Source organism: Haliotis asinina, chromosome 5, assembly GCF_037392515.1.
Source record: "Haliotis asinina isolate JCU_RB_2024 chromosome 5, JCU_Hal_asi_v2, whole genome shotgun sequence".
Lineage (NCBI taxonomy): Eukaryota > Metazoa > Mollusca > Gastropoda > Lepetellida > Haliotidae > Haliotis > Haliotis asinina.
Window position 1 is genome coordinate 26,988,680 of NC_090284.1, and position 144,179 is coordinate 27,132,858.

Here is a 144,179-nt window from a genome sequence, read left to right on the forward strand (position 1 = left end):
CGTGCAGTTCATGTCACAAACATAAAAATGAGCGATAAATGGTGACGAAAATGTGTTCAGTCTTGAATGTGTCATTAGTGTACCAAAGTATATTTGGTATATTCTCAGAGCGGCCCCTCTGTCTATTACGTATCAGGCAAATCCAGGGGCCACTAGGGGACAACTCGTTAAGAAGGTGTGAAGGTCGGGGCCCAGCGTGGGACAACTTGTTATTAGTTCTCAAAACAAAGAGTTAATCTGCTGCTGTAAGTAGAAGGCTGTGGTAGTAATAATGCTACTGTAAGTAGAAGGCTGTAGTAGTAATAATGCTACTGTAAGTAGAAAGCTGTAGCAGTAATAATGCTACTGTAAGTAGAAGGCTGTAGAAGTAATAATGCTACTGTAAGTAGAAAGCTGTAGCAGTAATAATGCTACTGTAAGTAGAAGGCTGTAGCAGTAATGATGCTACTGTAAGTAGAAGGCTGTAGCAGTAATAATGCTACTGTAAATAGAAGGCTGTAGCAGTAATAATGCTACTGTAAGTAGAAGGCTGTAGTAGTAATAATGCTACTGTAAGTAGAAGGCTGTAGTAGTAATAGTGCTACTGTAAGTAGAAGGCTGTAGCAGTAATAATGCTGCTGTAAGTAGAAGGCTGTAGCCAGTAATAATGCTGCTGTAAGTAGAAGGCTGCAGCAGTAATAATGCTACTGTAAGTAGAAGGCCGTAGTAGTAATAATGCTACTGTAAGTAGAAGGCTGTAGTAGTAATAATGTTACTGTAAGTAGAAGGCCGTAGTAGTAGTAATGCTACTGTAAGTAGAAGGCTGTAGTAGTAATAATGCTACTGTAAGTAGAAGGCTGTAGCAGTAATAATGCTACTGTAAATCGAAGGCTGTAGCAGTAATAATGCTACTGTAAGTAGAAGGCTGTAGCAGTAATAATGTTACTGTAAGTAGAAGGCCGTAGTAGTAGTAATGCTACTGTAAGTAGAAGGCTGTAGTAGTAATAATGCTACTGTAAGTAGAAGGCTGTAGTAGTAATAATGCTACTGTAAGTAGAAGGCTGTAGCAGTAATAATGCTGCTGTAAGTAGAAGGCTGTAGCCAGTAATAATGCTGCTGTAAGTAGAAGGCTGCAGCAGTAATAATGCTACTGTAAGTAGAAGGCCGTAGTAGTAATAATGCTACTGTAAGTAGAAGGCTGTAGTAGTAATAATCTGTGTCTGTTAGTGCTGTAGTGAACACTGTCAAGACACAGCTGCTTGAAATAGAAGGTGGTAAGGTGATGAAGGTTTAAATAACAAACATGTTTATTGGCATCTTGCCAAGCTCTGTCCTCTCTCTCAACGCAGCGTAACCAAAATGCTGCGGTCACTATCTCAGGTAGCCATAGTCATCCATTCCAGGTCTTTACGGTATTTTCTTATGAACATGTAAAGAAAATTAATTTGTTTGTGGTTGTACAAACAGTAGGGGGAAACACGTGCAAAGTATCTGAGTCAGCTGAGATTATCCTTCAAAACATCATATGTACATTTAACAATCACCTTATCATTAAGAGCAACCAAAACTTTACAAAGTTATAATTTCCAGACAGCATAATGTCGCCTTTGGTTGGAGTTCCAAATATTTGACACCGAAATCCTGTCAGTTTAAGCTCAAAGGAAATAACCCTTGTGTTTTACCATGATGCCTCAATCATAGTCACAATGAAGTATAGGTTGCCATGTGTCTTCCAATATGATTGTCAGTGAAATACTAATATTTACTAAATGAAATTTTAAAGGAGCCTTTCTTCAATCAGTGACTTATAGCCATATGTGGCAAGACTCAATTTGTAATATCAACTGCGTTTTTTGACTAACGGTTTTATTTGCTAATTAATTTTAACTGTTGCATGTCTCCTCTGAATTGGTGAGCTTGGATTATGTTATTACATTCTCTACTCTCGATTACTCCCTCTATAATCCCAACCCAGGCTGTTACATTATACCCATAGGTACGTACAGAATTCTGCGTTGACGTTTTCTAGAGGTTTTAGCATGTAGAAGATTTGTCCTATGGAAACAGGACACTCAATACCAATTTCACAAAAGCTAGGGAGATCAAACATGCCAGCATGGCGAGGTCACCAGAGCCAACGTCATGTTAATCAACCGTCTGAAGAAACACAGCCAAATAGAAAATGCCTAGTATTTTAACGGCAGAGTGCATTGCATGACCACAGAAGGAAGGAAGTTCAAGTTCTGCCCCAACAATTCAGTGGAATCAGTCATCAAACATTATACTTTGTGCACGAAAAAAACTTGGTTAAACCAGAACCTCATCAAGTTCTCAAAGTAACTTCATCTTTTGTTTGAAAAGAGGCAATTCTGAAGCAGAATCAGTCACTGTGCAAATGTACAAATGAACATTTGAACTTTCATGCAAGGATAAGCCCGATTGAGGTAATAGGAAGGAATAAAATCCCTCAAGTACTTGCATGCGAATTATTCCCCTTTGTCGTGAATAACAGCCGAATTCAAACAACACGAATATTCTTCGATTTATTTATTCATGACGAAAATATATTTTGCCCACATTGCAACAGGCTGACCAATAGAAAAATGTACAGGAACAAAAGTCAGCGGTATTTCAAGCCGTCTGTTTACACCCAGAATCCACATTAAGTACACTGATGCGCAAGCCACGTTGTTTGTGTGAAAACACAATGCGGTAACAAATATAAATTCGTGCATGAATACTCAAAACCGTTTTTGTACTTGGATGGCCCTGTTTGGCTGGGCATGCAGGTGTGAAAGGACTTTCACAAACTGGGACTCTGAAACGCACATAGATGACCAATAAGGGTGGGGACACTTCCCACTAAATGATCAACACGATGTGTTGAGAATATATGTAACTTGAAATTTGATTATATTGTGACTTATTGCCCATGAATTACCCAGTGTCATCTGTATTCAACTTGAGGTGATAGAGAGCACCATTAAATCCCTGAAGCACGTGCTTCCGAACTGCTTCCCTTTATCTTAAATGACTGTCTTAATAATACAACAAAAACTCTTCTCCTCTGTTAATTCATGTTGGAAAGTTTCTCTGTTCTATGAAGTAATATAGTGACTTACAATTGCTAAGTCGGATTCCATATGATAAGTTGTAATATGTATATTTATATGTAGTTTGTGTACTCTCCCCCTTGGTCCATTGTGTGATGCAACTGGGTGGCTTTCAGGTAGCCATTTCATTTGTATCTCCTTTCATTTACTATTTGCTCCCAGCTTCCGTCTTTTCGTTCTTTCCCACACTTATACTCGGCGTCTGTACGCCGCATCTTTTTTTTAAATCCAGTCTGCACACATGATATCTGTACACAGCAGTGTAAATGAAACAATGTATGACAATGGATAACTGTATTATTTTGTCAATGGTTGCTAGAGACCTCAAATCAGATACAAACTAAAGAGGTGTTATATTTGATTTCCTCAGATCTAAACGATGTTCAACTACCTTTCTCGAAGAAACTTACAGCGGTACACTTAACGAACTTGAATTGACAGCAGAAAGGGGCTGTTGGAGCTATTTGGCGCCTGGAACAACCAATAGTTAGGGCGTTGCGATACTTATAAAAATAATTTTGAGTGTGATATCCATGATATCATTCGGTATGAAAACGGTCTATATATATAATACTTGATGTGACAGTTGAAAACATTCGATTCTCAATTACAAATATCTACGGCCCGAATACTGACATTACCGGCTTTTTAAAATCTTTAGTTAGGGTTTATGCTAGGGATACCTATAATTATAAACACAGAAATCACCCCCTGTCCAATAAAGCAATACAGGAAATGAAAGAATGTTTAGAGTTAGCTGATCCATGGAGGATACGCCAGCCTGATAAAATGCAATATACATGGTGCAAAACAAATCCCTTTGAACAAAACAGATTTGACTATTTCTCAATTTCAGAAGATGATATGTCCGTGACCAAATTTTCATTAATAGGTATTGGTTTTAAATGAGATCATTCATGTATGTCATTAGAACTCTCTCTTCAGCCTATCGGGATAGGTCCTGGATATTGGAAATTCAATAATGACACGAACTGTATAAAAAAGATAGAATGTCCAAACCATTCTCTACAAATGCTCAAAAGCTCTTAAAAATGAGAATTAGAAGTGAAACAATTTCTTTCTCAATCACAACTACAACAGAACGAAAAAAATGTAACAACTATGAGTTAAATTATCAGAATCTAAATGAACATGAACTAAATATCTTAAATGAGCACAAAACTGAATTAGAAAGTATTAGAACCGAGAAAATACATAGTATTATTTTCAGAAGCAAAGAAAATGGTTCGAGGAAGGAGAGAAAAACAGTGAATATTTTCTTAACCTTGAAAAATGACACTTGAACAAGAAATGTGCTCTGCTTTCCGCTCATAATCGCTACATGATAAAAACTAATTTTCATTTCATTTCGCACAGAATATATAATTTGATGTGGCAAATTGTGTGTTGTATATTTTTGTGTTAGTGAAACAGACGTGGACAACTTTAAAGTTTACGTATGGCGTCATTACAGCAAAGGCTGAACGGATGGGGAGATAACATTGTTCATGCACCATGAGACTATTAAGAGAGGTCACATGCAGGCAGTACAATAATATTCCAATTATGTACTGTCAAAATATGTTACAGTACTGATGCGCGAGTTGAACAGACCAAAGAAATTACAAGTTGGTTTGTGAGGTTTGCAAGGGCAAAGGGGCAACTGTGAAATCCCTCGAAACATGCACTCACAGGATATGCGAACACCACAGATCAGACGTAACTGATAAGAGCGAGGCCAATGACACACCCTAGGGTGTGTGATACTACTTTCCTTGTCAGGCTGTTTGGTGAAAATAACAATGATTTTCCATATCCCTGTCTTTTATGACGAAATGTGTTCGAATTAATTGGCAATGATCATGCGACACAATTAGCAAACAGTCATGTCTACCCATTTCTATGGACATTTTGTCTTCATTACTTTCCACAATATTATGCATACTGAAGCAATCAAAAGTACCCACAAATCCCAGTACATATAATTTGAATTTGTTGTCATTTCTGACGTTTTACTGATGTGTTTCTACCTATTAACAAAAGCATCAATCAGAAGAGCATGGCTCCTTTTAAGGGCGATAGCTTTTGCACCACCATAGTCATCATGCGAAAAACAAGACTCACCTGTGACATTAAAAAAAAACAACCACGTACACTGTTAAAAAAATATATGACTGAGTGTCAAATTTCAGCTTTCCTGAGAATACAATAGCGTGTGTTCGAAAGGTGCGTTAAATGAGTCAAGTACAAATACTGCTGTGACCGAGTTTGAGTTCTGCTTGCGAGCACAAGTATAAATAATGATTTGTTATAGTATTTCGAGGTATAAAGTTAAACATAAACGCGCAACAATGCGACAACCCATATTTTCTAACAGGCAAAACATTTATAGCTAAGTAAACATGTAAATCTGAGGGGAAGCAATAACTGCTTACAGTTACTTACATTGTGTGGTCTTACGAGAATGAGACAGGGCCAAAACAGCTAATCCCGCCTGGTGATATGCAGGGAATGAAAACCTGTAACACGCGTGCGAGTATCTCGTTACTGAAAGGTAGTGGTGAATGTGTCTGTACCGACAAACTGTGACCTGAATTAGCTAACGATCTGGTATTGATTATGCATTGCAAAACGTTGTTGTATCATCCGATTAAAGTTTAGGCAGACCTAAACATGTTCTAAAGATTCCAACTCGTGTATCGTAATCATTGCAATCTAGTCGTTTGGCATTTAAGACTATTGGTGATGTCTGGTCATGTCACGTTTACACTGTTAGGCTTACTTCGTCGATTCAGCTTCAAGGCTATTGGGCTTATCTCGTTGCTTGGATGGACAGTTATGGTGGGGTGGGTGCTTATTTCAGCACACTCTGAATGACAGTGACTATAGGCGGGTGTCGGAGCTAGGAAACACACCCATCAGGCAGCTGCATAGTCTTTTGATTTCATTGACTAAGGTTCACTACTCCCAAATACATTAAAGAGGCACGCAAACAGTGATATTAAAAAACTGTGCATTATATAGTGATTATCAAGTTAAAATCCATTCACTCTGGAGTCACAAACAATAAGTGAACTTTCAGTGATATGTGGCACAGTGGGTTTCAGCGTCATATGTTACCTACCTAGATCACAATGCATACTTCGATCCCGGCTATATAAAGTACTGGTACTTTACCCAGCGTGTCGATAGGTTGGATTGGTTTCCCCCAGGGATAAGCACGCTTCATTGCAGCTTTACGTACCTTAGAAATACCCGCCGACAGTAAATCTAGAGTTCATTCCGAAGACGCAAGGTGGTCGTAACTTTGTCTTTCAAGGTTGTAAGTTCACATTTCAGAAGAGACGCAACACCAGTATGCACTGGAGACGATGCAAGACAGGCTGCTCCGCAACCATAAACACTGCCAATGATCTTATTACGACATATCGAAACACCCACAACCATCCGGCAAACCATGCGGCAAACCATAGCAAGATAAGAGAGGACAAATTCCTTGCCAATTTGAAGCATATGGTCAAGTCTGATACCAGACTCACGCCTGCCCTGTCATGAGACGGTCTTCAGCGTAAGTGTCAAGTTTTACATCTATTGCATGTGCTTATGTGCATGGATAGGGATACTGATAAGAATACAGCGCTTCAATCTTTTCAGGTAAATAATTAAATTTACTCATCAACCTTCTTATGATAGATTTATATTTCTATAACTTATGACCACATAGAGAATAGCTGTATTTGATGTAATCGGTATATATTTACATATATTTTAATTACTACACATATGCAATAGTCAATATCATGTATTACTATTATTTTAGGTCTATTTTCTGATGCACTGACATTCTACAGTGGCGAGGGCAGCATCTACAGATCAGGAGCCAAAGAACTGCCACTTCATCAGACGTCAACATTCCTGACAACTGCACCCACACCTTGTCCAGTGAAAACTTGATCCTCAATGTTTATTCCACTTCAGACAGGTTATCTTGAGAAATGAGAATTAATGTCATATGTATCTATTGCCTGTATGGTACGTATGATACTGTGTTGAAGAATATAAGTTAATTTCACTTTGTATCACTGCTTTATAACTGCTTTATGACAAGACTGGTGACAAGTTTATTTGCATTTGAGATCACATGGCCCATATAGATGCATATGCGTGCAATAGATGCATGTAAAAGACAATACAAGTCTAATTCTCGGACGATGATCTTCGTCGGGCTTGGAATGGAGTCAAATGTGTACTGGGGACAAATGAGAAGCATGCTGACATAAACGTCTCGGACCCTCGACAGTTTGCTAACAACTTGAGTAGTTGCTAACAACTTAAATACGTTCTACACTCGATTTGATACAGTGGACTTCCGTGATGAAAGAGACAATGTTCAAAATATGTTATCCGATGACCGTATGATTGAGTTAACTCCTTTTGATGTCCTCAATTCATTTTCTAAACTAAATACTCACAAAGCAACTGGTCCGGATAATTTTTGTGGTAAAATTTTAAAAGAATGCCGTGAACAATTATCCCAAATTTTCGAAACAATTTTTCAAATTTCTGTCAACAACCATTCTATCGCGAGCATCTGGAAACTTCAAATATTATCCCAGTACCTGAAATCTCCACGCCCACCGTTGATAACGACTTCCGTCCAGTTGCTTTGATGCCTATACCAATGAAAAGTTTGGAAAGAATAATTTTTGCTCCTGCAAGAAAAAAAAACACCTTCCCACCCTCTTCAGTTTGCCTACAGGGCTGGGCGAGATGTCGAGGACGCTACCATCACTTTATTAAACAACATTTACAAACATCTAGAGCTTTCCCAAGTTTACGAAGTTTGTTTGCATACTTTTCTTCAGCTTTTAATACCATCCAGTCTCATATTTCAGTCAACCCATGTGTTATAAAATGGATAGAATCTTTTCTTGTAAATAGACCCCAGTTTGTAACTGTTAATAACACCCACACAACAACAACATTCGTTTCCACTGGTGCCCCGCATGGTTGTGTCCTTTCCCCGGTTTTATTTATTTTATATAGAAATGACTGTATCTGTAGCTTTTCACAATGTTTAACTGTAAAGTTTGCAGATGACGTCGCACTCGCTGGATTCATAAGGCACTCGGAGAATGACTATCGCTCCGAAATCACAAAATTTCTTGATTGGTGTAACCTCAACTTCCTTAAATAAAATGTTAAGAAAACAAAAGAGATGATTACTGATTTTTGGAAAAGTAAAAGTGAATTACTGACAATTGCCATCGATAACGAAATCATAGATAGAGTTAAGGAATATAAGTATCTTGGCACAGTGATAGATTCTAAGCTCACCTGGAACAGCAATACTGACTACATATACAACAAAGGGCTAAAGCGGCTATACTTTTCCGTCGCCTTTGTTATTTTAGGATTGACACAACCATATTGTCATTGTTCTATAAGTCTTTTACTCGAAGTATTTTAGTTTTCAATGTACATTGCTGGTATGGGGGCCTGTGTGTTCAAAATCGATGTAAACTTTCCACAATTGTTAACACAGCAAGCAAAATGTCTGGACTCAAAATGCAAGATATCGGCACTATTTAAAAGCAGCAAATTGGAAAGAAAGCACGTAAAATTATAAATGACAGCACACATGTCCTATCTCCGGAATTTCAACTTCTTCCTTCTGGCCGTCGACTGCGTACGCCGATATTCAGAACAAACAGGGCTCGAAAGTCATCCCAGCAAGCATCTTATCTTTACTGGGCGTTTATAATGGGCGTTGTTGCTAGCTGTTTTAGTACTACTTGACATATGAATGGGTGTTTTGTGTCCTTATGTATGTGCATCTCTTGTAGTGTATGTGTTTCTCTTGTTTTGTATATGTTTCTCTTGTATTGTATGTGTTTTCTATTTTAATCGTGCAAAACGGGTCATTATCAAGCCCGTTGTTAGGTGACGTCATAAGTAGCTCAGCTGCTGAAGTTCAATCACCTACGGCTCGTTTGAACAAGGGTTCATTTTTGACGATATATCTGGCTTTGTTCGACTCAAAATTTTACAGAGACACGGTAATACTTGCAATGTTTACATTCCCACAATGCAATCGTGGAATGTCGCATGACTAGTCAGCTTCAGCTGAATGTACTGATCTAAACTGTCGTTGGTAGTAGAAATGAGACGGTCATATTGCCTTATATGGTTTAAGAGGATCACAGATGTAATTAAAATGATCTAGAGAAGATATGTAAACTGAACATAAACGTCACCAAAGTGTTCAACATTTGTTTTTCTAGTAACGTTTGTCTTCACATAGGGGGCCGACACGTCAAAAGAACAGCGCGTCAGTCAGCGTCAGTGCGAGGATTCATAATTTAGGTCACAGACACCGTCGTTTGTTTTCTACCATAGATTAATCGAAATAAGGCTTAGAAATTATCAAATACGGCATCTTTGAAATCTGCAGAAATACAGTTCCTTCTACCACCATGTATAGAGTAATAAAGCATACTTTCGCCTTGAAATATTACATCGTTAAAGTACTCGGACGCCCACTGTATAATAGTTTAGGGCGAAAGTGTGCTGTATTACACTATACATGGTGGCTTAAGTATGAACACTTTATCTACGCAATGCACCACGATATGTATATCACACTCTCAATAATTCCTTTACCTAAAACAGTTCTAATACATACCCCTTAAAAATTACAGCTCATACACTACAAAAGATATATAAATACATAATGTTCAACAATTTAACATTGTATAAACAATTCTCTGCAAGCCTCATTATGAGGACATAACAAAAGGAAATGGAATTCATCATCCACAGATCCTAAATTATACTTCGAGCACAAGAGTTGGTTATGCTCTTTCATAAGTTTAAAACGTAGTAACTGAACATTTAATTTATGCGATGCACGATGCACAGCATACTCTTCGAAGATCCTTTGACTGGAACAGCTCTAATACGTACTTCCCAACTCCCAAAGGTGTTTAAAATACACCATAGTTATTCAAAAAGGATGATATTGAAATCTTGGAATGCCAGTTTTGATTCTCAATGTCTTTGCATCTCTGTGTAAACATAGAAAGAAAAACCTTAACATTACCACATTCTTGGCTATTCCAAACATAAGCAAATCCAGTTTCAAAGGGTAACTTATATAACGAACATGTGAAACCTTGTTCATTGAACTGTTTCAACATTTCGTAACAGATATCTCCTACAATCCATATGAAGTAATCTACACCAATGGCTACTAAAACGACTGTAGTTGTGCACACATAAGTAACTTCCCCATACATCTCATAAAATGGCATTACTGGAAGTGCGTCTAGAAACACAGAGACATCTCTTGAAAAAGTCACTCTTTATCATTTCTATCGATGACCTAAAAGTATATCCCCCACATCTCCGAAAAATATAATAAGACAGGCATATTTTTTCGAGTCAAAAATATCTCATGCGATATGAAAAGGTAACGTTGAAAACGATTTCAATAACCTATGAACTGGAAAGCTTGCTTTTCTAGCTTGAATGGCTAAACTTTCCCAGGAGCGTTCAACAGAGATATACCACGGCTCTGAGACATTGCCCTTCTCAAATAAAGCAACTATCACGCCAGTATTCCAACTGTCATGGAAAGCACCACTGTCAAGAACTTCATTAAACAAAATTTCAAAATATGGAATTGATATTAATGCCTTTTTAATAACTCGCGGTGGAATGATTACACAATGCCATTTAGAAAGTGGTCAAATGCAACATATGTCATATTTGGGATCCCGGTGGAATACCATCCATACCTCTTGATTTACAGTTTTTCAATGCATTTATAGCTCTAACAATCTCCCTTTCACTGTTACAGTCGGATAAAACATCCGAGTTGTTGTATCTTTCACATTCTAGAACATCATGATTAGTAATAAAATTGCTAACAATATCGTCAAACGCGGATTGATGGTTTACATGTACTGGATTCAACAAAGTGTTAAAATATTCATATCAGCTGTAATGGGTGAATCTTTATCTCTCACACATAACAAGAATTTAAGTTTATGCCTAAACATTTTACAATCCTTTTCTAAAACAGCTGATCTTCTCTCCTTAACATCACGCTCTTTATACTGCTGCTTCTTAGCATTACAAACATTTCGGAACTTCTTTCTCTTTTCATGATACATTTTTAGATTTTGTTCTGATTTACAATTTCTAAGTAAATTTAGACTCATATACTGCCCTGATTTCAATAAATTACATTCTTTGTCAAACCAGACACGTTGTTTTAACGACCTGTTATGTATACTAGAAGGAATTACTTTCAGATAAGCACCCGCAAAATGCAGAACAACTTCTCAATATCATTATTTACATGTATTGCTTGTATGTTAAGTATGGTACTGTGTTGAAGAATATAGGCTATATTTCACTTTGTGTCGCTATTTCATGTATGTTGCTTATGGTGCTGCGTTGAAGATTTACTTAACGTTGTATCACTACTGCTTGTATCTGAGTATGATATTGTGTTGAAGAAGACATTTTATTAACTTTGTATCAATATGTATGAAGAATAAACAGACAGAAAATACTGATACGGTTCTCCAGCAATCCCTCTGTGTGGTTGTATAACACGCCTGAGTGCTTCGGTAATTATGATCTGAAGGTGCCTGCACAGTTAGTGAGGAGACCCCAAACACATGTTACACAAAGGATAGGCAAATAATCAGAGATACATCTCTGTTCATAATTGTGTCATAATCATAATCATAATCATAATAATTCAACCGGTGTCATCACGGTGTTTCAGTACAATACTTTGCAGCTGATTGATTTTTCAGGCCATCCGAAAATTAAGGTGTTTGTCTGGAATTTATGTTTTACGATTGTAGGATGACTGCGTACTTCCGGTGTACTGATTGATAACGTTATTTAAATTTACGGATACCATATAATAGCAATTCATGCTTGTATGTCGAGGTTTGTTCGATATCGATATTTGATAGTAAAAGGTACGCCAAGGTAAGATATGAAACATTTTAATCAGAATGTAATAGTTAAAATTACCTTTCCCAGTAGCCAAGTCCGCAGAATGAACAGAAGTTAATTTGGACTCATTACAATACACACGTAATATCACGGTAAGTATCGTTATCATAAACATCATTTTTTATACAGTGGGATAATCTTATTCTAGATGTGTTACAGTTGAGAGTTCACGTGCTATATCAATACCCAGGGATTTGCCTCACTCTTAGTGGTGTGATCGATTTCTCTCTTTCTCTGGTAATACGTGTTTATAGATCAGCCATACTGTCACACAGAGAACATTCACCATCAAGAAATGTCAGTTAGCCAGTGACATTATCATCAAAAGCACCAGTGTTGTCACACCAATGGGATTTAGTATATCAACATAACAGGCAAGTCAATTCTCTGGCATTCACTTTCTAAAAGCGGTTTTGTGCCATCACTCACGCTCTCAGTCTGCAACAGCTGCATTGACCTTGCTGGTGATCTCATTCTATTTGCACAAACGATGGAAGTATCTCTCTGAATGAACGCATTCAAGCTTTGATTGATTAACAACAGATGGGTGGTTGTCGGCGGTCAGTAAATAATCGAGTCTGGATCAACAGCATGAGCATCGATCTACACATTAGTGCTACTAGCACAGAATCAAACCCATCGAAACTTTGGGTACAGTGTACTTATTAGACAATGGAGGAATATATAGTCTTCTGTTTTTCAACATTTCCCTATCTTATGGTTGAATATGGTCTTTGTAACATCAGATTTTTGTTTATAATAATTTTGTTCTTTGTTACACACTTGTCCGCAATGACAAGGTTCTGGTGTTACAAGTACACTCTGTAGCTGCAAACATCACTGATTACACTGCATCCAACGTAACTGAGGATCTCACCATCCATGGATGATTCCTCTTCCGTCTGGCTCACAGTCACTGCATTATTTCCTCTTCCGTCTGTCTCACAATCACTGCGTTATTTCCTGTTTCATCGGTCTCACAATCACTGCATTTTTACCTCTTCCGTCTGTCTCACAATCACTGCCTTGTTTCCTCTTCCGCCTGTCTCGCAATCACTGCATTATTTCCTGTTCCGTCTGTCTCACAATCACTGCATTATTTCCTGTTCCGTTGGTCTCACAGTCACTGCATTTTTTCCTTCACTGCATTGTCTCACAATCACTGCATTATTTCCTCTTTCGTCGGTTTCACAATCACTGCATTATTACCTCTTCCGTCTGTCTCGCAATCACTGCCTTGTTTCCTCTTCCGTCTGCCTCACAATCACTGCATTATTTCCTGTTCCGTTGGTCTCACAGTCACTGCATTTTTTCCTTCACTGCATTGTCTCACAATCACTGCATTATTTCCTCTTTCGTCGGTTTCACAATCACTGCATTATTACCTCTTCCGTCTGTCTCGCAATCACTGCCTTGGTTCCTCTTCCGTCTGCCTCACAATCACTGCATTATTTCCTGTTCCGTTGGTCTCACAGTCACTGCATTTTTTCCTTCACTGCATTGTCTCACAATCACTGCATTATTTCCTCTTTCGTCGGTTTCACAATCACTGCCTTGTTACCTCTCCCGCTTGTCTCGCAATCACTGCATTATTTCCTGTTCCGTCTGTCTCACAATCACTGCATTATTTCCTGTTCCGTTGGTCTCACAGTCACTGCATTTTTTCCTTCACTGCATTGTCTCACAATCACTGCATTATTTCCTCTTTCGTCGGTTTCACAATCACTGCATTATTTCCTCTTTCGTCGGTTTCACAATCACTGCCTTGTTTCCTCTTCCGCCTGTCTCGCAATCACTGCATTATTTCCTGTTCCGTCTGTCTCACAATCACTGCATTATTTCCTCTTTCGTCGGTCTCACAGTCACTGCATTATTACCTCTTCCGTCTGTCTCACAATCACTGCCTTGTTTCCTCTTCCGCCTGTCTCACAATCACTGCATTATTTCCTGTTCCTTCTGTCTCACAGTCACTACGTTATTTCCTGTTTGATCGGTCTCACAATCACTGCATTATTTCCTCTTTCGTCGGTCTCACAATCACTGCCTTGTTTCCTGTTTCGTCTATCTCACAATCACTGCATTGTTTCCTGTTTCGTCTGTCTCACAATCACTGCCTTGTTTCCTTTCCGTCTGTCTCACAGTCACTGCATTGTTTCCTCTTTCGTCTATCTCACAATCACTGCATTGTTTCCTTTCCGTCTGTTTCACAATCACTGCCTTGTTTCCTGTTTCGTCTATCTCACAATCACTGCCTTGTTTCCTCTTCCGCCTGTCTCACAGTCACTGCATTATTTCCTGTTCCTTCTGTCTCACAGTCACTACGTTATTTCCTGTTTGATCGGTCTCACAATCACTGCATTATTTCCTCTTTCGTCGGTCTCACAATCACTGCCTTGTTTCCTGTTTCGTCTATCTCACAATCACTGCATTGTATCCTGTTTCGTCTGTCTCACAATCACTGCCTTGTTTCCTTTCCGTCTGTCTCACAGTCACTGCATTGTTTCCTCTTTCGTCTATCTCACAATCACTGCATTGTTTCCTTTCCGTCTGTTTCACAATCACTGCCTTGTTTCCTGTTTCGTCTATCTCACAATCACTGCATTATTACCTCTTCCGTCTGTCTCACAGTCACTGCATTGTTTCCTGTTCCGTCTGTCTCACAATCACTGCCTTGTTTCCTCTTCCGCCTGTCTCACAGTCACTGCATTATTTCCTGTTCCTTCTGTCTCACAGTCACTACGTTATTTCCTGTTTTATCGGTCTCACAATCACTGCATTATTTCCTCTTTCGTCGGTCTCACAATCACCGCATTGTTTCCTTTCCGCCTGTCTCACAATCACTGCATTGTTTCCTGTTCCGTCTGTCTCACAGTCACTGCACTATTCCCCATTCTGCCCAGGTCATTTTTCACAATAAGTCCTAAATGAAGCAAGTCTAGATTTCCCTAAAGTTCTGAGTATGATATCAACTACAATAAAAACCTCACTCACGGGTTACAGAGTAAACACATCCATGGCTAGCTCACCATCTTTACCTGTGTTCGGGATTCCTTGTCAATATTAACTTTTCAAACCTATTTGCAAAGGAGTTCGAGTTGTAGACCTAAATCAGTTTTGGGTCCCAGGTGAAAAAAGAAATGGCCGGATAACTGCAGGCTGCATTTGACAAGGATGGGTCCCTGTGTTTCACACTCTGCTTGTGGAAATCGGGATAGGAATATTTCACATACGCGATATGGAAACCTGATCACAGTAACTCACATGACTGTAAATATTAACTTACATGTTTGTTAGGACTCATAAGCACACACTAGAATGTACCTCTGTACACTCCACTCTTTGTGTTTCTCTATTGTTTCAATGTATCATTTGAGGCTTCAATTTCTACTAACCTTTCTTGTCTGTACCACCATGGAAAAGGGAGGAAGGCTGCCTACAAGGCCGTGCACAGCGTGCTGGTGGTAGGTACTTCTGTTATCATTATCCAGTAAATGTCTACTAAAATGTAAATTGTGTCAGAGTTATCAAATTAAGAGAACCTATCCCTTAAGTACATACCAGAGAGATTGCGGTCTGAATACCATACTTTCTCAAATAAAGGCTGGGCCTGAATTAAACAAGCGGTGTGTGAAGCATGAGGTTAGTGAGGTTGGGAGCTTGTCCTGTGTATAAGGCCTGGCAGGCAGTCTACAACCTTCAATAGGCAAATCTATTATCTGTCTTTGAATCACTGTGTTAACAAGTGCTCTTTATGAACTTTATTTAGCAAACATTCTTGTACATTCTTGACATTCTTGGTCAGGCTGCCAGGCATCCTAACCTATTCACTCTCTCATGACACCAATATAACCCTCTATTTTGCCTGTCACTGCACCATGACAGTTTTAACACTCAGTGTTTGTACAGAAACACTGGTTACGTCTTCAAGTATGAGACAGTAATAACGACAGTTCTAGCGTGTGAAACTTTTTTTTATTGAAATAAACATTCATTATAAATCAACAAAATGTAATTAAATACATCTATCAACATATTAGTAAAATACATAGAGTAACAAAGTAATTAAAATTCATGCATTTACACTCAAGGAATAGAGGTAAAAAATATAGGTGGAAGTTGAAAACCCTTCAAGGCCACAAGCACATCTGTGTAAACTTTCCGTAATGACAGACATAATTCAGCCTTAATCTTATGAAAATAAAAATATAATTTCAAAAGCGATTTCAGAAATTTAGATAGCCTATAACACATAAGCTGCAGCATATCAAAGGACAGATATTCAGTAAAATTCCTGAGAAGTGTAACTGCAAGATCCCGATATCATAATGTTATGTTCTATACCAGACACAACTTTTCCCTCGATGAGAGGCTGGTCACAAGACCCCAATACTGATGTGCATATGCAAACTAATGATGCATTTTCACAAACTGATGGATTCATACAGTTTAGCCCTGCACTCTATGAAGTATCATACACAGCTGCATGGATGAAAGCTCAGTTTTCCAAAGGAACAAGGTTGAGAACATTACAGAACTGGAGCCAACTAATATTAGTTGCAAGATGCAATGAAGGCACATGTTGGTATTACAGCTGGGAAGGTGTTGATGGACATACATATATACTACTGGATCCTTGCTGGCTGCTTGTGTATGTTTGAGATCACCTTGACACACAGGAGAAAAATGGACACTCAGCCTCGTCTCTGTTCATCTCTAGCATAATTCAGCGATGTTTAATATTAGTGTATATAGTGTCAAATACAAGTGGACACTACACTGTGAATAAAACTGTAAAGAGCACACCTTACATCAACCAACGTGATTATATTGTCTCAGGTTGTTTAACATGGGTTCATTTGTTAAGCGTACCAGCTCTATGATCATAAGTGGATCTGTGGGCTTATCAACAATAGTTTGTGTCAGATGCAGAAACTAAAGCAATGTGTAAAACTGCTGAAACTTTCATGAGTAGCTCCGGAACTTTCATAGTTCTCATATACAATGTTATACACATAAATAGGTTTGAGTATGACCCGCCATCTTTTGGGCCGAAAATACATATTTCTGTTGTGCGCGTTGAAAAAATCCACGAGTGGACCATTTGGAATGCCTAAGAAAATACATCGATTCTGTTGATCAATGTCTTTATACAACAAATTCTTATCAGAATACCAAAGTAAAAAATTAATGATATATTAATGACATTACGGAACTTGAAGAATTTCATTTGCATTTCTTTCTCTTATTTTGATTTTTGTTGTTACATAATTATCTGTTACTTATAATCTCAAAACAGAAAGGAATCAAGTATGATTGTGTACCACACCTTTTTCATGCAATGTACTAACACATCTACAGAAAAGACAGAAGTGATCACATGTTCATAGAGCCTTGACTTGAAATGAGCTGGATGTTCCCGAGAACGCTGTTATTGTTCCAAGGATGCTCTTGTGATCTCCAAAATGTTTGATGCGGTATGTTCCTGGCTCCTGATTGGCTGGAATATCCCAACTTATCTCAGCTGCACTTTCACCCAGGATGTAATTTGTGTGATGCCAGTAAAACCTGAAACCAGAGAAACATCATGCTGAATCATCAGAATCTAGGGGCGAGCAGTAGAGCACATCAGCTGCAATGCCACAAGCACAGATCAACACATTATTAGGGTACTATTGTGAAATATTTGTTTTACCAATATTGTAATAGCAGTCTATATCTGATTGGAGCTGATACCAGGTGGTACAGAACAGACCCTGTGTAGTGCAGTGTTCTGATATCAGGTAGTACTCTTGACCTTGTGTACTTACACCAGATAGTACAGATTAGACCTTATATACTGACAACAGGTGGTACAGCTTAGACCTTATAAACTGACACCAGGTGGTACAGTGTAGGCGCTGTGTAGTACAGTGTAGTGACACCAGGTGGTAAAGCCTACATTTTGTGTACTGAACCTGTGTAGTGCTGTGTGCTGACATCAGGTGGTTCAGCCGAGACCTTGTGTAGTGCAGTGTAGTCCTGACACCAGGTGGTACAGCCTAGACCTTGTGTAGTGCTGTCTCCTGACACCAGGTGGTGACATGTAACACTCTTTCTCCTGTGTCTATTGTGTAGCTGGTGCACTAAACAGGGTCTAGGATATGCCGCCCGGTGTCACTAGACAGCACTAAACAGGGTCTAGGCTGTACCACCTGCAACCATATGTACTACTTTGTCTTTAACAAGAAGACTGATTTTGCACCTACAGTATGACTCAGCAAACAATATCACTAGGACTGGTCTCAAGGATCAGTTGGTCACCTGGTGTGTCGGCTGGAATCGGTGAATACAACATCCCATTCTGTTGCTGACAGCTGTTTCTCCACGGTCAGGAAAGTCTCATCTCTCTGAAAGGCAAATACATAGTTACTCTCTCACCCCGGAGGCATGTTTTGTTACAATTCAAGTGTAGATTATTATGTAAAGTTATCAGCATAGCATTTCTCTTTGCAGGTCACTTATTTTAAATTTTATACTTGTCACTTTCAACAGAATGGATGTTTGTTTGTAGCACATAGGGATTATGAAATCTGCAACAAGTATGAATTAAGTCGAGGTTAACTTGAAAGTGCAACATAAGAGTAAATTCTGAAAAAATTATATGTTATTTCTGAATGAATTCATTAGTTGATCACTGATAAGAAAAGGGTGATAATGTTTTACCTTTAGACCATTTCTTGGATCACCACTTACGAAGGATGCTCTCACTGTTGAGTTCTGTCAAAGACATATTCAGCACAGGTTGTACAAGCTAAGAATTTTACATGACAAAACATTAGTAAAATCTCATAGAGTTGACTTGAAGATTTATACACGACTATCAAGTAATAATTCTATGATCTTTCAACAAAATAAATGCACAGAAATAATTCCAACTGTTTACTTGTTCTACCAAACCAATGTTAGGCAAACCTGTAGAGGTTTCCAATTTTTTTTAAGAGAATCATCCTTGGGGTACATATATGCATTTTCTGCTACTGAAAATGTCATGTACAGTTGTATGAATGTTTAAATAAAATATTGTACAATAAACAAAAAAGTCTTTTCTGTTCATTATACAGCCCTTCACCACATGGCGTCATCCGTGTGCCACGCATGCACAGCCAACCAGGTAAGCATCCAAGCCTGTATCATCATTCCTTCTGCTGAATTGGCCCTACCCCAAGGATGATTCTCTTGGAAGAATTGCAAACATCTACAGGTTTGTCTAATTCTTCTTCATAGAGACCGTTCTTGAGGTACATATATGCATTAACTCAGACTCCACTCCAAAATACCAGAGGCTAGGGAGGAGGGAATTCTTATACAGTACGTAATAAAATATCGAGCATAACTGTAAAAAATTAACTTACTCAATAACACCCACCTGTGACCTGACCCAAAACTTCCACAAGAGGCATTATGGGAGGGAAACCACAGGGAGCAATGTACTGACAGCCGACCTCAGAAGTAATGCAAACATAAAACCCCGCCCACATAGTGAATCAAATAGAGAGCACCGGAAGGGGAATACCAAACTCACAAACGACATAGTAACTCTTATGAGAATTGAAAGTCGTGGGAAATAGCCTCAGTTAGAGTTGTGACAATACGCCCATGCCACGATACGATACGCATCACGATACTGGTAGTCCAATACATACGATACGATACCTATCACAATATTTTGTCCTTGCATACAGAAAAATAAAAGTACTGGAAATAATGTGCTCTTATGTTATCATTTCAGGGAAGGTATTCTTCTCCCCCCAAAAATAAAACACGTCATCATGAAAGACATTTTATTAAAAATGTTTAGCATGTGTCAGTAAAGTAGTGTTTTCCCAAAAAATGGAACAGCAGGGATCAACATTGGCACAACTGGCTTTTTTTGGCACAGATAACAAAATAAATTTGTGAAAATTATATCAGTCGGAGCATGTCCATGGCAATATTTTCCACGAAAATCTAAATAGAAGGGGAGATGGTGTTTTCGTAGACTGCTAAGTATGTAAGTATCTTGTTGAATTGATACACGACAATCGTATCGATGTATCGTATCATGCAGCTCTTGAATCGTGATAACTTGATTATCGATTAATCGTCACAACTCTAGCCTCAGTGGATATGGCACTTACATAAACAATTAACAACAGCATCAACTGTCCAGATAACCAAGACTCACTCACTCAGGGTGGCAGGACACTGTCCACTGGATCGAACAGATCGACCAAAGCTTGCTCGATCAGAGGAATGTGTATTGAGCTGACAGTGCCTGATGAAAGTGCTTGGCCTGCTCCAAATAGTGGCAGAGCAAATCTCTTCAATGGGTAGTGCCAATGCAAAAGCCTTTGAAGAGGCTACTGCCTTGACTGAGTGAGCCTTCAACCCCTCAGGGGGAGGCTTGCCCTTAGCCTGATACGCAGCTCAAATGACCGAAACTAGCCAGTGAGATATTGACTGTTTAGACGCCGGCAACCAGGCCTCCCTCCACTGTAACAGCAGAACAGATGAGTAGCCGCATGGATCCCTTGTATTCATTTGATATAGACCTAGAGGGTCTTGCTGACATCCAGTGGGTGAGTACTTGTTGCAGAGGTCCCCAGTGTAGAAAGCTGGGTAAGAGTAAGAAGTTCGATAGGAGCTGTCACATGGAAAGTGTGAAAGATCTTCGGACGGTTAGTATCCGCGAGGCAAATACTGACACGGTCGGGATGGAACACAGTCAGCGCTGGTACATAGCATGTAAATCGCCAACCTTTCACCCAGAGGTTACCGTCACCTGAAATATGGCCTTCCAAGTGGAAATAGCCGATAGACGTGACAAAGAATGACCGAACAGCCAATCAAGCACATCTGACAAATCTCAAGGTGGGCTGGTAAGCCTGACCGCAGGGAGAACCCGATCCATGCCAGCCAAGAAGTGTTGTACAAGAGGGTGCTGCCTCAGAGGAGCACTACCGATAGAGGTGTGAAAAGTGGAAATAGCGGTCAAGTATCCGAGAATGGTCGTAGCCGCCAAACCTTCTTCCAACTGACACAGCTAATAGCAGAGCAGTATTATTTGGTTTTGTTTTTTTTCAAACAAAAGCATGTACTCAAACACATACAAAAGTTCCAAAAGCACGCAACATGACATAATTGGTAACATAATGCAATATTTCAACACATGGCACGCTAACTTCCTGCCATGGAATAGCAATATGTGCGTAACCCACAGGAACTACAGCGTAAAAAAAATACAAGTAAGTCACATAAAATGAGATGCAACCAAGTGCAAATGCAATATAACGTTCTCTAAGATCGAATAAAATCACACATACAGTATTGGAAGACTCAGACATTCGACAAATGAAGTTAATAAGCTAAGCACTACTGAATGTCTGAACTGTGTGAGTGACAGCAGAAGGAATGATGATATATAGATGCTTACCTATGGGTGACTCCATGTGGTGAGTGGCCATATAATGAACAAAATTGACTTTTTGTTTATTGTACAATATTTTCATAAAACACTGATACAACTGTCATGACATTTTCAGTAGCAGAAAATGCATATATGTACCCCAAGGGCGATCTCTATGAAGAAGAATCAATGTGCCGATTATCAGGAAGACAGACAACTCTTAATCAAACATATTGATGCAGTTGATATGAAAGCTTCCTAGTCATTGGTTTGATGTGTATCAACAGCCAAGCAGATTGTGTATTTCTTGATAAATAATAACAACAGTAAACACTTTTGAGGATTTTGAGAAGCAAAAGAACACAATTCATCCAATTCATTGAACCAAATATGATTATTCTTTTTGCTATTTATTCCTGTATTCATTATTTCAAGAATATTTTAATGTAACAATTATCTCAAGTCCTCTAATGTATCACAGAGTCACACAGAGTAACAATTATCTTGAGTCCTCCAATGTATCACAGAGCCACACAGAGTAACAATTATCTTGAGTCCTCTAATGTATCACAGAGCCACACAGAGTAACAATTACCTCAAGTCCTCTAATGTATCACGGAGCCACAGTGTAACAATTATCTCAAGTCCTCTAATGTATCACAGAGCCACACAGAGTAACAATTATCTCAAGTCCTCTAATGTATCACAGAGCCACACAGAGTAACAATTATCTCGAGTCCTCTAATGTATCACAGAGCCACACAGAGTAACAATTATCTCCAGTCCTCTAATGTATCACAGAGCCACACAGTGCAACACTGTGATTTAGACAAAGAAAACATTGAAACTATAGGTGGAGAAATAGCTTCTGCACGTTCACATAAACATGACATGGGATAGACAATGATTCCATGCATTACTCCTTTCACAAAATCCCAGATTGTTTCCCTTGAGCACTAAAACAAATTCCTTTTATTTCCCACCTGCATCAACACATTAAAAAAATATTGCACATAAACATAATTGGTGTGGCCTAATGGATTTTGTTTAGGTGAAAAACATGTTAGTCAAGTGATAAACAGTTAATGCCAAATGATACAAGTGACTGAGAACATACCAGCATGTTCACCCACCTGACTGTACTCCGGCTGAACGTCAACAACCACATCACCATATGTCTTGCCAATTGGGGCACTGTCAAAGATGACTGGCGGCAGGAAGGACAGTTGACGGTTGAGCAGATTTTGAGGGGTTGGGCCAGGTGGGGAGGGTGTGCCCTGAATGGAAGATTCATGCTAAGAGTGAAACATTCATCATCATAAACACTTCACTCTGACAGTGTTTTAAGGATTTGCCAACATACATTACCATGTTGAGTGTTCGAGGTAAAGATGGTGTATCCATGAATATACACAGTTTAATTGAATGCTACACTGTAATGCTTTAGTTGCACTGAACCATGTATCCATTATCACCTTAGTTCATAACAATAGTAATTCACGATTATGCATCAAGTGTACCTGTCTAAGTTCATGATTCTATACTCTCCCCATTCTAATCACAGTTTTTAGTCCTAGTGTTTCAGGACTACATGACTCCTACAAACCCTTGTTATCTTTGCTCATACATATTCACACCGAAGACACAGGTTTAATTCAACACATGGGAACAATGTGTGAAGTACAATTCCCACCATCACATAGCTGGAATATTGCTTAAAGCAGCGTAAAACCAAAATCAGTGATTAGTTTGACAGTTCTAGTTTTTCATGATTACACGTCAAGTCCCAGTTCATATACTGAGTCAAAAAAGAAACTTCACATTCTTTCTTCAGGGCACTATAAAAGAACAAGACATGGTAAGATGGTTAAATTGTTATTATTTGATTGCTGAGATCTGTGTGATGTACTCGATACACTGACAGTACCACAATCAGTTCCATCAGGCTATGCTGCCATTCCAAAACATGGGTATACAGAATGTCAAGTCACAAGAACAAACATTCAAAATTTCTCAGTTCAATATTTTGTATGGCCGCCTCCCGCATTCACCACTGCCAAACACCGTCTCCTTGTCGACTACCTGATGCTAGTGAACATGTGGTTGGGGATTCTGCGCCATTGCTCTTGCAAGGCAGGGCCAAGTTCCTGCAAATTCTGACGTTGGTTCCTAAGACCACGAAGCCTTCTCCCAAGTGCATACTGGATTATGGTCAGGGGACCTCAATGGTCAGTCCATGATGTTGATTCCAGCGTTTTGAAGGAAATTTTGTGTCAACATCATGGTATGTGGCCGAGCATTATCAACTGCTGGAACTGTAGATCTGGGCCATGAGCCGCCATGAAAGGAATGAGTTCAGGGGTGAGCACCTGGTCACAGTAAGCAGCAGCTGTGAGGTTTCCACGGATGACCAGTGTAGCCTGATGGAACTGATTGTGGTACTGTCAGTGTATCGAGTACATCACACAGATCTCAGCAATCAAATAATAAGAATTTAACCATCTTACCATGTCTTGTTCTTTTATAGTGCCCTGAAGAAAGAATATGACGTTTCTTTTTATATGTACTGGGATATATGAACTGGGACTTGATGTGTAATCATGAAAAACTAGAACTGTCAAATTAATGAGTGACTACACGTGCAAAACCTGATTTGGCCCCAACGTCAATTGCACAACAAATGGATGGGTTTGAGAGGGTTTTGCTAACATTCATCTAGATTCGAAAGATAGGGATCCCATTTCGGATACATAGGTGTATCATCAGGGAAAAATTATTCATTACTCTTAAAAATTACATTTTGTGAAGTTTCTTTTTCGACTCAGTATAGTCGTTCATAGCTGGGAGTTTGTGTTGATACATCAAGTCTTCCCTCCTTATATACCAGTATCATTTATTCATGATCATACATAAAGTGTATCTTTCTCATCCTAGTTTATATCAGTTATTCATTTACATTACCAACTTCAAGTGAACTAAAATGGCAGTTGTTTGGTGCTGGTACTTAGTCCCAGTAACACTTACAGACCCAAGGCTCTTCAGACCTGCCAGGTAAGGATGGTAACACACACAACTCTCTGTATGCAACAAGAAGACATCTTGTGTTGAAAACAGAAACTCACTTTGGCCATATCTTGTGCTAGTCCAACAAAGCTCTGTATGTATGCCTGAAGAGTGTTGGGTCCGAATATAGTTGATGCTCCCTCGTAGCGTTGGATCTGCAACACAGGATGTCAACAGAGTCACACTCACTTGTGTCATGCTACTCTGATTAAGCAGCACTTGTCCTGACTCAACTATAGCCTGTCAACACAACTCTTGGGACACCACATTTGTCAAATATCGTCCCGACCACATGCCATTAACGTATATCCCCTTTCAGAAAAAAAAGTTTTAACTTTGTTGGTTATTTGGGGAAACGTTACTTTAGTATCTATCATTACAATTTCTGTTTGTTTTGGTGTCAAGACATGGGGTGTTGTTGCAGTAAACGTAACAGCCTATGGGTTAGGACCCTGGTTCATCAGTACAAGTGACTTGGAAGGACAGAGTTATTCTTATGGTAATTTCCTCATAGAAAACCAAACTATCTCAGTACAAAAACTTACACTGCAAACAGATTCCTTTTGGTTGTATCACAAATAACAAAAAATTGGGAAATCACACAAAATGGGAATTGATGTAGTAGTGTTATGTACATTAGTTTTTCAGACTTATATACTCTCTTGATTGCTCTGATGTATTTTGACTAATGTTGCATCATTATCAGTTGAGTACCTGCCTCACCTTTAAATGTAATGAAATTATTGAAAAAGTTACACCAGTTTAGTTGATGTCATGACTTGTTTTATGTATTTAGCAAACTAGAGAAAGACAACATTGGTTTGTTTGCATATATCTCACTCTAAAAAAAATCTTGTATACATGGTGTACTACGCTAAATGTGTCAAATTCTAATGTGAATTGTTTTAACAAATAAACACTATCAAAGGATAAAAGTAACTGTTAGTTGTCATCTTCGTATGATATGAAGCTGAACAAGGCAATATGAAGCTGACAAAATTAGTTTGGTAAAAAAAATATAGAAAGAAAATATTTCAGCAGCAGAATAGGATTACTGTGTTTACTGTTCTTTTTTCTTTCTTCTTTCTGACTGTCTGCATATTCTTATCTGTATCATTGTTTTCATCATAGCTAAGAGAAGATGTGAGAAATGTTGACAATAAAGTTGTCCAAGTGCCATGCAGCATGGAAAATTTACAATGCACTCAATTTTGGGAAAGTCTTCATCAGAACTTGTGCTTTGCTTGAGGTGATAGAGGATGGCAACAAGAAACAGGAAATTCACACTCAAATGGCCTTTGTCCACGATATTGGTTCCACCTCCTGATAGAATACACTGCCTATGCATGTATGCAAATACAAGTTACATCCCAGAAACAGGCCCATCACCTATGAGGTTTCATGTGATCTCGCGTGAACAGTTTGTTGACATGTGATCATCCAGCAGCAAAATATGTATAGTATTCCCAGAAATTATTGAGAATCATGTTGCGTCATGTAACTCATTACGTTTATTAACTTCTGGCGTTTTACTTACATAAACATGTTAAAACATCATCCTTTTAAAGTCTCAGTCTTGTTTTAGTACTTTGTTAGACCTCCTCGCTCAGCAATGCATGCCTGAATACACCTAGGCACACTACCCATCAAAGTTTGTAGGTAATCGTGTGACAGGGTATCCCAATATTGGACCACCTCGGCCTTCATATCTTCAATATTTCTCAGTCCCTTTTGGTTTATTCTGTCCTTCATGACTCCCAACACATTCTCAATTGGGTTTAGGTCTGGGCTGTAACTGGGCCAGTCTAAAACTTGAACATTTTCGACCGACAACCACTGTTTTGTGTAGCGCGCAGTGTGTTTTGGGTCATTATCATGCTGGAAAATCCTATCATCTTCATACAATGTTTGTGCTGTCGTAAGAAGGTGACCATTTAGAATGTCAACGTATCTTTCTATTGTCAAGTTTCCCGTGAAAACACACAATGGCGTCACTCCGCGAGCCGATATGCCACCCCACATGTGAAACTTCGGGCTATGTTTTGGTCGCTGGTAGATAGGTTTGACAGTATCTTTGGTCCAAATTTTCACACAATTAGGGAAAAGCCAACAGAACTTTCATCCGAAAAGAAAACATTATCCCAATCTTGATTTTCATGAGCCCGACACCAGTTTAAACGTTTTTCCTTTTGTGCATCTTTCATCAACGGCGAGGGAATTTGTCACCCAATTAAGTCTCTGTAATTCCTGCCTAACTGTTTCATTGCATACCTGAGGACTTCCTCTGCTAATCATTTCATTTCTGATGTTCTCAACACTTTTCAATTTGCCCCTACTCACAATCTGCCCAAGTCTTCGCCGATCCACAACACTGAATTTCCTAGGCCGACCTGCCCCTGCTTTGTGCTCTATCCCGGTTCCTGTTTGAATATTCTTAAAAGTTCTGTATACTGTAGACAGAGGAATACCATGTCTACAAGCTAACACTTTAGCATCAGCCTCACCCCTTTCAAAATCACCTAGAATGAGCTTTCTTTTCTCTCTTGCTGTAAATTCTGCCATGTCAACACAGGAAGCCGTCTGCTCAGACAAGGGAGATAACTCTTGACGTAATGAGCTGTCTTCTAAGCCTTCAAGAGTTGTCTCCCTTATTTAGTATGCTTAGTGCATAGTGAAAGCCCTTTTTCCAATCTTAGCATCATTAGAAAAAAAAACAAAGATTTTCTCAATAATTTCTGGGAACACTGTATATGCATCCTTTTTCCTTTCAAGTACAATTCTGTCTGAGCGTGAATAGACACAATATGACAGTTATTGTTATGAATAATGCAAGTTATAAATATTGGAGGGGCACATGAGACACTTAGGAGATAAAGCTCCTGTGTTTATAACTGTGTAGTTTCTGTTAGTTCAACTGTACACTAGATACCCCTGTCGCCTCTGATTCCAAACTGGAGTCATGGACATGTCAATGGAATATCAATCCTAAAAAGATTTGTAAGAATGTTATGAATAATATTTTTAAAAACACTTTTCATGATGCTTTACTTCACGTTTATTATTGTTTGTTTCAATGAGGAAATTACTGAATATATGGGAAAAAGTCCTATAATCATTATCATTAGTATGAAAAAGATATACTCTCTTTCATCATCATCATCATCATCATCTCATCATCAACGCAGAAAGAGTTATGGCCCTTGATTTCATAATCATCGTCAAAACACCTAGTATCACACCATATTTCAGAAGCCTGTAAATATTGTTTGTACTATTGACCTGGCATCTATTTAGAGGCTGGGCTTCTATTCTTTCCTACATAATTTAGCTATTATAAATGGATAGATATGGGGGCTATTCAAAGGATTCAGTACAGAAAAGACAACCTCTTTTTTAACAATCATCATCAAAGTCAAAGTAGAATACATTTTAGAAGGACACAGTGCATTATTTCATTACATAAACTTGTATGCCTGTGAACTCAATGCCTCAAGAAATATGGGCACTCTATCCTTCATCAAGCTCACCAATCACTGACTTTCAAGGCAGCATCCGTCTAACCCTAAATTGTATTTATTAATTGAATTTGAAAACTAAAAATGCATTTGACAAAACTGCCAACCTGATATTCCTCAAACGTAGTTACGTAATCAGAATAGGTGTTGCACAGTCCAGCGATGACGGGCACTGTGTCTTGAGGGAAGCCACTGGAAACCAGAGCCTGAAGGAGAAGGTACAAAATGAAGCATGATGCTGATCCTAAAGTCTCAGTCAGTCGAATCTCAATGTCAAGTCTCAAATCTCAATGTCAAGTCTCAGTGAGTCAAATCTCAATGTCAAGTCTCAGTGAGTCAAATCTCAATGTCAAGTCTCAGTGAGTCAAATCTCAATGTCAATGTCAAGTCTCAGTGAGTCAAATCTTAATGTCAAGTCTCAGTGAGTCAAATCTTAATGTCAAGTCTCAGTGTGTCGAATCTCTCAGTGCACAAGTATTAACAACCGAGAACAATGTCAACATAGGTCATTGCCTAACCTTCTTGACCTTCCTCATCATCTTCTGTCTCTACCAGCAACTGAATATAATGTTGAGCTAATACATTCTGCATTCTGGTTGAAGGGTTTGTCCCAATTAAGATTTTGTACTGGAGCCTTCTGGCGTATTCTGTGACCCGTAATGTCCCAAACAAGCTGTGGCACCTCCACACTATCATTGAACCCCACTATCCACTACCAACTATCAAAGATTGGTACTTGCTCCAGCACCATACAGTGGTGCACGCCAACATGCCAGTCTGAAGACTTACCTCTGCGACAGCATCTCTTGTCCTACGCCCTGCCATTGTACTGAAAGACACAAGCAACACACCACATTTATCAACATCTACCACACACAGCAAACTTGTATTAATCATGCATATTAAACAATTGAGACAAATTGCTTTGCATTTAGCAGGGTACATTGTTCTGCAATGTAACAGTAAAGATGCAATAAGACTTCTAAAACTGTGAGTGAGGTTAGTTTTATGCCATTTTTTTGGCAATATTCCAGCAATATCACAGTGAGGAGCACCAGAATTGTACCCATTTGGGAAAATGACCCCGGTCTTTGTAGTGATGAGCAAATGCTTTAACCACTAGGCTACCCAACTGCTCCCCAACACGTAAAGACATGAATATAAGATATCATCATGAAAGTATAGTTTGCCATAAATAACATGCATTACACTTCACAAACTGAATCTTATATCACAAACTGAACCACATTTCACAAACCTCAATCACTTGTTACAAATCTGATATACATTACACGTCACAAACCTAAATCACCCATCACTAACGGAATCCTTTTTAGCTAACAGAACCATCTGTCACCAAGTGAATCACCCATCACTAACCGAATCCCTTTTTGCTAACAGAACTGTCTGTCACCAAGCGAATCATCTAACACTAACTGAACCACTTGTTGATAACAGAACCACTTGTCACCATCCGTATCACCTGTAACTAGCTGAAGCACAAGTCACTAACTGAATCATATGACCCAAACCTAATCAGGTGTTACAAACCTGAATTCTGCTGGTACACCAATGATCACAAGCTGGCCAACTCGAAGCATCTGAATGTCAACAATTGCTGGTTGCCACGGATATGGCCGATTCATCTGTTGCAGCATTTGACACATAAAAGACATATGTCACACAAAATATTCAACTAATATATACTTGCAAATCATAAATCGATGATAATGACAAGACCACAATAATAACTGTAATATTTCATATCTCTTGCTTACTTCAAACACATGGCAAAATTTCTGAATCATTGTACCAGTTGACAGAAAACATATTTGTACAACTATATATTTGCACCAATGGCAGCATGAAAATATAACTGTAACTGTTGACACTTCCTGGCATTCAAGGCACTGTATGAGCTCACCTCGCCTGTATCAAACAGAATTGGTTTCGGGGCATGGCAAGCAGTTTGTTCTGGAGAAGGCTTTTTGATGAAATTTCGTACAAAGTCCCAGAAGGGGTTAGGTGATATTGTACCTGCAAACATATTAAAACAGATAAACAGGTATTACAACATGTTCCTATTTACATTTTACAAAGCAAATTTTTGAGCTACCAATATCTGAGATGAAATGCTGATGGAGGAACATACAGACAGCATCATTCTTTTGAACAGCATCAACTTTCTTGATAAATACTTATTTGTAGTCTTTTCCAAAATGCAAAATGACGGATAAAAATCTGAAACAAAATGAAAGTACACTGCAAAAAAATAATACTGTGCTCTAGGCATTTTGAAAGGTTAATTCATTCATTCAGTGGCAGGCTGTTAGTGAGGAAGCATGCAGACAACAATCTCTTAGAAACTAACAGTCCATCTTCATTTCTTTAGCTTGATTATGCAAGTGTGGCTCACCCTGTTTAAAGTCAAACATTCCAGGTCCATCAGTGGTCCCTGCTGCAAAACTGTACCCCATTGCTGGCTTGCAGGTCTTCACCTGGTGCAGTAGGGGTGAATAATGTCACAGATGTATTCTGGGATGAGTGAGTGTGTCACTCATAATTTATCATTTTATAGCAACAGGGTTAAGAGGATGCATAGCACTGCATCCTGTGTGCAATGAATGTACATCACTAAAAGTAATAAATGTCATGGAAATCAAGTAATCCATGCCAGAGGTCAACAACTTGGACCTACCATCTTGAATTACTTTTGTTTGGAAAACCTGACCCAGATAGTACCTGATCAACCTGATACTCACAATAGTACCATTGACTTCCACAGCTACATCTGTCATGTCAACATATGAGTGCCGAAAATCTACAGGGCCTGAAAGCATGGTGGTTGCAGTGTGGTACAGCTCCTGGACAAACACATCATCTGTATCATTTATCAGTCACAGTCATGTCAGAGAATCACTATCTCATTCAGATATCTTACTTTAAACCAAACAAAACAGCCCTGCAATTTGGAAGGCTCAACAAAATCTTTCAGCTGGACAGAACATCAATTGCAAAACATATACCAGTACTACTGGATAAATCATGATATCCAACGCAACAGAATCTCAATATCTTGCTCTGTTCGATTGTAAATAGGGCTGTAACAACTGACTGCATATCCAAAATTCAATGACATCAATACTACATCAATACTGTTGTACATACCTGGTGCCATCAGTTGACCCACTATAACTTACACACAGATTTACATACTTGTCCAACCTGCTTTTCACCTTAATATACATGATGTAGGTGATGTTGTACAAGTAGATGTGATGTAAGTTTATTAAAATGAGTGTAGCAAAGCACATACATCACTTCTTTTTTGGACAGACAGATGAGAACAAACAACATCTTCATCGAGGTGATTCACTACTGCCTTACATGAGTCATGGCATCATTGAAATTAATATAACATAAACATTTATATATAATATCACTTCTACATGTATAGCATGTTATGAGAGTGTATTTTCCGTGATTTGAGTTCTTATTAATTATTATTGCAGTAGTTGTATTTGGGTCACAATATTTAAGGTTTTAGTGTTAGTTGTTATTAATTATTATTGCAGTAGTTGTGATTGGGTCACAATATTTAAGGTTTTAGTGTTAGTTGTTATTAATTATTATTGCAGTAGTTGTGTTTGGGTCACAATATTTAAGGTTTTAGTGTTAGTTGTTATTAATTATTATTGCAGTAGTTGTGTTTGGGTCACAATATTTAAGGTTTTAGTGTTAGTTGTTATCAATTATTATTGCAGTAGTTGTGATTGGGTCACAATATTTAAGGTTTTAGTGTTAGTTGTTATTAATTATCATTGCAGTAGTTGTGATTGGGTCACAATATTTAAGGTTTTAGTGTTAGTTGTTATTAATTATTATTGCAGTAGTTGTGATTGGGTCACAATATTTAAGGTTTTAGTGTTAGTTGTTATTAATTATCATTGCAGTAGTTGTGTTTGGGTCACAATATTTAAGGTTTTAGTGTTAGTTGTTATTAGTTATCATTGCAGTAGTTGTGATTGGGTCACAATATTTAAGGTTTTAGTGTTAGTTGTTATTAATTATCATTGCAGTAGTTGTGTTTGGGTCACAATATTTAAGGTTTTAGTGTTAGTTGTTATTAATTATTATTGCAGTAGTTGTGATTGGGTCACAATATTTAAGGTTTTAGTGTTAGTTGTTATTAATTATCATTGCAGTAGTTGTGTTTGGGTCACAATATTTAAGGTTTTAGCGTTAGTTGTTATTAATTATTATTGCAGTAGTTGTGATTGGGTCACAATATTTAAGGTTTTAGTGTTAGTTGTTATTAATTATCATTGCAGTAGTTGTGATTGGGTCACAATATTTAAGGTTTTAGTGTTAGTTGTTATTAATTATTATTGCAGTAGTTGTGATTGGGTCACAATATTTAAGGTTTAAGTGTTAGTTGTTATTAATTATCATTGCAGTAGTTGTGATTGGGTCACAATATTTAAGGTTTTAGTGTTAGTTGTTATTAATTATCATTGCAGTAGTTGTGATTGGGTCACAATATTTAAGGTTTTAGTGTTAGTTGTTATTAATTATCATTGCAGTAGTTGTGTTTGGGTCACAATATTTAAGGTTTTAGTGTTAGTTGTTATTAATTATCATTGCAGTAGTTGTAATTGGGTCACAATATTTAAGGTTTCAGTGTTAGTTGTTATTAATTATCATTGCAGTAGTTGTAATTGGGTCACAATATTTAAGGTTTCAGTGTTAGTTGTTATTAATTATCATTGCAGTAGTTGTGATTGGGTCACAATATTTAAGGGTTTAGTGTTAGTTGTTATTAATTATCATTGCAGTAGTTGTGATTGGGTCACAATATTTAAGGGTTTAGTGTTAGTTGTTATTAATTATCATTGCAGTAGTTGTGATTGGGTCACAATATTTAAGGTTTTAGTGTTAGTTGTTATTAATTATCATTGCAGTAGTTGTGATTGGGTCACAATATTTAAGGTTTTAGTGTTAGTTGTTATTATTTATCATTGCAGTAGTTGTGATTGGGTCACAATATTTAAGGTTTTAGTGTTAGTTGTTATTAATTATCATTGCAGTAGTTGTGATTGGGTCACAATATTTAAGGTTTTAGTGTTAGTTGTTATTAATTATCATTGCAGTAGTTGTGATTGGGTCACAATATTTAAGGTTTTAGTGTTAGTTGTTATTAATTATCATTGCAGTAGTTGTGTTTGGGTCACAATATTTAAGGTTTTAGTGTTAGTTGTTATTAATTATTATTGCAGTAGTTGTGATTGGGTCACAATATTTAAGGTTTTAGTGTTAGTTGTTATTAATTATCATTGCAGTAGTTGTGATTGGGTCACAATATTTAAGGTTTTAGTGTTAGTTTTTATTAATTATTATTGCAGTAGTTGTGATTGGGTCACAATATTTAAGGTTTAAGTGTTAGTTGTTATTAATTATCATTGCAGTAGTTGTGATTGGGTCACAATATTTAAGGTTTTAGTGTTAGTTGTTATTAATTATCATTGCAGTAGTTGTGATTGGGTCACAATATTTAAGGTTTTAGTGTTAGTTGTTATTAATTATCATTGCAGTAGTTGTGATTGGGTCACAATATTTAAGGGTTTAGTGTTAGTTGTTATTAATTATCATTGCAGTAGTTGTGTTTGGGTCACAATATTTAAGGGTTTAGTGTTAGTTGTTATTAATTATCATTGCAGTAGTTGTGATTGGGTCACAATATTTAAGGTTTTAGTGTTAGTTGTTATTAATTATCATTGCAGTAGTTGTGATTGGGTCACAATATTTAAGGGTTTAGTGTTAGTTGTTATTAATTATCATTGCAGTAGTTGTGATTGGGTCACAATATTTAAGGTTTTAGTGTTAGTTGTTATTAATTATCATTGCAGTAGTTGTGATTGGGTCACAATATTTAAGGTTTTAGTGTTAGTTGTTATTATTTATCATTGCAGTAGTTGTGATTGGGTCACAATATTTAAGGTTTTAGTGTTAGTTGTTATTAATTATCATTGCAGTAGTTGTGATTGGGTCACAATATTTAAGGTTTTAGTGTTAGTTGTTATTAATTATCATTGCAGTAGTTGTGATTGGGTCACAATATTTAAGGTTTTAGTGTTAGTTGTTATTAATTATCATTGCAGTAGTTGTGATTGGGTCAAAATATTTAAGGTTTTAGTGTTAGTTGTTATTAGTTATCATTGCAGTAGTTGTGATTGGGTCACAATATTTAAGGTTTTAGTGTTAGTTGTTATTAGTTATCATTGCAGTAGTTGTGATTGGGTCACAATATTTAAGGTTTTAGTGTTAGTTGTTATTAATTATCATTGCAGTAGTTGTGATTGGGTCACAATATTTAAGGTTTTAGTGTTAGTTGTTATTAATTATCATTGCAGTAGTTGTGATTGGGTCACAATATTTAAGGTTTTAGTGTTAGTTGTTATTAATTATCATTGCAGTAGTTGTGATTGGGTCACAATATTTAAGGTTTTAGTGTTAGTTGTTATTAATTATCATTGCAGTAGTTGTGATTGGGTCACAATATTTAAGGTTTTAGTGTTAGTTGTTATTAATTATCATTGCAGTAGTTGTGATTGGGTCACAATATTTAAGGTTTTAGTGTTAGTTGTTATTAATTATCATTGCAGTAGTTGTGATTGGGTCACAATATTTAAGGTTTTAGTGTTAGTTGTTATTAATTATCATTGCAGTAGTTGTGATTGGGTCACAATATTTAAGGTTTTAGTGTTAGTTGTTATTAATTATCATTGCAGTAGTTGTGATTGGGTCACAATATTTAAGGTTTTAGTGTTAGTTGTTATTAATTATCATTGCAGTAGTTGTGATTGGGTCACAATATTTAAGGTTTTAGTGTTAGTTGTTATTAATTATCATTGCAGTAGTTGTGATTGGGTCACAATATTTAAGGTTTTAGTGTTAGTTGTTATTAATTATCATTGCAGTAGTTGTGATTGGGTCACAATATTTAAGGTTTTAGTGTTAGTTGTTATTAATTATCATTGCAGTAGTTGTGATTGGGTCACAATATTTAAGGTTTTAGTGTTAGTTGTTATTAATTATCATTGCAGTAGTTGTGTTTGGGTCACAATATTTAAGGGTTTAGTGTTAGTTGTTATTAATTATCATTGCAGTAGTTGTGATTGGGTCACAATATTTAAGGTTTTAGTGTTAGTTGTTATTAATTATCATTGCAGTAGTTGTGATTGGGTCACAATATTTAAGGTTTTAGTGTTAGTTGTTATTAATTATCATTGCAGTAGTTGTGATTGGGTCACAATATTTAAGGTTTTAGTGTTAGTTGTTATTAATTATCATTGCAGTAGTTGTGTTTGGGTCACAATATTTAAGGTTTTAGTGTTAGTTGTTATTAATTATCATTGCAGTAGTTGTGATTGGGTCACAATATTTAAGGTTTTAGTGTTAGTTGTTATTAATTATCATTGCAGTAGTTGTGTTTGGGTCACAATATTTAAGGTTTTAGTGTTAGTTGTTATTAATTATCATTGCAGTAGTTGTAATTGGGTCACAATATTTAAGGTTTTAGTGTTAGTTGTTATTAATTATCATTGCAGTAGTTGTGTTTGGGTCACAATATTTAAGGTTTTAGTGTTAGTTGTTATTAATTATCATTGCAGTAGTTGTGATTGGGTCACAATATTTAAGGTTTTAGTGTTAGTTGTTATGGGTCACATTTCCTACAGAGAATTATTTAAGCGTCACGCCTCTCAGGCAGTACTGTGGAGGTATCTGCACTGGCTTTCTATTTGCTGACTTCCCAGAGACTATTCTAGAGCAGTTCACATTAAAGGCAATAGTCGTATGTGCTCGAATTTCAGGAAATGACTGAATGTACATATAAATGCTAGTTGCCGTGTTATTGATGGACACGGACACAGACTCAGACACATTCACTGGAGCAGCACCATCAATCTCCGCCAATGCTTGATCTACAAAAACTGCTGCCTGGTTGCTCGCTGTGTTACATTCTGCATAACTGTTTCTCACTCTCGCACTAAGACTTTGGTGAGTTTGCTTTATATTTTGTGACCCACTGCCTCAGATTTTGTCTCATTTGTATTGTATTTGAAATTGGTATTGTGAAATTGACTTGTGACTTTGTGTAACTTGCTCGCTTTGCTTAATAATACAACATTTTAATATTTTAGACTTGTCTTTGTTCTGTTTTGCTGGTTCACTGGGGATTTCTTACTACTTTTGTCACGGCAAATTCTTAACCGTAATAAGCAATACACATACATCACCTCTACCTGTACAGCAATACACTTACATCACTTCTACCTGTACAGCAATACACTTACATCACATCTACCTGTACAGCAATACACTTACATCACATCTACCTGTACAGCAATACACTTACATCACTTCTACCTGTACAGTAATACACATACATCACATCTACCTGTATAGCAATACACTTACATCACATCTACCTGTACAGTAATACACTTACATCACTTCTACCTGTACAGCAATACACTTGGATCACTTCTACCAGTACTGTAATACACTTACATCACATCTACCTGTACAGCAAAACACTTACATCACATCTACCTGTACAGTAATACACTTACATCACTTCTACCTGTACAGCAATACACTTACACCACTTCTACCTGTACAGCAATACACTTACATCACATCTACCTGTACAGTAATACACTTACATCACTTCTACCTGTATAGCAATACACTTACATCACTTCTACCTGTATAGCAATACACTTACATCACATCTACCTGTACAGTAATACACTTACATCACTTCTACCTGTACAGTAATACACATACATCACATCTACCTGTATAGCAATACACTTACATCACTTCTACCTGTATAGCAATACACTTACATCACTTCTACCTGTACAGTAATACACTTACATCACTTCTACCTGTACAGCAAAACACTTACACCACTTCTACCTGTACAGCAATACACTTACATCACATCTACCTGTACAGTAATACACTTACATCACTTCTACCTGTACAGCAATACACTTGCATCACTTCTACCAGTACTGTAATACACTTACATCACATCTACCTGTACAGCAAAACACTTACATCACTTCTACCTGTACAGTAATACACTTACATCACTTCTACCTGTACAGTAATACACTTACATCACTTCTACCTGTACAGCAATACACTTACATCACCTCTACCTGTACAGCAATACACTTACATCACATCTACCTGTACAGTAATACACTTACATCACTTTTACCTGTATAGCAATACACTTACATCACTTCTACCTGTATAGCAATACACTTACATCACATCTACCTGTACAGTAATACACTTACATCACTTCTACCAGTACAGTAATACACATACATCACATCTACCTGTATAGCAATACACTTACACCACTTCTACCTGTATAGCAATACACTTACATCACATCTACCTGTACAGTAATACACTTACATCACTTTTACCTGTATAGCAATACACTTACATCACTTCTACCTGTACAGCAATACACTTACATCACTTCTACCTGTACAGTAATACACTTACATCACTTCTACCTGTACAGCAAAACACTTACACCACTTCTACCTGTACAGCAATGCACTTACATCACTTCTACCTGTACAGTAATACACTTACATCACATCTACCTGTACAGTAATACACTTACATCACATCTACCTGTACAGTAATACACTTACATCACATCTACCTGTACAGCAATACACTTACATCACATCTACCTGTACAGTAATACACTTACATCACTTCTACCTGTACAGCAATACACTTGGATCACTTCTACCAGTACTGTAATACACTTACATCACATCTACCTGTACAGCAAAACACTTACATCACTTCTACCTGTACAGTAATACACTTACATCACCTCTACCAGTACAGTAATACACTTACATCACATCTACCTGTACAGCAAAACACTTACATCACTTCTACCTGTACAGTAATACACTTACATCACTTCTACCTGTACAGCAATACACTTACATCACTTCTACCAGTACAGTAATACACTTACATCACATCTACCTGTACAGCAAAACACTCTCTCAACAGAATTCCATGAGTGTTTGCAAAACTGACATAAAACCAGTCACCCCTCATAGTCTACACAGTCATGTGTCATTCCTAAAAACATGCTGAACCCACCATGGCTTTGTTGTACTGATTCTCTCCAATGATCTTGGTGCTTTCGAACATATCCCGGCCAGGACCTGCTGCAACACACAGCTCATTCTGTGGGGGATATAGTGAGAACATTAATTATACTGAGACTAGCTGGGGATATACACATTCCATGGCTTGTAAATGACAGTTACTGGTTCAGCCTAGTTCTACACTGTGTTGGGCAATATTTCAGCAACATCACAAGGGTAACAAGTGAGTGTGTATGTGAGTTTAGTTTTACATTGAGTTGAGCTACATTCCATAGACAATACAGTGACCAACAGCATGAGCATTGAACAACAGCATGCAACAGCATGAGCTGTGCTACTGGGAACTAATGACATGTAAATCAAGTCAGCTAGCCTGACCAACCGATCCTTTTAATTGTCTCTTACGACAAGCATGGGTTACTGAGGATCAATCCTAACTCAGATCCTTGTGGGTTCCATTTGGGTTCCATATTACACATTTGAAAACTGGAAAAAGAGTGTTTGGCATAAGAGGTTTTAACCACAAGATTACCCCCGTGTGCTACAAATGTCCTATTTTACAAGTAACTCCTGCAGAGGTAGGTGAGGTGAAATGGGGTTCCACATCTTACGGAAGAATGTTTCACTCATCTGATGATGTGTAAGAGAGTGTATGTGTGGATGCTTGTACTAACCCATACTTCAGCTAGTTTGTAGTACTTGCTCACAGGGAAGCCAGGCTGCAGTTAAGCATGAATATCCCACAGAAGACACATTATACAGACTCTGAGTGGACCAGTCGTACCCATTAATGCCAAGCGCCAGGATGGGACCAACAAGTACCATATTTTAATGTCTTTTTGGTATGAGTGAGTGAGTTTAGTTTTATGCTGAACTCAGCAATATAAATGTAAATAATCAAGTCTTAACCAGACAATCCAGTGATCAACAGCTTGAGCATCGATCTGCACAAATGGGAACTAATGAAAACCAAGTCAGGGAGTCTGACCACCCGATCCTGTTAGCTGCCTCTTACAACAGGCATAGTTGCCTTTTGGGGCAAGCATGGGTTGCTGAAGACCTATTCTACCCCAAATCTTCATGGGTCCTTTCGCTATGAAGTGGCTGGGGATTGAACCACTTCTGTGATTGAATACTCTAACCACTATACCATGGAGGTGGTAATTACTGAGGAAGTCTATATACCTTGCCATGGCAGGTGCTTGTCAGTATATCACATGGAAGACCACTGTCCATACAGTGGGGGCCTTTAGTGTTAGGGGACACATCTCCTTCATTGCTCTGAGCAAATGCAGCAACGAACGCTCCCTGGAATCATAAACAATATGTGAAAAGGTTCAAAATAGAATTGAAAGAAAGTGTATTCCTTTTATCATCCTCATTAATCATTTAATGCATCATTCTTAACAGACAGACATCAGAAAGATAATGTATGCTGTGTTAAAGGGCCATAACTCTGTCCTGACCTTCCCTGGTTGTGCTCCTTGGTTCATGGTTTCCTCTGCCAGCTGTGCGGCGTAGCCCTTGTTGTCCCCACTGATCAGACCGTTGCTGTTGTTCATACTTGTAGCATGCACAGCAAACCAGCTAAACAGAACCAACATTTCAAGGCAAACAGACAACAATCATATTCATAAGCTCTTCAGTTATCCTTGAATTGCATGAACGGAAGGTGAAATAAGTTAACTGACCTGAGCATACCAATGTCCTGGCCATCAGCATCAAGCATCTTCAGAACAATCATGTTCTTGTCAACATTGTCGTTGTACCTGCAGTGGTGGGGAGGAAATCAGCTTATTCACATATACACAGTTCATTTCTGTGTAAAGACCCATGAAGATATGATTAGAATTGATCTTCAGTAACCCATGCTTGTCATAACCGGTGAATAATGGTGTTGGGTGGTCAGACTTGCTGCCTTGGTTGACACATGTCATCGTATCCAAATTGTGTAGATCGATGATCATACTGTTGAGCATGGATTATTTACAGGATGCCTCAATGTATCTGGAATATTGATGAGTGCTGCAAAAGACTAAACTCACTCATTCATGCTGTGTAACATTATCTTGGGATACCAGACATTCACCTGCCAGTGTACTAGTTGACTGGTTGGCTTGTAGCTATGTCTGACATGGCAGTTAATGTCAACAACATGCTTACAACTGAACTGTACATGGCAGTAAATGTCGGTAGTGTGTACAACTGAATAGCACATGTCAGTTAATGTCCACAGCATGTTTACAACTGAATTGTACATGGCAGTTAATGTCCACAGCGTGTTTACAGCTGAATTGTACATGGCAGTTAATGTCAACAGAGTGTTTATGACTGAATTCTACATGGCAGTTAATGTCCACAGCGTGTTTACAGCTGAATTGTACATGGCAGTTAATGTCAACAGAGTGTTTATGACTGAATTCTACATGGCAGTTAATGTCCACAGCATGTTTACAACTGAATTGTACATGGCAGTTAATGTCAACAGAGTGTTTATGACTGAATTCTACATGGCAGTTAATGTCCACAGCATGTTTACAACTGAATTGTACATGGCAGTTAATGTCAACAGAGTGTTTATGACTGAATTCTACATGGCAGTTAATGTCCACAGCATGTTTACAACTGAATTGTACATGGCAGTTAATGTCAACAGAGTGTTTATGACTGAATTGTACATAGCAGTTAATGTCCACAGTGTGTTTACAGCTGAATTGTACATGGCAGTTAATGTCAACAGAGTGTTTATGACTGAATTGTACATGGCAGTTAATGTCCACAGCATGTTTACAACTGAATTGTACATGGCAGTTAATGTCAACAGAGTGTTTATGACTGAATTCTACATGGCAGTTAATGTCCAAAGCGTGTTTACAACTGAATTGTACATGGCAGTTAATGTCAACAGAGCGTTTATGACTGAATTCTACATGGCAGTTAATGTCAGTGGAGTGCCAGAACCTGAATTCTACATGGAGGTTAATGTCCACAGCGTGTTTGTACCTCAATTGTACATGGCTTTTAATGTTTGCAGAGTGATTGCATATTTAACAAATAAGCAAATGCCTGGAGTCTGCATTGAGAGAGTATTTCTGTCTCACCTATTTCTCTCTGCTTCTGGGTTGTTGGCATATGCAGTGGGGCTGCGGTTGATGTTGGACTCCAGTAGTTCCCCAGAGTTGATGAAGATGTTGCCAGGACGAACGGTGTTGTGGGCCATGCGAATACTCTGCAGCATTAAGTCAAAAGCATTGAGTGGTGCAGCATAGGCTGAGCAAACCCAGTTCTTTATTCATCCCATGATGCATCTGTCTGTGGTGTGATGACATGCAATCAACCAGGTCACCGAGTCAACCCATGATGCATCTGTCTGTGGTGTGATGACATGCAATCACCAGGTCACCGAGTCAACCCATGATGCATCTGTCTGTGGTATGATGACATGCAATCAACCAGGTCACCGAGTCAACCCATGATGCATCTGTCTGTGGTATGATGACATGCAATCAACCATGTCACCACGTCAAGCCATGATGCATCTGTCTGTGGTTCGATGACATGCAATCAACCAGGTCACCACGTCAACCCATGAAGGTGCTGTTTTCTATGGAGACTGTGTGTCAGAAAAGGTCTCCAGTGCTATACAATGTCATATGTATGAGAACTGGGGACACATGGGATCCATAGGATAAATTTTTATATGCTCTCTCAAGAGATAAAGAGATTCAACACAAATCTACCACATTTTCATCCATAAGCTGGTTCACTCAAACCAATAAATGTTCACCCTAATCAGGAAGTGTTGTTCCATCTTGCAGGAAAACACTCTGTTTCATTCAATTATTTCAAGTAAGGAGAAACAATTGTGAAATTTTTGTAATTAGAAAAGCAAAATTGTTAGAACTTATGTTTTGCTGCTTGAATTGACTCACTATTTTTCTGTAGGTGTTCCCTTGGATGACTGAAAACTGCATATATAAACGTTCTAGACACTTGAACATTCACAAGCCTAGCTGAAATACTTACATCAACAATGCCGTCGATCATAGCTGTGAAGGACTGGTTGACAAATCCAAGGGAGGTAATCTCAAACAGCAGGTATTGATGATACCCTCCTGGTCCAGAATGTGTGTGTGTGCCACTGATGCACAGGTTCCTTTCTGTGTACAAGCTCCCAAACTCAATTTGCAGCCTCTTTACTACCTGTGCACCAGTAGATGTTATATATCAGTGTATGAAACTCCTACAAAAAGACAGGAAGCCCATAGGGCTAATAACTAAAATATGTTGCCGGCCCTGTTAACATGTAACGAGCCCTGTATTAAATATAGGAAATTGAGATATGGTGTTAAAAGAAAGTAGTTAATGAATTACTTCTTGAGGTAAACTTAAGCATGTGCAAGAGCAAATTTAATAAAACCACGACTTGGAGGTCACTGTGAATTCATTTAGTGTTACTGCTATCAGAAAAGAATGACATTATTCATTGAATACGTAAGAAATGTAAGAAAATTGTCAGATTTCTCTACCAAAGGCAAAGTCGTCGTTAATTGTTTACGAATTCAAATAAATCAACTGTGTGTTTTTATTATCATAAATAATAACCCATTGTGGCTACCATAGCTACCAAAATTTACGTATGATATTTGCTATCACAGCTGAAACAACACTCAAAATTACCTAAATATAAAGCTTTGCAATCTTCCGGAGTGAAACAAATGGCTTGCTACGTGCCTGTAGACATCATATTTTCATGTAACATGATTAAATATCAAGGTTAAAAACAGAGAAATAGGATCAAATAGAGTAACTATACCATCCAAGCATCATATTTTCATGTAACATGATTAAATATTGAGGTTAAAAACACAGAAATAGGATCAAATGGAGTAACTATACCATCCAAGCATCCGAAAAAAACTACACTGCTGGGATATTTTGTTACGATCAGACAAGGAATACCATGGATATTTTTAAATAATGGTATATGATGGGCATCCGGCCTCCTGACTCTTATGGGTGAAGAAACTCTGCTAATATGGACAGGAGCCCAGTTCCTTTGTCCGTCACGGTCGAAGGAGCGGGCGCTGACCAATTTGCAGTTTGGTTCCGTAATTAGACAGTTGGCGAGAAACATTATTCGCTCTGCATCAGTGCCCCTTTAAATCACTTGAATATCATCTTCTCTTGCTGATGACCACCTCCTGAGACCATGAAATTGGATTGAGGACTGGATCTTAAATGCTCAGTTTTGAAATGAATGCAGTGAACATTGAAGGAAATTAAGAAACTTAAAAATATCCAAACTAGGACAAAATACTATTTGAACCAGCACTCGTCAAACACATAGAGGACTTTTTCTTTAAACTATGACTAGCACATGAAGACAATATAAATATACAACTAATTTTCCATGAATTCTAATCTCAGTCATAATTTGACAAATAAACAAAAGAGTCCACTGCAGGAAATCATTTTAATATTATTAATACACATTTGTTAACGCACACTTGATTTCCCAAAATTCAATCTTTTTGACAGTCTTTTCTATATTGCTTCTTACATTCATTCTCAACCTGAAAAATCTGTCATGATATACTTTAGATTAAAAACAAGTGTGTGTAATGTTAGCTTCTGGAATGTGAAGGACAGATTATTTGATGGTTTACACCAACACCTTGCCCAAACAGATACAGAGGGGTAAGTATTTCATATTTGTAACATGTTACATCTTCCATGTACAAAAATGTTTCGCCAAAATTTCAATGTAGCTAAAGAAAATACATTAACCTTTCAACCAACAAGTTCCTACTTCTACTAATTCTAAAACAAACTCTGATTACATTATCATGGAAGGACATCTGTGAAACAATATTGCAAGATAAGGGATTGTTTCTGGTAGAGAGTGTTTGCCACTAAAATGGCATGAGACATTGCATAAACAAGAGTTTGAAAAGCGGTCAAAGAGTTGTGGCGACCTTGAAAATAAGGTCAAGGTCACCAAAATCAACTGGTGTCTGTGTAATCCCACAATGTAGGTTGCCACCAAAGTTAAAGACATTCAGTACAACAGTTTGTGAGGTATCGCAATAACAAGTGTTTGAAGAGTGGTCAAAGAGTTGTGGTGACCTTAAGGTCAAGGTCAACAAAATTAACTGGTGTCTGGGCATTCCTCGAGTGTAGGCTGTCACCAAATTTGAAGATATTGGGTACGACAGTTCATGAGATATCGCGTTAACATGAAACAGGACGTACGTATGTACGTACAGACAGACGCTGCTGAATACATAGACCCCCGTTCCGTGTTGCAGTGGGGAACAATTGATCAACCATTGACAAGAAGAACTATTGATAATTATCTATATAAAAATTGTGTCATCAATGAAATCATACAATTATTAAACTATTGTAATGAAATACAGTTGAAATGTCTGCACAAAACACACAGAATAATGTTCTTACGGCCGACTACTGACTAGCTGTCATTTACTTATTAGGGGTGTAACGATACGGGGGTTGCGACATGATATGTATCCCAATACAGAGGTAGCGATACGATACGTATCATGATACATTTAAGTTATTTATAAAACTGAATTTTTCAAAGGAAATTTTTCTATTTAAAGGGATATGTCTATATCAGAGAATGTAAGAACACATCGAAGATATGACAAACTGTTACAGGTATTTCAACAACTTTAATCAAGAAAACTTCTTCAGTTCACACAACATTTAGTCTCTTGTCTCTTAGATTCTTAGTCAAATAAAAAAAGGTAGTAATGTCAAAGGTGGCAAAGGTGATGTTACTTCATGGAGTTCACCATCAGAACCTTACAGCTCCAGTTTAACCTGAAATAGTAAAATTGTGACTTTAACTTAAAGCTGAAAACACTGAATACATATCAAATAAGTGAAATAACAGTATCACAAACAATGATGATTCATCAGTGTTCAGGCTAACTTCAGGACTTACCTTATGTTAATGTTATGAAAAATGAAATACTTATACCTGGATGTCATCCTCCACTTCACTTGTTATGATGGCTTGGAGACATCATCAAGGAAGGCCAAACCCTTGAATCGAGGGTCAAGGGCTGATGCAGTCAACAAGAACTCTTGGTCACCTGTAATCATGAAAATTATAAAATTATTAGAAATGTTTATAAAGTTAGATAAGAGATTATATAAGATCATGCATTTATTAAAAAATGGTTTTAATTCCATTCAAAACTGTTTATGAAATTTTGAAAAAATCATACATTTGTAATATATGTAACTTAATATTACTACTGTTGGACTTGAAAGATATATAAGGTCAAAAAGCAAAATAAGAATGCTCACATTGCTGAGATTGCTCAGATTATTTGGTAAAATGGTACACTATTCAATATCATCATTATTTTAATGATGAAATAATGAAACAACTTCAATTGAGGACTGAAATTGATTATCTATCTTTGACTTTTCTTGTTTGAAAAATAATTAAATTTTAAAAAAATATAACTGTTTCAAATCAATTTGTAACAATTGAAAGGTATTTCCCTCAATCTTACCTTCATATCTCGACTGAAGATCTGCATGCATGATCCTCTTTATTTCCTTTGTGACACAACTGTCATCTGGTTTCGGTGACAGGTCGTTCAGTAGTTTCTGATGGAGGGGGTTGACCACTGAAATGGTAGGTCCAGTGTCTTCACTAAGGGCTACAGTTGCTGTCTTCACTGGCTTCATCACTACAACTATATCTTCAGCGATGCTAAGGTCACTGTCTGAGAGAGTTGCCAGGTCACTTTGCTTCTTTCTCATTTCTTTAATGAGCATTGTGGCATGCACTGCGGGCTGTTGTTCCAAATACTGTTGGAGCTATTCCATCTGGTTGATATGTCAGTCTTCAACTTGTGCAGTAACAGCTGTTTTTCTTTCAAAATGCGGGTTGCGATAGCACTTTTGTGGAAGAATGTAACAGTCCATCTGATTTTAGCTAGGACTTTTGACACAGCTTCAACTTTCACTGCTTTCTGTGATGCAAGATTCAGGGTATGTGCGAAGCATCGCATATGGTGTTGTGGCAGCTTTTCCATGGCAGCCACCATGTTGGATGCATTGTCAGTAACAACTGTAAATGTCTTTTCTGCTATGTTCCAATTACTGAAACATTTCAGCAATACATTTGCAAAGTCACCTTTTTTTCAAAATACATAATACATTTATTAACTGCCCCACAAAGCACAAATTTGTAGTTTGTTTCTAAAATATTAGTTTACTATGTGTGTTTGAGATAAAAATTTCTAACAGCATTTCATATCATATCACTGTTCAACAAAATCATCAAAAGTAAACTGTCTAAAGTTTTATTTTTATCTAATATCAGGGCCTAATGTTGGACAGTCTTGAAAGTAGCTGATCATGACACACAAACACAGTACATTCATAACCATCGCATGAATCTGGACAGCCTTCAAAAGATCAAGATAAAATTGAATTTAGTGACGTAATTTATCATGGTTTATATGCATAAATTTACTTTTGAATGGCAGCATGAAAAGATAAACAAGCAAGGCAAACAAGTATGACTCTACCCTCACGCAAACTCTGATTCCTAACGCTGACAAGACCATAACATAGCTGGGTAACTAGGTGTGGGAGATACATATTACCTGTGGGGGTAAGTCCCTGACAAACAGATAACATTGTTTTCGGCGTCTCCACTGATAACAGGCCAAGTAATATTACTACGGACAATATCATAAACAGAGCCAGAGCACTGTGTGGATTAATACAGAGTGTAATTCTTTCAATCTCAAAGTGCAGCTAAGCTAAGCAACGTTTTTACTGTGAGGAGGAGAATAAGCAAGTTTGATTTAATGCTTATATTCTCATTTTACAATAGTTCAATTATATCATTGTCCTATTGAGAAAATTCTCTAACAGTTCTGATCATTGACTTTTACCACTTTGTGAAATATGTGATCAAAGCTATCACCATGACAAACCTAGAAAAACAACAAAAGTGAACCCACATTTCAAAACCACCATAGGTTAATGGGCCATCTGTGCCACAAAGGTTAATTGGTTTGTTGTTCAATGCCATGCTTCGCAATATTCACTCTATAGTGGTCTGTAAATTACTGAATCTGGACCAGACAATCCAGTGGTCAACAACATGAGCACTGATTTACGCAACTGGGTTACAATGATACTTGTCAATCAAGTCAGCGATCCTGACAACCTGATCCTGTTGGTCACCTCATATGACAAGCATGGATTGCTGAAGATCACGCCGTCATATAGCTGGAATATTGCGGAGTGCGGCATAAAACTAAACTCACTCACTCACTCACTGAAGATCAGTTCTAACGCGGATCTGTATTTTGTCTCCCACATGACTGTCTAACTGTTGGGATAAAACCTTGCTGACAACGTGCTATAAATACTAAACTGCAACAATGATGATAAGCATATATGAAGAAGCTATCATAAATGTGCTTATTCACATTTTAACACAAACATATAAAAAGAAGCAAGAGCTCAACACAACTGACTGAAACTGGAACTATTTCTTGTGACTTTTAAAAAAAGTACTGCAGTTCAACTGAATTTCCCAGGTTATGATGAAGCATATGACTAGGCTACTAACTGTTCCTTTAGAGAAGGTTAAGTCAGATGCTTATATAGCAAGTCATGGAACTGTTTGTTTAGTGTGCATACATCATCCCCCATTTGACCGAACAAACCAAAACTAAGCTAAAATCTCAAACAACGACAAACATGTCCTGTGCATACAGCCCAGCTGCCAAATAAGTTAAGTTAAGCAATGTTGAGCTCAGAGAGCTCGGAGACCATGCTTGGCAGCTTGACTCCTGAGAGTTTCTATAGGATTCATTCCTGCCACACAATGAAACACATGTGATACAGGTGGTTTCACCTTAAGCAAGTGAGTTTGTTTAAGATTACCTCTGTTCACCCAGCAGAAAATGGGTACCCGATGGGATGAACCATTTCACTATAAACTTCTATTGCCTAACAGGCAGCCAGGATTATGTAGATAATAATGATATGTGGTTTAGGCATGCTTTAGGCTTGCCCCTTTGTAGTGTGCAGGATTACGTGGCATAGGTATCCTTTAATATTAAATGCTATTGACCAATACTGCCAATTCCACAGACTCTACTGTCTTACCTCCAGTTTGACATCTTCAGATACCATGCAAGAATCAGTGCTCACAAATACAGTTCGAGTCTTGTTGCCACTGTCAGCAAACACAAACGCTCGGCTATACTGGCGGAGATGGATACCATTGCTTGTTTGTGCAGGATTGGCATAACCCATCTGTACAGATTAAAATAATGAGAATTCAAGAGTTACATTCATTTTTGTTATTGTGACCAAGAAAACATATTACTTAACTAAAATTGATGTAATGATTCTGGTGTGACAGTTGTTACTGTTGAAATAAACAGTGACTAAGGTAAACATTCTTGATCTAATCATTTAATTAGTAAATTACTCTTTAACAGTACTTTCCGATATTGCTGAGACATTTTTAGCTTCTGCATCCTTATTTTCTCTATAAGGCGTATCGAATTCATGACACAGTGGGAAATTCGGTCTTCGTGAATTCATGCAAGTACAAAAAGTTATAATCTTAAAAAAAAGAGTGATACCATGTTCACTTCTGCCGCTGGTCCAGTGATGTCCCCGATTCCCGTCCCGATAAGGTAGTTAGTCACATCATTTCGAACAGAACTTGAAGAAACAACACCCAAAACACTACAGCATATAGAGAACACACAAATACACGCCTTCCTCGTATCAGTCACCATTTTGATCTGGTGAAACGTGATTCATGTCACGTGATAAATTTGGTTTGCGTGTAATAACTGCAGAGGGGACGGCAATGCTGTTTATTAATAACACCAGTAAATAGGACAAGCATCACCGATCGACACGTTTCATGTTCATATTGTAAATGAAGGTACCATGTCCGTTTCCGTTCGTTGCCTCTTTGATATATGTTGCCAACAAACGTTTTGCCAAATTAAGTATCAATAAAGATCTCCATACAAATAATGGTCCATTTCATGCAATGCCATGTGGAGATGCTACTTTCCTACGACCAGTCATCATGTCAATCCTTCCACGAGCTTCTGACAGGGATAACACACAGCTGTGACACACTTCGAGTCGAGATCCGGTTGCAGCCAAAGACATAAATTTTTGCATATCTTCCATATGTACTCTGTCTCCATTCTCCATGAAAGTTGAGTTTGCCTTTCTTTTAAATTTATATATACATGTATATTTTCTTATTTTATTTTATTTATTTTGATATATATATCCAACGGCCAAAAAGTATTTTCAAACTGCAAGTAACATAATTTTAATCGAACTAAACCAAATCATTGCATCATATCCATCTATGTTAAATCAGTGCTTTTCAAATGTAGAACCAGCCTGATATTTATATTGAACATGTATTGACCAGTAGGACCTCTACATTCAACAGCTGTTACTTTATGCCCTACAAATACATCAGTAGCTTTGCAATAACTGCGCAGTTTAACTATTTGTTCACATGTATTGCTCTGGCTCACTGGACACCTTAAAGTGTCATATATTCTGTGACTCATTAATGACCTCTGCTGTCATGGTTATGTAACCTTGATGAATTTAGCTACAATGTTAATGATCTGCATGTAATATACAACACCCATGTTACTGATATTTACAACACCAGCGATGATTATAAGAGATTTTATTGTAAAAACATTGATGATAATGTGAATGTGATATGTGTCCCTGATTTACTGTGTCAACAATGTGTTTTATTGATTTTTAATTGTCCTAACGTACACTGAAACGCCAGAAGCATTTCTCCGCTTTAAGATCTAGGAAGTCGTTCCGAATATGTTACATTTGGATATTTATGGGAACTCCCTCGGGCCGTTGAAAGTAAAGGTGTATTTGGTAGTATGCTTCTAAATAATATATAATGACGGTATAGCTGTTTATAAATAATACATTCAACGATGTATAAAATATAAGCATATGTACTTTTCTACATTTTTAGTTCGTAATGTATCAAAGAAATGGCATTGTTCTGCTTGCCGATAATTGTTGTCACCCCTATGATAGAAATAGACTCGCCCAAGAAATTCCGACAAGGGGAGAACCCAGCTTGTTCGAAATTTGATATGGCTGTTCTAACCTCATACACGTTAGAGGGGGTTATATCCGGAGTGTGTACCATTCTAGAAGCACGTAGACAGCTCCTCCGCAACGTGTACCAAGGTCTTGGGACGCTGGCACCCACACAAAACCATTCTTAAGAGCAACGTGTCTGCGATCAGCTGATTCTTGTAAGAGGAGCGCAATATTTTACAAACACTTCCTTCAATCTTCGATAAGTTTCACTAGTGTGGAACTTGAACGTTGAAGATTCAGATTATCACAAGATGCAGGGCTCGTTCTCGGAGATTGTTCTGGGTTTTCTGCTGCTTGCTTGCGTGGCAAATGTTGGGAGATGTGAACTCTTTACTTCCATGGCGCATCTACAGACTGCGCTCTACGCAGAAAGAGACATCGCTGTCACCCTGAAAAACTATGTGGAGAATGAAGAGGAACGACTTCGACAAATTAAAAGGTATGTTTTATAATGATATCAATAAAGCTATTAGTTATGCCACTTTGATACGTGTTTGTGGACACATTTAGCATGCGTTTTGTTTACACTGCTTAACTGGTAGTCTCTTGTTGTTCAAGATGTAGACATAAAAACGGGGCCGACTTTGTTCAAAACTTGACAGCTTCATGCTTAACTGTCCACTTGCACTACTAAGTTTAATGAGTACAAATACCGTGGGCCCACAGCCATGACCTTTCAATGTGCGTGCTCTGCATGTGTAATGAAGTAAACTGTACGAAGTAAAACAGTTACCTAAAATCATGTCTTAAGACAGACAGAAGAATGATTTGAACTTATATTGAGGTTTTTATCAAATGCCTCAATCACTGTCTGTTGGATAACTTAGTCTGTTAATAGTATATCATCAAGGAACCTTCCAACAGAGACAGGTCCAGCCAGCTGTTGCTACTCGCCATCAGTGTGCGGAATATTTTTCAAATTTGGTATCCAGTCAGTCTAGCAAAACTTGAAGGACCACAAAATAATTCACTAGACAAAAATTTGTAATGAACAAAATATTGCCCAAATAGATGAGAATAAGATATTGTCAGCATGACATGTTTCATCATTAAGATGCTAATATGATCAACCTTTTTTCAGGTCATAATCTTGGGTGATTTTAAGGAGTTTAATACTTAACAAGTTCGAGATAGTGATATGTTTACAAAACGATCCCATGAAAATTCACATGACTGTCTGGTCAGTGACTGTGGTAATTTATAGGCCTGACTGGACTTTTACTAACCATGGGTTAGCGGGCAAGGGGCACACCATCTGTGACATTTCATTCTACTGTCCTTAGGCAAATTTATGTGGTATTACCAAATCAGTGTTGAGGATAGTGTTGCAGACGTTATTTTCTACTTATTGGTGTAAACAGGAATTGATACTTGATAAAAGATTTCATGGATGAAATGTAAGTGAAAGAAGTATAATGAAGTGTACTGATAATTTCAGTCAAGACTTCCAAACTTTATATTTAAGTCACATCACAAACCATTGTTAAAGTCAGACTCATAGGTGTGTGACATGGTTGAACTTGCAACTAGTTACCACAATGTATGACGGCAACAACCACCTCATCATGAGTGCACATAGCACTCACGATCAAATTTTTAAAAACCTATGTGAAAGTTACCATACCTTCAAAAGCTAACTGCCCTGTGAAGACCAGAGCATGTGGTGCTTCATATAAGTCTATGAAGTGATGTCATGACAGTAAAAGCTAACTGCCCTGTGAAGACCAGAGCATGTGGGGCTTCATATGAGTCTATGAAGTGATGTCATGACAGTAAAAGCTAACTGCGCTGTGAAGACCAGAGCATGTGGGGCTTCATATGAGTCTATGAAGTGATGTCATGACAGTAAAAGCTAACTGCCCTGTGAAGACCAGAGCATGTGGGGCTTCATATGAGTCTATGAAGTGATGTCATGACAGTAAAAGCTAACTGCCCTGTGAAGACCAGAGCATGTGGGGCTTCATATGAGTCTATGAAGTGATGTCATGACAGTAAAAGCTAACTGCCCTGTGAAGACCAGAGCATGTGGGGCTTCATATGAGTCTATGAAGTGATGTCATGACAGTAAAAGCTAACTGCGCTGTGAAGACCAGAGCATGTGGGGCTTCATATGAGTCTATGAAGTGATGTCATGACAGTAAAAGCTAACTGCCCTGTGAAGACCAGAGCATGTGGGGCTTCATATGAGTCTATGAAGTGATGTCATGACAGTAAAAGCTAACTGCCCTGTGAAGACCAGAGCATGTGGGGCTTCATATGAGTCTATGAAGTGATGTCATGACAGTAAAAGCTAACTGCGCTGTGAAGACCAGAGCATGTGGGGCTTCATATGAGTCTATGAAGTGATGTCATGACAGTAAAAGCTAACTGCGCTGTGAAGACCAGAGCATGTGGTGCTTCATACGAGTCTATGAAGTGATGTCATGACAGTAACAGCTAACTGCGCTGTGAAGACCAGAGCATGTGGTGCTTCATATGAGTCTATGAAGTGATGTCATGACAGTAACAGCTAACTGCAACAGTGTGATCGCTCATGTTATTCAGAAAATAACATTTCGGTGAAATTAAATACAGTGTTCATTCTATTACATTTTCAAACAGTGGGCCCATGGTGCACCAGCTGACATGACCCTCTTGTACATGTGACCTGTGAAGGTCCCAGGGTAGAATAGGCCTTCAGCAACCCATGCTTGCCACAAAAGGTGACTATGCTTGTCGTAAGACTAACAGGATCGTAGTGGTCAGGCTCGCTGACTTGGTTGACACATGTCATCGGTTCCCAATTGCGCAGATTGATGCTCATGTTGTTGATCACTAGATTGTCTGGTCCAGACTCGATTATTTACATACCGGCACCATATAGCTGGAATATTGCTGAGTGTGGTGTAAAACTAAACTCACTCACTCACTCACTCACTCACTCTTGTACATGTGCAGTGCGCCATGTGAAGTATTAATGTGCAAATGGCGCAAGGGCGCATTCTTGAATGATCAGCATAAATATATAAGATTGTTGTATATTATCCTGACTTGCAAAGATAATTGTTGACTCACCATTCAAGTAAAACATTCCTTTTCAAAACTAGGTAAATATCTGATTCTAGTGATTGTGAATAATGAATTGAAATCATTGTTCATTGAAGGCTACGAGTCTATTCTCTGAATATGTGATTGAACCATTACATCCCTAATTCTCACTCCACAGCTACTGGGTGGTCATACTCTACCATGACGATGATAGTATGACCAAGTGCCCTGACAGCATGGGTGCATCAGTTAGCCCAGTGGTAGAGGCGTTTGCTTGTCATGCTCAAGACCAGGATTTAATTTCTTACATGGGCACAATATGTGAAGCCCATTTCTTGTCTCCCCCACCATGATATTGCTGGAATATTACTAAAAGCATCATGAAACTCACTCACTCACTGACAGCATTGCTCACATTATCTGTCACTTGATTGTCAAGAACAGTTTTGTCATTCTTGTTGCTCACATTATCAATCACTTGATTGTCAAGAACATTTTTATCATTTGCAGGTAACAGTTATCTAGGATATTGTTAAGTGCATGTTTAAACAATAAAGAAACAAATCGTTTCTTCACCTATTAACAAAGGCTCAATGTGTCATTGGGTTGAAGTGAAAGCAGTCTCTTGTCAGAGTAGCTCCAAAACTGAAATGTCAAGGCAGTCAGGAAAATGTCAAAATAGCCTTAATCCATTTTCAGAACAGCAACTTGAAAAGGCATAACCTTCAAGAATTAAAAGTTAAGTCATCACGTTCATACAGAGTGTGCAGGAATTGCGTGATGAATGTGTTAGAAGTTACTGTAGGAATATTGTCTGTTCCACCAGATTCCCTTGCTCTCACAACTAGCCTCAATAAACCACATTGATCTCTGTAAATGTATCTGTCTATCATTTTGTGCGGAAAAACTTCTGTGCTTTTAGAATTGATAATGTGAGTTAATTATTTAAATGCTGGAATACATTTTTCATTTCACGGTAGTCTGAGACAGGAATGGAGAGAACTTTGTAAACCCCTACCCTCAGACAAGGAGCATATGCATGGGGACAACTAAGTAAGCAGCTGTTATCAACGCAGTTTCTTTGATATGTCAAGGAAGTTGTCTTATGTAATGCTGCATAATCACCTCTCATGTGTACTCCCTGTACAGTCAGGAATCTTGTGAACTTGTGAATGACTGTGTAGCAAGCAATGGTATGTGTGAGAAAAAGAAGATATCATGCTGTACACTCTCTACGTGGTACTGGTAGTTAATGGTATCCATGAAACTTGATGTGTGTTATTGTATATTGTGAAGCACAAACTAGAGTAGGGTGGATCAGGGAGTCCCCAGCAGAATCACTCCCTGGCCAAGTTCATTTTGTTGCATCATCCATGCTGTAGGTGTGTTTAGGAAGGCATTTCCAGTCAACATCTAGAAGGGGCCTTTGTCTCAACACTTCCTGTCACGGTTGTGACTTTCGTGTTTATTACTGTTGTAGAATGTTTCTCGTGAGAATGTTTTACAGATTGGTATTTTTTATGATGGGTATAGAAAATGGATAGGTAATTATTTAACCATGCATGTAAAAAAGAGAATGTTTATGTATATTTTTTAATGTCATGTTTTTCAGATTGGTTTATGAGTAACAGTATTCATTATATGATCAAATGGTTTATGTGTATTCCTCAACAATTATTAGGATAGCAAACAGTTGGTAAATGGGTACAAACAAAGCAGATTCATACTTACAACTGAAAAAGTTTGAAAAAAAGTTGATTCTTTCCTGTTGCCATAGTTACACTGTCATTAGAAAAACGAAATATGCCCTAATTATGTCATTCATTAAATCTTTTCAATGGTTAAAAAAAACAACTGTGAAATATCTCTTCTGCATATCAACTTGACTGACCTACTTTTGGTGTGTTAGTCCGACTTAGTGAATCAGGGGCATGACATGTGGCTAATGTTGGGAGGATTTCCGCTGACATCACTAAGCATGGCACCTGGCATATTGAAAATACATACACTTGGAGATATTCCAGTGAGTTGCCAGTTGCCATGTTGGTTGTAGGATCATTGCCATTTACACAACAAAGATGTTTTAAATCTTTGAAGGGCTTTTAAAAGTGGAAAGTATAAGAAAGATTTATGAATGTCAACTTCATTATTGTGAATAACACGACATATTTTAAAGATGTTTTCAAATACATTCTTGACAACAGTAATGTTAAAAAAAGAAATGTTTTCCTTTTGACTGTCATTCAAGAAACACTCACCAATTTTGACAGTGTGACAGCTTTGCTTCTATGAGATGAAGGCCACACAGTTTGATCCTGGTTCTCTGGTAGTGGTTCTGCAAGAGGGACATGAACGCGCTGTACACATGACATATATCTGTAAAGTCAATACCATTGCAGTTTAAGTATGACAAATACAGCAGTGGTAATAGCCCTCACTATAACACTCCCTTGGTAAGCTTCCAAAATCGGTCCAGCCAAGCTGTTGTGAAGGAAAACCTTGTAATAAACTTCAATTAACAGAAACACTTTAATATCATTACGACATTGATTCACATGAAATAACACTGCTATAACACCGGGTAAGGGCACGAATTTTTTGCGTCATGATATTTTTACGAGTGGCGACCAACAGAGGTTTTTACGTCATCATATTTTTGCAACTTGCCTCATTCTCAAAACATAGTTAGGTTGACAGTTTCAAAGCTTACAAGCATCTGAAAGATTTATCTGAAGTAAATCCAATCACATATTAAAGTTTGCCGCTAGCCTTGAGCACCATTCAGTGGAGTACTTCCGCATATATGCAATCAGTGATGTTTTCCCCAAAACAACACTTGCTGCATAGGCCAGATAAGCTTATAACAGTTCAAAGGGATTAAATTAAATGGAATGGCTCTAATAAAGTGGCACTGATTAAGGACCAGTTTAGTCAGTGTCGGCGAAGCTGTTAATCTCCAGATAAGTGTCATGAAACCTATCCATGCCTGCTGGATGGTCTCGGCCTTTCAGACAGTCTCCAAGAAATGTGTGTTGTGTGGTTGGTGCCTTCCTGGACTATTGGACGTACTGACAGAGTGGCTTTTGTTCAGATATCCATTGTTTGATATGTGACACGTGAGTACGGGAAATGCTAGTAATCAGTCATTCTTTCGCGTTTTTGTCATTGCTTAATATATTGATTGTCTAGATCTGTTGTTAGTAATATGAACTGGTGAATAATAAAGCGAAGATAGGACAGGTTGTTTGCTGATTATTCATTGCATTCTACTAGCAAATTGCGTCATGATATTTTTACAAGCGGAAGTCATTTGCAATTTTCGCAAAAATATCATGCTCGCAAAAATTTAATGATTTACAGTATCCAGGCCCTTGTTTTTGTAACACTAAGAGTGGATATTTTCACTGGATCATTGGTACTAGAGTTGTGACGATTAATCGATGCACAAGTTATCGCGATTCAAGAGCTACACGATACGATACACTGATATGATTGTCGTGTATCGATTCAACACGATACTTACATACTTAAGTCTACAAAAACACTGTCTCCCCTTCTATTTAGATTTTCGTGGAAAATATTGCCATGGACATGCTCCGACTGATATAATTTTCACAAATTTATTTTGTTATGTGTTAAAAAAAGCCAGTTGTGCCAATGTTGATCCCTGCTGTTCCATTTTTTGGGAAAACACTACTTTACTGACACATGCTAAACATTTTTAATAAAATGTCTTTCATGATGACGTGTTTTATTTTTTGGGGGAGAAGAATACCTTCCCTGAAATGATAACATAACAGCACATTATATCCAGTACTTATTTTTTTGTATATAAGGACAAAATATCGTGATACATATCGTATCGTATGTATCGGACTACCAGTACTGTGATACGCATCGTATCCTGGCATGGACGTATCGTCACAACTCTAATTGGTCCTACTATGAATAGGATGAATGTGTCTGTATTACAAGTGGTAGTGCCAGTCTGAAACTACATAGCCCTGTGAACATTGGCAGTATGAAAATAGTTTTTAACTTTAGTGCAGCATCACCTGAGATCTAATGTACTGGCTGCATGTGATCCAGTTTCAGTGGTTCAAACAGCTGGAAATTTGTGGGATTATAGGTTACCATGCTGTCGCCAAATATGCATCTTAATGCATAACCAAATAGGATTCTTTCAGCAAGAATCACACAGATGAAATGCTCCAAATAGGCAGCTAACAGTCAGCATTGATGCTGTGTATTTAGTAAACAGTGCTTGAACTCTGTCTCTGACCTGGATGTATACTATAAGTTATCACATCATGTTGAGGGAAATACAGGGTTTTATCAGTCCCGAGTAAGGTTGTTCAGCTCGGGGAATACAACCTTACGTATTTCCCTAGACACGATGTGATAATGCATTTATCATGTAGCGTAGCGGAGTGATATGACTTTCATAGCGGGAGTACGTGACTTTATATTCCTACTCATGGATCGTGATGGATGTACATGGTATTTTATCAGAGTGAACCAATCAAAACTCGACATTCTTACATGAGGCTGGATAAATATATATTGGCCATTCCTGAACATGGTTGGTGGCAGTTTGAAACTTTCTGGATAGTATCTTCTCCATTGCACAGTTTAACTGCAAAATAAGGATTAAGTCGATCAGCAGGTCAGTTTATATAAATTACCATTGACAAGATGTTATGTTGGTGTCATTTCTGGACATTGTGAAGCTGAGCTGCCTCCCACTGATATATCCTGACAGGGAAGGATTACAATGAAATAAACGACTGACTGCACTAAATACAGATGTTAGAGATGCATGACATAGTAGCATCTGTACTATCTGATTCATCTGACACTTGAAGTGGGCTCAGCCTATTCAACCCATGCTGGAGCATAACCCAGTAATACTTGTGTGCTATGTCTTCACCCATGACATGTTTCCTGTGTGACACTCAGACACCCCGGGAACACACTACTCTAAGATAGTTGTAAGTCTATGTTAATGTAAGGCACTTAAGACAATCTTTGCGCTAAGAGAGCTTCGAAAAAGCAATGTGGTGGCATGGAATGATTCAAGATGAAAACATTCAGGTAATGTTTGGATGTTTACCAATATGTGCTTATCTTTTATCAATAAACACAAGGTCCAACCCCTTGATGCCTAATGTGTAACACATGCACTATTAGTTGTACATGTTTGCACACTATAGAAAGTTAATTGTCGCCAACAGATGTTCATAGATATAGGTTATTACACTGTCATGCATAATGCAATCACAGTTGTTGCTCAATACTGGTAATATCCACCCATTATCAGAGCAATAACAGAATAGCCGGTACTGTTATTAGCTATTACTTTTGTTATATTATTGTAGAGAATAGGTCACCAGTTACATGAACTGCCAATTTGATAGCAGCCTGTCTTCCTTTGAAGCAGTTGGAATCAAAACATGGTCATTATTGTTTCACATAACAAACCTGCTTGTTTGCTGGGAATAGCAAATGGATAATTGTGCAGGCAGTATATGATTGTAATGAGCAGTTATTTCAAATTGCAAGTGTGGTTTTGCCTAAGGGTTCAGCAGGTCCTTATTCAAAATGATAGTCTAGAACAGATATGTGTCTGTTGATCCTATGACAGACACTGGTTGATGGATTTACTTTGTACAGTTTTACAAAGTGGAATTAGTTCTCTCCAACTTGTTAGGACTGCCTAGTTGCCAGAGACTAGTCTTTTGGCTTCTATCCAACTTGTTAGGACTCCCTAGATGCCTGAGACTAGTCTAGTGACTTTTATCCAACTTGTTAGGACTGCCTAGATGCCAGAGACTAGTCTAGTGACTTTTATCCAACTTGTTAGGACTGCCTAGATGCCTTAGACTAGTCTAGTGACTTTTATCCAACTTGTTAGGACTGCCTAGATGCCTGAGACTAGTCTAGTGACTTTTATCCAACTTGTTAGGACTGCTTAGATGCCTGAGACTAGTCTTGTACAAGACTTCTATCTAACTTGCTGGGACTGCCTACTCCTGTGGCTGGCAGTTGTTGATATGAGTGTCTCTTATTCTCACAAATTAGTTGTGTAACAACTTCTAAACTGCACCAGTTTATCTCCTGTGTGGGAAAGTGATGAATGTTAAGCTCGTGTGAAATTGACAACACCTTCTTAATAATAGCCCACAGGAAGTGATTAATACAATAACATTGTCGGAGCAGCACACAGTCCATCAATACCAGGGGATAGTTAGCTGCATGTTGTAAGCATTAATTTCCTCTTAATTTGCCCCAAGTGTTCTCCAATGATGGAAAGTCTTATCCGATGTCAGCTGATATAATTGATTATTGATTAGTTAGAGTTAAAGTGATGGGTTATTTAGGTGTTGACAAGACAATGGACATACTTTATGTCTGGATTAATATGTTCCCGTGACCCCAATCATGGCAACATGACAGAGTGTCAGGGAAGACAAGAATGTCCATGACTGTGTGTTCAGTTGGCTATTTGGTTGAGTTTTTGAATGGCGTTATCAAAATGTTATGGATAATTGTTTAAGTGGATTAAGCTCCCAAGCTGATAGTTTCCCAACAACAAACTCTAATTTCTAGTACTCAGAAGCAGATTCAGGATGCTAAGATATTATATGGAAGGGGGGTGTCCACATAGGTCATTTATAACAGCAGTGGAGATGGGAGAAGGAATAGAAAGATCTCCCAAAAGCCCATCTTCCCCAATGACAAACACTATATCTAAACAAGTTTTATTTTTACTTTAACAGCCAAGTCAGCATGTTATGTTGACAGCTACCACAGAATGTCAGATTTTAAAAAAGTGTGTGGTCACACCTAGTCCCCAAATCTCCATCACTGCTGCTTGTATGTCTGTGATCAAGATTCAGCAATCAACCACAAATCACATTTTCTCCCCAAAATACATTTACAACATGTACTTTAGATCAACATGAGCTAATGATGAGTTGTAGAAATTGGTGGTTCCGGTTCTGAATTCTCATGTAATGTACCCAAGGGAAAAATAAGGGATCACATGAAAGCACCAGTTTTCCCTTATTTTTTCCATATTTCTTCACAAGCTTGGAGATACAAAGCTTAAAATAAACAAAGGAACATCCGTCCTTTTGTGTGATCCCTTATTTAATTCCGTCATTATATGTTTGAAGTGGTGGAGGTGGGGGTCCAGGATATCTTTGAGGTCTTTTCATTGGTCAGTTGTGCTCCTCAGTTATGTTAAAATTCAAGGTCAATAGTTCAAATCAGAGATTGTCCCTAATGTTAATATTGTTATCCTTGATCTGTGATCAACTGTTTGCTTATGTTTTTTGGTTAATGCTGTATTCAGAAAAGCTGAAGCAATGTGATGGTGTCCTGGTTTGGAGCAAACCTGACCACCCTCTGCCATTTACTGGTAATCAGCATACATTGTTTGTGACCAAGTCAAATCTGGGACTCTCACAAATCTCCATATTCCAACACTGTTGTCCATCCCACCTTCATCCCACCTTCACTTTGACTTTTCCTCAGCTATTGATCTGACATGCAGTTGCAGGTTCTCAAATATTTTTTTTTAAAGCAGCTACTTTCAACATGTTTGAAAGGGATATGAGCTTGTGCATGGACATGTTTAAATATTCCAAGTAAAGTCCAGGGCCCCGTTTCATAAAGCTCTCGTAAGCCTAAGATCTCGTAAGTTTTCTTGTAGCCATTGTGCCTCCTATACTGTAACACAGGAGCTATGGATGCTACGAGAAAAGTTACGAGATCTTAGGCTTACGAGAGCTTTGTGAAACAGGGCCCAGGGAGATTAGACTGGCAGCACTGTGTAAGACATTTAAACCTGGTTTGTCCAGTGAAACAGGGTAGTCCCTTATATGAAGGTGAGGGTTGACTGATCGTTTTTCTGTAACTGACATAGCAGTCTAAGTTAACTTAACCTCAGTGTATATCGTTACACTCCACCACCGAGTCTAACAAAATCTTGTTGAACGTTGCCTCAGGTAACCTTTGAGCGACCAATGACCGTCCAATCAAACGCGAGACGGTTAAATAGATTTAACCAATCAGACAACAGCTACTATTTAGGGATTGGAGGGACTTTCAAAATGCTCAGGTCACCGACACAGATCTCTCCACAAACAAAAATCCGCATATAACACAGTTATTTGACCTGCAGTATATACGCTTTGGGGTTTCTGTTCACTTGGTTACCATTAGCTAATAGCCATAAGATAACATCCTTGAATATTGCCAAAAACAATATTATCATCAATTGTTTACTCACCATTGTCATGGTTGTACATACACCGTGTGCATAACCTGGAAGTGAGCGTACGCTAAATAGCATGCAGAATCGTTCGGGTACGAACCATTTTGAGATAAAAAGTTCAAAAGGTATGTGCGAATGTGCACTTTCGCAATTTGGTAAGTCGTGTTCTGATTGGTCAGTCTCAAAGGTTACCTGACGCGACCTCCCATAAGGTTTTGTTAGACTCAGTGGTGTAGTGTAACGAAAAGTACTGCGGCTAAGTTTACCTAGACTGCTGATGTAGTGACCTGACATTCTGGAACTGAGGAAGAGGAAACTTGTCACACCTCGTTAACACGTAGACTGACCTATTCAACTCAAGACATTGAAAGTAGCTATTGTGTTCTAGTTTCAGTCGTTTCGGTGTTCTTCTTCAACGTTTAGTAGGAATGAGATAATGAAAAATGGTGCACTATATGTCATTTGGCTGGGTTTAGTTATAAGTTCCAGTTTATCAGGCATGGTTCCCATGACCACAAATAAATAAATAAAAAGATATAGTTAACTGATATATACTGTGTATGTTTATTTAGATGACAAGTTCAAGCTTTTACTAGTTTACCATAGTATGTAGTTTGGACAGATACTTCGTTATGATATGTCTCACCGCTGAGTATATATCACCTGATACAGCGCTGTGATTCGCTGTAGTACTGTTTTACAGTAGTTAGAAATGGCCTATTCATTCACTCCCTCCAGAAAGTAGTTATTATTGTAGATTTGTTATGCACTTAGGTATGTGACAACTAACAGTTTCCCACAGTCCTGCTTGGGGCAAAACATGATGCAGCCATCATAAAAGTTGTCACCAAGTGCATTGAGAGTTTCTCCGGGGCATTTGGATGAAAGCTGGCAGTTATATAGTGATAAACCCATCAAAGCCAATATCCAAAGGCACTTTTATTGGCTAACTTTAATATGCTCTTAGCTTATGAATCACTTTGAATAGGCTCTCATTTAATCTCCTCCAGATTTCTAAGTTATGTTTGATAATGAGTATTTTCATATTTAATGGATGTTTGCAAGGGTCCAATGCTAAGGATGCCTGTCTTCTAGTCGTAGCTGATGATCTGACTGATTAGACCAGCAGTTCACTACACAGCTCCCACACCATCTACCACCACCTGCCACCACCTAACACCAATCCCATACTAAACCCCCAGCGCTTTGGTGGATCAGAGTGTTTGTTGGTTTATGGGTGACTGTGCTCCACAGTCAGGTGACCATTTCTTTGTATGTATCTACAGTAGGAGTAAAACATTGTCATAGAACTTGAAGGATTTAATTTAAACATTATTGAAGATTTTGAGAACTGGATGAGGAAATACTGAGATACTTAATGAACCATATGTTGCAGATTAGCGGAGGACCTTGAGACTCACAGTGTCAAGGCCTTGGAAAACCCTGACTACTATCTGGCCAACCCAGTCAATGCCTTTCTCTTTGTCAAGCGATTCACACTAGACTGGTCGAAGAATGTCGACAACCTTCTCAAGAATGATTCCTCAGAGAGTAAGTTACTGTCACATAAACATCCATGCTTGAAATCTTCCAGCAAACAGACTCATAGTATATAGTGGCTATATAAGTTTTGGAGGGAAGCTGTGCACCTCAACCAAGTTTGATTTAGAAGTTTCATCAAAGTTTAATTTATGTTTTGGATTAGTCAGTAAATACAGTAAATATCCAGTAGTTAATTAACAATTTCCTTTCTGCTGGTGATGTCAGCCATGCGTAGGTATGTGGACTACTATCGCCAAGACCTGCCCTCGTACGAGGACCTGCAGGGCTCAGCTGCTGCCCTGATGAGGCTGCAGGACACATACAAGCTGGATACATCCAAAATAGCACAGGGCGACCTGGGTGGCGTGCAGTCAACACAACTAACAGGTAGGTGCAAACACATCACATTTACACTGACAAGATAAAATTAATTAGACCTGGTTGCTGAGATCTATATCTATATGTATTAAATTGCTTTCATGGTGGTAAATTTCTTTCCTGCAGTGAATTTAAGAAATACAACATATTATCTTCATTAGAACCTATATTGTGTATGACATTCAGATCCGCATTGCTGTAAGTCCAGTAGGATCATATTACAATATAGTGCATAAATATAGGTATAATATAATTAAGTAGTTAAAAAGTTGACTTTCACTCCTTTTCTCATATAGTTATGCATACAGAGACTATATCATGTCTATAAATTGAGATATTCTTCCTTAGCACCTTTCAAGCACTCTTTTCACATGTGAAACTGTGCTTGACTTTTAGCCTCTTGAAACAAGACGGCAGCTCTGGAATGGACGAATCTCCTTCACTAGAAAATGACAGCATGTTGTGAATGTTCCAACATTATCATACATACTAACATAGCATGGATCAGAAGTTAAACCTTGCCATGTATCAGTGGCACCTCACTAATAGCATGTCTGCCTTTGCATCCATTTCATTGCAGCAATTGACTGCTTCGAACTAGGGAAGCTAACCTATAACTCCGAAGATTTTTATCATACATCCTTATGGATGGAGCATGCCTTGGAAAAACTGGCTACCCAAGAAAACAAACAAAATGAAAGTGATCTGAGGGCTGAGATGCTTGACTACATGGCCTTTTCTGAATACAGGGTATGTTTGTAGATAAGATTTTATCAGTGAGTAACAGGGGAAACAGAGCAGTATGTCAGAATAGACCGGGTCATTCTAACCTGTGATGATTGATGTGTGGGAGGAGGATATACGTGTGGGAATGATTTGAAGAATACCCAGAGATACTTGGTGATGCCTGAACATAATGTAAGCTAGAACATATGTCTGAAGGAAATATGGGTCTCAAGATATGGAATCATTTCTTGTTTGCTTCGTGGTCAGTCTTGAACTCTGACCACAGACATGTGAGTTGGTTGAAGGGTTCTGTAAAGTTTGTGCTGTGCTTGGAAGATTTCCCAGTTTGCTGCACTGACCTTGCATGTGTGATTACATCTGTCGGTTGTTCTTGCGCATGTCAGCATGACCTCAAGTTTCTCATCACATCTGTTGATTTAGTGTCATAGCAACACCAGCTGTCACCAACCCAAAACCAACATCCGGAGATGGAAAATTCTTCTACTAATGCAGGAGATCCCATAATGAAGAGCCGAGTAATGCACAAATTAGAGTTGCAGTGCCTAGTGATATGTTCACAATGCTACCTGTATTCAAGGTTCTCAGCAATAACTCCAGGTTGTTGGTACTGTGGATTTAGATGTTGGTATTTTTAAATTTTCCTCCATTATACATAACACTCCTCAGTGTTTTCAGTGGGGAACATAGTGGTATTTAAGCAATCTCATCATCTCTCACTGCCTCAGATATGGAGGCACATTGATGTCATTCACAACCCACCATCCTGTCACATCCTCAGAAAGAAACACATTAATGACATATGGAACCCAATATCCTGTCACTGCCTCAGAAAGTGGCACATTGACGTCAAACCCAACTCACCATTCCCTCATCATCCTGTAGCGGTCATTTTGATGTGAAACTCAGCTCATCATCCTCTGAAAGTTAATAGCAGTCTCAAAGTGGTGTTAAGTCCTATTCACCAGTCCTTCAATTTTCTGTGTTGGGGACAAAGATGTTCATAACTCATCATTAGCACAGCATGCATGAGGTCTGAGACAAACATCATGAGAGTTCTTCCAGCATGAATTCCTACCCTAATCTTAAATGCAACTGCCTCTTCAATTCTTGGGACCACCTCTCACTAGTGCTTCTTCACACTGCATCTCGTTGTGGAACAGACCAAGATGTGCATCTTGCCACACTCCTAACAAGACATGTTTATGGAAATTTGGTGAATTTTGATTCCATCTGTTTTGACCCCACCTTCAGCTGCTGAGTGTTTTGAGTTGGGAAGATTTGCATACATTGCGGAGGACTTCTACCATACAGCCCTGTGGATGTGGCAGGCACTGCAGCTAGAATCCGATGAAGTGAATAAAACAATGGAACGGACAGAGATTCTAGATTACCTGGGTTATGCTTTGGCAATGGTAAGACTCAAGTTGTAGGGACTCTTCTGCATAGGTAGAGAATGCAAGATGGAGTCAGGTATAGAGAGTGAGTGACGTGAAGTCAGATGTTACTGGATGGTGTCTAAGATGGAGTCAGATGTGCCTAGGTTTTGTGTAAGTTGGAGTCAGATGTTACTGGGTGGTGTGTGGGATGGAGTCAGATGTCTCTGGGTGGTGTGTAAGATGGAGTCATGTATGGCTTTGTTGATTACAAGATGGAGTGAGATGTGTCTGTGTGGAGACAAGCTTTTGGGAAAGCTATGCTCCTTCTACAAGGTCCTGTGGTTGGTTGGTCGGTAACTCACCAGCACCTATCAACAGTAAGGCAAAAGTGTGAGGGGAATATGTAAGGACAGATGAATAACAGGTACCAACCTCAATCTTGTTCTTAATATCTTAAATTTGACCTAAGTGAAAATCATGTGTTACGTGTGTATATGTTGTGCTTTGATGAATACTAGATCAAACTCCTACCACTGTAAATCTACTTCCGGACACATAGTTATGTTCACCATATAGTGTTGCTAGGTGACCATGTTGAGTGCAGTGTTTACTGCTAGTCTGTGTTTTTGTTCATACATCTTCACTTCCTGTCTTTGTAATGTTTACAGTAGCAAAGATGTTACCAGTGTGGAGATATCTATCACAGGTTTAGAGGTCCATAGCTCACAAATATACATGTAGTACACATGTAGATTACACAAACAAATTATTTTTTTTGTTTTTACATTGAATACCATATTTCACGATATTTCAATTGCTTTGTTGTTAATCACAATAATGCAATTCATGGAATTCTTGAAATGGATATTTTCAGAAAGGAAATATTAAGACAGCACTGGTATTTACAGAGGAACTGCTGACACTAGGTAAGCATGAAAACTTGTGTTGAAAACTTGTGGTGTGTGGCCCTGTGCAAAGAGAGTTGGGCACAGAGAGTCCTTGGATGATGACAGGTTGAAACCTGAAAGTTTGTAGGACTTCTGTCCTGCCCCACAAAATGAAGCAAGTGTGTCAGTTCAAATTGCCTCTGTTCACTCAGCAGAAAATGGGTATACAGTGAAATAGGTTGGTTATGAGACTTAGAATTAAGCCTCTAGTTCTAGATAGCTTCTAGTTTATCCAGGGTAATAATGATCAGATTGTGCTCTTTGAGCTGGATATCTAGCTTGGAAAAGACTCATTATAATTATTTTCATTATCAATATATTGCCTTAACAGTGTTTTACCTGCTGTGGGTCCATGTGGTCTCATACTTGTCTCCCTACAACACAAACTGAAAATGATTGTTATCAGTACATCTCCAATGTAGAGACACAGTCACCCACATTCTAACTGATAAGCTGGCATTATAACCAGATCCCAACTCTGGGTTGGCCTGTGATACTAATCAGACACTGAGTCCATATTCTGTACTCTGTTTCTGTGTCTCTAGATGGAGATACATGGATAGGTGTAGGTGATGATGCGAATTTCTGTTCGTATAGAGAAAGTGTAATATTTTCTATTAGCTTAAAGTGTTCTACTTCTGTCTATTGTGGATCAGCTTTTGTGTTAGTAGCAGTGTGGCCCAAACTTAGAATGCTCTCTCCACTTTTAATTACTGTTTAGTCAAACTTTGATGTGTCAGACATACAGTTGTGTCAAAGAGAATGTTTGGTTTGTATTCCTTCTTTGTTGTGTTGAGAATTAGGTAACTTGGCCTAAGTTTTTACTTCACCTTCATCCTTGACCCAACTATTGTTGGACTGTATTTCTCTGACAAAATAAAGATCACTTGCACTACATCTTGTTAATCTGAATGTTGACCAGAACCGAACCACGAGCGTGCAAGCAACAACAAGCGGTACTATGAGAAGATGCTCAAGGACAAGGAGGCTTCTGAGCAGCCTCGAGGAGAAGAGGGAACCACCTTTGATATGGATCCTGTTCAACATGAATATCGCAGGTCATATGAGTTCCAGAATTATGAAGCATTGTGTCGAGGAGAGTCAATAATGGTAAGATATGGATTGAGAGAAGCGCCACTTTACATCTGATTCCTAAGACCAGTTGACTGATTAATTTTTAGCAACCTTGTCACTGGCATGAGATAGATGCTCTTAGACTATCACATATAGACAGTTTTCCAAAAAGCATTAAGACAATAACTGGAGATGTGTCTATTTTGGAGCTGACAAAGAAAATGCCAACCATTTCTGTATAAGCTGTTTAGTAACAGGTTCTCCGTTGGCATGTCTGACAGTGTCCAGAAATCTGGAGTGGAGATTATTCACAATGTCCTCAATACTGTCTTAGTTGTCATGTCTGACTCACCTGCATGACAGCTTTCATGACTTGACAGCATCCAGAAATCTGGGGTGGAGATTATTCAGCTTGCTCTAAGTTATTTAACTTCAAAAAGGCCATTCATTATGCTGTATTACCCAGGGACTGTTCATAATTTATGCCTTCATAGGGATAGGCGGTGGGGTGATAATTTTTATGGAGAAGAATGTACTATGTGAATGAACCCCACTAATTTATGAACAAGGTAGGTGATACCCCTACATGTCATGTACAAACTCAGTGACAACCCCTCAGTATATATGTTCCAAACTGATGACACCCCTACCCCTAGAACTAAATGAGTGATTCCCGCTTGAAATCATCATCAACCCCCTACCCTCATGCTTCCTAACCATAAGTTATGAATGGTCTCCTTGAAGGCTATAGATTATACATGTAAATAATAAAGTAGGCCATAATAACACTATGTAATCAAGGTGCATGTTCTTCCTAGACAAATCACTGCACTTAATTCTAAAGACTGGAGATTTACACTGTGGTAAGAGAAAGATGTGTTTATTTTTCTTCACATTTATTCATATTGAAGTTAATATTTTTTATGTGTTTTCTTGATCACAGTACCATGTATCGCTGTTAACTCTCCATGTTGTAATGTATTCCTTAACAAATACATTATCTTTGAAATATGGTGGTGTGGTAGACTTGTAGTTAATGCATTCACTCGTCATGCTGAAACCAGAGCTGAATTCCCCACATGGGTACAATGTGTGAAACCCATTTCTGGTGTCTCCCACCATGGTATTGCTGATATTATTGTAAAAGGGACATAATCTAAACTCACTCACTCACTCACTATTTGAAATAATTCAATACCAAAGAAGTTGTTTGTATATTCTCATGAGATGTTCTCAGCAGAATAATTGGGTATGGGCTACTTTCTTTCTTTTGGTGTAGGGTTTTCTTGGAAACAGTTTCTGTTGCTTAGTTTGTATATAAGTTTCTTTTCCTCGAGTTGTTGTGTTTGCAGTTATGATTCAGTGAAGACTTGACTTTTGTAATACAACCATGCCATACAGATTTGCTGCCTGGCATTGAAGCAGTGATATTTACTTGTAATTGTACTCTGAGTGTAAAATGGAGCCCTCAAGTCTCTCTAGGCTAATCCTCTCATTAGTTCAATACATGTTGACAAAACCATTACTCTGGTTAGTTTTTACATTATAGGAATTAGCAAATGTTTTCTAGTATTTGCTACTGAATATAATTCTCTGCGCAGGTCTGGATAGCTCACTTGATGTATAAAATATCTGAACAATGGATACCATTTTCATAGTTCATGTACATCGTGTCTTTCCTGATTGTGGAAGATACTGTGAAAGTTGGTGTACTACTGTTGCTTACAATGTAAACTTTATCTAGTCTAGACATTTATGGAATACCTTATCTCTTAACAAGAAAATATTAAATACTCATTGCTTGATGTTTTAAACAAAGGTTTTGTAATACGTTTTTGAAATGACAATGTTACAGTAATCTGATGAAGGGGCAGGTAATAGCCCAGGACTGTTGTGTGTAAATAATAAAGTTACACGTCCATAACAACAGTCTTGTATTACCCTACCAACTTAAAAATGCCTGTGAAACATCTGACAGTAATCTATGTAATTATAGATAATGAGATACAAAAGAATAAAGCTGTATATACAAATATATAGGCTGACAAGTGATACGTGACTTTTGGCTATGCACGTTTGTAACACAGCTGTTATTATACACAGCTGATGATCAGTACACTAAAGACAACACATGCACAGATTAGCTACCTTCACAAACAACTCTTTAAAAGTGAACTCTTTAAAGGTTACTGTTTGCTTTTGATTTGTAAAATGTCACAAACACTGTATAAGGTCAGACCAAATTAAAACTTTGTCTTTCAGAACACACAAGTCAAAGAAGTATAACATTATGTTTGCTGCTTTAAAACACATCTTGTTTTTTTGTATTTCAAGAAAGAAATACTAAGTTACTGCAAAAGTTGATGTGACAACTATTGGTTAATACACTCTCAAGTTTTCCCCAAAGCAATTGGTCTAATTCAACCACTCTTTCGCGTCTGTATCCATATATTTCAAGAACGATTCCCTGAAAACAAGTAATTAAGTTTGTAAGCAGTCTGGTCATATGAACTGTAAAAAACTAATTCAGGTTGAAAAAACTGGGCATCTAAAACACTTGCAGAAATTGCTATCTGGCTATAGGTGGACTGTGAAAGAAAGACATTAGTATCTAGAAGCTGAGAGACTTGGTGTTCCTTGCGTATGTTGAAGCTGACAGGAAATTGACAATGACAGGGCTGAAATATAAGCCTTGTAGTGGCTGCAGACAAAGACATTCATTAGAATGTGGCAGTGTGGGTATCACCTTCTGGGCTTGCCCTTACCCCACGTCTTGTCAGTCTCAACTGCCTAAGGCATCTTGCTTGTGTCTTCCAATCACTGGACAACTTCCGAAGCCCAGCTTCGGTAGCATCAAGACTGTCATGTTAACACTATCATTGTCTCTGACTTTATCAAAGAATCGGCTTTGTAAGAAGGTCTCGTTTTAATTTAGATCAGATTTGCCTTTGGGGAAAATCATTTTTGGAGGATTGAAACTTGATCAGTCGAAAAAGGAAAGTAGTAATTTATTAAATTGAGTGCCTAAAGAAACATACCAGCAGTGTATTATAGATACAAAATCAGATTGCTATGAATTTCCTTTGTTTTAAGAGAACAGCAGAAATTGGCAATTATGATTGTGCCTTGAGAGAAAATGTCAAGGGTTAATACATTAAGCATTCATCATCTGCTCAGTCAGAATTGTAAGGTACAATATTGTCATACATTTCTTACGTCAAATAAAACCATCCACATGTATAATGTGAGATGTGCTGTGTGGTGGCTTGTCCAGTGATTTCTGTAATGTTAGATTGCCCATAGGTATTTAAACAGCATCATTTCATATTGTAACATGTTGTAAGTTTATGTGAGACGGCTTAACTACAACACTTGCTCTTAAAACCTACTAGGTTTGGTCATTGTGGTTGATGCATATACACTTTTTCTGTTCACAGGAGATAAAAGATGTACACAAGTTAGCTTGTCGGTATCACACACGGAACAATCCTCTACTAATTCTGATGCCAGCTAAAGAAGAGGACGTTTTTCTGGATCCATGGATTGTCATGTACCATGATGTCATGAGTGACTCAGAAATAAATGCAATTAAAAGTATAGCAACACCAAAGGTATTGATTGATATTGGTCCCATTTATACACCATGCCATTTTCTGAGTAGACAAGTTTGATGAAATGTCATTTTGCATTTCTGTAAATAAAATAGAATTTTTGAGAAATTCGGGCAGGGTAGATTGAACAAGGCTTTTCTTTATGAAGTCAGCAACAAACATGTCTTGTTCAGGTTGTTAGAGATGCGTTTGTCACATGTCAGTCCCAGTCTGTCACAAGAGGTACAGTTTTTGCTGATGTGCTCTCTTAGATGGAAGTGTTTGGACAGTTCAGCCAGTGTCATCACACCCTCACACCCTGTCACATCATGAAGTTTGTATATGAAGAGTATTTATCAGTTTATGCTTGTAACTGGTGCACTTATACAATGCAGGACCATCATTAACAGATTTTCATTTTTTGGTTGTGAATTCTAGGTGTTATGAATACCACAAATAGTCCATACACTTACTGTGTGAAATGTGTGACTACTTAAGTCAACAATGCCTATGACCCTTGAAGATGTGTCTTAGAATCGGTCTTCAACAACCTGTGTTTGTTGTTAGAGGTCACAAATGGGATTGGGTGGTCAGACTTGCTGATGTGGTTGACTCTAATGATCGTATCACAGGTGCCTAGATTGATACTTATCCTGTTGATCACTGGATTGTCAGGTCCAGACTTGCTTATTTACCGACTGCTGCAGTATATCTGGAATATTGCTGGGTGCAGCGTTAAGCAACAACCAAATCAAACAAATGATGGTTCCATCATGAGTGGTTTGTTTTCCAGTTAAATAGGGCTACAGTGCAGAACGCTAAAACAGGAGAACTTGAAGTGGCAACCTATAGGATAAGTAAAAGGTGTGTATGCTCTAGTTCCTGCTGTTATTAAACTGTTATTGAATGAGGCACCCTTAGTGTTATGAATACTTGACACACGAAGTAAGAGAGATGTCATTTTGAAGATAGGTATGTCGAACATACAATTTAAATCATAGGAAGTACAGTGTGCTCTGCTGTCCCCTCGTCATAACTTCTCTTCAATGACAGATGGGAACACCATCAAACATTTACCATTTTGTCTGCCATATTTGACAGATTTGTGTCAGGTTACTTTTCCTTTCTAGTACATTGTTTTGTGTATATGATGAACATTTTAAACCACAAAAGTACAGTGCCAATGCATACATGTAGCAATGGCCCACCATTGTCGATACGGGGTGATGACGTAACTTCTTCTCAAATGGAGATTACCTTTGAAACTGCTTTAGCAGCCAATGGGCTTAGGCAGTGTACAGTCCACATTTACTCTCTCACCTGCCAATTGTTTGTCCATGCTCCGTACTTACAGCATTTCTAATCATGTCTGTGCTCTAGTAGGGGACTGAGTCATTGATGAGAACATCTGGTGTCAGTGTTCTACTGCTTGTATCAAAGTAGCCATTGTGGGACTATTTGTTTCAGTGCATGGTTGAAGCATGATGAACACCCAGTAGTGGCAAGAATCAATGCCAGGATGGAGGCCATTACAGGCTTGAGTATGGAGACTGCTGAGGAATTGCAGGTAACTAAGGCTTAGCATTTGTTGTGTGCAGGGTAACCTGTGCTGTACCTGACGATGTACACAGGTAGATCATGCCTAGCTGGTTACATACATACCTGTTATTACTCGCCCATGGAAGATACTGCAGTGTAATACATTTACAGCAATATTACACAAGTGATGTCATAATGGTTTATGCTTATTCCTTATGCAGTGGCACTAGACCTTGCTTGACTGGCAGGAAGCTGAGAGTCGTCACACTGTTGGCAATTTCGCCACAGCTTAATATCAATTTGTGTTTGTGAGTGATAAACCGAATGCTAAATCTCCTATATGAAATATCATTTATATTTTTAGTATCAAAGATTTAGAATCAAACTCACTTTTTCTCATTTGATATCTAATCATTAACTCGTTTAATATATATAGTATTTCACGGAAGGTATTGTCTGTTTATCTGCGTCTCTCATTTCTGACCTGTGAAGGTCTGGGGTAGAATAGGCCTTCAACAGCCATGAAAGGCGACTCTGCTTCTTGTAAGACTAAGAGGCAATTAACAGGATCTGGTGGTCAGACTCGCTTACTTGGTTGACAACACATGTCATTGGTTCCCAATTGCAGGAATCAATGCTCCTGGTGTTGATCACTGGACCGTCTGGTACAGACATGATAAAATTACAGATTGCAGCCATGTAGCTGGAATATTGCTGAGTGTGGCGTAAAACTAAACTCACTCACTCGCTCACTCCTTTCATGACCATTGCAGGACACTTGGCATTTGTTTCATTTCAACCTTACAAGCATTTCAACTGTGGTCCTCCTCAAACATCTGTAATACCCAGAATGTGTTACATGTATCCATTTTATAGAAAATACTTTATCCATAATGGAAACTACATCAGATGCAATACAAGCATGATACCTAACTGGGATGGACTGTACATATGATCCCCTACAGAGGATAGATAGATTGTTGGGTGTTCCCAAATGATACATTATATATCAAGGTATAGAGTATGCAGGGGGGATACATGATGCTGTTTTACATACACTGCACCATACACTTCAGTATATCATGCTGCTGTTGATAACTTACATAGTAGGTGTAATTTCTGAGGCCATGGATTTTGTCCAAGTATTTGTATTGAAACAAAAAGTACAAATAGTGGGTTCTCCTTGACTGGACGTGTGTTTCCTGTTCCAGGTTGCAAACTATGGTCTAGGAGGGCATTATGAACCACACTTTGATTTTGCAAGGGTAAGTATTTAATATTGTACATAAATATTCTGAATACTTGGTCTAACAGACAAACTAGTTCATTAACTTGACAACAAACCACACAGAATATTCCTTACCTCAGTGTCTTGTCCATTTGCTTTGTGAAGAAGACTTGTCTATTCATGTAGTAGATATGGGGAACAAAATGTAAAGATATCAAATGTTGTTGAGAAAGTGTGGTACAAGGCAGTTGTGGAAGTAGTTCCTTGACACATCAACACACATTTGTCATTCATTATGGAACTTAATTTTAGCTTACCTCACTTGACAAGTTGAAACATGTGAACTTGTCAGTTTCTGTGTAGTGTGTTGATCATCGTGTGCCATGAGCATCTCCAGAACACTATTAGACAGTGGTATTATTGATATGATCTCTGTAGCTGCAGTGAAGTGCGTTTGGTTATCTGTTATCTACTGCTGTCACTTTGAACCTGTCTGGAGGTCGGCAAGGATTACAACTGACAATATGGACCATCCCCTTCTTTCAAACTCCAATAAGACTATTATTAGAATATCCAACTTGATTCCTTTGGTCAAGCTTGAACTTTCATTTGTCAGAATATTAGCCATGTGTTGATTGTTCCAGTGCTGACGTTCCCTGCTCAACTGATCTCATGTTCAAATGATAGGCAGTAAGGCTTGCACAAACATTCATTCATGGAAATGATTTTGCATGGTTTTGTCTTGTATTCTAACAGGAACTGGTCCTTTAACTTAGAGGCAGTTTGTGGCAGATTTCTTAATGCCACCATTTGGACTAATCTGTCTGTCTGGTCTTCAGTAACACATGCTTGTCATAAAAGGCGACCAACCGCATCAGATGGTCAGACTCGGTGACTTGGTTGACACATGTCATTGTATCCTGTTTGTGTAAATCAATGCTCATGCTGTTGATCACTGGATAGTTTGGTCCAGATTGGATTATATACAGACTGCCACTATACAGCTGGAATGTTGCTGATTGTAGCATTAAACAACAACCAAACTGTCCTTGGCATGAACAGTTGCCCTTGGGCATCCAGGGAAATCATCAGCTTAATGTGGTGTTGGTTTGAGGCCTATGATCTGTTGATGACAGATTGAGAAAATTTGGGCAACAATGCCTCTTTATTTACAGTTGCCTTCAATATAGCTGGATTATAGCTGAGAACTGTGTTGAGCACTAACAACAACAAGAACATGGCATTGTATCAGTGTTTTCATCACAATTGTTATGGTCAACTGGTTGATCTCTCTCTTTGTTTTGTACAACACTGTGAGAAACATTTGTGACATGTATTTGCCTTACAGAATCGGAAGATGACTCAGTTTGAGCAATTAAAGGGGAACCGAATTGCAACATTTCTCTTTTATGTAAGTCATGACTGTATTTGTTTCTATGATGTCCACCTTAACCCATGATCAGTCAACAATGTATTTCCCTTTGGTTGAACACTTTCCACTTTGAGATCTAATTAAGATCTGATATTGGTTTGAAAGACAATAATAAAAGTCCTATCCTTACAATTCTTTACAGAAATCAATAGTTCAACCAATGGGTGATGCATTCATGTCTACACATGTGGTTATTTGAGTGGCTGTTAATTATGACTTGTTTTATTATAGCTCATCAGAACAGGTAGGTAAGCTGGAGACAAGGGCTTTGAAGCAGGGACAAGATGGAGTAGAAATTATTATTTGATTTGTATCCATGTCTGAAATGTACATGATTGTTTGATTACATCAGAGAGAAGAAAAGGATGCATTCAAGTCACTTGGTACAGGGAACAGGATAGCAACATTCCTGTTTTATGTAAGTAGTTGACAATCCACCCAGTAATGTCGGAATTGCTTCACTTGGTTATCAGTCATACAGTTTTATAATCTCGAATAGATGAGACTTGCCCTGCTGTTGATGTCTCCATGGTAGTTGCATGATGTCAGCTGCTAACAATATTAAAGAGTATTGACAAAGAATATCGGTTTTAATTAACACGGTATGTCTGTATGGTATCAGGACATCATCTGTCTGTATGGTATCGTGACATGATCTGTCTATATGCTAGCATGACAGGATATGTTAACTTAGCATATAATGAAACTATATGTCTGTATGGTACCACCCAACAAGGTCAGTTCACTACAATATACCTTGGTCTGTCTATATGGTACCATCCAACAAAGTCTGTGCACAAAAATATACCTTGGTCTGTCTGTAAGATACCATCCAACAAGGTCTGTTCACAACAATATGACATGGTCTGTCTGTATGGTACCACAACAATATACCTTGGTCTGTCTATAAGGTACCATCCAACAATGTCTGTTCACAACAATATGACATGGTCTGTATGGTACCATTCAACAAGGTCTGTTCACAACATATACCTTGGTCTGTAGTATATGGTACCATCCAACAAGGTCTGTTCACAACATATACCTTGGTCTGTAGTATATGGTACCATCCAACAAAGTCTGTTCACAACAATATGACATGGTCTGTCTGTATGGTACCATCCAACAAGGTCTGTTCACAACAATATACCTTGGTCTGTAGTATATGGTACCATCCAACAAGGTCTGTTCACAACAATATACCTTGGTCTGTAGTATATGGTACCATCCAACAAGGTCTGTTCACAACAATATGACATGGTCTGTCTATGTGGTTACATGACACAAGATCTGTTCATGACAATGTGACATGTTTTGTCTATATTGTTAAAGGACACAAGACCACGCTAACCATTCTCGAAATGTTCGTAGCCCTACAAACCTCTTAAGCCCATACTTAACACATTTGCTAATATAAAAGTTAAGAATCCTTAGGGCTATGATTGTTTCGAGACTGGAGGCCATCATTGTTAGTTATACACAATGTGTGTTACATATATTTACTTGAAGAGAGATCAGTCTGTAAAATAACATGACATGGTCTTTCTGAAAGTTGAGCGATGAGGAACTAACAATAATAGTCACTGTAGTAAATTCTTGACAAGAAATAGGTGTTCCTGAATTAATGTACTTGTAATCATGTCACATACTGTGCACTAGTATTTAACTGAATATGGTTTTACCTCCCTTGTAGATGAGTGACGTAGAAGCAGGGGGCGCCACTGTCTTCCCATACATTGGTGTTAAACTGTTTCCCAAAAAGGTGAGACTTTCTTTAAGTGACAACAGTCTGTATGAACATGTGTTATGGTTTTGAGGTCTAGGTTAGCCCAGGACTCGACATGATTGCAAGCAGTGCATAACACTGACATGAGTGGTGTATATACAGGATATTACCTGTATATGAGTGCCTGTATCATACTATGTTTATGACACGAGTGCCTAATTGTTGGTATTTCCTGAGCAAGAGAGGGATATTCCAACATTTAGACACCAGTGTCGTAAACATAGTATGATACGGGCACAATATTCTATTTATTACCAAAGTCGTCATATTGTGGAAAATAACCCAAACCTACTTTCAAACATAGGCTACCTGCCGTCTCGTCACAGTGTCATAGAAGAAACAAGATGTCAAAGTATTGTTCATGACAAAGCGATATATTGCCCTAGGTCATCGTATGAAAAATAGGGACCGTAATATTTTCACCTTCGTAGGTAATAAATACTTTTATCACTACTTGCCATTTTACTATGTCTGGTAAGTCATAAAATATAGATGGAAACAGTAGGCTGTGATTTATTTCATACATGGGTCATGTATAAGGACTCTTAATATTTTTCTGTGAATGACAAAATGCACCTTTGGAAACTTGAGTTCTAGTTTCCTGTGTGTATCTTGTGAAGATACTGCCAGTTGCAGTTTGTAACAACAATTTCAAACTACTACTGAAATGCAGGGCTAGGTGCTTTAATTCAGTGCTTTGATATTCAGTATTAAATCACATGAATATGATCAAATCATTTGCATATGGTAGCCATATTTGTTTTTCTATGAGTTTGTTGTAACTTTTCTTCAGTGAGATGTTGTGTTTAAACACATCATCAGTATACCTGAAACTTTCATATAGTCATCTGCTCTAAGAATGTGTTGTCATGACTGCAGCTTCATGTGGCCACACACTGGCTCCTGTTCCTATAGTCTGCTATTAGTAAGCAGTATGTTTGTTCAACCTACCACTGTTTTGTTTATGAATCTGTAACCTTGACACATGTACTGATGTAGTCATGTTCATCTTTTTTCTCAGAACTCTTTGTACTACAACAAAGTGCGTGCGTGCATGTGTGTGTGTGTGCGTGCCTGCGCGCGCGCGCTTGTGCGTTTATACCTCTTGTTCTAAAGTTGGTGTTTTTCTTTCCTAGGGTACAGCAGCATTTTGGTACAACCTGTATAAGAATGGAGAAGGTATTTACAACACCCGTCATGCTGCCTGTCCTGTGTTAGTTGGGACAAAGTGGGTGTCCAACAAGTGGATTCATGAGAGGGGGCAGGAATTCCGTCGACCTTGTGGTTTATATAAAGAAAATTAACATACCTCGCTCTCAAGCTGAACTGAAGAAAAATTGAAAGAATGAATGAATCTCATAATGTATATTTGCAACCTAGGTTGAATGTCAAAGTTTATGTCTGTGAATTGGTATGTCTATGTTCCTGCCATGAAATACAAAGTGATATCTTGATGCTGAAATATCCTGGACAAATGCCAGATGTCTGTCTATATGTTAGTCACCCCTGTTTTTGTATTGTTGATGAATTGTGACAAATAGCTGGTTTACCTTGTGTTTATATTTGTAGTCGTTTTTATACATTTTTGAAACCTCCAAGTTTCTACATTGACCATATTTGGCATATCACCAGTATAGATGTACACACATGCTGCTGTGTCATGTAGAAGATCCATGCAGTTGTCTAGCACCAACAGAAACTTACATGTTCACAGATGGGTTTCAATAAAAGTTTTCAGGGGAGTGTTACATGCCAAATATGGTAATGCATACAAAATTTGTGTCTGGACTTCTGATGACTTATGACATCACCAAGCAGATGTGTGATTCATATGTTGTTCTGCTTCTCACCAGTTTCTAACAGTGGTGACCCCAAAGGGAGAGACAAGGTTTTGTATTTGAAATTGTCAAGCATGTATATTTTTGTACACACAAAAAGAACCATGTCCATTTATTTGGTTCTGTAACAGAGAACAAACTTAAAGTGAATCAAACTGTATCCTACAGAATGTTAAGTGTACATATAGAAGTATAACATTGGAAGTTGTGTTTTGACTCTATGGGTCTGAGCTCTGTGTTGAACGTGTATTATCACACGTGTGTGTTCTGACATTTGTATTGCTTGAATAACCTTGTGTTACGTGAATGTTTGAAATATATATATATATATAGTTTATATATATATATTCTCTTGCAAATCTATACAAATAACTGTGTAAGAATGAAGTCTTAAAATTCATTGATTGTATGTCAGATGGGGGTGTCTGCGAGCAACACTTAGAGACAGTTTCTGATAATTGTTGATGTCGAGCAACACTTACAGACAGTTTCAGAAACTGAGCAACTCATTCAGCTGTTGCTATTTTACAGTGAAGAAGATCAAAACATTTTATACAAATTTACAACTTTGTGGAACTTTCTGATAAACAGGGAGATATTAAGATCAAATGAACAGTTTGTAACTTGTTCAGAGGTGTTACCAGTTTATACTCTACCTATATATTGTATACCGGTACCATATTTAAAAATATACTCATTTATTTATTGAAACACATGAAATCCATAATGTTAAGTTAAAAACAGATCCATTTGATATGATCAGAGATGAAAAGAACATTTTTCATTATTGATGAATAGTTCTGGCATTAAATGTCCAAGTTTCTGTGAAGGAAATGGTCCCAGGTTGTACATAATGTATTGTTGCACATTAGCCAGGATGTACAGGGGGCAAGCAGAAGTGGCAACACTTTGCTCAAGTCCTCTTCACACAGTTGGCCATTTTGAATGGACAGCTTCTATTTGCTGTGGGTAACTGCCATGCATCATTTGATTAGGTATAGGAAATACTGAAAGTATTATGGATCATCATTGTGTAATGTACAAGTAATGGAGGGTTTCCAACACTTATTCACCAAGAAGAAACAGTCGTGATAATGGCATGTGCTGTTCACTACAGAAAGATGACATGTCCTTCTACAATACATGTACATGTCAGTGCTTCAGCACCTGACTGGACAGGAATCGGGGAACTACTAGATTCCTCACTCAGTCTAAGAGGGCCAGGATACTCACTTAAAATGTACAACAGGGAAAGTAACATATTTTTGAGAGAATGATATCAGGCAATAGACTCAATGCAATTTTGAAAGTATTCATGCTCCCTGTACATTTATGAAGATCAGAATGACTGTTGTATGTTGTTTTAACATGTAGCAAGTATACATCTTGTAGTTCTAATACTTATAGAATAAGTGCATGGTTCATATAAACTGCATCTGTCAAATATACTTACCTCATACCTAGCTGTAATAATTTGTTTAAGTGCTGTACGAACAAATTTGTGCTAGCTCTATCTCAACAATACCTCTGCTGTGACATTTTGTCTTCCAAGGTGTTTCAAGTTTTCTCAGTAAGGAAACTCAGAGCTTTGTTTTCCCATTTTGTCACCATTTAACCTTCAGTTGGGTATTCCCACATGCCACTTTATAGCTGAAATAATGATGAAGCAGAGTGAGATTTAACCACTCATTCCTAGATACAGTAGCTCCATGAATCAGTAAGGCACATGCTTGGATGAATGGTCTTGTGGTGTATTGTGTCCTGTGTCCTGGGCCATGTCTGGAGTCAGCTACTCATGTTGCCCCTCCAGAGTACTTACCTGCTATTTAAAAAATATAGCTGAAGTCATGATGACTTGGGTATATTACAAATTTCATTCATTTACTGCTCATTCATGTACAACTATCTGTATTGTCATTGCTTCAGCTCAGAATCAAAGATATTTCTCCTCACTGTGTTAGTCTAGCATCTCTTGGAAGCAGGGATAGTAATGATAGGCTTAGTGGCAGAGTTCACAGGATTTGCTTGTTGTGTCGAGACTGACAATGACACTGAGAAGTTTGTGTATTGTATCAAATATTTGTCTCCAACCTTTGTCCATTGGTGCTTCCTGTTGATGATATACCATGATTTACTGCCAGGCTCTCTTCATTTGCATATGTTATGACTTTCCTAACAAATACCAGTCTGAATAACAGTCTGAAAATAACCTTGTTTTAACTGTAATCAACATACTGTTACATTACATTCCCAGGTGCATGCGCCAGGCTAATTGGTCAGATGCGTTATTTTCTACTTGTTGCAGAGAGAAGTTTGGTGCATTCAGAAATCATTGGACTCCTTGTCTTTTGTGTGTGGCACAGGAACTATTTTGTCTTAGTAGAGTTCCCATGTACTGTGAACCTGACTTTGCAGATGTATTTTATAGAAGTAATATGCAATTCCTGGAACAACCGAGGAATATATGATGTTAAAAAGGCTGTTATCTACATGTAATAAATGATGACCATTATGAACGTGTTCGTGTGTATGTAAATCATCTGCTCGATTTCACCCTCTTGTGTCATGGTTTGAAATAAGCGATGTTTATGATCCAAATACTTACCGTGGTATTTCGGTGTTTAACTGTAATGAGAACAAATTGACTTCTGTTCTTCGATCCAGGACTTGGCTAAAGATCAGGGCAGTTTTAACTATATTGTTTAGACTAAAATATTTATAAATTACCTTAGGGTACCTTTTACTATCAACTATCGATATCAAACAAACCTGGGCTTTACATGCATGAATTTGTTTATGGTATCCGAACACCAGAGCGTTGTCAATCAGTGCACCTGAAGTAAGCAATCGTTCTGCAAACAGAAATTCCAGACGAGAGCATTTCGGGATGGGATGAAAAACCAGTATTTATACTGAAGCACCATGATAACACCAGGGATACATGTTTTCTTGGAGGATACAATCATGCACAAATCGGCATCTCTTGTTCACCTATCCTTTGTGTAATATGCATGTGGATTTGGGGCGCACCAACACAGAGTATTGTTCTCTAGAGCGGAACTGATGCATTCGAAGTTGTATCAATGTTATCTAATGACTCTACGGTTGCGTTATGACCAAAATGATTGTTTTGAGGAAGGACATGAATAACTCAGCAGACACTCACACCAACACACACATGACGTGCATGTGGCGACATATAGCCAGTGGTCTTGAACGTGACATAGCTAGTTAAGTCCGATTGTCTTGTGCGTAGCACATTAAGTCCGATAATCTTCAACGTGACAAGTTCTGTTAAGTTCAGTGGTCTTGAACGTGACACGTTACGTTAAGTCCGATAATCTTGAATATGATAAGTTCAGGTAAGTTCAGTAGCCTTGAACGTGACACGGCTAGGTAAGTCCAATAACATTCTTGAGTTGGCTTCGGACATGCTCCGCAGGGTATGTTTGGGCGACACTTACAATAGTTACACAAGCAACAATTTATTCAATGCACATTAATATAATACGTATTGTTAGCTGAACAGGTCATAGTTATGCTTAACTTGTTTCCGGATGATAAACAATGTTATGCAACAAGTAAGCAATATATCAATGCCCACATCACCAGATCTTTAGCTATTTCTGAATCAGGTCACAGTTTGTCGGTATAGACTGTTCACAGGGTTCCAGTACCATCTCGTTGTCATAGCACCACAGAATGCAAGTAACTGTAGGCTGTTTTGTTTCACCTCAGATTAACGTACTTAGCTATAGATGTTCGACCAGTAAACTCAGTTTGGTGTCGCAGTGTTGAGCATTTATGTTCCACTGTTTACCTCACAAAACTAACAAATCACAATTATATTCAATCCTCTAGGTGCAAACCACTCTCTCGTGATTTTCAAGTGTATTCCAGATAATGTTGGAGGAACAAGTGTTGTAGCGTCGTCTACATCGTCCTTCTCATCAACTTGCGATGAACCAGCTGACTCCTACACTATAAGTCCAGATGATATTGTACCATACCGTCCATTCAAGAAAGCAGTTTTGATAATGGATATGCAAAAAAATGAATATTATGTTCTCCGTGGTGCTGGCAGATTTTTCAAGGAGATCAAAGTTCCAGCTATTTTTATGGAATGGAGGAGGAAAGCATAAACATCCCCTACGGTTCGGAAAGGTCAAAATATCAGACGAAATCGTCCACATACCACTGGCCAAACATTAACGCTTAATCTATGAATGTAAAAATCATTTTGATAGAAACAAATATTTCGTAGACTGTGAGGTAGACTAAGATTTGACAACTAGTTAACTGTTCTCACCTGACTACTGATTGTTAAGAAATAGTTGGAACAGAGGAAGATTACATTAAGGAATCAGTTCTTCAAGATAGGACTTAAACAATGACACCGATCCTGATCGAAACAGTGAATACAGCAACACACCAAAGACGCCTCATCGTTCACTGGCAACAACCAGGAGGATGGAAGATAGTAGTCATGAAATCTAGTGTTATGTATGGACCTGACAGTCATCTCTTATGCATGATGTTTGGTTATTTAAAATTCATTTTGTTGCTTGCGTTGAACTGTTGCCTTGGTTCCCACAGAGAGGTTTGACTTAGTTTTATAGACTTTGTTTTGTATATCCATGCGGGCACAGCTATGTAAATAAACAAGATAAAAATCTACTAAAAACGAAAAAAGAAAAAGAAAAAAAGGAAAGAAAGATAAAAAGAAACCCATGGCTGAAGATTATCAATTTATACACTTGAGGTTCAGTATTGAAAGGCAGTCATGGAGAAAGCCTTCATAAACATTAACGGAGCAATGCTGCAAGAAATTGTACGTTACAAATGACAAGTATTCTAAGGTCAAGGTCGCAGAGCAGTCAGTATCTTGTATGGTCACCATTAGCATCAATGGTTGTTTGGCATCGGCGTTCCATATACTGCACCAGATTCCGGATTAAGTGCCTGGGAATGAGTTGGTACTCTTCCCCCAAGGCCACAAACAGAGCAGGTAACGCCTGTAGCTGAGGGTCACGCTGTGATCCAATTCGTCTCACAAATGTTCAGTAGGGTTAAGATCCGGTGATGAGGGCCAATCAAGAACCTGAACGTTGTTCTGGCCAAGCAAATCCCTGGTTATTCTTGCTGTATGCGGCCGAGCGTTATCATGCTGAAAACTGACGTTCTGGCGGTTTATGAAAGGAAGGACATGAGGTCTGATGATTTCATCAAGGTAACGTCGAGCTGTCAAATTGCCCTGGACCTGAATGAGATCTGTCCTGCAGCTGTATGAGATGCCAGCCCAAACCATGACACTGATATACATGTGCTCTTCCTTCGGGACGTCGCAGCATGTAAAGTGACTCATCACTGAAGATAACAGTTCTCCACCTTTGCAAGGTCCATGGGAGATGTTGGCGACACCACTGTCTGCGTTGTTGCCGATGTTGACGTGTAAGGGCATGTCCTCGGTCATCTGAAAAGAATCAAAAGTCTTCTGGCACTACCGATGTTGTAGAGGATGCTGTGGTGAACCTATTCCGCAAATGTCGAGGCCGAATAAACCTGAACGGTCGTGGTCACACGGGGTCGACCTGACCTGGGGCGATCACGTGTTGACCCTTGCTACTGGTAGCGAAGCAAAAATCTTGCTATGGTACTCTGTGACACATTCAGTTGCCTTGCAATAGTAGACTCCCCAGCCTACAATTGACCAATGGCATTGTTGCGCTGAGCCTCAGTAAGTCCAGGCATGACTTTAACACTAAATGTAAGGTTGTCAACGGTCGCAAGAGCATTGCAACCCTCGGACTTTCACTGGAAATGATGCATGGAATCTGTGTGCAAAGGAAACGCATGAATTTCTTCCCGTTCAAAATTTATGGTATATATTAAGAAATACAGATTTTGGTGCGTTTTGGCGAGTTGTCCTAAACGACAATGAATTCAAACTCGGAAATGTTTGCAGACAGCGTTCACCATAGATATGGTGATTACATAGACACCAGTGATTCAAATTCGAAAAGTTACATGGAAAAATACTACCTATACGTTTCTTTTTTGAGTAGTATATATTACACCTTATTTTCCATATCGTACACCATTTCACTGAAGTCGAGAAGTGCATTAGATTAGAAGCTGATTACAACCCTTTAATCATACCATACCTGTGAATACAGTGACACCTCCCCCCACGCTTTATGCCAGGTCTTCTCAAGACATGTTATAAAACAATCATGCTTGTCCTTACTGAACGACCCGTGAAGGTCCGAGGTAGAATAGGCCTTCAGCAACCCATGCTTGCCATAAAAGGCGACTACGCTTGTCGTAAGAGGCAGCTAAAGGGATCGGGTGGTCAGGCTCGCTGACTTGGTTGACACATGCCATCGGTTTCCAATTGCGCAGATCGATGCTCATGCTGTTGATCACTGGTTTGTCTGGTCCAGACTCAATTATTGAGTACAGCGAAAAACTAAACTCACTCTCTCACTTACTGAACTGAGTATGCCATCCTATTGACAACTCTGTGTATAGAGCTAAAGTGACACATGTTACCCTTAGAATTGTCTCTTAAACAATAAGACAGGTGCTAGGAGTATTTCTCCATCAAGCACAACCATAAGAGGATGTTTCTTCAGACAATAAACAAGAACTGTGATAGGCAGTTAGGGGAGTGCCAGATCCAGTATCAGTCAACCACGCCTCGGCCTTCACTGGTCCCACGAATACTATGATGAGTTTTCCTTTCTAATATTGCCAACCGTGACACCATTAAGCCAAGGTATTTAGTGTTGGTCTTTCAACCGATTACGAATGATAAGGCTAAAACATCAAGAGACTCAATTTTCCTCAATTCTCATCTCGCCTTAATTTGGGAACACAGCCGTCAGTCCTACTGTCCTACTATCATAATTACCTCCTCTATGGGTTGTGACACTAGCTCAGATTTGCTTATCTGGTTTTTGTGACACAAATGACATGTTTCAACAAAATAATAATCCTTAAGAAAAAATGGAAAAAAGAAGTTATCCGTATACGGATGTTTGCAAATTTTCATGTTTCCCCTGAGTGTATACAGGCCAAACAGAAATGAATTTTCAAACAGCTTAGACAAGATGTTTGAGACTTTGCTAACCTGATTCATCCTCTTGGTGCATCATGGATCATGTCTGTCCAAGGGAGACAACTCATACAATATCACAGTACTGCAGACCATCAACAACATATCACACCATACATAAAACTCTTGTGGTCTGTTACTGTACACTTGTTAGTTGTTCACTTGAAGATGGCAGACTTTCAGCTGTGTTATCCTGGGACTTCTTACAGACCAACATCATCACTAGCAGCAATGGTATATGTATCAAGCTAAACCTAAACAGTTTCCGTGATGACCTACTGTCCCCGTCACGGTAGAAGCAGTAACCTAGGTATGAGAAGTATAAGTTAAGTGGCAGTGATCCCGCAGCAAATGTCCATGTGGTCAAGTCTATAACTGGAGCCATGAGGCTCAGTCCGGTGGTCACCACACAGTAGCGGAAAGCGACTCGTTTACACACCTTTGCTGTACCATGAGGAAGGCAGTCTAAGTAAACTTCGTCTCAGTGTATTTCGTTAACAAAACCTAGTAGAAGGTCGCGTCAGGTAACCTTTGAGCGGCCAATGACGGTCCAATCAAATGCGAGACTGTCAAATAGATTTAGCCAATCAGACAACGGCTACTATTTAGGGATCGGAGGGACTTTCAAAATATTCAGGTCACAGACACAGATCTCTCCACAAACAAAAATCAGAATATAACACAGTTGTTTGACCTGCAGAATATACGCTTTGGGGTTTCTGTTGGCATGGTTACCATTAGCTAATATTTCCGCAAATTAACATCCTTGCTTATTGTCAAAAACACTATTTTCAGCGACTGTTTACTCACCGTTGTCATGGCAGTACGTACGCCGTGTGCATCTCCCGGAAGCGATCGTACGCTAAATAGCATTCGGAATCGTTCGGGTACGAAATCTTTTCGAGATAAAAAGTTCAAAAGGGATGTGCGAATGTGCACCTTCGCGATTTGGTAAGCTGTGTTCTGATTGGTCAATCTCAAAGGTTACCTGAGCGAGGCCAACATTTAACCTGAGTGTGTACGAATTGTGAACGCTCAGCTACAGCGGTTTAACATCTGTAAAATGTCATAGCCAGCTGTAATGCCAACCCTACCAACTGAACACATCTTGGACATGACTGGGAGATGCATGTGTCAGCGCCAGAGCTTCAAGTGGAGTTTGACATATTACACATTACTGATAAGAAATCATCAACTCCTCATCTGAAGTCCATTAATTCTATTTGTTGTACCCACAATACATCCATGGATGTGTTATGTATTTGTTTGCCTCTTTCAGCAGTTACATTCATAATTTCATCAGTCGCCATGATCAATGATTCATTCCAGGTTCGTTACATCGTTATCGTTACATCGTTACTTCAAGGGTTAAATCAAACGTTATGACACTATCCAATCTAGTTGCCTTTTACCTGATCTGAGACTCGATCTGCCATAAGGCCTGAGACACGACCTGAAACTTGATCTGTCATCCGTCCCTAGTATCGATCTGTCATCTGGTCTGAGACTCGATCTGCCATAAGGCCTGAGACACGATCTGAAACTTGATCTGTCATCCGTACCTAGTGCCGATCTGTCATCTGGTCTGAGACTCGATCCTTCACCGGCGACTTGAAATCCGGCTGAGAGACGATTTGAGACTCGATCTGTCATCCGTTCTGAGTTCGATGTGACATCCGATACTGAGATCAGCTTCAAACCTGTCTTCCTTAGTGTCCGAGGTCAAGGAGTGACCAGTAAACAGCAAAATGCCAACCACGTCTGTATCAGCGTAAACAGGGTAACTCCGCTTGTTGTCAGTACTCCCTCAGTGACCATACCAGTGGCCGTAACAACCTACAGGCGTCGCTGTAGTACCTGACTCACTCTGGAATCAATTGTATTCGCAAGTAATTGAACTTGTGAGTGTATTTACTGATTTCTCAAGTTATTTCCTTGCATGCGTACCGATATTTGAATTGACGTCTTCATGCTGACACGGAAATAACACATGCTGATTTTAAAGGGGGTCAAGTCTGAAACAGTGTCTTTTGTGAATGACATTTTACAGAACCAGGAGGGAGCTGTCAACCCCGGCAGAGTTGTGTAGGAATGGGAGTGGGAGTGCACAGTATCTGTCAGTCTGAAAGTAGGGGTCCTACGCCCCATTCCACGACGTCTGTGTTAGAGTGTAGGAGGTACGAATGTGATAGCCCTGTAATAACTTTGTTAAACGGGCCTATGTATATATAAGTAGATTATGCTGCCGAAACCGCCAGATTAAAACGCGTCAAGGGAGGCTACTCGTGATGGCTTAAAGCCAGAGAACCCTGTAGCATCCACACATGGAATAATATCGAAGTGCAAGACCGTGAATACGACCTTTCAGACGACCTTTCACATATTATTTTATTGCATGATTTGATGCACGTTAGATGCCTGCTCGGTAAAAGCTTTGTTGATGATAATAGTAGGAAATCAGAACACTGCCTTGATTTTCTTGGTATCTGCTGTCACACTGCAGCAATGTGACACAGTACACGACTCTTATCTACTGGACATCAGTGAAGTCACCAGATGGCCAGTGGTCACCAGAGAGAGGCGGTACGCAGGCGAAATACAGTGACCATGTTAGAGTTCATCCTGTGTCTTGTTTCTGCTGTTGGGGGACAGTTGAACCCTCCTCCGAAAACATTTTGCGTAGCTCGTCGGTTAGAGGCCAAAATAAGGGAGACTGGCGGAGCCATCTGCACGTCCTATGGTGTGGAGGTGCCAGCCCTACGTGACGTGACTTCGTCTGACCTAACACATGTTTGCGCATGTGTGTGTCGGTGTGTGTGAGTCATGTGTGTTCGGTGTCATGTGAGAAGGTTGTGTGGAGAAGGCTGCACTGTATACTGATTGTAGCGAGTAGCCTGTGTGTTTGTTCATATGTGTCTTGGGAGTGATGTGTTGGGTTTCCTATGAACTGCTTGATGTTTGCGTCTTTGTTGCGAATCTTAAAAGTCACCAAGACTATTTTCAAGGGGGCTTTAACGTGCCCATTGCTTATCCCTGTCTACAATACTCACCGTATTGATAAAAGCAATTTTCGTTTTGAAAGGGCGAAATCTTGCCAGCCTGCTTGGTCGCATGAACAGCCATTCACCTTAACAGATTACCTTATCGGGAAAATGTGAAAATTATCACATATCACAGTTCTTCTTGGAGTCATATTATATACGAGAGCCATAAACTTCATCTAGGTCTCATTTAATAACGAATTTATGTCTTAAGATATGTATAGCCTGAACCAATGAAACAGAAAAGCAAATTCGGTTGTTGGAAAGGGACATTTAATTGGAAGGTGTTTACAAACAACATGGGTTCCTGGTGTCGTCGACAGTTGTTACATTAAGTCAGTGTTACAGTTTGACGATTGCTTGTACTTAAGAATTGTTTCTTGCCACTGTGTGCAAGGGGGTGCTTCCCCTGAATAAGATCATCCGGATAGCTTATTACTAGAACAAGTCATGTCACAAACATCTCGATCTGAAATAGGCAATATCAGAGATATGTTTTGTAAATGCTCCAGACAATGTACACTCATTACATCCAATATTAGTGTTCATAAAACTCCAATGAAATCTTCTGTAGACAGAAAACTCAGCTAGCATTCTTAAGATATCCATGTTTCGGGAAGGAAAGTGCCATCGACATTGCTGCTGGTGCTATAAATGTCGAATAGAGTACACTATTGTGTTAAACATGCAAGAGTGCCACTGACACTCATAATGAGGAACCGAAAGATTCCATACCACATTTCACAGGAAAGCATGCGGTATTTCCAGCTATGTCATACAATTTGAGCAGCAAAAGTCTTGATGACTCTTGATCCATATCTCCGTGAAATAAAGGACTATGCATGGTAACAGTGATAATTGATATAGACTAACTATATTGACATGTCACTGTTACTGTTTACTGGTGTATGCTTATATACTACCGACAAGAAATAAGGGAACTAATGAAATAATAGCGAATTTGAAACTGCTTTAAATATCCACTAAATCAATTTTAGGCGTCAAGTTCAATATCTGGTGTGTCCACCATGTTGGGCAACACATTCACGGCACCTTGATGGCATGCTGTTAATCAATTTCCGGATGGTTGCCCGTGGTATTGCCCGCCATTCCTCTTGGAGAGCTGCACCAAGCTGGGCCAAGTTGGCGGGTCCTGGGTCCCTGGCGTACACCCTTCGACCAAGAACGTCCCAGAAATGTTCAACTGGGGACAGGTCTGGGGACTTAGAGGGCGAGTCCAATGTCTGGATACCTTCATGTCGGAGATAAGCGGAGACAATTCGGGCCCGATGTGGTCTGGCATTATCATCTTGGAATACAAAATTTCGGCCGATAACTCTAGCCAATGGAGCCACAACAGGACGCAATATTTGGTCAACGTATCGCTGACCAGTCATGGCTCCGTTAATGATGACCAAATCTGATCGTCTGTCATGTGTAATCCCACCCCACACCATGACAGTACCATCTCCATATCGATCATGGTCAAGAATTGCTGCTCTGGCATATCGCTCCCCGCTCCGACGCCAACAACGCTTTCTGCCATCTGTGAATCGTAGGCAAAACCTTGACTCATCAGAGAACGTGGCGTAACGCCAGTGACGCATAGCCCATCCCTGATGCTGCCTAGCCCATGCCAATCTTTGGCGCTTATGGTGAGCTGAAAGGGTGACACCCTTAAAAGGCCGTCTTGCTTTCAGACGAGCTTGATAGAGTCGGGTTTTAACGGTTGAGGTTGAAATGCGTCTTCCACTGAGTGTGCGGAATTCTCTATTGATGGCAGGGGCCGATTTAAACCCATCGCGTAGAGCAATTAACGTAATGAGACGATCCTGTCGTGGTGTCGTTGATTTTGGTCTACCACGCCCAGGTCTCGTTGCAACCCCACCCGTTTGACGGTACTTATCCCACAGGCGTGAAATTTCACTTTTTGATTTACCCATCTGCCGGGCAACTTCACATAATGATGCCCCCCCTCCCCCTATCATCCCCACAGTTCTCCATTTTGTTGCTTCACCGAGATACTGCCTCGGAGGCATTTCTGTCAGTAAGTGTCAATCTCTATTGCATTAGTGATTGCGACTTCTCCAGTACATTTACAGGAGTTAACTTCTGTATGCACGTGTAGCACGTGCTGGGCATGCATTATGCGAAATTCCATTGTCATTGGATGTTGCGTTTGGGAGACCAAACGGACCCTGTCACAGTCAAAGTCATCTACATTCAATTTCTTGGTTCCCTTATTTTCTGTCGGTAGTATACTTCCGCTTGCAGATAGATAACGTCATGCACTACGACTACTACAACCGAACTATTGTGATGGAAGTGAACAGCCACAACCCTAACAATACTACCGCCTACACCAGGATCATCCAGGATTACAACAGGGTAAGCAACAGAGAGATCCTTCTTGGTTCTAAACACTATGTAAGAATCGCTTGCACGCTGAACCAGATACAGACATGTGACAGCTGTGATTGGATAGAGTAAGATTTCCATTTTCAGCAGACTTTTGCTTCATGTGTCTACAGATATTTTCAACAATAAGTAATGTCACAAAAATCTCGATCAGTAATAGGTAATATCAGACATATGTTCTGTAAACACTCCAGAAAAATGTTCCTTCGGCAGAGGGCGCGACAGTCGATTTAAAGCAACGTTGTATTAATTCATTAGAAGTTTTTAATTTATATTGTAATCCTATTTTTTTCGGAATAAATTATATGGTAGCTTCGCTGGGGGCTGATAGAAAGAAATGCTATATTGATTTTTACATGTGTGACATGATGGTGTGCCCTTAAGGATTACAGAGAGACAAACTCTGAATATACACGTAGGTTCATGATTAGAGCAACATACAATATGCCCTGATCTGCTGCCGGAAACTTCTGTTTCTTGATCATACAACAAACGTCAAATGTAATCACTGAGTTCATTCAAATATATAATGAGATGAAGCAGGAACGTGTGCGTGTAGGTTTTGTTTGTATGTGTGTTTCCCTTGTACTGTACAACTTTGTGCTGTGCGTTAGACAGGCGTAGTGATGTGGCCTATGTTGTACTCTCCAGGGTATACAGCATGTGTTCTTATCCGGACGGTGCACGACGTCAACGATTCGTCGGGGGTTCAGGGAGCCCTGTATTCCAGGTGATTACAGACCAAAGCTTCTCCCTCAGTAGAAACAGTGAGTGAGTATGGTTTTACGCCGCGTTTAGCAATAGTCCAGCAATTTCACGGTGGGGAAAATCAGAAATGGGGATTCGAACCCCGGGTCTTCAGCCTGAGAGCGAACGCATTAACCATTATGCTTAATGCTTATCATTCCTCCAAAACAGACAACGCCACCTACGTGGGAAGTAGCTATATAGCTTGTGGCGTCAACAAGATCGCCCTCAACAACTGGCAGTTTCCAGAACCGGGATGTGTCCCAGTAGTGGAAGCCATCATTGGAATCGTCAACAACGGTGAGGTGATCCCAGGCATGGCCTGCTCATGATGATGTTATAAGCTGACTGGGTCCTATTTTGGGGTCCAAAAACAGTAAGCAGGTATAGAAGTAATAGAACTACAGACAAACGTCTATGGTTTTAGAATATGTCTCTTCTAATCGGCATTGGTGGGTGTTATCCTCGGTTGTATGTACAATCCTCTCTGAAGGCAATCATTGTAGGCAGGACTCGGTTTGACTATGTTGCGGTGGCATCCGAGCTTGTCTTTGTCTTCAGGCCAGGCATCAGAACCCCAGACCTGTTTGTGTTGCCTCCCCTATGTAATGGGGCCGCCGACACCGTCAACAATGAGGTACATGCAATCATACCGATAGTGCCCCTGAAATCGTGCCCGTGACGAAATGGTCTTCATCAAGCCACACTTGTCATAAGAGACGACCAACAGGATCTGGTTGTCACGCTCGCTGACGTGGTTGACACAATCATGTCACCGATCCTAATCGCCCAGGTCAGTTGTACAGACCGTCGCCATATAGCTGGAAAATTGCTGAGTGCGGCGCTAATAACAATCACACAACATCAAACTGAGTTACTATCATATGATCATATGAATAAAACTATGTCAAAGACATCAAACTTTCAGACTGATAACATTAAGAAAACTTTGTATGGCTTTTATTCTATAATTATTGATCGTATCTGTAAACATCGTATTCAGTGAAATATGTTTAGGTCTGGCTGATCATCTTCATGTCCGATGTTTGGAGATGAATGGTTTTGTGAAATACTTTCATGTCAGTTTCATGTTCTCTTACAGGACCACCCACCTCACATCCAACGTGTTCTCATGGCTATGGACGGGTGGTCATCTTAAAGTCTGAAAATAAAACATTTGCCGCCTCTGTCTCCTTATTTATGCAGAAATGCCAATTCAAACTACTGACCGCAAAGAATCGCCGATTTGGTACTCGGGATGTGAGTAGGGATGTGATTGTTGGAGATGTGCGTGTGTTGGATTTTGCAAAAATAGAATGAATACTGTGTTCCAGAATCTGCTTGAAGACATAATTGTGCTTCTCAATGTTGAAAATGGTCAACAGAAGAATATATTGTTTCCGCAAACCCCAATTTCCGAGAGTCAAAATCTCTTCTCCTGTTGGTGCTATACATATGATCTTGTAACAAATCCGTAAATAATGCATGTTTTGTTTTCATTGGGTGTACTGGGATATTAAACAACAGACACAATCGTGTTTTCATTGAAACCTTAAGAAAACTGATTTAATGATCCATTCGTCAGAACGTGCCATTCAACTCACCTACATCACCTATATATCTTGCTACTCACACTGACTCTATCATCTTTAAGTAGAAACCTGGTATCAACAAAGGAGACAAGTACTTTCCCTACATGCTAGTCACGCAGCCTCTAGCTGCTAGAGGTAGAAAACTGGTTTCAACAAAGGAGAAAAGTACTTAACCTGCATGCTGGACTCGCAGACTCTAGCTGTTAGAGGTAGAAAACTGGTTTCAACAAAGGAGAAAAGTACTTAACCTGCATGCTGGACACGCAGACTCTAGCTGCTAGAGGTAGAAAACTGGTTTCAACAAAGGAGAAAAGTACTTAACCTGCATGCTGGACTCGCAGACTCTAGCTGTTAGAGGTAGAAAACTGGTTTCAACAAAGGAGAAAAGTACTTAACCTGCATGCTGGACTCGCAGACTCTAGCTGCTAGAGGTAGAAAACTGGTATCAACAAAGGAGAAAAGTACTTAACCTGCATGCTGGACACGCAGACTCTAGCTGCTAGAGGTAGAAAACTGGTTTCAACAAAGGAGACAAGTACTTTCCCTACACCCCTGCTCCCAGCGTTGTCTGTCGCTGCAGCGAAGGTTCGAGTTGGGTGGTCTGTGGTCATGCCTGGTTGTTATCCTTGGTTTGTCGTCAATAAGTTGCTTAATGACTACAGTTCCCTCCGACATTACTGGTAACAAAAGGAAAAACTGACGAACGGGGTCTTGAAATCATCCCTTTTTTTCACATGATCTTGAGACTGTTGTCAGTATGAATCGTTATGCGCAGATTCATAAATATGATACTGATGAGGCGGTTTCTAGCCCAGATGGGTAAATCATTGGGAATGGATAGTCCATTTCACCAATATCGATATTGACGATATCGATACTTCTAAAGTTTATTATGTCTCTTGAGTCAGATTCTACTCTTGATTTTACCGAACCGAGCTGAATTCCGACTAATAAGCTACCATAATAAGGCAATGATATACTGCACAGACAGATACAAGGCGCTGTTTTAAATGCGGATACAACTGTGATATTTCTGACAGTACGTTGAGCTTGGTTACATGACTTACTTTGCCATATCTTGTATAAATAGAACTTGCTTTTATGTCCAAGTGCTCTAGCTGACTGTGGGAGTTCACAGTCTGTACAATCTGATTGCAATGCAGGCGGTGTAGCAGACACCATCTGTGTCTGCATCAAGAGTCACATGTAACAGCATGTCAACATGATGAAGTCGTCTTTCACTGTTGTTCTTCTTCTGGCAGTTGTTGGTGACGGAATCAGTGGTGCGGATCCCACCAAGTGCTGCTCTGATCGCCAGTTCGAGGCCAAGTTGGCGGAAATTGGGGGCGCTTTGCAGAACCACAACGGGCACCAGGTTCCTGCTCTTATAGATGTAGGTTACACAGGAATATCACTGACTTACTACTTCAAAGGAACATCAGACCTGTAACCTGGTGAATACCGATAACTTGATTACGAAACAACTGATGCATTGAAAGTCCTGTCTCAAGTCTGACTCCTCAGTACAACATTTTTATCTTCATCTTCACACACCTGTGGGGCTATATTGAGATAGCGCCAATCTCATCGTTTGCTTCCTTGTTTTGTCATGTATTTATCTGCCATGCTTCGAGAGAGTTTGTTTAGTGCTATATATACATCCATATAAGTGTGAAATCTGATTATCTCATGAATAGTGTTTTTGGGACTGATAGAAGTAGAGGACAACTTTCCTAACCTGCCACTGGACATGTGGTTTACGTGGCGATATTGCAAGGGTAACAAAGGCTGTCAGACTTGTCACAGTTTACTAATACTTGTGGTAGCCAGGTAAACACTTCCACTGGATATTAACTGTCCAGAAAATAATTGTTTAACGGTAACCATGGGTGAGTTTAAATTTCCAACGCATTGGTAACCGTGGGATATCGTACAATATAGCAATAATGATGTGGTGGCAATACCAAGGTCACCAAGGATCAGACCGAAGTAGTAATTACCTCAGGAACGGCGTTAAAACTTATTTAAATAAGCTATTTTGAATGTTCAATGACGAGGTCAAACGACATATTCGTCCTCCGTGAATGTAGTTTGTGACCCCAGTATGTAGTTTGCTTCATATATGTGCAAAGTGTTTGTGCTAGGTAGCAGCGATCCCGGATAAAGGGACAAGGAACTTTCACGAGTCCAGGAAGCGTAGGCTAAACATCAAAGTTATGAGCCACTTTAGAAAGCTACATACATTTACTACAAATTGTACAATAATAATCATTACAGATAAGAAAAGTTTTAATTAGCAAAGAAACAAAATGAGGCTATTCCTGTAACCACGTATCCAGTTTTCTCTTACTGGTCTTGGTAATGTCTGCTTACAACTGCTCTTGTGTCTGGTGTTCCTTGTAGGTGGACAACACTCTACATTACGACTTCTACAACAGGACGGTGGTGTACGAGGTGTTTGAGCGTGGAGCCCAAAACAGGACCATTCGTTCCCGAATTGTGCATGACTTTAAGTCCGTACGGATATGTGGCAGTCCAGTTTCCAATTACATAACAATTTATGTCGAGGAATGTAAAACACTAGGCCTCAAAAGCACACATGCATTTATACCATTACTAGATTATATTATGTCGTAACTAATTTAGAACTAACCATCAAGATTCAAATGTATTTATTCCAGTGGTACGTTTTGCCCAGTAACCTGAAGTCAATATGTATATTGAATACCAACCGTATTCAGCCTACACAACAATATGGTGTAATTCAAGCATGTCAAGTTTAGGTTAATAGAAAACTATATTTTACATTTTTAGGGCCTACGCTATGTGATTGCAGACAACAAATGCACGTATGTGAAAGGTTCACGAGTAATGACTGAGCAGTGCATCCCTGGTATGTATCCTGTCCACTCAACATGTCTACTGACTACTTCAATACCAGTATATCTGTACATCCACACAGAGGTCACACAGATTACCTTCCAAAACCATGTATGTGGAGAAGACCATGGCAAACAATAACTTAACAAGTGTCATTCGTGAAGCCGTTTACAGTTATGGCACGACAAGGGTTTGTTTTGTCGTATCCTCACAGATAATTTGTACGAGGGTAATTTTAAAGCAATTAAAATTGAAATATTCAAAGGTTTTCAAAAGGTCAAACATACATCATCCACAATACGTAAAAAAATCAATATTATGCTTTTCATAGACAACGCCAAATTTCTGGGAAGGTCTACCTTTGGGTTCGGCGTCAACAGTGTGCTTGCCAACAACTGGCAATATGACTCCGCCAACATCATCATCAAGTCTTCAGTATCAGCAGCCAACTGTGTACCATTTGTACAAGCAACTTTCTCCCCTCTGGGACATGACGGTACCAGCATTCGCACAACTTCTTGCATTTACACAATACACTGGCATATTTATTTACAATCATATTTACATTATTAGTACACTGTAGAACAGCAAGGTAATCCGATGTGCTTGGCACAGTTCGATCGCTATATTTTCCTGAAACAGCAACACTGGCAACCTCTATTTAAGTCCAGGGTTCGGATACTTATATACTCACAAACAATGAATAAATTCTAAACATACTGAGTGTGATCTGACATATTCATATGATTTGAATTGGCAATATTTTCTCACATGCAGTTTTGTTACTCAAACAGAAACATGACTAATGTGAACAAAATCGACCAACTGACAGAAACGTCTATCAGCAAAATGTCTCAATAACAATTATGAATTTTCATCGTATGTATTATTGCCAAGTCTACTACAACTACTACTGTGGTGATGGGTTAGCCTAGCTGTTAAAGCGTTCGCTCGTTACGCCGAAGATCCGGGTTCGAGTTCCCACATGGGAACAATGTGTGAAACCCATTTCTGGTGTTCCACACCGTGATATTGCTGGAATGTTGCTAAATCAATCAATCAATCCAGCTACTACCAATACAGGCGTAAGGTGTTGTTATTCCTGCAGCTAATGATAGTTTTCATTCCTATGACATCGGGTTTGCAATCATTATCTTCTAATGTTATTATATAAGTGTTATGCATAACACATGGGTGGGAGAAAACACTAAGCATGCCTAATCTACTGATGATACCCTGTGTCCACAGCTTCCAATGACGTGGTGTTCATTGTGACGGGGTTTCGTCCCGGAATTCACAGACCAGCTGCCTTTGACATTCCAGCTAACTGTGCCCAACAAACAAGTGATGACACTCAGGTGATGTGTGATAAATAATTTATGTTGCCTTAGAACTCACCACCTCGCTAAGTCTTGATGCTCATTTTCTTGAATGGTATACACCTGTAAGGACTACGATTGTTAGGCGCATCGTGATAAATACCACGACTGAGTTCTTTCAAATCGTAATATCGATTTTTCAACTAGGGTACTTTACACGTAATGCGTTAGTTACAATAAAGCAAAACAGAGATAACAGCCTACACTGTAAATGCCTGACCTGTGAAGATCTTCTCCGGGTTGGAATTGACCCTCAGTAACCCATGCTTGTCGTAAGAGGCGATTAACTTGATCAGGTAGTCAGGCTCGCTGACTTGTTTGACACGTCAACGTATTCCAACTGCATAGATTGATGCTCATGACGTTGATCACTGGATTGTCTGGACTGGATTGTCAAACCACACCCATACAGTAGGAATATTGCTGGGTACGGTGTAAAACTGAACTCGCTCACTTACTCACTGTAAATGTCAAGTTCTCATTCTGTGAAAGAAGCAGGCACAAAAATATCAATTTCTCATTGTTCCTTCCAGCTGCCAGCGGATCATACCACGCGAGGAGCTCGCTACATTGACGCATTTGTGTCACGCTGAGACTGGTGCTTATTTCCGAAAATAAAACTATTCCCACGTCACATTACTGTTATTCAAACACCCAGATCTCGCCTGTACTTTTACGACTCTTCAACAAGATTTTTGAATAAATAAATTTCCCCACCGAGAGTGGTGCGGAGCCATAATATGTCCCCTTCATAAAGTTGGATACCTGCCACCGTTAACGTACACCCACATCTAATTACCTGTCCATAAGGATAAGCAGTATAGTGTGGATACTTGCCACCGTTAACATACACCCAGATGTAATCACCTGTCGATAAGCATCCGAAGTATAGTGTGAATACCTGCCACCGTTAACGTACACCCACACCTAATTACCTCTCCATAAGGATAAGCAGTATAGCGTGAATACCTGCCATCGTTAACACACACCCAGATCTAATTACCTATCTATAAGGATAAGCAGTATAGCATGGATACCTGCCACCGTTAACATACACCCAGATCTACTCACTTGTCTATAAGGATAAGCAGTATAGCATGGATACCTGCCACCGTTAACATGCACCCAGATCTACTCACTTGTCTATAAGGATAAGCAGTATAGCATAGATACCTGCCACCGTTAACATACACCAGCTCTACGAGTAAGTCTGAAACTTGGGATATACTTTTTGACGACTGTGTATAATTGTAAAAGAATCGTGAAATGGTTCGTTAAAGAAACCCTCATTATCGAGCTACGCAAATGGGATACGAATATACCATGTATTCAGATGTTCTACAGTATCTTTCAGTGACAAAACTGGACTTGCTGAGAATGAAAGTTGTAGGATACTGTCAGTGTATGCCCGTATAGCAGTATTACCATAACAATTTAGTATGTTTCCAAACTACTGACTCAGTGGCATGTTATGCTTATTAGTAAGTGAGTAAGTTAAAATCTAAAATCACCAACCATTTGCCAACCATATCATGACTAAGACAGGCGTAAATTTAATTTACGAATGAATTAAAATTAGTTTAGAGAATATACATCTGAACTAAGAAAGATAATACAACACACACACACACACACACACACACACACACACACACACACACACACACACACACACAGAGGCAAATCAGGGTAATCTCTTATTTCACTACACTTTCCAAAAGGACACATACCATATTGACCTAGTAATGGACTCCTTTCCTTAGTACCTACAATAAGCTCGAAATTCTCTTAAAAGTGAAAATACGTCTTGAAAACAAAATTATGATATTCTCGTTTCTCCATAAAGAACTGTATGTACATTTGTGCAACACTGTTTTCATGACTGGACGGCTGAAACGAACCATGTCCACAAAAGGATCTTCCGGAGTTCCAGCTCACGGCTACAGTCTACTTTTTGTTGACCTTCCTGACAGCCACAAAATCCTGTATGAATTCACTTACATTTGATGATTCTGATTACCATATTTGTATGAAGGATTAAAACTTTTCTAATTATAAGTAATAGATCATTCGAAGGAATTCTTGAAATATTGTTACGACTATGAACATAGAGCGCATATATTACAGTGATACATTAAAGGTCATAACTGTACATGTATCATTGTTTGTTTACAGTATAGCACTATTACAACCTTATGTCGACCTTTTCCAGCTGGCGTCTATAAATACATTGCAGTGAACATATCTTAATTTACTGTATGAAATCTTCATGGGAATGTTCACCTGGGCGGTTTGTGTGACAAGGCACATATCGGCGACTGACCTGGTAGAATACACTAACACGGGCCGTCATGCTTCTACCTTGCCTTCTTGTTGCTTTCCTTGTCACCGTCACTGCTGCCGAACCAAAGAAATGTTGTGTGGACAAACAGTTTGAAGCCATTCTGGGAGAGTTTGGAGCCTCTTTACTCCCAGGACAAAACACTCCATATCCTCTAGATGTGAGTTGAATGTTTGGTCACTATAGGCCGTGGTTTATAGTGTTTCAATACAACGAAATTGCCACCACACATGCACATATGAAGTGTGGTTTCAGTTGTGTTAATGAAGTAAATATGCTTTCGGGATTAAGGAAATACAAATTAAGGAATGTAAATTAAAAACTACAGAAAGAATCATTCGGAAATGAGCGTTGTGTTTGCTCAGTGCGTAAAAAGTAGCATTCTCAATGTGCATTATTGCCAAAATGTTTTCGAAATAGATTTGTTGGCCAGTAAATATTGCAGGGAGTAACTTTTTCCACCTTTAACAAGCGCAACACCAGGCCTAGCCCCCTCTGAAATTGATTACCTTGTTAAATACTTCTCATGACTCAAATCTCCTTGATTCCAAGGGAGCGTGGATTAACCCTGAAACTTTGATAACTCAGGTTCATAGGGTTTCCTCAATAAACCTTTTGTTTGAACGAATAAGTGTAAACTAAACATATCTGCTACAACACTTTCGTTTAACGTTCAAGCCAGAGGATTTAAATGCTCTTTTCCTGATATGCAGTTTGAAGTGATGCAGTGATTAAGATGCTCCATGCACGATTGTTATAGGAAAAGAAGCACTGATCACTTAAGGTTCACTAGCTTGCCCGGAGAGATGACGAATGAATTGAATTGATGACTACAGTTTCAGCAGTAAAAGCCAGTATGGTTATGTTCTATCGCCCTCCGTGTGGTCTTCCTGGGTGGGCATTGACTGGGACCTGGTTCAGAGGGATTGAGTATATTATGAATCATATGATGATATTTATTAAGCATCACTGAACATGAATCCAGCGAGTTTATGGCCTTATAGCACGGTGAAGGATGAGTCAAAACCACATACTAAGACTGTTCTGGGGGTTGAATCAAGGAGCTTGTGATATGACGTTATGATTCGTGAATCAACATAGATATAAATGTGTCGGTTCTGGTTTACCTCAATCACGGCTTTCAACATAACCTCCTACATATACTGTGTTTATTCTCTCAGCGGGGAATGAACATAATGATCTCTCTATACTATGTTTACCAATTGACATTCAACCTAATGTCCTCTATCTGCAATGCAACCATACCAATGCAGATGCAACCAAATGTTTTCTATCTCCTGTGTGTATATTACTAATGGATATTCAGCCAAACGTCCTCTATCTCCTATGTGTTCATTACCGATAGATATTCAAATGTCCTCTACATACTATAATTACTAGGGGTACAACCTAACGTCAACTATTTACTATATTAACCAGGGGTACAACCTAATCTCCTCTATCTGCTATATTTACCAGGGGTACAGCCTAATGTCCTACGACTATTATGCGAAGATGTTGAGGCTGGAGGCACATATGAATCAGCCCGATGGGACAGTACAGATAACCAATGTCATTATTGACTACAAAGCGGTGAGTATGTTGGAAACATTATGTACGGAAGAAACTGAAACATCACATTTTCATATACAAAGAAGACTAATTCGTAGTTTGTTTCACCGTTTAATAATTGCTGTTTGGAAACAGAACATGGCTAGGAAATAATGTATGTTCATGTTTTCAGTTTTGTGAAGTAAAATCATTGTCAGTCTATGGCAGTCAGTATATTTTATGCAATGTTCATTCCCGACCTTGGCCAACACGAGCGCGGGCGGGCGACTGAATAAATAACCATAATAAAATGCTTAAGCTTCTTACTGTTTGTGTAACTTCTTGTTACACTTGTAAGATATATAATAATAGGGAGAACCTAAGCAATTCTTCATTTGTCTCTTGTACTTTCACACCTGCGACAACAGCTGTTTTAGAACCTGGCCACTTTGTGCAGATTGCAAAGACATGCTATATATTGCGCGACATCAGATTTCCTCTTCTTATAAACATATCACATATAAACACAGCAAGGGTTGGAATTTCTTGATAATCCTTTACAGTCAACACGTTTCATTCTAAGCCAACACGTGAGTTGTTATTAGCAAACACTATAACACTGCGTATAACACTGCGTATAACACTGGTTTCTACATATATATAAGAAATACCATACCAGATCTTGTAATAACACTACACACAGTGTTCCACCTGAAAGCGTCCATTTACATAAACACCAACAGGCTGGCCCTTTACCGTTAGTGTACATTGACATAAGCACCAACAGGCTGGCCCTTTACCGTTAGTGTACATTGACATAAGCACCAATAGGCTGACCCTTTACCGTTAGTGTACATTGACATAAACACCAACAGGCTGGCCCTTTATCGTTAGTGTACATTGACATAAGCACCTATAGGCTGACCCTTTACCGTTAGTGTACATTGACATAAACACCAACAGGCTGGCCCTTTACCGTTAGTGTACATTGACCGAGGCAAATTGCTGACATTATAGTGACCAGTTTACCATCGACAAGAGGAGCCCAAGGTTAGCCGGACGTTACGACATCTAAATGACGTCAGATTGACATACGGATCCTGTTCAATTTCAGTGATGGCGAAAAACGTATTTATGAACTCAACCCATCACCATACTGATACGAATCTGTTCTTCACTGTTACATTCCTTCATGTTTGTAATTACTTTTGTCTTCTGTGTTTTTTCACGAGATATTTAAGTGGTAATGGTGACATCACCGTTTGTTCAACCGGTCAACTCCACACTTTGGCTGTTAACTTGTTGACTACATCGAGGTTGTCTAAAGTGTTGTGACGAGTGCGAGTATACTCTGGGGCTCGCATGTTGTTCTACACACTAACATAGGCACATCAACTGGACGTGATGGAATGATCGTTTGTGTTGACGCATGACTTACGCCAATCATATAAGCCTGCTTCTGTGTTGCATCGGCCAAAACCATTGATGACAACATTGGTCAAACTGTGAAAGAAATGTTGCCCTTGTTATAAATCTGTACATATGTTTAGGGTAAAGAGTACGTGAAAACAGACGCCGGCTGTACAGTTCTGGACATCACAGAACAAATGAGAGAGCCATGCGTACCTGGTAGGTAATGTGTTATGATTGTCGTAATAATGTTCGTCAAGTTTCGTAACTACGAATATAGGATATATGTGTCCTATTAGTCTCTATGGAGGTCTACTGTTGATAACTGATATAAATGACAAGAATATATCATTGCAATGCAAAAGAACTAACATTTGACATCAAAATGAATCATACATATGTTTAATTGTCTTACATAAGTGTAACACAATTTAGCCATTTCCCGTTTCCTGGGCAACACATCATTCGGCTACGGCGACATGGCGCTGAAGGTGAACACCTGGCAGTACCTGAAACCTGGCACCGACAACGTTGTCAATCTAGTCGTCACGAGTGACGGCTGCGTCCCCATGGTTGAGGCGTCATACGGCACAATGAACAACGGTACATTCTCCCCATTATGCATGTAGTTGGGGATGTATATATCTGGGATATTACATTTATTTGGTGAAGTGAAATAGGGTAGACACTGAGGTCAGAATGATAACATTTACGAACGATGTACACGTATAGCACTGGTCCTACTGAGATACTATTTTTCACACCCGTGAAGATCAGGGTTTAAAATTAATCTTCAGCAACCTATGCTTGTAAGGTCAGGTGTCAGGCTGACCGACATAGTTGACACATGTCATTATATACCAACTGATCGTTGTTCATGATGGTGATCACTGGATTGTCTGGTTAGGACCCGCCCTCATAAGTATAGCTGTAATATTCCTGAGTGCAGCGTAAAGACAAACCCAAACAACTAAACAACCAAACACACGAACAAACAAACAAGCTGCAATATAAAATGGATACAGCACATCACTACCCCTAGCCGACCACTTCTTGTTTCATGTTTTAAATGCCAGGCGAAGCTAGGGGCCATTTTTAACGTCTTATGGTATGACGCGGCCAGAGGATCGAACCACCGACCTTCCTCTTTCCGGCAAACAGGAAATCCTGATGATATTTAAAGACTCATAAAACCTGATCAGTCCACACTGTGACTCAGGGTTGATATAAACATAGTTTATTTACAAGGAAAAGGACTGTGCAAGTTCTCACAACGTAGGTAGCTGTCTCCCCGCAAAAGCACAACATAACATACTTGTATAAACTCCCTTTTTCATGATTCACATCTGTTCTGTATACTCCTTGGTGGTGGTGGTGGTGTGTGTGTGTGTGTGTGTGTGCGTGCGTGCGTGCGTGCGTGCGCGCGCGCACGTGCGTTAATTAACCTCATGGCTTAATGAACTTTGTCTGAGTGGCATCTGAACCTCAACCAATTTCCAGACTGACAACCATCAGTGCAACTTAACAATCTACAATACATGATCGTCAAATTACCGCTTCAAAATAATACTGATATAATTTTGCTTCAAAGCTTGCACTGATATTGTTTAAATTACATGCTTCACAAGTCTGTGCGCTTTGATAAATGTCACCTGTCTCTACAATCCTTGCCATTCCCAGGAATTGTTAAAACTGCTAACATAGATCCTGCATGACATTTCCTGTTGATACAACCTCGCCACGATGTGCTGCTATAGATTGTGGAACTGTCTGTGTACCCAGTCATTATACTGATTATACTCTGTCTCTAGCCAAGACCGACGTCGTCTACTTCATCACGTCGTTCCAGCCAGGCATCAAGGACCGCAGTGTGTTCACCCTCCCGAGTGACTGTCGGACAGGGGGTAGTGCGGTCAGTAATCACGGACATGTTATATTGTATTCACATATATACTGAGAGAAACAAATGCAAGAACACTGGAAAATTAAAGTGTTCCTCTGTCACATTTCCAATTTTGAATGACCCTGTGGGAGGGAATCTGAGAACAAATAAAGGAACACTGCATTGAAGTGGTGTTCCCTGATTTGATTCCTTCAGTATATGTCAAATTCCAATGTTGTGTCTCCAAAACATTTGTCTCTACCATAAACATTAACGAAATTAAACCATATACATGATAACATATACAAGTAATTTATATATGAATTCCTAAAATAGATCAGAAATATTTACAATCCGAGACCCGTTCCAGGAAGAGATTTCTGCGATACGTATGCCTCTGTTATGGAAGTGAGTTTCACATTAGAGCTATGGTGTCTTTGTGGAATACAGCTACGGTTTGAGTTAGTGATATCAAAAAGTAAATGCATGTTGGGCATTCTATGTCAGTATGTCGTGATGTTGTTTAAATATTGTTTCTAATGTCCACAACCACAAAAACCACCCCGATTACATTTAACTCCGTATATACAAGTAATAAGTTCATTCGTGACTGACACACTCTCTCCTAAATGTATCGCGTCAATGTGACATCGTGATGTGTGTTATTTCTAGGTCGGTGTGGTGGGCAGGGCGGTTCGAGCAGCAAAGGACCTGTTTGGATCCGGATCCTAACTGCCATCAACTGATGTACCAACTGAATAAACTGACGATCTGATTCCAAGAGATCCATGTTATGTCATGTTCACCTGAAATTGTCCTTGTACACAAGCATCAGTGAATAATGACTGCAACGTAATCTGTATGAATATATTTCAAATTCTTCACAGAACAAAGACGACGTTTATTGGTACAGTAGCGGTGACTCAATATTTGTCTTGTATCACGAAATATTATTCGAACTTGGGTTTAAGAGCAATGGTTGCTGCATACGTTATGTTAAAGAGTAACCCTGTTTCTTTTGCACGTAAACAAACAATCGTAAATAAAACATTGTTTACAAAGTTTTGAATAAACAACAGCTTTCATCACAGACTGAGCTGAGCTGGGAGGATGTGTAATTTTTTGGGGCTAACTACAATGTTACAATGTGTGAAGTCCATTCCTGGTGGAATATTGCTAACTGGCGTGTAAAAATAATTTGTTCATCCACTCACCTCAACTAAGATGCTTGTCTAATGAAATATATCTTCAAAATTCAGAGTTTGTTAGTGAAATTGGTCTGATAGTGAGATCATCATGGTCTCTTAAAGTCGCTCGTTAATCATTTATTAGTTTACGTAGGACTGACAGGGTGGCAACTGTATTCACGGTTCTCCTACTTGTTTCAGTGATTTGCTTTGTACATAATCCCAGACCAGGGAAACGTTCTCGCTTATAACTTTACATTTCATGATAAACTTGTATCTATTGCCGAGAACATTCTACTAAAACACTGACTCGGTGTCACCAACACATTTCATGATAAACTTGTATCTATTGCCGAGAACATTCTACTAAAACACTGACTCGGTGTCACCAACACATTTCATGATAAACTTGTATCTATTGCCGAGAACATTCTACTAAAACACTGACTCGGTGTCACCAACACATTTCATGATAAACTTGTATCTATTGCCGAGAACATTCTACTAAAACACTGACTCGGTGTCACCAACACATGTTATGATAAACTTGTATCTTTTGCCGAGAACATTCTATTAAACACTGACTCGGTGTCGCCAACTTACTGCTCAAATGGTATTAAACAATTTCTTTTATCATGAAAATACATTTATAACACGGTTTATTGAATACTTCGTAGTATACGACCAACAAACAAAAACACAAATATTAAGTGTGTTGTCTCTGCCCGTCATTCGTTTCATCCATCCACCCATCCATCCAAATGTATGTCTCGATGCATACGTTTTTGATGATATAATGTGAAAGGTGTTCAAGCCACGAGCTAAATCATCAAAGATTTATGGTTTATTTCTTTCGTCATGGACAATAACGTTAATACATACAATTTTGTTTTATGTGCTAATTCAGCATATTGTCCTCGTGCAACCAGCACAGTACCTACAAACAGAGAGATCAACTGAGGCAATCATTCCAAAACGTGGGTCACAGCCGTCATCGATCCTCATCAAACAAGACAGTGACCGCACGCTGTCATCCACACAGCCTTATCTTGACTTTCACTTGACTACGGATGTTTGTCCCCACGACATTACAGATGACGACCGTCATAACCCCAGTAAGTCCCCATCCCCGTCTGTCCACCTTCCCCTCACACACACCTCTCATCAATATACCTCTCATCAATCTGCCTTCCCTGTCTCTTATATGACAACAAATGTCCACAGTGAGGCAAAAAGTTACCGGTGAATTAGCCTTCCGGTGTAACAATGCCACATAGACTATGTGGAGCTCGAAGAAGGTCATTTGTTAATTGAGATTTCAGGGATTACTCACATGTTTAACATCTCTGAGTTCCTAGACACAAGGCTGTGGGGCTGTATCCTTATCGACTTTGGATTGCTGTAGGGGAAGCGACAGGTTTTGCATAGAACTACCATAGCAATACTTCTTCGATGGCTTTAATAATATATTCAAATTAACATCCCAAATTTTGATGACAATACCCCTATAGTACCGCACTCATAACACAAACACAACGGTTTGTCTTAACAACCTTCCACGAGCACCGAGACCTTGGCGATATATATGAAATAGAACCACAATTGTGACATTTGATATGAAAATACACAAACATATGGAACATTTTTTACATAGACTTAAACCGTTTACGTTAATTCCTGACATTTCCTCATCGCGACCACATGCTAATGCATCAGTCAAGTTTGTCTGGAAAAAGTTAGAATTCTATGAAATCCTTCTTCAGATTAACCACCCTAATGCATATTACACGAGGATGAGGTTTGACGTATATATCTAAATATTGCCAATAATTAGCTCAATTATGTATATGAATACACCAAACACTGACACTATTCTAATGTATATTTTTTTAAGGAAATGAATTTGAACAGGGCATTGGAGGCTACCAACATGGCTACCTGTCCCGTTTGCCTCACCAAGGGTATTCCTGGAGCATGACATCACAGTCGAGCTATAAATGTAACTTTATAAAACACCCTAAAACATTGTAATACACCTTGCGATGGCTATGTACCGGACATTCAAAAAACACTAACGTTGCTCAACAGTGCAATGTTCACAAAGTCGTTGTGAGGGGAGACGTTCTGAAGTTTGCTCTATACAAGGACACGTGCTAATTGTTGTTTTTGATACCTTTTGATATCAGTCTTCAACCACATTTGTTTGTTTTAAGAAGGAACAAACTATTGTCGGCAGGTAAATACTACTGTCGATAAAATGTGATCGGTGCGAGACTTATGACCACAAAATATTTGCTTACTGAAAATGCCCACCTGAGCTCTGTGTTGGTGGCAGGACACACGTTGCTTCAAGCGTGATTCACATCTACTAATGACGATTATGTTCCTAATTTTGAGCAGTGAAGATGATATTTTATTTTGTATACGTCGCCAAATTAAAATCTTGCAAACATCGTAAATACTACCCTAATTCTATAGGTAAAGATTAATCAGTGTTGTCAGTTTTCACTTTTGAAGAATTCTCTGTGTTCTCAATCCATAACTGCTTGTACTCATATCCTCAATTAGATATTAAATGACAACGTTTCAACAGAGAACTCCTGAAAATTCTGTTTTGTTCATCTGTTATTTGTTCCTGGTTTGTGAGAAATAACTTTAATTCTAGTTTTAAAAATACTGTCATTGCAAATGTGCCATTATATCAATAACGTCCAAAGGCAATGTTTCCAGTTATGAGTTTCATCCCAAACATTTTTCTGCATTTGATTAAGTAGACAGATGGGTATCATGCATTTCACAACAGATACAACTGGGATTACTTTTATTAACCAAACACAAGTTTACTTACCTATTTTTAACAACCGCCTACTCCATGCCACCTAACGCCCCCACCTCCCTCCCTGTCGTCGCAACCACAGAAGGGAATATTACCTCATTTAGCAACACGATTTTAATTACAGTCAAAGGACAGTTTATTTTGACTTGCTTTAACGCGAAACCCATTGTCTTTGTGTTGGCATTAAGGCTTACATTTGTCCATGTAAACCATGTTAGATCTGAGAGTCGATGCCTGGTACTGATACGAATGAACATTGTGTGTAATATGATTACCAGTTTTGAAGAATAAACATGACCCTTTCTCAAATACGCCAGATATCATTATATTGAGAAAACTAGTTTCTAATTAGATGTGGGAGAACACTGGAATAACGTTGTGTCAATATAACAGAAAAAATCATTAGATTAATGAAGCGTGAGGTAACTGATTGTATTTGCCAGCAGTTCTAGGTATCTTAAACATAACCTTAGCATTTCATACAAACTAAGAACCGCCGCGCAATGCATATTAAAATGTGTAATTTCTATGGCAATGTTTATTAAAATATATAGTGCGTTTCTGTGGCGTGGATCGTGCTCTAAATATATTGGAATTGTGGAAACGTTTCTTTGTGTTGTAAGATAATACTCGAGATATGTAGCTCTCACATTTATTAAGAATATGTTTCGAAATGACGAAGACATGTTTTTGGAAAGACTTAGGAATCGATCCAGCGAGATGAATCCTGCACAAAGATTAAATGTCTCGGAGTCCTGTTTTGAACTTATGAAACATTATTGTTTGCAATGAAAATGAAAAGAATTGTCTTGTCTGTAGAATGAATTCAATACCAATGAAATATCACAATCATAATCACAATATGACTAATACACAAAGATCATGTCAAGTATTCAATGACAGGAAACATGACTGATTAAGTGTTACAAGGTAGAAGACATGTCCACAAATTTACATTCTCTCCTTGCGGTTTTTAAAACATAAAAACTGCCTCAGACGACCCAGTGTTAACAAACTGCAATCACATTGTCGGGATCAAAAACACTTGTCCACAACGCTTCGTGATGTTGAGCTCCTGTAAACGATTGACGTCAGAGTGTTTGCTTGACTGCACCTGTATTGCTATTTATTCTAACAGATTGCATCAAAGCATTGATTGCCTCCTAGTCATTGCTAAGTGAACTTGTTCAAATAGTTTCTTAATGTTAATATTACTCTTCTCATGGTCAAGGTTAAGATGTAGTTTTTCATTACATTCCAAAGTTGAGATGGCTTTGACAGATCATACAACTCTGTGTTTATATTTCTGTGAATTGTAGACAACTGTGCTGTTTTATGTAAATGAAATTTAATTAATGATTCTATATCATCAAAATGATCACTGTCAAAAGATGTCTGAACAGACATATACTTATCTATCTTGAACTATGAACCACCCCTACTGAAGATATATGACTTTGTTCTCACTGAGAGGAAATATCCGTACCCTGTATGTATTCGGTATCCGCGAGTACCTTGCACGATATTGCAATTTCTTCTTGGATGAACCGACGTCTATATTGTGGTTTATATGTAGATCACTGTTGCATATCTAGAACAAAATTATATTTAGTCAGCATTGATGTCTTTCAATAGACTCAAGCGATTACCCATAAAATAATATGGATTTCTAATGCATGGTGCAAATTATAGTTATCAAGCATGACTGTTCAAGGGTTATACCTTGAAGATATCTCATGATTGTATTTGACATTAATTGTTCGTGGGTTATAACGACTTAATCATAACTATTTACTTATTCAATAAAAGGCTACTGGCCCTAAATACATTGATAAATATATATTTCGCATGTTATACAGAAAAGAAAATATCATTTTTTTATTGTCCTGACATTATATAATAGTGGGCATAAATCATTTATAGCATTTGTATATGTGGAAGAAATTATAGTAGCAAAGCTGTGCTGTGATACAGGGTATTTCAAATATATATCTAGACATTCATTCATTATATCTAAGAAGACTTTATAATAAACTAATAATATATATTATAATAAATATAATATAAAATATAATAAACTATTTCATCTTCGACTAAATTCTAAAAAAATCTGAAATCACAAGAGAGATTGTTATACTTAACAGTCTCAGAACTAAGTTAAGTTATCACATCTACATGTTGTCAAACATTTTCTTTAATGTGGTGTAATAGCTCAATTGAGATAGTTTCAACATTTAAGACTGACTTGAAAAGTATATAATTAGAACACTTGGTTCTGTTATGCAGTGTTGAATACCTGTTTCGTGAAAGATTATCAGCCAATATTAGAAAACATTTTCCAGAAACTACTAGTAACCATGTCAATACATCCTTATATATAAGGTGTCCTGGCTGTAGACATGGTGGGTCAACAGGAAGGCCACAGGGGCAGCGTGCAGTATGCAAAGGGGCCAAAATGTTAAACTGTTTACGGTTGATAGTCTACTGACTATCCTTGCCATGGCAAACACGGGTTTCCTCCATCACAATCGTACAGTAACTAAAGCATGTATATCAAAAAGTCGAACCGTCTTAAATGTCTTAAATATTTTCTTTTCACTGTTATATATACCAGCGACATGACAATGTGCGTACACAACAACAAACTCATGTGTACCTCAAGGAAACTCTCAAAGCGTTAAAGTAAAGCACATATACTTTCATCTTGTCTGGCGTCATCGACCCCGAACAATACATACCCAAGGGGATTAAACAATTGTATTTTACACTAGTTTTTGACTGTTTCACATATCTCCTTCACTTAAAAATTCTAGTATTGTTGTTTCCAGCAAGTTCACCGCGTACTGACCAGTAGCAGACATGTTCTTATTTGTCGAATTCGCAGTAAGTCAACATAAAATCGATCCGCAGCCCTCGAGACCTTAAGGCTGCATGAGAGGGCTCTCATCTCAGTACTGAAGGACAACGGGTGAGCCGAGCACGTGGCACTTTGCGGAGAGTCGTACTATTTGTGTTACCCAGCAAAAGTTAGCGAACACAAATCGAAGGTTTTAATGATTTGATTCAATATATCTAACCGGTGCATCGTCCTACGAAAATACTTTCTTTGGTCACATGTCTCATTTATATGGACTGACACTGACAGATATTCACCACATCCCGGTTTTGGGTCGTCTCTTGAACAAGTGCTGAAACTTGCTGGACTAGTTCAGAGATAGTACTTCCAGACACTCTGTAGGAATCACCGGGCGTTTTGACTCTATACAATCGTGACTTCATATCGATAGAAACATTACAGTCACCCCTGCGTATATGTTCACAGCTACTCCAGGTCGTGAAGAAGAATGAACTTTTATCCCGAACTGCCCTTGTGACATTTAGATACGGAAAAGTCAGTCGTATCGGTGGTAATCTGTGTAGCGTAGGTTGTTACCTGTTACTGTCGTGGTTGACGAGAGGCAAACGTCTCCGACACTGGAGGAAGTCGTTAGAGGTCACGAACAGTTAAATACAGAGTATTGGAGGAAGCGGACATGTGAGGCAAACTGTAGCAGAGGAGAGAAACGTAAAAGCGTCGACCATTACTTCGCGCCCACGCTGAAGGGTGGACTTTGTTCATTAAGACGAGAAGAAACCCGAGGTCATAATACCTACAAGGACAATGTTTCAATTATTTCTTGTAACCGTGATGTCGATGGCAGGATGGGCTCGACCCGCGACCACACCATTCTCACACCAACCCGGACACTCGACGACCACACCTCACATACCCCGACCCTGCTGCACACACAGAGTGTTCCAGGCGGTGCTGGGCGAGATCGGTGGGGTCTATGTCAGTAATGCCTCACAAGCCATACCCATCGATGTAAGTATTTCTTTCTTACTTCGTTTGACGTTCATTTGCTGTTGCACCCGCGTTATATGTACAATGCAATATTGAAATAACTGTCTCGTGATTTAGAATATGATTACATTGTTTGAAAAAAGTGTTAAAAGCGGTTGCTTGACGTACTAGAATATTCAGTGCATTTTCAGTCATAATATATTATTTTCCTGAATATTGTTTCATAAAACGAGTCGGCCATGCATGCTAATCTCTTTGTTTTTAAACTTGAAGATCCGTCAGTACATTGTATATGATAATTTGTCAGTTGAATTTGTTTAAAGTGCTAAATATGAAGTTATGGTAATCTGGAGCCCGAACTTCATCATAAAGATTAATTCCGACTATCTATTTATTTTAGCAAAGGAATGCATACATCTCCGACATTCTTTAGAATATGCGAGTGGAAGTTTCATAAGTATATTCAGTTTCTATATGCATGTATGGACTATCACTTTTGCCAATTTCAGCAAACCACGTTTGCGCTGAAACGTTTAAAAATAGCGTACATGCCTTTGTCAACTGTTTTCAATTTGCCATAATATAGTCAAAACAGAAATTGGTTGATCTATTTCTACAAAAGATGAGGGTAAGATAGATATATTATCAGCGTCACTGCTTATATTGCGAACGAGGGCAGCAAACGAGATGTGTATGTAATTAGTATGATTTCTGTCCACGCTGGTATTTTCCCCTCGATCATTGATATCAATCCCGACTCCCTTGGGAATATACAACTATTGCAGGATCCAGTAGCACCGGGTTTTCTCATATGTAGGCGATGTAAGGTGAAAATTCTTATCAGGTGAAGCTAAAAGTAAATAGATCGGGATTACAATTGGAATATCTTCAGTGAGTTGATGATAAAACATTGCTCATTAATGTATGAAAAAGTCGTTCGTCCGAGCTATCCCCTATCAAAGAAGTGAGATTATGATAGTTCCTCGACACTTGATTGCTTTGTTTTACGAGTCAAGAACACCGGATCAAGTGTCCAGGTTTTGTGAGTTGGTAAAGTGCATGTCATCAACAGTTGATTCCTAGCAATATGGAGCCCTACATCAAGCCCCGCTATGCCTGCTCTCATTGTGTACGGGGCACTGCGATAGCGTGTTGATCGCTGACTGTGACGTTCATCAAGAAAACAAATCTTAGAAATGTTGTATCTGTGTAGGGCGTCAGTTAGGTTTAACCCTGCTCGGAGTAGTATCTCAGCAATATGACATGTTGTCACACACTTGTCCTTAGGTGACACTGGTAGCAGAAGTTTCTCACTTCGTATCCAACAGAAGGCGCACAGCCAGAGGCCTCTGCGTTATCTTGTGAAATGACATCGTGAAAAGTCGTATAAAAAGTAATTCGAGGTTCATATAGATTGATGCAAGGTGCTAAAAATAAGGTGTAATGGTAACAATAAAGTACTATAATAACCTTGCTTATAGACATGTAACACAGTGACTTGAGTGTCTGGTAACCTTGTATCATTTGGATAACATTATCACATGGTCTGTGGGTACACCTTGGTGGAGTTTCATGGTGTGAATATAATGGTTTCCCCCTTATCTTTATCTCTGGTGGCACAGGCTACTAGCTCATTGTTAGGAATACTCTCTAGACGGCAAGACTCACACAATATAATGAAGCCATGTTCCCGCCGATGGCACTTCAAGTGGCACTCATCAGGTAAACCAGGCATACCAGCAGGTGAACTTGGATTCTGGATAATGCATTTTACTATCTTTTTAAGGGAACGCTAAGAATTACGTCCGCTCAGCGGTCGAGTGAAGTAAACGGTGAGTGGGTGAGTTTGGTTTTACGCCGCAATATTCCACCTACATGGTGGCGGTCGAGTTTGGACCAGACAATCCAGTGATCAACATCGTGATCATCAATAAGCGCAATGGTCATCGAGCTTGATCACCCAATCTCGTCAGTTGCCGCTTACGACAAGCATGGGCTACTGAAGAGCATTTCCAACCCGGATCTTCATGGGTATCAAACGGTGAAAGGAAATGCAAACAGTACGCAATGTATACTCGATCTTCATTCCTCACACTCATAATTATTATATGACCAGTTGTATAAACTACATACATCCACACGTTACATGCCGTTACATTAACAGTAGTTGGTAGCATGTATAACACATCAGACACTTCATGATCATGGTCATTTTAAAACAATATGCAGCGTGTTCCCATGGAATAATCCAAATACCTTTACTGCCCAAACATTTCAAGATGAAGGCGGGTAAAGGTTGCTTTTGAAACAGGTATGCGCATATCAACCACAAAAAGACTTTGATGCACTCCTCGGAAGGAAGTGTCAAGAAAAACGTTGCATCTTTATCGGATGTAGCTTCGCAAAAATCTCTCAAGAGAATGATACAATGCGTCCTTGTTACGCAACACGTGGACACGGCGAGATAAAAACTAAAGCCATTGGCTAAGGTGTTTTATCGCTAGATACATCAAAGGACGAGCAGCACACACTCTCTACTAACTGCCGTGTTTGCAAAGCTAACCTTTACTGTTTATCCACAAATAATTAACTGCAAATATTAACGCCGTTAGAAAGGCCCGCACAGAGCTTGTGGTGGTTTAGAGACAGGGTGTTGAGTCTGAAAACAAGTGGTCTGACATTGCCGAAAGGTTAGCATTGATTAAGGGGCCCCGACAATAAAGGAATCAATGTCACAGTGTTCCTAAACAATATAATCTCGCCTTTCTTATACTCCCGGCTTCTCAACAAGGAATGCGTACCTCTTCAAGTACACACCATGGTTTAAACGCTTTAAACACAATGCTTTGACACATTTGACAATATATTTTTTAAAGAATAGAGAAATGTGATCGTCGTCAAGGTCGGCAAATACAATAAAACACGATGTTAAATACTTTGAGAAATATGGGATAACGGACCATATTCAAAAGATAAAATGTAGTTGTGCATGCTAAAGAAATGCAAAGAAATTTGCGAAACGCTCAACACATTTGGTATTCAGATTCGTATTTTGTGATATAGTGTCGACTGATTCTGATGACATTTTCGGGGAGTATGAAATCTCATGTACAAAGGACACGCTAAATACAGTGAAGGTAGTGGGACACCTTCTGTCATATCTTGTGACGTATTGGACATGATGGAGGGTCACGTGCAACGAAGGGATCCTCCCAGAACCTGCTCCAGCACGAAGCTGCCTCAAAAGATCATTGGCGTAGACTACCCCTTTAAAGAATCAGGAAGCTGACAAGGGTATGAGGAGGCCAGCGCTGGTTGTCAAACATTCACATGGAGGTTACAGTCATATTGACACGCAAAATGATATTTGGAATGTCCATATTCACCAATAAACACAAAATTAAACATTCCATGACCATGCTTGTATGCACATGCTTTTGCATAGAAATCATTGTTTTTCTTTAAATGTGCAATTATCATAATAATATCAACATGAAATTCATTAATTTTGTCGTTTTTCATGAGTAAAAGGATCATACAGGTCAGAAAAAATAACGTTTTTTCCCATCGTGGTCACCACGTGACGTTTAATGTGCGTGTTGAAAATATTTCATTGCAAAGCATGTTCCTGGAGATGGTCTTTAGTACGAGGTTCTATGTACAGAAGTTGAGCTACTGAAAAAACCGTTGAAATAGTTCCCCGGGCAGTCAGCTGTAGCTTCTGTACTTGAGCACAAGTGCGCCACTTCTCATATATAAAAACAACAAAATGCTTGCAGAATTATTTTACATATGTGGAAATGAAAATGACTTTTCAAAATGAAAATATTTTTCTAAATGAATATTATTAGAGCAATGGCATTTTATAAGTTGTAACTAATAAACTTATAATCGAAGTATCCATCGATTTTGAACACTTTCGTTTTCTGTGGCATCCTTATTATATGTGCTGAAGAGAAAAGCAGAAAACATTTTTCAACTGTAACAGGTCCGTGTAATGGTTCGAGTCATCGAGTTATAACTGCAAATATATGGGTGAAAATGACATTCCTTGTATTCAATCACATGTATTTTATTACAGGGATGGAACAAGCTTTTCTACGACTATGACCGGAAGTTGATGGCGCTGGAGGCCCATGACAGATCCCGCGGCCGATACCGAACTGTCAATATCATGATGGATTTCAACACGGTAGGCTCTAGACTAACACCTAGACTGTAAAATGAACAGATTTTAAAGTTCATAGTAACAAAATATGATATAATAAAAAGGAGCCCTGAGACTTACTTCATTTCAGCCTGAAGCTGTGGAAATGTAGACTTGCCACGTTTGTTTTAGACGATCTTGGTTTGTATGACAGACCAGTTAGTGTACTGCCAACACTGCATACCCTGGTACCCAAAAATGAATCTTTATCAGCAAAATTTATTTTGGAGAGTGAGTATTTACAAACAATCTGTTGATAAAGGTATGACATGTCAGTATGGCAACAGAACTGGGCATGTATAGAAATGACCAGAAGTTATTGAGAATTTAAAGACTGTAATTTTTCTTCACTCTTTACTCACGTATTAAATGAGACTAGTAGCAGAACATAACTACAGATTCAAAGACAGCCGCATAGTTACTAACAGCATTTTGTCACAATGGGCAGCAATGCAGGCTTCAATGCGGCGGGGCGTATTACTGATCAAAGAAATTAGAAAGTCATCTTTCACATCAGCAATCATGGACATATTTTTCTTATTGACACTTTCGTTCATAAGGCCCAAACATTTTTTGTTTGATTTAGGTAAGGGCTATAGCTTGGCCAATCTAATAATGTCTTATTTTGGGTCCGAAACCAGACCTGTGAATGCCTGTGAATGTCGTTGTCCTGTTGGAAAATCCTAAATGTCCATAGAACACGTGAACAGACGTAAGTAAATGTCCCTCGAGAATATCTATGTACCACTCACTGTTCATATTCCCTTCAAATACACAGAGGAGCGTTCCCCTAGTACAGATATGCCACGCCATACGTTAAATTTCGGGCTACTTTGGGCGCTGATACTAAGTTTTTTCAGTTTGTTTGGTCCAGAATTTCAATGTATCAGGAAAAAGCCACACAGAACTTTCATCTGAGAAAATCTCATTGTCCCAGTTAGAATTTCTATGCTGTAAGCACCAGTTCAACCTTCGTTCCTTTGTTCAGGTTTCATGATTGGTAATGAAATTCCTCGACGTTTCTGCCAACCCATTGCATGCAGCTCAGTTCTAATTGCCTCCTTACAGACAGCCACACTTCCTCTGTCAATCATATCCGGCCTTACGTTTTCTAAACTCCTTCGTTCGTTTTCAGAAACAGGAATACCAAGCCGCCTCTTGTGAGCGACAGTCAATTTTTCAAAACACGATAAACATTGGACAACGGGATGCCTATTCTACTTAATTTATTTTAGCAAATCTGATGTCCGTGCTATAATAAACTAAAATTATCTTCCTCTTGTCTAAATCATGTATACTGAAGATCACTGAAAATGTCGTCTGCTAGCAAGTTAACGAAGGGGGATAACCCTTTACAAACTAATGAAAAAGGATTAACGGAATTGTCGCTCTTGAATGGAACCAAGCACTTGCTAGATAGTCATTGTTGTTTATACTAGAAATCCAGTTAAACATATTCCTAATGTTCTTAAAAAATCTGATCATACTATATCAAAGTTCGGAGTGTCCAGTGTCATGTGTAACCGTTTGTTTGTATAACAGACAGTGTATTGCTGCACACGCCTCCTTCCTGTATTTCAGAAGAAGCAGTATATCACAGACAAGGGGACGTGTACTATTGTGGACATCCATGAGGAGATGCAGCACCCATGCGTACCAGGTACCTAGACTTGCTACAAGGATACCATACACTGACAAATTCTTTCAGTTAACAAAACGTCCCGGGGAAGATGGGAGATGTTCAAATGTCTAATGTTAAAACTGAAATTTTAATACAACGTGACAGTTACTCTTCGTGGTATTAATTTTCAGACATGACATGGCTGAGGGTCCCAATATGGCAGTCTTGTAGGCCCCTTAGTCATAAAATGTAAATATATATTAATAACGAATAAGAGATATATCTCACTACTGTGGGAGCATTCATACATATCCACCGTGTCTCATATCTGCGCTCCGGATTTAAATTCACATTTGAATATTCCATACACTATCTGAATTGACAACCAAATTGATGTTGAATATAGTCGGTTCATGCAGAGGATTCAAATGACATGGACCAGCAGTCACTGCAATCTCTGATCTGACTGCTTCATTAATAGAAAGAAGAATAGAGGAAGATCTACACTAGTGATTACTGTTGGCATTTAAAGTGTATGTGACTATACTTTGAAATATTTAGGTAACTTAACCTTACATTGAAAACACACTCCGTGTGTCTGCTAATTAGACAGTGTTTACTTTTCCTCAGTTCAGTAATAAATGAGCATTCATGTTAAGGGAAATGTACATTAAGTGTTATGTAGTTAAAAAGGAAAGAATAAACAGAACTATTTCTGTGGCCACATACTTAGGTGTTGTTGCAAATATTTACTTGCCATTACTTTGTTAAAAATATCGAATAACGTGTTGGTTAAAGATTTTATTTGAGGGCCCACGAAGTTGTACAAATTACAGGGGTCAGTGTGCCATACTGGATGAGACCAGTACATCTTTCATTACTGTTTTTGCTTAGGGAAAATAAATCACATGCACAAGAACTTTGTAATGTTTTGTTGGTAAAAAAACTTTTAATAATAAGAAGTGCACTTTGTGTCAAGTAAACCCACCAGTACGGGCAAATAGCATTCAGTGATTTGAGTGAAAAAAATTATAAAAAAACGGATCTTCCTCTTAAGACGATCCTCAAAGACAAACTTTCTGAACGGAATTAGTATGCAAATAATTTCCTGTCGTCACTTGATATGTCCCTGGCGTCTGGACAAATATCCAGCAGTTGTACAATGTGGCTCACGTGTGGTAAAAACTTGAACTTGTAGATTCAGACGCCCCGACACGGAACAACCTGATGTAATCGTGCAGTATTTACTGTTTACTTCTACTGATTGTCAGTCAGAGTTCTTTGATGTTACCTGAAAACATTCTAGACAACTTAATACAATATGCATGCATACGTTCCTGACGCAATTGCCAGCACTTTAGATATGATTTCTGATCCGATATGAACTTGTAGCAAGTCTTGGAGAACCTACGACTACTTTGCATGCTTAAAGTACCTGAGTTGGCACGGGGTTTTCTGATGACGCTGCACCACAAACTCCATCTTGCTACCGCCACGCTCTCCAGGTATTGCCGGCTTGTGTATGCAGCTTATCATAAGAAAGGGACGTGTTTGTGCTGGTTGTGATGTTGTTGATCAATGGGATAAATCAGTGTTAGCTCCTGGTGCACAGTAAGTTAGGTAACGGACAGCTGAGACCTGGCTCATATAGTTAAGACTAGTGCCCTTCAATCACACGCAAAGTATTATGCTCTGTGTGATCTTTATCTTCGTTTCTAATACAGTTGCATGTAGGGACCTTTATCTCACACAAGGCCAAGTATTCCGAAACTAAATCCATTTCTGATCTTTTGAGAGATTTATCTGTAACTGAAGGCTGTGTCGTTGTTGTTTTTGCTCATGTCTCCATGTTGTGGTATGCAATTTCCATCACTGCTGTAAGAGACGGCTCCAAATCTGTACATTGCCTTGCACTAACTCTTTATGTGGTCTTGTTAAGAGATTCTCGTACAATAAAGGGCGAATATATTTATAGTCAGTACGACTTACCTTTATCTTCACAATCAACATGTAGTCAAGTTTAAGAACTTGCACATATACACATATGTGAATGTAGCACCTTGTTCTGATATATGCGACCGAAACACGACCAGACTTTCTAAGTTGATGTCATTGCATTAACACTTGAGGATGAACTGGCTTATGCACTCTTTTCTTATTTGTTCATTATATTGTACCCATGTTTCGTAGTAATTGCGTTTCGTCTACGGGAATTACTTTGTCGTGACTTTTATGTTTCAGCAGTAGATATGTTTCTTTTAAAACCGATTTTTAACCGATGGCAATGTGTTATGCTGCACACCGTATGTAGTGTACATGTACGTATTGCACATGGCATTGGTGAGTACAACATGCTTGCTTATAGAACTGCAAGGGCACGTGGTGGTGGACATTTTATTTAGTATGGTTCAACAGGCGCACATTATCTGTTTCCAAGGCAACGCGACATACCTGGGTACCAGCTACTTCGGGTACGGAGAAGAGAGGGTGGAGTTTGTATCGTGGGAGTTTCCGACCCGGTCATCAGATGTGATGGTGAAACTGACCGTCAGTTCCAGGAACTGTATACCCATCACAGAAGCAATGTACGGCACACTTCGTGGAGGTAATCATAAGAGGCTGCTGTGATTGCTTGGGCTATGTCTAAATATGAAAATACATAACAAAAATCAGTTTCTATAATATGTATTATGCACCATTTAGTTCACAGTAGGCGTATGGAATGATATCATAAGAAACTTAATTCAGATCAGTTTCAGATTGACATAATGCAATGCCATGGTCACGGCAATCATGACAAGCACTCTAGAACAAAATATAGTGGACACTAATAGTTAATCAGTGCGGATTTACCTGATATTAATAAAGACTCGAAGCTTAAACACGAACAGAAAAGTACTTGTTTTCATGTGGACACATCTTACATCTGCATCAAGTGCTCAGGATTTGTGTAACTGATATCAGTGTGTACGACTTTGAACAAACAAATAAGGACATTAACTACTAGTACTCTCAGTGACTGTAGCACTGCCACAATCACTATCGTATCGGGAACCAACAATATCCATCCAACCTAACGGCCGCAGAACCATAAATGTGAGCAAGGAAGTCAGGATCTGTATGAAATAAGTGCTCAGGAGAGCAGGAGTGAGCAGGAGTGTTGTGGTCATACAAACGTCCGATAAATGTAAACGAAATTTAATGACTGCCATGGCTGACGATGGCCAAACTCCCTCGAGCAGTGCAGACAAGGGATAGGCTTTCCATAGACAGGGGGCATCTACATGATGATTCTGTGTATTCGCCTTGGAGTTTCTAGTCGATTATGTTTAAGTTGAATTATTCGGAAGAGTGCAGAGAGTTACGTGACGCAGCTCATGACCTTGGCGTTATTGTTGAACCGCTGAATGATTAACGTCAAGCGTAATATGGACAGCTCGACCTGGGTTTACCGCTCAGCGTTGGCTTTTTGGCACTGGTAGTTCATACACGATAACAGATAGCTGGGACCTGCCTGGTGATATTTGTGAGGCAACACAGGCTCTGTATTTCTCCACACCTTGTGTCAACAGTGCTCGTTTCGTTCAATAATTCTGCTGTTGGTACTACTAATACGATTACGACCATTTGTTTGTTGTTTAACGCCGCGCTCACCAATGTTTAAGCTATATGACGGCGGTCTGTGAATAAACACGTCACACCAGCAGACGATCCCCAGTGCTTTACATCATGAGCATCAACTAACGCAACTGGGATGACATGCGGCAACCAGTTTAGCGAGTCTGACCACCTGATCCTGTTAGTGACCCTCTACGACAAGCATGGGCTGCTGAAGGTCATCTGCATGACTTTAGCCCTTGCAACGTTTTTATCCACCAGTGATCCACCACTCCCATTAATGCAACATCATCGTCAACAACGACGATAAAACTATACTCGCTCACTCACTATTCTTCGTCAACAGATTAATTTTACCCCTGCGAGAGATTAATAATGTATTGTGTGGGACTCATTCGTGATACCCATCACCTTCCTGTCAACGTCACAAGAGTCCAACAGTTGTCCAACTCATTGACAATAAAATGCGCATCATTTGTTGCCTGACCAACCACACAATTTTCTGACAACTTCTCTGTTGTAGTGAAGACGGCAGTCAGCTACAGTTTTGCAGAGTTTCAACCATCAATACAGGACTATGGGGTTTTTGCCATCCCTAGACACTGCCAAAACAAACAGACGGTAACATTTCATCTTGTTCAGTATATGTGAAGCATCAGAAAATCCTGCCATGTCTGTTAAAAATGCTGCACTTTTCTTGATTCAGCGATTACTTTCACAACCCAGAGGAAGTAAAACTTCTGGTGTTTTTTGTCAGCAGTGTTTACATTAGGACCACCCTATTCAGCTGCCTATATGTAAATGTATGTTCATTAGTTTACAGAATGCTCAAATGTCTCATTATAAAACCAACTCACTCCATCTTGTACCATATACAACCGATTGAAGCACTCCTAAAATACTTAGCATTTTCACATTTCCATCATTCAAATTAATTACCAGTACTCTTTTTTAAAGGTGTTTAATCCGCAACTATTGTCTTTTGTATTTTTTCAGAAGAACCCCCCCATGGCTCGTCATTCAATTGAGGGAATCAGAACGTTTTTACCAAACTAGGGAGGGTGTCTACTTGCCTGACACTTATACAGAATGGCTGGCTACCCAAACATACGGACTCCGACGAGAAATGGTGTATTTGTTTTTTATTGTATCATTAATTGACATTTTACTTGGCAGTTTGAATATTTATACTTGAGGTATTGTACAGATGGTGTAATTGCTCGATTCGATATGCGTGTTTTGATTGCCTGGTGTGTGTGTGTGCGCGCGTGTGTGTTCGGTCGCATGTATGTGTAAATATAACAGTATCGATACTACTATATGTTTGTGAAAAACGTATTACGTTGTAAATAAACGATGACCCATTTAAATAATCGGCCTCGTGTCTGTTTAAATTAATCACCCAAACCTTCTTTTACAGCACCTGGTGTTTAAATCAGTTACACAAAAATGTATGTTATACAGTGATCTCACTCGTATAGATTAAACCGAGCCATGTCAACAACAGAGGTGTTGGGGGTAAATATCTCGTATATATATTTCAGTGAATGCACAATTCAGAGACAAATGGTAGTCAGTCGCCTTTAGGTGGTAAAAATATATAACTGTATCTCGGGAATATTTTCCTCTAACGTGATGTGATACGACAGAAACTACATGCGGTAATTAACCAAAATAATTCTCCTACGTATATATAAAGTGGCGCGGGAGCAAACGGACATTCGGACTATTGGAATGCCCTGTAGAAGGTTTTGTACATCATAAGCAGGGTAAGTTTGTGGATGTCAACTTCTGTATTACGATAAAAACACATTTTTGGAGTACATGCTGACTCCTTACTCCGGTGAATATATATATTATATATATATGCGTGTGTGTGTGATGTGATGTGATGTGATGTGATGTGATGTGATGTGATGTGTGTGTGTGTGTGTGTGTGTGTGTGTGTGTGTGTGTGTGTGTGTGTGTGTGTGTGTGTGTGTGTGTAAGACACGTAATTGAAGTTATATCGGTTATGTTATGGGCTGCTTGTACCAAGGATATACACAACGTATCAGCGCCAGATAACTGCTGACCCTTCACCTCTGAGGACTTATTACGCTTGTTGTTCTCACCTATACATATGTATGCTTTCTGCCTAATTCACCGGAGTGAGGAGTCAGCATGTACTTCAAAAATGTGTGTTCATCGTAATACAGAAGTTGACATCCACAAAATTACCCTGCTTATGATGTACAAAACCTTCTACAGGGCATTCCAATAGTTCGAATGTCCGTTTCGACATATATATGAGTGTGTGTGTGATGTGATGTGTGTGTGTGCGTGCGTGCGTGCGTGTGTGTGTGTGTGTGTGTGTGTGTGTGTGTGTATATATACGTATGAGAGACTACATAACATCTAAAAATACAAAGTAAATGAATATGAGATATGAAATACAGTACCAAGTTCAGGGCTGTATTAAAAGACACTTGTGGACTGGACAATGTTGTGCAAAAGTGTCCTTTTGTATTGTCAAAGTATAGTATGAAATGAAATGCAAGAGTTTATTTGTAGGATGTTGCGTCATAATGGTATGCAAAGGCGTCCATATGCATGCAAGTTGCGTCAAATGCAACGGAAGAATGTAGATCCTGATTGTTGTGTCCTACTGTAGTGCAGGAGCATAGTGTCATAGTGTATGTCACAATTCGGTATCAGGAAGACATGCTTAGGTGATATGGTGCAGTAAGAGAGGATAATTCCATGTAACACTGAACTGCACTCGCACAGACACGATGTAACGGGTGCTCCTCGATTTGTATGCTTTTCTCTTAGCTCCTGATATCATGAGGGATTCAAATGAATTCTGATTAAACGTAAAATCAGTTCACCCGGTGTTACAATGTTCATCCCTTGTAATGAATAACTTAAAATAGGCTGATAAATGACAATGCCATATGTAATTACCGAACCTAATCTACACGGGGTAGACAGATAGGCAAAATATGTAATTAATATTATCCTTCTGCTTTGTGACTACTTACAAATGTCCTTCAACAAGTTAACTGATCAATCAACCAAAACACAACTAATGAAAGAAGCATTGTGCCCATGTTTGAAAGTAAAATCAGATATATTCATCTTTGGCTTCAAGATTAGTCCCTGGTCAGCAGTTTCAAAGCAGTTCCCAGATCATTTTCACTGACCACTATCTTCTGCTGGCATTAGCAATAATGACTACGGATATCTTTGTACAAATACGTAATTATCTTTGAAAGGAGATCAGAAATCATAGCAATGATGTTATCTCTCGTGTACTTTTCTTTGCTATTTCCCCGATAAGACTGTACACTATTTGTATAATATTTCGTGAGCCCGTGTGTAATTGCAACACGTCCTTATCACTTGCAAGAGTTCTTAAGATGAAATATCCTGTTTTCAGACCACCCTTCATACATTCATTCACTCGTCCCTTTCATATAGTTGATGTTTTAAGTTTTATAACAGTGCTCCTCGTTCACGGATGATATGAAAATAGAGCAATACTGGTGCTGGGAGAGATAAGAGATTGGCAAAGAAACAACAGTTTTCATATCGAGGTACTAATTGATTATGAATTCGCTTCCTTTCACCTTTGGTGGATTCAATAACGTTCTGCATATGTCTACACACAATTTACGACAACACGCACAATGATTTGTTAAATGGTAAATACATTTATCAGTTACCATTAACATATACCGCGCTCCTTGAAGTAATTGTAATTCATGTTTAATTGTCAGAGCTGAAGAAGGAAATAAAACATCACTGCCATGAATATGTGACAATATGACAACCACATATAACGTCATTACAGAGTGACCTGACAGAAACCAAATGCATCTTGACTTCACGTTGTAATGTTTTCTTTGCTCTTCGGAAGAGCAAAGTCATCTAGTTTGGGAATGTGCCGTGTATTCAAGTACATTGTAACAAAATGAAGTCTCGTAGGGACGATCAGCTTCCATATTGTCACGCCCCTGTCGCAATTCATATCACAGATTTTTTGTGCACGTCTGTAAAAATGGACATCAATTTACTTATCAATTCAAACCACTTACATTTCGTCTCGAACGAGTGATAACATCACGGCAAAATGTGCATAGGCTTAGCTTTGTGGTTTGCGGTTTCGTGACCTTAGGTCCGAAGCTCGAATTTGGCGTGAATCTGTTGAAAAGATGGGTACACCGTAGGGTGAACCTTCTACAAGTGTCGATTTTCTTGTGAGGTATATCTCCCGAAGTCACGCAATTAATGGTCCTGGTTTGTGCAGCTGGTAATAAATAATGTCAAACCGCGATATCGTTAACTAACATCTGACATTGATTGAAATGTTTTCACTTGTATATTGAACACATGAACAAAATATCCAACTGCAACTTTTACCTTTGACGTAGTGAGTGTGTAGACATCTGTTACTACTTTGTCAAGTCCCACTTTTAAACCTGTGAAAATCTCATACAATCTAAAGGTTTAAACAAACTACATTAAACATCCCATCTGTTTCAGCCTCATAAATTGCAAAAAAAATCATTCATTCATTCATTCATTCATTATGTATGTTACATGGCTGCTAGTTGTGTATGCACATTAATGATGTAATGAAACCCAGATTAAACACTTGGGGATGCAATCTTTGTATATATAAGAAATCGAAACCCATCAATGTGATTATAGTGAAAACGCCAATGTTACTGCATCTTAATCGCCTGAATAATTAAAAAATTCCGGTTAGATTGTTGTTTAAGCTCATACTCACGAATATTCCAACGATGTGATATTGCCGTTTGATATATATATATATATATATATATAAAAGGTATAAATGACACAAACGTAAGATCTTATTTCTGTCTGTGTTTTCTTTAGAGATGAGATCGTTACAGTAAGATCATTCAAGTCAAAATCACAATTTCAGCAACATGCCTATATAGCTTAACATAGACTGACGACCGACAAATTTACTGAAGATAAGTTTTCCTATAGCTTAAATATTGATAGTCCAGTTCATGGAGTCTTATCTAAAAATCTATTCTCAAATGAGAATGAAGATTTTTATGGATATCAACTTCTTTATGTGAGAACACAACTTTTCGGAGTTAATGCTTACTCCTTCATCTCAAATGATCAAATGATATTGTGAATTGCAAGATCTGGAACACTTATGTCATCATTGGCGTTTGATAATCACATTTTATGAATTATTGTAATAGACTTAAAAAGATATTTATGTTTGTTAAGATTCAATGCATTACCGTTACGATGTAATATAAAGTTCTTCTTCTTCTTCAACACTTATGTCTTCGATGATGACAGTGTCATAAAATGTCATACAGTAAGAGTGCTGTATCTTGATTCTTCCATCTACGGTACTCTGTACAGCAAATTATACCCTTAGATAAGTACCGGGAAGCTATTAGTGTTAACGACACAAACCCTATGCAAGTCTACAGAATTCGTCTAGGGGTCATTGGTATGCAGGAAAGGTCAGCGTGCAGAAGCCAGTATGTACATATGTACATTGTTTTACAGTGTGTGATTAGCAGATTGTGTAACAGGTAACAAAAAATAGATCTTGTGTAGGTTTAGGTATATTTTATCCCAAAAGAAAAATCCCAGAAAATGTCAGTGATTGTGCATCCGAGATTATACATCGTCAATTGCAATTTCAGGGATTATACTTAAATCTTGGTTTACATATTCTCTGTAACATACATACACAGCTTATCTCCTTGCTTGTCCATTAATCGTTGTACTATCATTTTCAAATCGATATATTGTCCCCAAAACGTCAAAGTAGTGCACAACGTCAAAATGGGGTCATTATCGCTATTCAAGTTCCATGTCTACAGATGAGTGTCGAATCATTTGTGTTTCCTCGGTGTTTGCGTCTGGTGACGTCGAAATGAACGTAAAGCCAGTCTCAGCAACTCTGTAAGACATATTTCGATATGTTGTGGTATGGTATACCTTCAACTGAGGGAGCACCATTCCGCCCCGAATACTGGTCACTAGACGGTGCTACTGGACACCATGCTGACACTATGTGGTAGTTCCCTTTGCTTATCATGGCGGTTCACGGTTTGTCGTGCATGACGTCTTCACCTGTACTCTACGTGCACACACAGGCATTACAGAACTTCCCAAGCTAAAACCTACTGTCCTTCAAGATGATTAGCCGTCTTCATGTGTACTTTCATGCTTCACAAGCGGTTATAAAATGCTTGGAGAGGGATAATTTGTGCCTAATCCATTTCATTTCCGAATAAAATACACTGACCCAAAAAAGAAACGCATAGCTGAAATCTCATTTTTAAAGTAGATTTTTTCGGAAAATATGGAATGGAATGACAATTAATGTAAATATTAAGTGTTTTTATAGTCAATACAACCAAAACAGACAAACAAACACAACCTCTGGTGATTATTCGCCACACCACAGCACCTTGAAAACGCTTTGTATAATCTGCACGTGGGAAAATCTGAAAGCATTATGCACGTGCAAATGCAGGATCTCAATCTTGATTATGATGGCTATAAAAGGGGACAGGTCCTGTTGCGATTCATTCTTCGAATTTCTTTCTATGCGACGCGAAAAATGCCAAGGTTAAATGAAGAAAACAGAAATAGAGCCATTGGACGTCTGGAAGCTGGGGAAAGTCAGTCATCAGTTGCCAGACGTGTGAATGTGAGGCAGAGCACGATTTCCCGTCTCTGGCAACGATACACGCAACACAACTCGACCAGAGACCGTCCAAGGAGTGGGAGACCAAGGGTGACAACTCCAGCACAAGACCGCTACATCCGGGTGCTTCATCTGCGTAATCGGGACCTCATGCAGGACCTGTTCTGCATCCCCATCACCGTCGTGCACGTCTTCAGTGGTGCAGGAACGTTCGGGCATGGAACCTCTTGAATTGGAGGAGGATCTGGTTCAGCGATGAGTCACGTTTTCTGCTGTACAGACATAATGGAAGGATGCGTGTTTACAGACGTCGAAATGAGAGATATGCTCGACAGTGCGTTCGTGAGGTCAACAGACACGGTGGTGGAGGTGTAATGATGTGGGGAGGCATATCTATGAACGGCAGGACACAGTTGGTGCATGTGCAAGGGAATCTCAATGCTGTACGCTACCGGGATGAAATTCTGAACCGTCATGTTGTTCCTACAATTGACGCTAGAAGGGAAATTTTCCAGCACGACAATGCAAGACCGCACACAGCACGCATTACCACGGATTTCCTTGCCAACAACAACATTACAGTTCTTCCATGGCCCTCAAAATCGCCGGATTTGAACCCAATTGAACATTTATGGGACCAATTGGGTAAACGGTTACGACGTCGACAGCCGCAGCCACAGACACGTCTACAGTTGGTGAATGCGTTGCGAGATGAGTGGAGAAGAATCCCATAAAGGCGGATACGACGTCTTATACAGTCAATGCCCAGGCGATGCAGAGCAGTGATTGATGCCCGTGGTGGTCACACCAGATACTGACTTTCTCACTATGCCATGGAAAATAGAGACGCTTAATACCACTGTGAATGATTGTATATGTCTTGACACGCATTTGTTAATACCCGTGTGAATTATCATTGCTCAAGTTCCATTACTTTTTGTGCAATTTAAGTTAATAAATCATCTCTCATAACATTGGATTTTCACCTATGCGTTTCTTTTTTGGGCCAGTGTATGTTTAAAACATATGCTTTCAACTCGTTCATGATTATCATACAACTATTACAAGCTATTGCTTGCAACCTAAATATTATTTCCAATTATCCCTATATTTTGAAAGAGTGTAGAGTGCCCATCTTGAATTTTCACAAACATCGGCCTTATAAATATGACGTATGCGTTTGTTATGCGTGTTGTAACATTTCGTTCTGCAAAGTATCTTTGATATTGTTCATGTGCTGTATGAGAACACGTCCACTTATTTTGTGACATATCATAATCCACGTTGTTACTGATCTCTCGGCTGGTGACGCTGCTTCATTGTGTGTGATTTACGTCCGATAATTCATGATAACTTTTTACAAAGTTATAAGGATTAGCCTGTTGCGTAGATGCCATAACGATACTCGTAGAACAGACTACCCGTCTCTGTTTGTAACTGTATATGCAACAGGTACATCTAAGGTTATTCAGGCCATTTAAAAGATAAAGTGAACACTGCATAAAATAATATATGCATCAGACACCTTACCACCTTAATATTACACTGGTATTTTAAGTCATTTTCACTTCAGATTATGCATTTTATATGTTGTGCTTGCGCGGCATCTCTAAGAATGCTACTGCAAAATAACATGAGCAATTTTGTCAACTCATTAATAAGGTTCATTTAACAACATAAAACATTGTTATGAAGTATCCCAATGGAACCTTTTTTTTCAAAAAAATATTTAAAACATCTTAAAACAAAAACTCGACAGTGCTTGCTATATAACATCGTACACCTGTAATGAGTGCTTCTTCAAGTCTTTCTAACATGATATTGCAAAAATACCCTTTAAAATAATGTATTTTTTATTCCGACTCCGATATTAACCGATAAAAAAGACCAAATATGCATATTTCAAACTGGGTGAATTTAGTAATTTTAGTTTAAGTTAGGGCTTTATTGAAGCCAAACTGTGACTTGACTAAACATGTCAACAGGGGTCAGTAAAATAAGCAGATCGTTACAGATAGAGATTTGAAACTTGAATGAAATTCTAAAAAAGCTTTATAGGGGCGAATACAAGTTTTGAAAAAAGAAGGGGGCAGGGATGCATATATCATTTTCAGATTTTCAGGAGACAATACAATGTAAAAACAGGCTACATATTACCAACAACTGAAAGTAGATCCCCATACATATACAAGCGGCCTTGGGTACAGTGCTTCCTGCATGAAACATTGTTGGATTTACACCATCCCTTTAGATGTTAGCAATTGACAAATCTAGTCATACATTAATATCACGCAGTTAATGATCTTGGTAGAACCAAATTTACTTGTTACACTGGAATATAAATCCCTTGTGATGGTTAAATCAGCATAGTCATGACGAAAATGCATTACCGTGATTTTGTCATCATAAGGGATGCAAAACGGAGGATCCTGACCTTTTTATAACTATCATGAGTGTATCCTGTATGGCAAAATGTGACAATTTCTCATTGAGAAAGACTGACATAATATAGTTCACATATACTATAAATGACATATAGCGAAATGAATGATATGATCCGTTCGAAAATATCGTCTTAAAAACTGATACATTTCCAAAAAATATTCCGAAAATGATTTACATCAATTACAAATTAACTATTGAACGTTGTCGTGTCATGTATTAAATGTTTTTTTGGTAATGCTGAGGGATACATTTAATAGATATCAACCACCAACGAAGTATATATATTGCCGTCCAATTCTTACTTTTCTGTTCGAGGACACACGCTCTGGAACTGCTTTCTTTATAAACGCGTTTTTTTCCTCTTGTTATCGCTGTGAATTTTGAAACTGGTTTATCGAAAGAACCTCAACCACAAAATGACTTTCAAGCAATATTATATCTAAAGATATAGTTTTGTATATGAGACGGCCACCGCAACAAAGCTATCTGTGTGTCCTCGTACTAATGTAGGTGGTCTGTGTACCAGTATAATACTATCTCCGTGCATCTAAGTAAAGACAATACACTTAGGTAAGGATTTTACCACCACTCAGATCAAAGGCTTTGATCTGTTGAGTCTGTCTAGACGACTAACGCACTGTCAGTACCCGGACTATTTGACACTGAAATGTAGTAGTTCCTTGCTATGATAACCTATGTTTGAGGCCAATGCGTCACCAAATTGTCGACCATATCAATAATTAAAAAGTACACAGATGTTTTCTAGACATGGTGTAGTACATGCCGATAGTTTTGATGTCCTATTTGTTTACAGAGGTAATGAATCCAACTAAGGCTTGTAGACACAAAGCTCTTTGTAGAAAAATGACAGTCTGCGATTCTACTGATAATGCTAAGCAGGTTATGACCACGTCCGAGTATTTTTAATTTTTCTGTCTGGTGACGTACATGTGAATGATCTGACAACTATGCAGACTGGCACTACACAGTAAGCAACTGATTTGGCACAGATGCATTTTCAGTTTACCATGCAACAGCGTCAGCACATACTGCTCATGTCAAAAGCCTGAAAAGGCTACCACGCGTGCATGTTCCCTTTAAGGTCTCGACTGGGTAAAAGTACATAGCCTGAAAATCAAAGAATAAAATAAATTAATTAGTCATAAACAGTACTCAACTCATGCGTATCTCGGTTATCCATGGAAACAGATTCCATATGGCGTAATAGGCAAATGTTTCTGAAAGAAGCCCTAAAATACTTCATAACACCAGGTGTTATAAGCAATTGCAAGTGTGAACTAAAATGTGGAAATGCTTGTATTTTACCTCCCGCTTCGCAGCAGATCCCCAGTCATGTTACGGCTTGTGAGCATAATAGACAATCGCCTGATACATGGACCAGAAAATCCAGTGACACGGTTACTGATAAAACAGATATTCTGCAAACTGTTCGTTTTGCATCACAATAGGTCAGTTTTAATGTTTCGGTTTGTTTCGTTTCTAATCCGAAAATCTGAGTGCTACTTAGCTTATGATTAAATTCATTATTTGGGACTTCAGTTGTCGACATTCCCGTCGTTCATCTATTGCATACATTTTACCAGTATAGGAATTGTACTGACATTTCTACACCGCCAGTTTGGTGAAATCTTAATCTCAACACTTCAGTGTATACTGGCACAACATATATTAAGTATCTATTATTTGCCATCGATATATTGGGGTGGTTGGGTAGCCAAGTGGACAAATCATTCACACCTTAAAGGAGTTCGGTTCATCACATGCATGACGCCCTTTTTGTGAAATATTGACATCAGCAGAGTAAACCGATACTCATTATTAGAAGGTCAGTTTTCCCATTGCTTAATAAGCTGCCCTTTACTTGATTAAAAAGTGGAATAATTTTGAAAAGACAGGACCTAATTCTTAAGAAGAAAATACCCCCCACATTCAGTTAGCAATGGTACATTGAATATCTAGTGACAGGGAAATGTTGGCACGTGTCAAACTCAGACAATCAGGCACAGGTTTTTCTTTAACCTGTTTAGCCTGCAGGATCCCGGTTGAAGAACTTCGTTCCATTAATGTGTTTATAACAACTACTATTGAAAACACACATGGACGAGTATAATAAACAGATTGCTACATCGATGGCGAAACGATCTGTCATAAAACCTACATGATTTAGGTAACCATACACACGTGTACTATGTTCCTAAAACAAAACTCCATACCTTTATCAAGTAATCATTCCCAATTGCGTTTCAGAAATGTATCAGTATATATCATCACTGATTTCAGGGCAGCTGTAATTTGACTCAATAACAGGTACGTCGTAGCGAATCACAAACACATACCAAGGTTGAAACCGACAGGTAATATAAATTGTGACACCCTGTATCAAGTATCGTAGATTGTGCAGGTGCTTCAAATGGGAAGCTACACACAATGAACAAACATATAATGCCTTATTGTTCATCTTCATTCATCACTGACAGAGAAGGTCGTGTAGAAGAGTATATCTAAAGTGTTAACTGTGAGTGGCTTCAAGCATCCTAGAACAAACAGATACCTTTCCCTTGTCCTCGAATGTTCACCTAACTGATATCACAGCTATACACAACACATTACCAATAGAAGTTCTGCGGCTGATACACGTTGAGAATGTATTGTTATTATTAAGATTATTGTAAGCTATATACAACATCCAAACTCAACACTGACAGTCATGTTGTGGATTCTTAGCAAGCTGCAGGACAAACTAAGTACATTCAAAACTGTGTCTGATGGTGTGGTAATCATGTTAGTGTGTGCCAGCTCCACAGAAGCGATGCTACACATATTACGAAACACATCAATATAAGGATAAACAGCTTTGTTGCTGTGAGAACTGCTCTTTCAGCAAAAGTTCGTCTCATTTACTTATTGTACTGACATTTCAATAAAAAATCCAATCTCTAATGAGCATTTTGGGACATGCAAAATCCAAAAGTTGTTCACAGAAATAATCCATGTAAGCATAACATTTCCCGTCACCCCAGTTCCCCTTTTCAAATAGAGAATGCAGTATAGTGAAAGGTCAACCACAAAGTAACACGAAAAATACGGCGCTCCTGTCACCATCTGCATACTGACTAGGGCCACACATTATTTAGTGCCTGCCAATATTAGAAGATAATATCGGAAGGTTAGTCAAGTGTGTATTATTATAGGATTTCCCCTCACAGATTGCAGTGCAGGTTGTCGGTTAAATACGTGCTTCTTCTCCTGGACACTCACTTCCCCATAGACTAGTCATTATAATAGACGACGGTCCTCCCTCACAGACCCTTCGTATCGCATGAGTAAAAAACAAAATTAGGTGTTTTTGATAATTCATTTATTTGCTGACTTTGATGAATATATACCTTAAACAGTGGAGTCTTTCTTTCTTAAATGTTGATTTCAGAATATCATGGGGTATTATTATTTCACCTTTATTTCACCTTTTTTCTTGCCCATTATTAATCTGACATACCTTCTTCAGTTGTGCATAACAAATGATATGGATCAATATTTTGAATGTGTGCAAAATAAATCAAATATGTATGGTCAGGTGTATTTTTTCAGATACGTGGAGTCACACTCAAGCATGTCTCGCTTCTGTAGCCTGTTTCCTCCACAAAAATATGGTAAAAGCAACTTTAACTGCGAGCAATGAAACAAAGATACCGGACTGAGCATTCTGCATATTGTGTAATTACCCAGGCGTTTGACATGTGTGTGGAATTAGGGTTGTTATACAATGAAATGATTGTCTTATGTCCACCTGACTGGTGACAAAGCCATCAAGTGAAGGTAGACACGAAGTGTTGACAAGGACACGTGGTGAAATCCATACTCGAGGAACTCCCTACTCTGGATTCATGGATAGTCTGACGTGGGTGCATTACACCGCACCACCCATCCCCATGGTTGTCTGCATGAGTTTGGTCGTGTGTTTTCCAGAGCTGTGACTGAATAGTGGAGAAAGAATCTCAAACCGAAACATTTTACCAAACATACTCTATCGTGACAACAAGTTAAAAAGAAACGTTGTTATAAAGTTGAGAGGATCACAAAGCATAACGTTCCCTCAACGTAAATTTGCAACGTTGTTATTGAGTGGTCCCTTAACGTTATAAAATGACGTGATTCTAACAATGTTATGTCATTACGTTACCGCCTAACAACCTTTCCACAACGTTGCAAACACTCTGTATGGCAAAGCTCGAAATGGAGAGTTTGCTTGAGAAACCCATAACCGCTCAAGAAGGACATATTTTGCTATGAAGAATGATTGGTCAACTAAAGCATCAGCATGTACTGGTGGGTCACAGTCATATTATTGATTCATTTTTCGAGAAAAAAAATTGATTTTTAATGCATGTTTGAAAGTTTACTAATTCGTATGTGCTTTACGGCAAAAAACCCCTCAACTATGATCAGACAAGATATTATTTCACAAAATTGCAAACTGGGAAGTTCTAAATGACCAAGTCAGAAAGTACGTTTATCACTTTCTTTGGAACCATGCCAACTCTCCTGTAGTAACCCATTGCACCCTACGACCATCTAAGATAACGATTGGCCGGCCTTGACAAAAGATATTCTGAGCGTTAAGTCTTGTGTGAATGAAAACTGAGGATGATAATCATTTGATGGAGTGCACTAATTTGCACAGTTCACCAACGGTAAAATTGTAAAGAATGGATAGATCCAAAGATCATCACTGCCACATGGGTAAAGTTTGAGAAAATGTCATTATCATGTGGAACTGTCTGTTGACAATGGGTAAGTAAAAGAAATACGCCTCTGGGGTGTCTTCCTATTGTAAACGCATTGTTAACTGTGGATATTTAGAAAGCTGTAGTCTCACTGACTCCAGCTTTGATAAAACAAATAATTATTACGTGCACTGCAGTGGAAATATCTCCCTATCCCTTCTATGACTTGGCAGTCCTGACCCATATTTTCGGGGGAAATGGCCTAGACACAAAGGGGACTACTTTATAAATCGTAGTTGTAATCTAGATTTACGATAATATCATGCCTAATCCCTTGGCTTAACACGCAATCGCGAGTAGCGGTTTATGGCAAGAAAAGGTCCCTATGCTGAGTACACTGAAAATCTCCTACACTTTACGAACATTTCATAAATATAATGACGGTTGGTAGAACAAAAATATCATCAGTTGCAAATAATGATTGACAGCGCCCGATGCTAAAACAAAGAACGACAATTTCAGTCAGGATCGGGATTGTTGACACATCTCAAATGCGATCTGAATACAAGTAGAAAGTACAAATTACTTCTTTTAAATATTACATGTCAAATCAAGAAATTATTTTATATCTTAAATTATTTAAAGAGAAACGTAAATACACATATGCTTAATATTTCTTTGAAACGGATGTTTGCCTTTATAATTAATTTAACGATTTAATTTAAGATGCGTCAAATGAGGTGGAATTGTGGCAGTGGGCAGTAATCAGATATGGACGGAACAAAAACATCCTTATTAAGACTTGACCAGTTTACCAACATTAATGTACGTTCTGATATGGATACAATTAGCAATGAGCAATCGTGGGAACTGTTAGTAGTATTTTATTGTAGCTTCAAATATCAACATGTGAAGAGCATTTTCGTACATGCATGTATGTATCTCTGGATGAAGATGTGATCATGTAAATTCCCTTTAGAGTATACATCTATGTTCATGTACATGAAGTAATGCAGTTACAAACCGACTGTAAATCTAGATTATTTACCACACCTCAACACGGAGGTGAATTAAAGAGCCTGAATCGATCGATTACCTAAATAGTTGCTAACCTACATCAGCATATGCATACATTTAAACAATATACAAAAACAGAAAATACGTGGATATTGTGCAAAATAAAATAAAATAGATAATTCATCACGCCATTAGTCTACCTGAAGTTGCATTGATATGCCATTAATGAAATCTATTGAAAATGTTTTCATAAAGACGAGGAAGACTAAAATGCACACAGCGGTACTGCAAAGATCATTGTTTCTCCCTATTCTGTTTTAATTGATGACAGGAATATTTTCTTAGTCCAGAATATCAATCGGACGGATTACCAGTGTTTGAACGGGTATTGTGAGTTAACGTCAAGGCTATACAAACGTCTAGATGTAAAAAAAATGTCAGAGCTAGATGTTATGAATGAATGTCATAAAAAAGAGTTTCCAATCAAAACCGGCGGTGGTGGCTCAAGAGACGGAACGGCTGATCTGACGATAAATCTAATTCATTGTGGGGGTTCATACCCCGTCTTCAGACAACAAGATAATCGTCTACCTGACACGTGAAGAAAAAATATTATGAATGGATTCATTCAGAGATGAACGAATCATCGTGTATGTTTCCATACATCAGTAGAAGTTTCCATGTTCTGCTGATATTTGTAATTATGTTTTGTCTTTTGTACGTTTGACTGAGATGATCGACTATGAATCTCTCGTTCAATAAATAGCTCAAGACTGGTACATGAAGACATGGACTCTTTAAAGTAACATGTGTATTTAGTTAGAACAGATCGGGGTAATTCTAACTCATTGTTAGACACACTTGCTTTTAATAAATTAATTCTAAACAAGGAAAGCAACAACGTACGTTTTCATGGCGCATAAATTCAATTATCATTGTCATTTCAGTTATCACTAGTACATTTGTATAATTGATATTTGGATGTTTTGAGGATTGGGTAATATTGTTTAAATATTTGTTTTAGATATTATTTCTTTTGAAATGGTTTACACCAGATTTCCTAATTTATTTCATAGTTTCTTTCAAATGTGTAATAGTCAAAATACATCCCTTTGAAACTGATATCTAGTACTTCAAAGCTCTGATTTGAAAGGAATATTTGCTTTAGAAACCGCAGGTTGTACTGACAAGCGTAAATCTGGATATTTAGCTACCTTTTGACCTTGTCTTCACTGCTCATCCTTTCTTCATGTGGATGTTTAGTGTCATGTTTGTACCACTTACTAACTGTACAAATACACATGAAATCAACGCCACTCCGTGTTTGAAATGTAATGTGACATGAACAATAGTTTGGCGAATTGTACAACCGCCCCAAAACAGTAATATGTTCTCTTTGGCTTTGTGTCTCATTAAGCCTCGACGATCAGATTTCACATTTCAGTAGTATGGGATGTTGGGGTATTAGCAAAGTGAACAAGTATTTAGTCTGGAGGGAGGTCTGTGTTATAAAAAAAAAAGAGAAAAAATCTCACTTACAACACAGAATAGTGTCTGTAAAATCTCAGACACGTAATCTCACTGAAAGTCTGTTATCGACAGAACAGCTACAATCTGGATTACTTGGTTAGGATTTGACCCAATATTGACGTTAAAAGAGTGTTAGTATCAAAATTTACCGAAGTGGTAATATTGTAAATCAAATCTTTATTCAAGGAGATATAGTAATGCCTTGAACTGTAAGTGTCTTAATGTGTAGTTCTTTCCAATCCCCCAGGAAAGCTGTAAAGTTAAAAACCTCCACAAAAATATTAGATAAGTAAAAAAAAAAAATAAAAAAAAAAAATAAAACATAAATAAAAAAAAATAAAAACATTAGCTCAGTAATTCAGTTACTGAACCTAATTTCCAGCTACTAGTAGTAGATAGCTAAAGGTGCTTTGCAATTAATATAGTGGAAGTGAATGCTAACGTCAGTGTGTTACCTTGAATCTAACTTTGTAAATACGTAATAATAAGAAAGTGCAGAACAAGCATTTTACCATTATGCTGTACGGGATTACATCATCACTTAAGACGGAGTGCAATACCTCACCACAAAACAGTAAAATACTGAAACGGTGATGCATGTGTTAAAAGTATTAACAAACTCGCTCAAATATCGGTGCCAAGTTTAGTATTTCCAAAGCTTGGATCAGCTCAATGTATCACCAGGAGCACGCCAATGATGTGTTATATACAAATATCGGCATGCAGCATTTGTTTTAGGGTTATATATCTTTTCACGCGCTGTTGTCTTTCATGTCATACACAGCATGGTCAGAAACATATGTTCCAGTTCAGCAGCCGAATGACCGCAAACTTAACATTTATTATCTAACGTTAACTTTAGCGTCTACCGTGACTGTTCAAATCAGTTCAATGAGCCATTCATTTAAGTGTGCGACTTGTTAATAATTTACCAATGGAATTATTATTGCGTTGTGTTCGCTAATTGTATTAAGAGGACGTGATGTTTATTGTGTCAAGTGTGTTACGAGTAGGACACTTTACCTACTTGAGGAATTGTGCAATGGGATTTGTAATGATTTTACAAACACGTAATTGTTTATCTATGAAATATTGGAATTTCCACTAAAACCAAACGCCAGTGAAAAGATAAATGGGATACGCAACGCATAAGCCTGATGGACAAACTATGTACATTGTGAAAGTTAGGCACCCATCTTTGACAGATTTGATGTGAAACATATCAACTGGTTTTGTATCAATGCTAAGGCAATACGTGCATTCTACAAATCTCACGATACAGTGGTTATTTACTGCACATGTGAGATATTCCCAGATATCACTACAGCAGCTACACTGACATCTCTGTCAGTTACATGGTTATCGCCGTCGATCTGCGTTCACACACTCCTCTGAAAGTGGACCCAGGCCAGTCTAACCTTGGTGAGACAAGCGTTCGTCGAGACACTAGCCTAACACACGCTCCAAGCGAAGCGTCAACGGAGTCCTGTTGTGACACTATAGTGTAGCAAGGGGACTGTCTTGCACGACTCCTGTTCTCAAATTCCTTGGCTATTTTTCCATGAATATTAACAACTGTCTGTGAGCACAAAGCCGGGTATATGCAGTGTATCGATATCAATGATTTCGAATAGAGATATCGGCTGGACTGTTTATAAAACGGCGGGGAGGTGCCTCCTGGACACGAAGCCTCTGCCTTCAGAAGGGAAGACATCAGGAAGCCGCTTTCTAGTTGGAGTGCTGAAGTTCCCCTGCGACGATGGGTGTCTGTGAGCAGTTGTACAACATGCTTCCTCTCGTAGCGGTGCTGTTACCTTTATGTACAGCGGAAATAGTGGACATCACTGCATATCACGGTAAAATAGTAGACAGACACAATGAAATCAGAAGAGAAGTTGGCGCTTCTGACATGCGGCAAATGGTAAGAAAACTTTACATGATTAGAACAAAATCAGAGAACAGATAAAGGAACACTGCAATTGAGGTGTTCCCTTATTTTTTCCTCAATACGTGCACATTCATGTACATGTACAACTGCAGTATGATCCTTTTGTAAGAGGTGCTGTTATCATGATCTATATGACGAGAGTATAACAGAACCGAGAGTATTTCTCACATATGTGGCTGATTGGCTTGTCACAGTTTATCATATGGCATGTGGACAGCGTTATAGGAAGACTATATAATTATAATGCATGTGGTAATCTAAAAGGTAGGTATTTGACTGGATAGCCAAGGAGGCAACAACCAAGCATCAAAGCTGACGATATGTTTACAAATGCGGATTTTATGTTTGTGGTCCATCTTGAAAAGTACGCAAAATACCACATGCGTTAAGGGATGTGATAAAACAAACAGCGTTATAATATAATCCTGTGATAACGGATAAACAGCGTGATGAATTCTAATGATTTATCTGCGAAAATCAGCATAAACGTTTTAGCGAAAGTATATTCTTGATTCTGTTTTGTCTGACTAAGCAAATTGAGAACCCGCTGACTTCATGCCATAGACGTGATGGTAACTGGGACAGTGAACTGTTCCCAGTTGACTACTGTATATAAAGGAACAGTGTTAAGATACCATGTATGTTATCTGATCGGGCCGCGCGTCAGTCTGTGTGATAGTGACATGGTTTAGGTGTCTGCATGACAAGTGGCAGGTAACGGTTTCAACTGTAAATTGCAACACGTACATGTGCAGATGTAGATTTCACGTAACCACAGACTTGAGAACGACACACTGTGGTACATTTCACATTGGGGCCACTCAAACCTTCCTGTAAACTATAATTGCATCTGTCATGGTGTTACCTACCAAGAAGTGAGTTGCATGAAGCTGTCATACCCATTCAAGTAACACATGTGTATTTCAAAGCAGACTCACAGGGACACGATAATAATATATATATGAAACACGTGCTTCAATGGCGGTGATATTTTTGTTGTCAAGACACTGTAATAGATATGTGTTCTTTACTGTCTAATCATCTCCTTACTATACACAATATGACAGAATGTAATGTTTCAAATGATCATATTTTACGATTAGATAAGCTGTCGACCGAAATTTTCTTTTTGGCATTCCTCGTTAAATATAATGTATATAATTATTCCGCTAGTGGCTTGTAGTATTCCACGTGCACCAAGTATTCAGGAATACATAGTTTATGCGACATATGAGTCCAACATCAACATCAAATTTTAATCTAATGTTACTGATTTACAAATATGATTCTATTCATAATCAAACAGATAGATAAAATGCACTCTCAATAATCTATTCAGTCATGCATTAGTCTTATATGCTATTTAATAAGTGATGTCCCCTCACTTGTTACATACAGAGACATAGTGTGACATTAGCCCAGCAAACATTGTAATCATCACCGCATTATAAAAGCTGACTATTTATAAATATCGGATTTCACGACAAATTAAATGAGGCTTCAAAACATGCTCATTAATGCCATCAAAGATTTTGTGCCATCACAGTCCTATACAGTGTGTATTGTCTTGGTGATACGACGTGGAAGTGTCACCAGTTCCACTGTGGTTTTTATTTTACGTTGTCGTTATCTGTATAATGTCCACAGCATGTCAGAGCTGTTACTGACCGACACAGTAACATACATATGTACTTAGAATACCTAAGCCTGCAGTATACATGTCGTCTCTTTAGTACTGTTTACTCCCTAGTACAGTTATATGTCGTCTCTTTAGTACTGTTTACTCCCTAGTACAGTTATATGTCGTCTCTTTAGTACTGTTTACTCCCTAGTACAGTTATATGTCGTCTCTTTAGTACTGTTTACTCCCTAGTACAGTTATATGTCGTCTCTTTAGTACTGTTTACTCCCTAGTACAGTTATATGTCATCTCTTTAGTACTGTTTACTCCCTAGTACAGTTATATGTCGCGTTATTAATTAGGATGCAACAGTGGTCTTATTATGAGTTCAGTTAATAGTAATATGTGTTGTCTTAATGTCAGGATCAGCAAACACACCGTATGTATTCCACTAATCTGATTTCAGTCTGTAATTGCTATCAGTAAATTGTATGCATCTGTACGCCCTGCCTTAACATAAGCATAACTTGAAGAAATGATTCAGTTTCACTAATGATAAGGATCCATTCCAGTATCTACAGCCCTATGATGGAACAGAAGCTTTAGTGAGATGTAAGTCTCAACTGCACCAACACGGATAGAAACCAGATATATTTCAAGTGAGAAAAATTAAACCATGACAACACTTCTTACTTTTACATGTTATATATACGTTAAAGAATTAGTTCATTATCCAACCTAACGCCAAGTATCACATCATTGCCACCAGTGGAGGTCAGGGTCTGCCTGCACATAAATCCAAGCTGACGAAAAGGTACACTCTTCCTAGAACACTAATATTGGGCACAGCAAAAAAAGTAGTGAAAACGAATATGGTATAATTATACTTAGAGCATGAGGTGAACGTACATTATAGACAAAGTTTTACCTAAATGTATAGCCTTCGTACCGTGCCATGAAAAAGAATATCATGTAACATCTCTATGAGCTGTGATGTCAGTCACAAGTAGGAAGTAAGGGATGCCTGGCAGACTCCTGAACGTATCGTTTCGTTTCACGTTGAAGACGGACAACGGAAACGGCCATTAGACACAGGATAAACACAGTCCGATATATATCTGGAACTGGACTACTAGCACACGCTATGT

General features: G+C 38.7%; 7 protein-coding genes across 8 annotated transcripts in view; 6 read left to right on the forward strand and 1 right to left on the reverse strand.

Moving 5' to 3' along the window:
• Window positions 1–16,081: 16,081 nt before the first annotated feature.
• Window positions 16,082–49,452, reverse strand: LOC137283336 (neutral ceramidase B-like). The gene is made up of 19 exons (XM_067814790.1): window positions 49,027–49,452; window positions 48,542–48,691; window positions 42,389–42,565; window positions 41,464–41,591; window positions 40,054–40,131; window positions 39,829–39,949; window positions 39,548–39,670; window positions 38,355–38,441; window positions 30,896–30,997; window positions 30,550–30,631; window positions 30,058–30,170; window positions 29,685–29,779; window positions 28,923–28,962; window positions 28,241–28,339; window positions 24,678–24,773; window positions 22,689–22,832; window positions 18,834–18,887; window positions 18,432–18,517; window positions 16,082–17,696 (listed from the first exon to the last, which is right to left on the reverse strand). The coding sequence occupies exons 1-19, from the start codon at window positions 49,183–49,185 to the stop codon at window positions 17,513–17,515; spliced, it is 2,118 nt and encodes a 705-aa protein (XP_067670891.1). The 5' UTR covers window positions 49,186–49,452; the 3' UTR covers window positions 16,082–17,512.
• Window positions 49,453–50,271: 819 nt separating this feature from the next.
• On the forward strand, window positions 50,272–81,863 carry LOC137283337 (prolyl 4-hydroxylase subunit alpha-1-like). 2 transcript variants are annotated; one of them, XM_067814791.1, is made up of 13 exons: window positions 50,272–51,005; window positions 63,271–63,425; window positions 63,642–63,803; window positions 64,375–64,544; window positions 66,792–66,843; window positions 67,787–67,974; window positions 71,376–71,549; window positions 72,322–72,392; window positions 72,996–73,095; window positions 74,279–74,332; window positions 76,080–76,145; window positions 77,421–77,489; window positions 78,650–81,863. In XM_067814791.1, the coding sequence occupies exons 1-13, from the start codon at window positions 50,818–50,820 to the stop codon at window positions 78,815–78,817; spliced, it is 1,617 nt and encodes a 538-aa protein (XP_067670892.1). In that variant the 5' UTR covers window positions 50,272–50,817; the 3' UTR covers window positions 78,818–81,863. The 2 variants fall into 2 exon arrangements, with proteins under 2 accessions (XP_067670892.1, XP_067670893.1); XM_067814792.1 differs by lacking the exon at window positions 64,375–64,544 and adding an exon at window positions 65,793–65,953 and having other exon boundaries at window positions 50,502–51,005.
• A 7,212-nt stretch (window positions 81,864–89,075) lies between these two features.
• LOC137283610 (uncharacterized) lies at window positions 89,076–93,833 on the forward strand. The gene is made up of 6 exons (XM_067815201.1): window positions 89,076–89,234; window positions 91,784–91,897; window positions 92,579–92,657; window positions 92,846–92,979; window positions 93,219–93,311; window positions 93,777–93,833. The coding sequence occupies exons 1-6, from the start codon at window positions 89,076–89,078 to the stop codon at window positions 93,831–93,833; spliced, it is 636 nt and encodes a 211-aa protein (XP_067671302.1).
• Window positions 93,834–95,450: 1,617 nt separating this feature from the next.
• Window positions 95,451–99,159, forward strand: LOC137284867 (ependymin-related protein 2-like). Its single transcript, XM_067816890.1, has 6 exons — window positions 95,451–95,659; window positions 96,670–96,783; window positions 97,081–97,159; window positions 97,478–97,642; window positions 98,395–98,504; window positions 99,059–99,159. The coding sequence occupies exons 1-6, from the start codon at window positions 95,489–95,491 to the stop codon at window positions 99,116–99,118; spliced, it is 699 nt and encodes a 232-aa protein (XP_067672991.1). The 5' UTR covers window positions 95,451–95,488; the 3' UTR covers window positions 99,119–99,159.
• A 1,638-nt stretch (window positions 99,160–100,797) lies between these two features.
• On the forward strand, window positions 100,798–106,494 carry LOC137284379 (ependymin-related protein 1-like). The gene is made up of 6 exons (XM_067816161.1): window positions 100,798–101,026; window positions 102,346–102,459; window positions 103,968–104,046; window positions 104,263–104,430; window positions 105,639–105,739; window positions 106,382–106,494. Exons 1-6 carry the CDS (start codon window positions 100,877–100,879, stop codon window positions 106,439–106,441), a joined length of 672 nt encoding a protein of 223 aa, XP_067672262.1. The 5' UTR covers window positions 100,798–100,876; the 3' UTR covers window positions 106,442–106,494.
• A 6,698-nt stretch (window positions 106,495–113,192) lies between these two features.
• LOC137283328 (ependymin-related protein 1-like) lies at window positions 113,193–124,392 on the forward strand. The gene is made up of 6 exons (XM_067814780.1): window positions 113,193–113,597; window positions 117,658–117,768; window positions 119,365–119,443; window positions 121,842–122,009; window positions 123,546–123,643; window positions 124,019–124,392. The coding sequence occupies exons 1-6, from the start codon at window positions 113,394–113,396 to the stop codon at window positions 124,076–124,078; spliced, it is 720 nt and encodes a 239-aa protein (XP_067670881.1). The 5' UTR covers window positions 113,193–113,393; the 3' UTR covers window positions 124,079–124,392.
• Window positions 124,393–140,877: 16,485 nt separating this feature from the next.
• Window positions 140,878–144,179, forward strand: part of LOC137284475 (peptidase inhibitor 16-like) — a 16,476-nt gene continuing 13,174 nt past the window's right edge. Inside the window, exon 1 of the mRNA XM_067816293.1 lies at window positions 140,878–141,383. Within this exon, the coding sequence (XP_067672394.1) occupies window positions 141,222–141,383 (162 nt within the window). The 5' untranslated portion in view covers window positions 140,878–141,221. The remainder of the gene's footprint in view (window positions 141,384–144,179) is intronic.

What these genes read in the sequence shown, in the direction of transcription:
- LOC137283610 (XM_067815201.1), top strand. Translation starts at nt 89,076, where the DNA reads ATGTTAGAGTTCATCCTGTGTCTTGTTTCTGCTGTTGGGGGACAGTTG. An exon ending in GAATCGTCAACAACGGTGAG is followed by an intron (nt 92,980 to 93,218) that starts GTGATCCCAGGC and finishes GTGGCATCCGAG; the next exon opens with CTTGTCTTTGTCTTCAGGCC. An exon ending in CCGACACCGTCAACAATGAG is followed by an intron (nt 93,312 to 93,776) that starts GTACATGCAATC and finishes GTTCTCTTACAG; the next exon opens with GACCACCCACCTCACATCCA.
- LOC137284379 (XM_067816161.1), top strand. Translation starts at nt 100,877, where the DNA reads ATGCTTCTACCTTGCCTTCTTGTTGCTTTCCTTGTCACCGTCACTGCT. An exon ending in ATACGGCACAATGAACAACG is followed by an intron (nt 104,431 to 105,638) that starts GTACATTCTCCC and finishes CTCTGTCTCTAG; the next exon opens with CCAAGACCGACGTCGTCTAC. An exon ending in GTCGGACAGGGGGTAGTGCG is followed by an intron (nt 105,740 to 106,381) that starts GTCAGTAATCAC and finishes TGTTATTTCTAG; the next exon opens with GTCGGTGTGGTGGGCAGGGC.
- LOC137284867 (XM_067816890.1), top strand. Translation starts at nt 95,489, where the DNA reads ATGATGAAGTCGTCTTTCACTGTTGTTCTTCTTCTGGCAGTTGTTGGT. An exon ending in AGGTTCCTGCTCTTATAGAT is followed by an intron (nt 95,660 to 96,669) that starts GTAGGTTACACA and finishes TGTTCCTTGTAG; the next exon opens with GTGGACAACACTCTACATTA. An exon ending in CTCCCCTCTGGGACATGACG is followed by an intron (nt 97,643 to 98,394) that starts GTACCAGCATTC and finishes CTGTGTCCACAG; the next exon opens with CTTCCAATGACGTGGTGTTC.
- LOC137283337 (XM_067814791.1), top strand. Translation starts at nt 50,818, where the DNA reads ATGCAGGGCTCGTTCTCGGAGATTGTTCTGGGTTTTCTGCTGCTTGCT. An exon ending in CGACTTCGACAAATTAAAAG is followed by an intron (nt 51,006 to 63,270) that starts GTATGTTTTATA and finishes CATATGTTGCAG; the next exon opens with ATTAGCGGAGGACCTTGAGA. An exon ending in CACACTTTGATTTTGCAAGG is followed by an intron (nt 74,333 to 76,079) that starts GTAAGTATTTAA and finishes TGATTACATCAG; the next exon opens with AGAGAAGAAAAGGATGCATT.
- LOC137283336 (XM_067814790.1), bottom strand. Translation starts at nt 49,185, where the DNA reads ATGGTGACTGATACGAGGAAGGCGTGTATTTGTGTGTTCTCTATATGC. An exon ending in CAAGAGATGCTGTCGCAGAG is followed by an intron (nt 28,340 to 28,922) that starts GTAAGTCTTCAG and finishes CTTCTCCTTCAG; the next exon opens with GCTCTGGTTTCCAGTGGCTT. An exon ending in CTACGTTTGAGGAATATCAG is followed by an intron (nt 24,774 to 28,240) that starts GTTGGCAGTTTT and finishes CCTGTGTTGCAG; the next exon opens with ATCCAACGCTACGAGGGAGC.
- LOC137283328 (XM_067814780.1), top strand. Translation starts at nt 113,394, where the DNA reads ATGTTTCAATTATTTCTTGTAACCGTGATGTCGATGGCAGGATGGGCT. An exon ending in GCAGCACCCATGCGTACCAG is followed by an intron (nt 119,444 to 121,841) that starts GTACCTAGACTT and finishes TCTGTTTCCAAG; the next exon opens with GCAACGCGACATACCTGGGT. An exon ending in GTACGGCACACTTCGTGGAG is followed by an intron (nt 122,010 to 123,545) that starts GTAATCATAAGA and finishes TCTCTGTTGTAG; the next exon opens with TGAAGACGGCAGTCAGCTAC.